Genomic DNA, 121,896 nt, shown 5'->3' on the forward strand with positions numbered 1-121,896 from the left:
TAAATTAAGATGTTTGGTCTGTGGAGGAGGAGCACTTCAGGGAGGCTGTGTGAAATCCCTTGCGATCCCAGAGGTGTTATACTGTCTGTTTAAATTCATAATTCTATGAGACAGTTAAAAGGGAGAATGATTTGCTAATTCACATATGGAAAAGGTGAACTTAATTACTGTATGTGTGGCTAAACGTAAAGGAGACTGGCAGAAATCTGATCGCAGATGCAATATTCTTCTCAGGTGTTCCAAAAATGTCTTAAAGTTGCCATGCAGTCCACTGTGACTTGTGAGAATTTCATTGTTCAGAAAGAGTTCTTTTGGTAGTCAGATCCCATCACCCTCAAATTCCTACATCTCTTCAGATACACTAAATAGTTTATATAGTTTCTCAAAAGACAGCATCAGCACCATCGACAGCACCATATTTTCTTTTATTTTCAGCTTTTCTGTTGGAATGCTGTCTCAAAAATTTACTCATCGTTACATTTTTTCTCTAATGAAAACCTTTTATCTCCAAAGCATAACAATCTGTAGATATAACGTCATCTCACACAGTACCCCATGGCTTGTCTGACAGAAGCCTTTGAACACTTGCAAAAAGGAAGGCGACAGATTATTGCCATTGGCATATCAGCATTCATGCATTTCAAATTAACAAACTACACACTTTAGATAACACGCCAGAGTTCATCCAGAAGTCAGGGAAATATTTGTGTATATTTTTAAATAGAAAGGTCCAGTTAGCTTTAAATTTATGTCTGGTTAATGTACTTCCTCTATCCATGTTTTTGACAGAGATAGTTTCGGTGAAACATTGATTATACATTCATGCATACATAACTTGTTTAATTTTTCCATCACTGTGTACAGGATCTTTTGTTATGATTATATCAGCTGTATTGGGCTCTTTTGTGTCTTGTGACCTATTGCAACAAGCTCATGTTTATGTGTATTTCTTGAATGATATGTGATTGCCTTTACGGAGGGGGAAGATTTTCAGTGATTAAAACCTTTAAGTTTCATTGTGTTCCTTCCACAAAGCTGTCGTATAGTTTGGAATACTTCTATGGTGCTTTTTGTCTATTTATAGGCATAGGGATGAGGTTAGGTGTTCAAAAATATCTATATATTAGTGTAATGTAAAAGTCACAATCATTTTATATGCATGTTACTTGTAAGGGGTTCAAAAACATTGATATGACAGTAGAATCCTACACTAATAGTTTAGTATAATACAACTTATATCAGAATAATAACATTGAGATCTCCCTTTTGAGAATGCCCTGTGCTTACCTGTAGCATCAGTAAACAAATTATAAAGGCAGCTTTTGCCATCTATATAGTGGTGCTCAGGGCTCTTGCACAAGCGTCAGTATTTGGAGTGAGAACAGGTTTGGAACAGGATCATTTTGAAAAGCTAGACATTTGACTAAAGGACAAAAGTGCTGGTCTGCACTGCAACTTATTTTGGCCACACACTCAGACCCCATTTATACCTTAAATTAAGATGCATCTCTGGTGATTCGTTCACATGTGGTCAGGTGAGAAACATCACTGTTTACATCTGCTCACTTAAATGCATCTCCTGTGGCCACTTGGAGGATAGGGACTCTGTTTCATGATGACATGCATTAATCACTATGTTACTGTGTTACTACATGATATTAAAGTGCAACAAATTCAGAAAAGACAAAGATAGTGCAAAAAAAATAAAAATAAACGGTTTATTTTTTCTCCCAGATACAGCTGAAATTCAATCTAAGCACAAAAGCAACGTTTCGAGCAGAAATGGATCTTATTTAATGGATTACCTGTATTACCTGAGCTTCAGATGTTTGTGTTTCTCATAAGTCTCTGCATGTTGATTTCTAACATCTGTGAAGTTCTTTTGTTTTTGTGTGTATCCACTCCAACCGATCGGACAGTTATGCCGCTCATAATCAACAAAATTTAAACTCTTGTTTCAGTGCAGCGGTTGATTGACTGGTGAGGGGAGACCCTTCGCTGCTGTCAGGATGCATTCAGGACGGATTAGCATTTACACATCAAATGTGATGCTGTCATGTGCATTTTTGACCACATTTGTATGTGTTTTTTGTGATCTGATTATAAAACATCTTAGACCTCGTTTAGACCTGTTTAGCACTGACCACGTGTGATCAGGTCACCAAAAACGTATGTTAATACCAGATGTAAATGGGGTCATTGACAAGAAAAGACCATCTGACTGATGTCAAGTGACCAACCACAGTTTTGATAAAATAGGGGAAATATAAAATGTGTTTAAACTTTGTGATAAGAATTTCTGTTCATCATATACATATAATTACTGATTATTTCACAGACATAACTCAAAACAAAGTGAAATATACAATTCTGCTTGTGGATAGTGAGTTAACTTGCTACTATGTGCCTCAAACAAAACTCTTTTGATCCCACTAACCTGGCAAACTGAGGCAAATACAGTGATTATTTAATTCCCAAAAGAACTCATTGCCTAAATCTGATACCTGGGCTGATAAAAAAAGTCCTTTGTGCCCTTACTCCTGGGAAGGAGCATAAAGTGCCAGTCAGATTATAGTTTGTCAGATCGAGAAATTTCTTTCCAGTTGCGAGTGCAACATGCATGAGACAGTCAGTGATCAGACTGTGGGCGGTCTGCGGACGTGCTGTCTGAGGCTGAGACTAGGAACAGAACACCTCGGTCAGGACAAGACTCAGAAAGTCTTAAAAGATTGTTGAGAATTAAAAGAAGGGAGATTTTAATAAACTATGCCTTCTGAGTTCACATTCATTGGTTCTTTTAATTCACATAAATGGCCTATTTCATCATTAAGTTAAAGTCTATGTTTCATGAGTTGGAGGAACTGTGTGAGTCGGTGCTAACAGTAAAGCTTTCTGCCCTTAGTCAACCTGATCTGTTTTCTCTTTAATCCATAGTCAGCATGTGTCTCTATTCCTTAGTCTCCATCAACTGGATTTTCACAGATAAATCCCTTTCAACAATATCTTTCAATTAGTTTTTTTTCTTCTCTTCATCTTCTCCAACAATTATCTAGAGAGAATGGAATTTATATTCAATTTGGACATCAAAAACGGCTTTTGTACATTGTTCTTTGTGAGGACACACAAATAGATTTAAATGATGTCTCACTTTCTGTGCGTGTCTTTAACTTTGAAGTATAGCCTACATTGTGATTGAAGCAAGAATAGATTTGGCCTCTCGGATGAGAAAGTAGAAAGTGCTTTCCATTTGAATAAGTTTGCACATTTCTTAGTGAGTCATAATTGCAAATTACTCTAATAATGATTAGAATAACTGTACTAAAGCTTCTGAAGGCTATATGAATATATATATATATAAAACCCCAATTCCGAAAAAGTGTACAATACTTATACTAGACAGTATATAAATGTAAATTATATGTATTGTAAATTATATTCACCCTTTGCTACATTGAAAGCACTAAAACTAAACATTCTATGATGTTTTACCGTGTGAATTTCATTGTTTTTTCTTTTTAATGTAATGTGATTTCAAATCAGATGATTGCAACTCACTCCAAAAAGTTGAGAAAGGGGCAAATAAAGACTAATACAAATTTGATGAGTTAAGCAGGTGATGTTAAACAGGTGAGTCAATCGTGTCGTAGTATATAACATTTATGCATTTGGCAGACGCTTTTATATGGCGCCTCCAAAATAGCCTAGTCCTTCAAGAGCAAGGATCGTTCAAGACTTGTCAGTTTGCTAACAGATCCTTCTGCAAATAATCCAGCACATTGAGAACAATGTTCACCAAAGACAAATTTAGGATTTTGGTCATTTCACCCTCTACAGTGCACAATATAGTTAAAAGATTCAAGGAATCTGGTCAAATCTTGGCTTGTAAAGGGCAAGATGAAAACCACTTCTGAATGTGAGTGATCTCTGATCCCTCAGACATCACTGACTTAAAAAACATTAACCTGTAATGGATATCATGAACATGGGTTTGGGATTACTTTAGTAAACCTTTGTTATTCAACACAATTTGTCACTGCATCCACAGATGCAAATTAAGACTTTACTGTCCAAAGCACTCTCATCATCACTGTACAAAAGCACTGCCGACTTCTCCTGGATCAGTCTCATCTTAGATGGAAAGTAGAACAGTGGAACTCAAGTCAAGTCAAGTCAAGTGGTTTTTATTGTCGTTCAACCATATGCAGTTAGTACAGTACACAGTGAAACGAGACAACGTTCCTCCAGGACCATGGTGCTACATAAAAACAACAAGCACGTTCTATTAACTGGTTATGAACTGTGTCCGATGAGTCCACATTTCAAATAGCTTTTGAAAAACACAGCCGTCATGTTCTCCAGGCCAAAGAGGACAAGGACCATCCAAGATGTTATCAGAGTCAGGTCCAAAAGCCAGTGTCTATATGGGCCAGGGGTGTGTCAGTGCCCATGGCATGGGTAACTTGCACATATGTGAGGGCACCATTAATGCAGACTGATATGTACAAGTTTTGGAGCAGCATATACTGCCATCCAGCACCTTCTTTTCCGGGGATGTCCTGGAATTTTCAGCAGGACAACTTCAAACCACACACTGGCTGAGTAAGCAGAGATTGTGGGTGCTAGATTAGCCTGCCTGCAATCCTGACCATCTCCAACTGAGAATGTGGGGTGCATTATGAAGCACACAATACGGCAACGAAGACCCCATACAATTGGATAATGAATGAAGAGGGAAAATTTCACCTTTTAAACTTAAACTTGTGTCTTCAGTGCCTCAATGCTTAATAAGTGCCATTAGAAGAAATGGTGATGTTTCACAGTAGTAAACACTTGACTGTCCCAACTTTTTTGAGTGTGTTGCAATAACCTGATTTGAAATTACATTACACTAAAAAAAAAATCACATGGTAAAACACTATATAATGTTTAGTTGTAGTGCTTTCAAAATAGCAAAGGGTGAATATAATTTACCAAAAACTCCTTTTTGATTTTATTAGCATTTTCGGAATTGGGGTTATATGTATATATATATATATATAGCCATTACATATAGGCGTATATATCAAATGAGCAAAATATGATGTGCTTAGGGCTGTTGGGATATACAGTACAGCACATTCTATTAAATGGTTATGACATGTAAAGCAGCATGTAGATTATTAATGTGTATGAGTATCATTGCAGAAACTGTCTATCTTGAATCCAACCTCATGTCAATATACATACAGGGTTGGGAAGGTTACTATTAAAAAGTATTCCGCTATAGATTACAGAATGCATGCTGTAAGATGTAATTTGTAACATATTCCATTAGATTACTCAAGATCAGTAATGCAATCTACATACTTTGGATTACTTCTTAAGCACTGGCAGATGTTTTCACTTGTTTTGACTATAAAAAAGTAAATAAATTAAGAAAATATACTTCACAGTAAAAATACGTTCTCTGAAAAAAAAGGCTAAATATCTTATGCAGATTCGCTACTCAAGTAAATTGTTCTTGTTTTAAGAATTTTTTTTATATTTTTACAGAAAAACAAAACAAAATTAAGAATAATATTTTTGCAGTATATCTTTGCCCTAACATCAAAGGTCTCACTAGAGAAAATAGTTATGATTCAATGTGCATTATCATCATAGAATTAATTATAAAATATAATTGCATCTGCCATCTGGTAGCAGATGCATGTAAAGGCAAGAAATAGCATTTTAGCTTAGCATAAAGCTATATGTTTACATGACCATTTATAAACTATTTTTGCTTCTTCAAACTTTAAAAAAATCCCAAAGTGAACACAACAACATCCTTTTCTGATTGTATTTGTAGTCTGTTAATAGAATGAGGCACAAAATATATAATTTGTATATTTCTATTTGATGTTAAAACCTACATTGTCTAGCATTTCTTGTAAAAATTATCTAACCACATAAAAAACATTGACAAGGCATATCATGCATTTAGTGTATTTATGTTTCATCTATCTAAGTGTTTCTAACTGATTTTTGTTAAGCTGTAAAAAAACACAATGTAGCTCCTCTATTAAAAGCTCCCAAGGGAAAGTTCCTCAATTTAGTCATATCCACCTTTTTATCACTCACAACATTATGAAAGTGCTCGTATGAATGAAACAAATCATAAGAACATGTTTCACTGTTTAAAAGCTCCTCGGATCGCATCATTTATATGGATAAATGTTTTCTAACTCAACAGACTAAATATTAAATGAAACAAATGACAATAAAATAAAATAATAAAAATACTTTTGAAATGTAACTCTATTCTGATTACCAACTATTTAAATTGTAACTGTAGTGGAATACAGTTACTTATATATTATTTTAAATATGTAATCTCATTACATGTATTCCGTTACTCCCCAAACCTGTATACATACACGTATGCTCATGATAGTTCATTAAACATTCTCTTGGTTTTAAAATGAATATGCTTGCCCATAAATTGTAAAAACAAACAAAAAAAAAAACAATCTCTGTGTATTGTTGATTAAACGATTAGTCTACATCTGGTTGTTGATGGTTGCAGGCGTCAAATGAAGATGTTCTAATTTGCAAATTAAAATGTAGGAAAATATCCCTGACAGCCCAATCAGTGGCAGGCTTTGGCAGTGCAGCAAAGGCAACGAAAGAACGTTTGGCAGGAGGAACAGTACTCAGAGGAGCCATCATAATCTCTTTTTCTGCCTCCCAGACATTGAAAAAATTATAAATAAATATGACTTCGGTAAGAGAGGGAGAGAGAGAGAGAGAGAGAGGAAAAACCTCTTTTTCTCCACTCTACACTCATGGCACAATGCAATGGAGAATCAAAATAGCTATGCTGATAAAAACGCTAAGCAGATATTATGCAGGAAATGTTCAGCATAGGAGCTTACAATCATGAGCCTCCTACACGTAAGTATAGAGCCTTTCAATTTGTTACCAAATTGCAAATTGTGTCTGTGTGTGTGTGGGTGGGTTTGGGTGGTTTATGAGGACGTTTTTTAGGTTACAAACTGGTAATTACAAGGGTATTATGCTATAAATAATTTATTATTACTATGCTATAATTTTACGTGTCCCCATACTTCAAATAGCTTAAAAAAACATCCCAAACTATGTTTTTATTTTGTATTTATTTATTTTTTTATATGTAAAAATGCTGATTTGTTTTTGTGAGGGTCAGGTTTAGGTGTAGGGTTAGGGTTAGGGGGTAAAATATATAGTTAGTACAGTATAAAAATCATTATGGCTATGTTCAGACTGCAGGCAAATCAGATTTTTTTATCTTTTCAGGCAGACTGTCCGCACTATTAATTGTAAGTGATCAAATCAGATTTGCGCGTTCAGACATATCCAACCTATCTGCATGGGTTGCTTTGGTAACAACGTAGGCATACCCATGTGACTATGCTTTCAAAACAGATGTGGGAAAAATGGAGGTGCATCATCTCGCTCTCCAAATAAACGCTCTGTTCAGTCGCAGTGCAGAACTCCTCCGTCGCACAAGGAAAATTCAGCAACGGAGGAAATATTGCGATGTTCCATGCTGCAGTCCCCAATTTTTTTATGTCTTCGTCATCTTGTCGCATTAAGAGTGACGCAAAAGACCATTTGAAATCCGAAATGAGCAGCCAGAGCATCCGGACTGAGATGTATCTAAATAAATCTGATTTTAATTGCACATGAAACCACCTCCCAATGTGGTTTGAATCAGATTCTGAAAATTGCATTTCATGTGGTTTTTTGCTGTCCAGACTATCAAAAACTCATCTGTGATACAATCTGGATATGCAAAAAAATCAGATTTTTAGTGGCAGTCTGAACAAGGCCTAAGTCTATAGAGAGTTCTCATAAGGCCAGCCGCACCAACGTGTGTGCGTGTGTGTGTGTGTGTGTGCATGTGTGTGTGTGTGTGTGTGTGTGTGTGTGTGCGTGTGTGTGTGTTTGTTTAGCTGATGACTTGCTTGATGAATCTGAATGGATGGATGGATGGATGGATGGATGGATGGATGGATGGATGGATAACGGGATTAAAGGATTAAGCGGCACCAACAGACCTCTTCAGGACAAGTGTCGGTCAGAAGTTCAGTACAACCCAGGGGTGGAAGATTTACATACAGACAGCCCAGAAACAGGGCTATGATGGGCTGCCAGGGGTGGCCGCCTGGTCTTCCTCACTGCCAGAGACAGCACTCGCTGCATAGCAGGAGATTAAGACATCATGCAGTCTGTCGATAATGGCAGAGGTTGCTGGTTATGATGCAAGCGGCCAAATCTGAACATCTGTGGAGATGCATATGTTTACCCTCAGTGAGAAAACCATCTGCAAATGACAGTTGAGGACAGGACAGATTTGTAGTAATGACCTATACTAACACATCTATCTGGTGTTGTGACTGATAAAGTTTCAAACTGAAGAAAAACTACAAAAATAGTTTGAAAGTAACTCTTTGAGTTGCTGTTAATGAAGATAAAAAACATTTCCAAAATTTCTCACCACACACTAGAAAGAATGTTATAATGAATAGTACAAGGTCAATCTACTAAGCATTGTTTCACGGTAGTGTTAATAGAAGTAGTAAATGTATTAGCTCAACTTAATTGCTTAGCAACAAGGTTTTCTAAATTATTATATATTTTTTTTAAACAAAAATATTTATTGAGCTAAAAGCAGTGTAGTGGTGTACATCATACAAAGGATGTCATTATATTTCACGTTATTAATTATATTATATAATAGTGATGGGAATTCCAATTAATTTCCATGAATCAGTTCTTTCAAAAAAATTATTCAGCAGCTATTTTACATCATCGCATAATGATGTCACTAGTACACAATTCTGACATCCCGGTGTCATGGAATTCATGTTGAATCATTAAAATAAAGCCAAATGTAAACAGATATTGCTGATTTTAACCTTCAATTTAATTATGTTATAATGGTAAGGGTGTTAATCTTCAACAGTGTTTCATTCTTTGATCCTGCTTGTTGAATGTCACCTAAAGCACCCAATACAGACACTGATGCAAAAACATGGATATGCTCTATGAGTCTAAAGCAAATAAACAGCATAAACTAGCTGTAACGAGGTTCTTAAGATGGGCATAATCCACGTGAACCATCTGAACAGTCAATGTAAAACGTTAATAACAAACTGAATTCAAACATAACATAAACTGCAAAACAAACAAAGATGCATACATATGGCTTTGTGCGTCTCTCTGTCCCAAACTTGCATCTGTATTTTGGATGAATACTGGGTCCTGACCGGCGTGATGATTGGCATGCGGGTAATCATCAGGGGATGGAGGTCAACTGATGTGCCCTCATTTCATGAGTGGTGCGCCAAGTTTGGCTGGGTGGTGGGGTTTGAGGAGATGGCATGTAGAAGGCTAGGTGTAGAGTGGAGGACGGCAGGGCCAGGCTGGAATGATGCACGCCCGTTCCCCAATCGGCCTGATGAGGCACATGAGGGATAAAGGCAGCCAGTGTTGACAGTTCAAGAGAGAGAGAATTACGGGCAGCTGCCCTGTATGTGTTTCTGTGTGACTTTTTATTTAAATAAATATTATTTATATTGTTAAGCCGGTTCTCGCCTCATCCTTACCCATCTACACCCCTTACACTGGTGCTGGAACCTGGTAAGTTGGAGAGATGCCCGTTGCAGAGTTCTCTGCACTGCCGTCCACCCAGGGGAGCACTGCTGCCATCCACCGGGTGATGGAGTAGCTCGACCGTGGGGAATTGCCGCCATTCGCGGGGCGAGTGGAGACTGGACTTCCCTACCACCTGGAGCAATGGAGCCACTGCCAGGGGCGGAGGAGTGCCCTGCCGTCCCCCAGAAATGTGGAGGGGTCGAGAGAAGATCGCCGTGCCGAGGGGAGGTGGGAACCGTCTGCCTGGAGCGGTAGGGACACTGCCAGAAAAGCAGAGGGGCGATCTGTCTGCTTGAGTCGGAGGTTTGACTGCGGTCCACCCGGGGAGGAGAGGCTGTCGTTCGCCTGGGAGTGTGGAGGAGTGATCGGGGACCACGCAACAGCACATCAGAGAACCGGTGAGTGAGCTTCTCTCTCTCCTCTCTCTCTCTCTGTCGCCACGTGTTGGCCTTTCCCTCGCCTATTCTGTTTTTTCTCTTGTTGTTTTTCTCCTCCTGTCTCCTCCCAGGTCGAGGAAGGCGGAGATGACCAGCCGGCAGACGGGGCGCAAGGCACGCCCCTCCCTAGGGAAAGAGGGGAGGATGGAATCAATAAAAAATGGTTAATAACAAAAAAACTATATATAGGCTAACCATGTGTTAATACTGTATGTCTGTGGAAAGGTTTTGTCCATCAAACACATCAAAATGCTCAAATACCTGTCAATTCTGATTCAAAAACTACACATGAATGTTCTTTTGTGATGAATGTTCTTTTGTCATGAATGTTCTTTTGTGATGAATGTTCTTTTGTCATGAATGTTCTTTTGTCATGAATGTTCTTTTTTTGAAAATATGATTCCCAAACATATCTGGTCTGGGCTGCTTTTGCGTCAAAAGCTGAAGTTAATCGTTGAGACCATTGGTGCACATAGTTTCTACGATCTACTTAGCTTACGTATGCTTTTGGGAAATGCAACCCTGACCTGTTATCTCATGGATGGCGTTTGTAATGCAGAAATTGCAGAAGTAAAGCCACATTTGTTAAAAAATCCCTGAATAATCTGTCCATTGTTCTTTCAACACTCCCATAAGAAATGCATGTAAATCTTCTTCCAAACTGCTATGTTAGTGTGAATTATTCTTATCAGTTCAAATATGTTTCATTATCCTTTAAATGCCTTTATTTCACTCATGAACAGACAAATAGCAAGTGAAATAAAATAAAAAATAATCGATTCTCATATTTTGATTCATTAATTATGTTTTATTATGAATTTAAGCAACATTATGGTAAAATGGTACAAGATTATCCTACTCAAATGCATATGATATCAAATAAACTAAAGTAAGATCAGAGGTAACCCAAATGTAATCAGATTAGATGACCTAAAATAGTATTTTTAGAGATTACATTACTGATTAAATTTGAAGTCATGTAATTTGTATTCAGTACCAGATTACAATTCTGAATTAATCTACCCAGCACTGATAACAATATGTTGGCTTCAGCACCTAGCATCCAAACAAAACATATGTTGATCATCAGCAAAGCTGAACTTTTTAACATGAAAGCTAAAGTGCCAGCTGATAGTTCTCAACTTGACAAGGTGGAATTCCACAGGCCATGCTCTAGTCTACAGTATTTGACCACCTGCACGCTGGCAAGCGAACAGTGCTACACGACACCTGTGAACAGCTCCAGGTGGCCCAGTTCAACGCCACAGAATTCAGCTGTCCGAGAGTATTTTAAGGTAAATACAGTATATGTCACACACCTGTCATAGCTTCAATGCCAACCATCTCAGCGCTTTTGGAGAAGATAGGCAGAATGGAATTTGATCAGTCCATAGTCATCTAGGATTCCATTTTTAGTGCAGTGAAGTGAAGGTTTGGGTACATTTTTGAAGACAGACATTTATCATCGTCAGTGTAGCTCAACCAAGTATACTGTATACTAGAGAGCTGTATTCCTCAGATTTTTTTTCTGATGTTTTTTTTGGCCAAATATTTACTGTATATGCTATATGTTGTACAATTTTTAGAACTATTCTTGCATTTGTCATTATTCAGTGTTTCTTCCACACACCAAAACTCTTCTGTGAAAACTTTGATCGCTTAATGATTCAGCAACCATCTAAAACATTTTTGGTTCTAAAGTCTGATGTTAGAAGGCTTGAAATAGTTTTGCAGAAAAATATAATTGTGCCTACTTAGGAATTTATTTACCAAATATTTTTTTTTCCTTTTATATAATCAAGCATTGTCTAGGTTTAAAATTGTATCTGGTCTTTGGGGTAAAGTAACATTGGCATTTTTTTAAACACACATGTTTTCTCTTTAACAACAGTCATGAATGTTTAACTACCAATTAACTGACTAACATTTTAAACACAATGTACCAAGCTATGTTTGCTATGTGTTCAGATTATCTCTGAAATATGCTATAGATTTCAAGTAGCTGTCTTTTGTAGGTTAGATGGTTAGAGTAGTTCATCTTGCAAAAAGTTTGGGTGGTTTACGAGGACTTTTTTTTAGGTTACAAACTGGTAATTACAAGGGTATTATGCTAAAAATGTGGTTTATGAGGACATTTCTAGTGTCCCCATAATTTAAATGTGTGTGTGTGTGTGTGTGTGTGTGTGTGTGTGTGTGTGTGTGTGTGTGTGTGTGTGTGTGTGTGTGTGTGTGTGTGTAGAAGTTTATACTACATCGAGGGGAACAAATGTCCTCACAAGGGTAGTAAAACCTGAGATCACCTACATTGTGCGGCCCAGCCAGTGGTCCCCACGAGGGAAATGGCTTATTAAACACACTAAACTATGTTTTCTTTTTAATGCAAAAAAGATTTCTTTAAGGGTTGGGGGATAGAAATTATTGCTAAATTTGTATAAAATCCATAAAATGCATGGAAGTCTATGGAGAGTCCCCACAATGATATAAAAACAAGTTTGTGTGTGTTTGTGTGTGTGTGTGTGTATGTGTGCATGCGCGTGTGTGTGTGTGTACGTGCATGTGTGCGTGGGACTTCATAGTGAGACACTATTTGAGTTTTCATCGCATCTGTACTGTGTAACTATAAAGAAAAAAAGTAAATTCTGGATTACTACATCGACTTTTTCCTTGGATGAGGACTAGAAATAATCGAGAGTGAGTAATTGAACTTTATTTTACACTAAACCGTCAATAAATCTGGTTTACATGAGGGAAGTACTGATACTGCGTGTTTAACTGGCATCAAGATGTCTGAGTCCGGTGTGTGCTGCGTGGTTAAACAGCGCATTCGCTGCCTCCTCTCATCTCTCACTCCAGCTGCAGGCAGCACAGAGCATCATGCACCTCATGAGTCCAGTTTAAACTGTAACCTGAAGACTGGAAAATGCTGCTCTCGGAGGTTGTATAAGGATGGATCAAGGTAGGGTGGAATAAGGTGCTTTTTAAACTGTTCAAAGAGTTCCATACATCCAAAAACACTGTTGTTAAAACATTAACTGATAAGGCAGCTACCTACGTTTTCCGATGCAACCAAAGTTACTGTAAAACAGCCCTAAACAAACAAAAGTGTAGCTCCAATCATGGCGTCCTCCGTCAGTGTTGATGATTTTGTTGTTGTTGTTGCAATTTAAATCATGTATGCAAATAACATCAGAATAAAAATGATACTAGATGACGTTGCTATGGTGGTTACTTTGTGAGTGCAAATGCATTAAGGGAGTCTAAGTCTCCTCAGGTGTACCGTTCCTAGTAAGGGTTCTCATCTAGAAAGTTACAAAGGAAAATGTACCAGGACTGTAGGTGGGAAAGGACCTTATCATCCCACTAAGTGGTATAGTGGCCATTACTGTATTGTAGTGAGCAGGGGTGGAGTCTGATCCCACAGCAGGCTTAATGTAGTGCTAAACCTGTTAGCTGAGATAGCCAGAGGTGCTTTTAGTCCATGCTTATTGACATGGACACCATCAATGTATTCTGATAGATTTTTCCATTTGAGGCCATATTGATTAAACCTAATAGTAACTTTTTTAATAGGGTAACTGTTCAATCTATTGCAATGAAACGTGACATTATGGTTTAAACTGTGCAAGCTTCCACCGAATGGTTTTACCTTGAGGAGGAATACATTCTTTAATGTTAATGAAATATATTTTAAACATTTTGAATACACAGTCTGAATTTATGTCCACGAATATCAGAAATCAGTTTAGACTATTGGTTATTTCACCCTGGATCTCCCTGGTTATATTACAGGTATATTCCAGGTTCAATACAAATTAAGGTCAATCGAAAGCATTTGTCACATAAAGTCGATTACAAAAAAAAAAAAAAATTCTTTTTTTATAATGCCAGCAAGTTGTTTATTTAATTGATATTGGTCATTTATTTAGTTTAATCCTGCCTCTATGAGGGGATTTGGATTGTGATTGGATACAGGAAGAGAGAGGCTGATCAGAGAGAGAGACATTTTATTTTTAACCACTAACCCAGTTTGTTAAGTTTCATCTCGTAAGGTGATAAGCATTCATGATACTGTTTATGTGAGTATTGCTTTTATTTTGTTTATGAAAGTTTAAATAAATTAGTTTGAACTGAGTTAGCTGCACCGTGCAACACGAAGCTGTGTTAGTTCGTCAGATATCTACGTGAGTGAGAACTGCGTGCATCGAAGTGTATCAAATTTAAGATGTGAGATAATCTGGAGTTTTACATTTATTTGTGTGAATAACTGTGAATAAGTGACTCATAATGTAATTTAGTGATCTTTAAACATTGTTAAAGTTTGAGTAAACTATAGACGATGAAAGGAAGAAGATTTGCCGTTAATTCAGTGGATTGCTGAGAGTGCTTATGGACAAATTGCTGATTTACATGGAGTTTGTGGATGATTGTTTGGGTTTGTTTGGAATCCAAAGAGGAGTTCAGGTAATATATGTTTGTGAGTTTTTAAGGCCATAATGCTCTCAAGCCACTAACAGGCCTGCAACAGTTGGGTGTGTGGGTGTGTGAGTGTGTGTGGGCCCACAAATAACTATTGATTGTTAACATAATTCAGTAGAGCTTTATATTTTCATGTTGGAAGAGTTAAACTGTCATACGGTTTGAAATATCCTACTGAAACGACTGTTTATTTGAAATTATAATTGTATTTAAGTCCAAGTGCACAGTTATATTGTGAAATATTGATTTAATTTATTAATTTAGCAAAATGTGAGCTGATTAATCATTCCTTTGGGAATATTTAATGTGAATGTTTATTTAATTCTTGCATTTGATTTTTACTTTATTGTATTGTAAATTTGGGACATTACTAGTAAGAAAATTAATTTAGAAACAATATAGTCCTTTTTGTATTGTTAAAGGGACACATTTATTATTTTTTGTACCTGAAATGAAAGTCAGATACGTTATTTATTTCATTTTTACTTCTGATTAATACATATAATTGTTATTTCCTGATACTTACCTTTTGTGTTGATTAAAATCGTCATAATTTATTGGTAATCATATTACACCTAAAAGAGAATTTAAAAGAGTTATCGATTTAATTTATCACAGTAGTTAATAGGATACTGGAGTGGATTTATATTTTAAAAGTCAGGGAGACACACCGTAGGAACTCGGGTGCTCTGCCCATTTAATGGTTAAGGGTAGGGTGCTCTACACAATTTGGGGGCTCATCCGGGATATGTCCGTGCTGATGTCCTGTTAATGACAAGGACTGAGTTAAACGTGAAGTGAATACAAGTTAATTAATACTTACCTGACTGAAGTTTCAGCATGGCTTTCGAAAGTAACCCTTCACTTCTCACTGAGTTATCTGAATGGTGTAAGGAAGCAGCAGTTGCAGGAAATCATGCCATCTTATGGATAGGTGTAACTGCAACCACAGAAGTGGCATGTAAAGAAGAGACTGTGCAGACTATAAAAGCCCTAGGGAGAGTGCGTGGAAGAGACTCATGGTTTGGACCCACACTGGGTACAGTATTAGTCTTATGTGAGTGTAGGGAAGTCATTGACCCTGCACGTGTTCCTACAGAGCTACAGGGAAGGTCATAGTAGCTCCTGTTGATGTTACTGCCTTTGAGTTCACTAAGAAACTGAAAAAGTTCTTAACAGATGAAGGAAATTATATGGCTAACATCCAAAATGTATGCTTTCCACCCAGTTCCAGATCCCCTGAATTGATCATTTGTGCAGTGGGAGAACTATTAGAGAAATAAGCTAAACCAGCTGGCGACACTAATGCTTATTGACGACTGAGAACCTTTTCTGGCATGGTTCCAACTCCAATTGGAGAGGAAGGTCTAGATAACTGGATAGAACTAGCCAGGTTAATGACAATGGAATGTGAGTGTTCTGAAAAGGAAAAATGTAGATGAATAATGGAACGTTTGAAGGGTCCAGCCCTTGACATTGTAAAAGCTGATACATTTTCAAATCCTGAGACCACTTCTTTTCAATACCTTGAAGTTTTAGAGAATGCCTTCAGTACTTCTGAGTCAGGAGAGGACTTATACTTTGCCTTTCGTCTCTTGTGCCAATATCAGCATGAACCATTATCTGTTTTCTTGAACAGGATGGAGAAATCCTTGACAAAAGTAGTGCAGAGAGGAGGGTTGACGCCGCAAAAGAACAGCCTCCCAGTTTCTTAACATTTTTAAATTAGGTAAAAGAAGATGAGGAGAACAAAGCTGCTAGAAATAGAATCAAAGCAACAGTAATGCCAATACAAACAATGCAGGAGGATAAAGTAGAATCTTCTGTTGTCTGACAACTCAGACCTGAGGTTCAGGAATTAAGATCCAGATGGGATGACTATACAAAAAATGTCTCTGCTTCATCCATGAGTGTAGAATACAAAGACAAGCAGACTACAAAACGATCTGATACACATGGAGTGCATGCATTAAAGAAACAAGTTCAACAACTGCAACAGAAACTAGCAGTTATGAGTGTAAACCCAGCTACTCCATTACCACAAATCCAGTCATAACCCTGATCTGTTACAATGCCTGACAGAGAAAGACAAGTGAAACCAAAAGCTGACTTTTTCCGCTATCGTTGCGGGGAGGATGGACATATAGCTACCCAATGCAAATCACCAGAAAATACAGCTCAAGTAATACAGAAATTGGTACGTTCCCTCTGAAAAGCAAAGACGGAGAGAACCAGAGAGACCTGATGTCAGTGCGTCAAGCCCTATTCCCAGAGGATTAGTGGAGCCTGCATCGTCAATTTTGAATGGATGTCCATGTAAAGCTATACTGGATAGTGGGTCGCAGGTCACGATTGTATTTGGTGAATGGTATTCAAAATACTTGACACAAGTACCCATCCAGCCACTAACTGGACTGTCTATCTGGGGACTAAGTGAGACTAACTACCCATACAAAGGATACATATTAATGTAGGTGTCATTCCCTGTTCCAGAGACTAGAGAAAAAGAGTCTGTTGCCATTCTCGCATTGTTTTGCCCAGATCCACATGGCCCTAAGCAAGTTCCTGTGATAACTGGAACCAATGCAAGCTTCTTTCAGCGCCTGACTGCCCTCAGCCATAAAACTGATGTATCACACAAAGCTCACTCACTTAGAATTCATTCATCACTTCCAACGTCCTGTCCACAGCAGATACCAGTGAAAGATGTTGATGTAGCTGAGGGACTAGTAGAGTGGAGGGGGAAAGGAGTCTTAACTATTCCTCCAAGGAGTGAAACGTATGCCAGTTGTAAAGTGGAGCTAGAGACACCACTAAGGATGTAAATGATCCTAGTGTAAACAGCTGCAGATAGAAAACTTCCAGCTGGACTGTTTATCCCTCCCACAGTCTTGGACATGGATGTGAATAATTTCAAAGTGCTGATTTGCAATGAAACTGCTAAAGACATTACCATACTGACGGGAACAGTGATTGCTAATGTCTTTCCCACAGATACAGTTGCAGTGACTCAAGGAGCTCAGACTACTTCAATGGTAGATTCCAGAGTTTTCCAGTTTGGGGAGTCTCCAATTCCTGCAGATTGGAAGAAGAGACTGCAAGAAAAGTTAGCTGAACATGGAAACGTGTTCTTACTTGAGGAGTGGGATTTGGGACTTTCAAAAGATGTGAAGCATGACATCCGACTAAATGAATCTCGACCATTAAGAGAAAGATACAGACGTATCGCACCAGCAGACATTGATGATGTGCGGCGACACTTAAAAGATCTATTGGCTGCCGACATAATAAAGGTATCAAGGAGTCCTTATGCTTCTCCAATTGTAATTGCCCGAAAGAAAAGTGGAGCAATATGCATGTGTATAGATTACTGGACACTGAACACAAGAACTATTCCTGACCAGTATACTACACCCAGGATAGATGATGTGTTGGATTGTCTGTCAGGAAGCAAATCGTTCTCTATCTTGGACTTATGTAATGGATACTACCAAATCGAGATGGTGCACGACGACAAAGTAAAGAGTCCGTTCATCTGTCCTCTGGGTTTCTATCAGTTCAAGCACATTTCGCAGGGGATTACAGGTGCTCCCCCTACCTTTCAGCACCTAATGGAGAGAGTGGTTGAGGATATGCATCTTCTCCAAGATATTGTGTATCTTGATGACCTCATTGTCTTTGGCCGTAAGTTAGAAGAACATGAGGCGAGGTTGCTGAAAGTATTGGACAGACTGGAAGAGTACAGACTCAAAGTGTCTATATACAAGTGCCAGTTTTGCCATCTGAAAGTTAACAATGTGGGGCACATTGTATCCGCAGCTGGAGTCTCACCTGACCAGGAGAAGGTGTCCACAGTGTCTAACTGAAAATGGCACATGACTTAAAATCTTTGAGATCCTTCTTAGGGTTCTGTGGATTTTATAGGCATTTTATACAGAACTACTCAGCTAGTAAGACCGATGACCGAATAGACCAAAGGATATCCACCTGTGAGGGGAAAAAACAAGGTGGTACAGAAAAGGAAGTAATCTAATGAGTCATAGCCATTTGGTGAACGCTAGGAGGAAACATTCACTGAAGCATTTCATAAAATCATTCATTCCCTTACACATGCACCAGTACTGGCTTATGCAGATCCAGCCCAGCCATATTTCCTACATGTCGATGCAAGTTTAAGTGGCTTGGGTGCCGTGTTAAACCAAGAACATCCTGAGGGGCTGAGACCGGTTGCCTATGCAAGCCAAAAACTGAGTAACACTGAAAGGCGGTATCCCATTCATCAGTTGGAGATTTTAGCATTGAAATGGGCTGTAATAGACAACTTTCATTATTAGCTTTATAGGGCAAAGTTCACTATTAGGACAGATAACAATTCCCTTAACATATGTGCTGACGACTGCAAAGCTAAGTGCTACAGAACATCTGTTCTGGCTACTTATGAGTTTAGTCTTCAGTATAAACCAGGATGCCATAACATTGATGCTGATGTACTGTCACATTATCATGATCATACTGACCTGTCACCTGAATGGGTAGACATACCTCAATCAGGAGTGAAAGCCTTCTGTCAGCTTACAGATACTCATACCTCTGATGAATCTGACAGTGGACTGGTGGATCATTTAGGTGCCACTCAAGAAAGCATTCCCTGTGTGTATGTTTGTCCAGTACAGTTGGAAATGGAACACAAGGAGCAATTGTCTAACTCAGACTTTAGATATGCCCAAGAGCAAGATTCTCTCATTGAACCTGTAAAGCAGAAAGTAGAGAAAGGCAAAGTACTTACTGTTACAAAGAGTTCTAATCCTTCTGAGAATCTGTTAAGACAAAAGAGTGAAAGGTTGGTGATCAGACATAACCTTTTGTGCCAATGTATGAAATGTCCCTCTGGATGAGAGAAACAGCAGTTGGTCTTACCAGAGAAATACCACACGTGAGTGTTACAATCTCTTCATGATGAGGGAGGTCACCTTGGGATTGAAAAGACCAGAGTTGTGCAAAGATAATTTCTACTGGCCAAGAAGGAACGCTGATGTGGAGGAATATGTGTAAAATTGTAGCCGATGTATTGTAAGAAAAACTCCACCACAAAGGTCTGCTTACATGAATCACATCACAAGCAGTGGTCCATTAGATCTAGTCTACATATAATTTCTGTCCATTGAACCTGATTTGAAAGGGATTGGAAATGTACAAGTAGTCAAAGACCATTTCACTCGTTATGCACAAGCGTATCCTACAAAAGATCTCTGCCTCGAAGAGTATCGGATGTAATGTGAGAGTTAGTTTACATTTATTTGTGTGAGTAAGTGACTCATAACGTAATTTTGTGATCTTTAAATGTCGTTGGAGTTTGAGTAAACTACAGACGTTGAGAGGAAGAAGATTTGCCATTAATTAAGACTGTTGAGAGTGGTTACGGACAAATCGCTGATCTACGTGGAGTTCATGGATGATTTTTTGGGTTCGTTTGGATTCCAAAGAGGAGTTCAGGTGATATTTATTTTATTTGATGTGCTCTTTAGAGTGAAGAGGCCATTTGTGTGTGTTTTAAGGCCACAATGCTCTCAAGCCACTAACAGGCCTGTAACAGGTAGGTGTGTGAGAGTGTGAGTGTGTGTGTGGGCCCACAAATAAGGATTGATTGTTAACATTATTGTAATGCATGAGGCTGGTATCCGTTCAGCCGACCACCAGAGGGAGCCCTCGGTACACTGTACCGTTTCTTCTATGGTGATTTCCTGTTTGAACCATATAAATAGCCATGCTTTTCCATTATGACTTTGCGAACAGGGTTGCCAGATTGGGCGGTTTTGCAATCTTTTTTGCGGGCAAAAATGGGTTTGGGCAGGTGGATAAAAATTGGGCTGGTTTCGGATCAGTTCGGCGGGTTTTTGTAGCCGAAACATCGGTACTTCAGATCCTTCTTTCGGCGACTCTCTGTTCAGTAGCCTACTCTCACTCACTCATACACACACACACACACACACACACACTACAGGTCTGGCTGACGTGCCCCCTAAACTCACAACAGACACTCCCTCCCTTCAGCTCACGTCACGTCACGCACGCCGGCATCGCCCTCCCTTCAAACACACTAGATTGCGCGGGGTTTTCAAACTTAGCTAGCTGACTGACACTGACAATATGCCAAAAGTAGGCAAAATATAGTAAAAGTTACAGGAAAGAGTGGGAAAGAGATCCAGACTTAAAGTCATGGATTGCACCGGGTGCAGAAGAAAGAAAGGCACACTGTAAATACTGCAACACTGATATCCGTGCTCATTTAAAAGATCTTAAAGATCATGCAGCCACCAAGAAGCATAAGGCAAGGTGCCAGCCAACGGTCAGACAGTTAGCAGAGTGGGTGAGTCCAGTAACCCTGACAACAATGACCAGAAACGACGAGAACTGCGGATAGCAACGTACATTGCGTGCCACACTGCCATTAATGCTGTTGATGAACTATCTGATATACTGAAAGACGAGACAGGTGCATTCCAGATGCACAGAACAAAAATCTAAATCACCTCTCTGTATTGTTCCAGAGACATGGCTCTTCTCATTCAGCACTGCGGAAAAATATAATTTCCGGTTTGGCCTTAGAATTAATTAATATGGATATTTTTTCCATATTAATTTGTGAATATTTTAAATGTTTAACAAATGCTGCAGTTAAAAAAAAAAAAAAATTATATATATATATATATATATATATATATATATATATATATATATATATATATATATATTTTTTTTTTTTTTTTAACTGCAGCATTTGCAGTTCAATTTCAAATTTTGGTGTTCAACTTTGTGTTTTAAAAATACAACAACTGTTAATTTTTGATTACAGGTTAAAAAAGGAAAAACGAATGGACGCAAAGTACACGGACCAATGGGTAATTTTAAAACTCGTTAATGATTATCATGTGTTTAAACGAGAAACCATAGCGAGAAACAAGCCAGAACAAATTTGGGCGGTTTTTTGTGCATTTTCGCGGTTTTTGACGAGGTATTGGGCTGGAAAACCTTGCTGGCATCTGGCAACCCTGTTTGCGAATATTGCCAGTTTCACTGCCTTACCAAGCGTTATTCTCATTGTCTGTGTCATTTGCTATCTGTTATGACTAGGGCTGGGTATTGAGTTCGATACATTTTAGGCACCGACCGAGTTGCCTTTAAACAATCGAGTATCAAAAAATGTCTTGTCGTTTGGTACCAAATTTCATTACCTAAGGGTTTAATCTGGTCAACATCAGTGATAAGCATGTAGCATGCTAGATGTGCCCAAATCTCAAAGTGCTGGTGATTGGCTGTGTTTAGGCATCAAAGAAAAACACTAGTATCAGAAAATGGTTTGAGTTCCAGGTCTGAGAAAGAATGCTATCAGTAATATTGCTAACACTGTTCTACATTACAGAGAAATACTAAACCGTAATAATGAGCCTTTAAAATATCATTTTTCTATTTTTTTTTTTTTCAAAAATATAATTTTAAAAAAAGTTGAACAACACATTTAAATGCACTTATTTTTCCAGTTTCATTTGAACTTTTAGTTAAAATAAATAAAAAATAAAGTTCAAAGTTTGAAATCAAGGTGTCTTGCTTTATTGTGTAAGCTTAACCCTAACCATGTTTACCAAAAATTATCCCATTGTACCACCTAGCGTCCAACCAGCGGAAATATCGGTATATATATATATATATACCGATATTATCATATATATATATATATATATATATATATATATATATATATATATATATATATATATATATATATATATATATTTTTTTTTTTTTTTTTTACCAAAGTATCGAAAAAAGTATTGTTTAAGAACCGTCAAGTCAAGATATCGGTATCGATATCAAAGGTTTTTGAACAATAACCAAGCCTAGTTATGACCATTGTGCCTGCTTTATTGAATTACTCAATAATAGTTTTTGGTTTACTGTTTTGCTCTGTTTACCTGGTTGGACTGATTACCTGTTAACGACTACTTTGCCTGCTTCACAACTACATCTGTGCCTTGTGATTTGGATTTAGATGTTGATTGTCAATAAACTATGGATTCTACCTTCGCCTCCATGTCGAGTCCCTTACACAAATTCAGTAGAGATTTATATTTTCATGTTGGAAGAGTTAAACTGTCATAAGGTTGGAAAATCCTACTGAAACGAGTGTTTATTTGAAATTCACATTTTATTTAAGTCTAAGTGCACTGATAGAGTGTGAAATATTGATTTAATTTATTAATTTAGCAAAATGTGAGCTGATTAATAGTTCCTTTGGGAATATTTAATGTGAATGTTCATTTAATTCTTGCATTTTATTTGCACTTTATTTTATTGTAAATTTGGGACAAATACTTGTGATTAATAAATATAATTGTTATTTCCTGATACTTACCTTTTGTGTTGATTGAAATCTTCATACATTAGTGGTAATCATATTACACCTAAAAGAGAATTTAAATGAGTTATTAATTTAATTTGTCACAGTATTTAATAGGATACTGGAGGGGATTTCTTTTTTAAAGTCGAGAGACACACCGTAGGAACTCGGGTGCTCTGCCCATTTAATGGTTAAGGGTAGGGGATGCTACATTATCATTTTACAAAAGTACTTCCTTTAATTCTTCTACTTAAACCAGGTATTATTAAAGTTGGTTAAATCATAATTTTTACAGTCATTTTAGGATTTTAGGGTTTGTTGACATTACATAGCAACAGAGTTGTAAAATTTGCTGTAAACTTACACAGAAACACAAGCATTTTGCGGCTCTCTTTAGCCAGTCAGAAACTGTTCGGGATAACACAGCAGCCAGTTTCAGCTTATCACCGCCAGTTCAGCCCCCTTTCGGGGTTGGCCCACGAGAAAAGTCCCAGTTCTCCCTATGACCAGTCCACTCTTGCCCTCAACCCTGAAATCCATTAACAAAATTATGCCAAAAAAATAATTAAAATTCAGCACAGACTACATTAAATATGGGTAACAGGTTTGATGTTGTGTTCAGTCCCTACTGGATGACAAATGTAAAACCTGGGACCTGAAAACCAGTTGAGAACAACTGCTCTAGAGAGACACATTTTGCTTGCACCATTATATCACACCTCAAACACAATTGTCAAGACTATTTCATTGATGTCACATTACAGCTCAAACAATAAGGAATACAGCTTTGCTAAGCCTTTTCAGCCTATCAAAGGCAGACAGAATCATTTTACCATTCCCTGCAGTCACAGAACTTATTGAGTTCAGTAGCTGTTTTGACTCAAGAGGCAAGACATTTAGTTAAACCTCTGAAAAACTGCAGTCACCTGCTGGCCAGTACAACCTCAGGGCAAGCTCAGAAATACATTTTAAGACACAACAGCCAATGAGTAGACACCTCCATGTGGTGAATCAAAACAATATGCCACAGGGGTCAAGCATATAATGTTAAAGCTGTAAAGCAAATTGTTTGCAGTGCTATATTTTATTATGTACCCACTGCTACCTCACACTGAGTTGAAGCACTCGCTTAATCTAGTCATAAACCCATGAGATGTGTCCTAAACTTCACAGGTAGGGAGAATTTATTTTCTATCTTATGGGTCCACAGTGTGTGAGAAAGATGCTTATCAAGGATATGCTTCAGCAGATTAGCATCTGGACCTTAAAGGATAAGGAACAGTGGTTTATTTCTATTCCGCCCACACTGACACACACATATATAGAAACACAATAAATAACATGATTATAACATAAAATCAGAGAAAGTGCATGTAATATTACTCTCTTCTGCTTGTTTGAATTTTAAACTGGGAACAAAAACTTTAATAATATAATAACATCAAGCCACGTCCATGCTAATATGTTTTCGTTTGAAAATACATTGATTTCACTATGTTCACTCTTTGCATCTACACTGGAATGGCATTTTCTTCTACAGGAGATGGAAACTTTCAAAAACGCTGTCAAGTACTGCATACTTCAGAAAACAATGGTGTAAGGAAACTGAAAACGACTTTGTGTGGACATGGCCTAACAGTAGCCAATGTGCTGGTGTACTAAATATCTAATATTCCGATATTGCTTTTATTAAACAGTATACAATAATTCTATCACTTGACTTCGATTTTAAACACAATATGGCCTTTATTTTTTTCCCCACCAATTAAAATAGCTACTAGTGGTGGCAAACCAGGATAAAATGTTGCGAGTGGGAGGGCAACACGTAGTACTGACAGCCTGTTGTACAGAAATGTTGTACATTTTAATAGTCAAAATCAGATTGTCCTTGTTGGTAGTTGCACCTCGTTCTCTTGCTTGGGTGCCTAATTATAATTTTTTTTCATCAACAGATCAGCTACAAGGCTGAACTGTGTAGCATCTGATTAGTACCAGCAGCCCAGCATGCACCCAAGAGGGTCATATCATGTAATGCAATCAAGAAGCTTTCACTGTTAATCTCTTTTTTTAGCCCACTTTTAAAATACTGAGAGCTGTCTGGGGTGTCTTGATAAGAACCACTTTCACAGCTAATCTGGATGCTTGGTGGCAATCATTATTGGGGCTGAGGTGTTCATATTCATTGTGATTTGTAAATATAATCAGAGGTGGGTAGTAATGCGCAACATTTACTTGAGTAACTTTTTGGGGGAAAAAATATTTTTTGAGTATGTTTCATGATGGGTACTTTTCACTATTACTCAAGTAAATTTCTGATCTTTTTTTTTTATTTAATAAGTGTTAATAAATGTGTAATTTATTGAGATTTTTGAATGTGACTCTTACAACAACAGAACTGTAGCTGCACACTGTCACTACACTACAGCAGCCACACAATGCCTTCATTTTACACCAAGACAAGGATATATTTCAAGATTAAAATTGCAGCTCCAACTTAAGAAAACACGGTGAGGTCAGTTTTTGAGATTGTGTCAATGTGGGCTTGTCTGTGTCATGGTGATACTCATTCATTTTCAGTGTGAATCTGTAACTGTGGGCTCTAATGATCTCAGTTTCTCGTTTCACATTTTTAAATCAGTGCTGAAACATCCTTGTAAACATCTGCATTAAGTGCAAATGTTTTGCCCTGCCTATCGCGATTGTGAGCATTTCTGCAAGGTTTGCACATGAACAGCGTTTGACAGATGTGTGCTACTTTGTTTTATGGATAACAAGCTTCCAAACACATAGATAAAGTGCAATTTACCCTTAGTAACAGAACTAATTATCTAAATTAATTCGACACTGCTGGACCGTCACTGAACTAAATTAACGCAGGATGTAAAAAGCTGTGAAATAATGACAGAAGACATGAATAAAGCATGATCTTGCTTCAGTGTATAATTAAACATTATATATAACTTGGGACTGTGTGACATTGTTCACGTTTTTCACCATAGTAATTACTAGAAAATGGTTTCATCAGATTTGGACAGATTTGTCCAAATCTGAGAAGCATCCTTAAAGTGATAGTTTAACCTTTAATTAATATTATATCATAATTTCTCCACCCTCACGTTCTTTCAACCCCGTGAAACTTTCTGTATTCTGTGAAACCCAAAAGATGTTAGATAGATGTGTCAATCTCAATCACCATTCCCTTTCAATATATGAAAGCAGTGAAAGTAAATGATGATTAAGGTTAGCATTCTGTCTAACATCTCCTTTTAAGAATAATTTCCCCAAAAAATTCTCACATCATTTTATCACCCTCATGCCATTCCCGCTGTGTTTTTTTTTCTTCTTCCGCTGAACACCAAGATTTTTAGAAGAATATCTCAGCTCTATTAGTTAATAATAGAATGCAAGCGAATGGGTACCAAAACTTTAAAGCTCAGAAAGCACATAAATGCAGCATTAAAGGAATTAAATTGACAATGGTTCAATCTATGTCTTCAGAAGAGATCTGATAAGTGTAGGTGAGAAACAGATCAATATTTAAATCCTTTTTTACTAATAAATCTCCACTTTCACATTGTTCTTTTTGTGTTTTTGATGATTAAATTATTTGTGTTTATCCCCTCCTACTTGGCAGGAAGGAGATTTAATAGTACAAAAAAAAGACTTTACGTATCATAAAGTTCTATATATTTTTCTGTTTCTTACCCACACCTATCATATTGCTTCAGAAAATCACTAGAGTCATATGAATTACTTTTATGCTGCCTCTATGTGCTTTTTGGAGCTTCAAAGTTCTGGTCACCATTCACTTGCATCGTATGGACAAACAGAGCTGAGATATTCTTCTAAAAATATTCATTTGTGTTCTGCAGAAGAAAGTCACACATCTGCGATGGCATGAGTGTGAGAAACGTTACGTTAGTGATACGTTATATGTGAAAGTAACTAGTTACTCACTACTTAAGTATTCTTTTTATTGGACACTTTATTACTCTTATTTAAGTAATTTATAAAATGATTACTTTTGTAATTTTGTTTAAGTAATTGTACTTTTACTTGAGTAAAGTTTTTGGCTACTCTACTCACCTCTGAATATAATTATAACAATGTTATTATTAGTATTATTTACATAATTGTATAATGACAGTAAGGTGACATGTATTAAGACTTGAGATAACAATACATTATCTAGAGACTTTTCACAAAGTCATGTTTTGAGCAAAGCAGACACAAATCAATAACCAATGTAGCTCTGTCATTTTGTAATGTTGGGAATTGTCACAAAAATGTGGAAAGTATCTTGTCATAGGCATTCAACTTTTCCCAACAAGGTTATCTGTAATTTATCTGAGTTTAAAAAGTCAAGAGGAATTTACCTTTATTTCTTCACTTCAATTTGTTCTTATTAATGTCAATTTCACATAAGTGGCCCAAGGGTACAGCACAAATGAAAGCTTACAGAGGCAATGGATGCAATGATGCACATCTTCAACACAAGATACTTTCTTCAGAGCTAAGTTTTACATGTTAAGCACAACATTCTCAGGGTGTTTAGCTAATGGTGATGGAACATAAGGAATATCACTGTCCAATATATGAAGATTGTAATGCTTTGTACAGCTTAAACCTGCCTAAGATGATGCACAGCAAGCTGGTCTCCAAAAACCTCTCTAAAACTAGCCAACTGACCAGGCTGGGAGACCAGATTACTAGCAGGGGCCATAAGTCATAAATTAATTAATTAAAAAAACTGTATTGGAAGCATATCCTGTTACACAGAAACACTGGCGTAGTAATAATAAATAAAATGAGTAAAGATAGATAGAATGGCCTTGACCTCATTTACTGTCAGTGGAATCAGTAAATCCCGGGTTGAGTTGAGGACATGAATTGATTTGTGCTCGTGTGAATGAGGGTGAGGGTCTGTATTAAAAAAAAATCTCAAGAGCTCTCAGCTATACCACATATTTAGCTTGTAACCTGCTGCACAATAATTCTCATACACATGGACACAGTAAATAATTAGTAGCATGGAACATTGGGCTCTCTATTACTCTATAAAAAGTCTGACCCACTCTCATTCCAAAGGGTTGGGGTGTCCTGACTGCAGTGTCTCACAAAAAGACAAGTATGAATTTCAATGCTGGTTAAGGCTGGTCTAACTGGTGGACCAACTTCATGCTGTTAAAAAAATAAATAGCTAATGAAGCTGCCTCACTAGCACTGAAATGAAAAGCTTAGTGCTGGATTGGTACTGGTCTAGTTGGTGGACCAACATAGCTGTGTTGTTCACCAGCAAAAGTTTGCAAATGAAGATTGACAACCAGCATGGAAAGACCTGCTTAGACCAATATTAATATACATTAGTGGTCCAGGCTGGTTTATGCTGGGTTGTGCTGTTTTGGTACTGGTGTAGTTGTTGGACCAACATGCTGTTCACCAGCATGATTTAGCAAATAAATATGGTCTACCATTAAGCAAAGCCCAGCTAAGACCAGTATAAATTTCCATGCTTATCAAGACTGAATTACACTTATTAGTGCTGGTTTGGTACTGGTCTAGCTGGTAGACCAACAAGTTGTGTTGTTTACCAGCAAAATTAAGCTAATGAAGCTGGATGACCAGCAAGGAAAGATCCTCCTAGACCATAATTTATTTCTATTACCGGTCCAGGATGGTTTATGCTGGTTAGTGCTGTTTCTGTACTGGTGTAGTTGGTGGACCAACATAGTTGTGCTGTTCACCAGTATAATTTAGCTAATGAAGCTGGTCGACCTGTATACATTTTCATCCTGGTCCAGGCTGATATATGGTAGTCAGTGCTGGTTTGGTACAGGTATAGTTTGTGGACCAACATAGCCATGCTGTCCATCTGCAAAATTTAGCTAATAAAGCAGGTCAATCAGCAAGGCAAAAAACAGCTTAGACCAGTATGAATTTACATCCTAGTCCAGGCTGGTTTATGCTAGTTAGAGCTAGTTTTGCACTGGTCTAGCTGAAAGACCAACATAGCCATCAGCAAAATGTATCTTATGAAGCTTGTCAACTGGCATGAAAATATCAGTTTAGATCAGCTCTGCCTGAGATGTTGAAGAGGTATTTGTTTGTCATTGTGTGTTAGTGGACATTCTGGTTCATGACATTGCATTCACAGCAGGACTCTTGTGATGCTAGATGTGACTGATTGATCAGATGATTTACCTCATGTTGCAGAGGAAAGTTTCCCCTAAGCACTATTGGGTTGCACAATAGCATCAATGCAAATGTACACACTGAGCATTAAAGCAGGCTGCTCAGACACGTGTCAACACATGTTTGAGCACCTATAGTTTCTTTTAACCATTGGGAATTATACTCATTACAATGGAAATTTAAATAAGCTGATGTTTTACCTGGATGTCTAGTTAGATGAATGACAGCTTCCATTTTTTATAACTGAGCCACATTTCCCTCTTTGAAATCTGGTAAGCCACTAATAACTCTAATCTAATTCAACTTTGTTTACATTGCTCTCAATGCAATACTTTGAAATCGAAGTCATCGTTATAGCTTTGCAATGGCTGTATTTACATCACATTGTATCTAATTACTTCCTCATGAAGTCCCAGCAAGTGACTGTATGTCCCAGCAGGAAATGCTGTAAATAATATCCAACATCCAAAGCTTTAAAGGAGAAACCTTAGTGGATCCTGTCATGATAGATTGAGAGGAAGTCATCTGGAATGGAGTAACAGGGCAGGAACTTAAAGCTAATGCATTCCCTCTGTTGATTGATGAGGAAAGAATTATATATATAAAAAACATTTTTAATTGTCATCAGAATGAGCGAGAGACAGGGTTATTAAGGACTCTTGCACTAAGCACTGTTGGCAATCATAGAGCCAACAAAGCTCTCTGATTACACAAACTGGGTTTTTTCCCCCAGTGCTATATGCCAAAGAAGTTTGTGATCAAGGAAATCAAAAAAATAAAACATCTGTCTAACAGCATTTTGTTGTTTAAATATCTCGACATGGTTAACCTAACAGCAGTCATCAAACCTCATTTGACAATTGTATACATCAAAAGAAGAATGGAAAGATGTCAGAATCTCTGTTTTCATTCCATACAATATCACAGTGTTTCGCTACAGTGATTTTATGTTTGTATAAATATATGCAACACAGACTGGGCCAATAGCAGGGCATACTGGAGCTCTCTGCAAAGAAAAGAGTCTGTCTGTAAAGAGAGTGATTGTTGGGGTGCTGCAGGTTTCTTTCTGTTAAATTCTGCTTTGCATTTGCTGACCCTAATTCCTTGGTTTGCAGCTATGATTAGGAGCCTCCGGGGGACAGGCTGGGAAGTAGACTGCAGCTAGCAGCAGAGGCTTTGGTTTGCGGCTCTTCCCAGGGACTTTGGAACCTTCTCAGTGTGGAAATAGATTCCAATCTGGCATAAGCCTGAATGCTGCTCAAGGTCTTGCACATGTGAGCGTGTCCAATGCAACTGGATCAGAACGTTCTCCTTGATCGGTTGATGTACGCTTGTATTCATATCATATCAAAGCAAATGCACCGAAACTTTTGCTTAATGCGTATAGTTTAGAGCCAACAATAGTGGGAGACCAGTTTAATCATAAATCCCACCATCTACACATACACTGAGTGCATGACCCCTATTTACCAGTGCCCCAGAGATGCAGGCTGTGGCTGGCAGTTCGTGAGTGTGTTTTTTTACTGTCAGAAAGAATGATTTAAAAGCATAATATCAGGTAACTAAACATTAACTGTAACAAATACAAAAATGTCCAGGTTCAACTGGTAAGCACACAGGTAATTAGGCAATTCGTCAAGTTTGTCCTTTTGCTGTTTGCAGATTGCCCCAGAGCAAAACTTGAAATTTATTGAAAAAGGATCGATTACAGATTACATGACCTAAACCTGCTGAAGCAGTGAGGTTCATGAACCGCACAGAAAAGGACCACTGAGTGTCTAGTTTATGAGCTTCTATCAAGGAGGAGGGCGTGGCCGGGCCAGGAGGAGGAGCCGGGGATGCCAGAGAGAGAGAGAGAGAGAGAGAGAGAGAGAGAGTTGCACACAGTTCGCAAATTGTGTGCATTCTGTGTTGGGCTGGGAAGGTCACAGAGCTGTGTGCCTGTCTGCCGCCGTGTGTCTTTCTCTCTCCCCCTCTGGCGTCCACAGCTCATCCTTATCTCTCGCCAGGTGTGCACCCTCTTGTCCTGGCCACACCCTCCTCCTTGTCACAGAGCTAAACTTCTAAACACTCTCTAGGATATAAAATGTCTTTGCACCCTCAAGTCTATGGAAGAGTGTAACCGCATTGGAATATAAATGTTGCATGTAATAAATAAATGTATCACAGTAATTTAGTCAATGTGAATGTCGAGGAGTGCAGATAAGGGTTTGATCCAAAGACGGAGTCTGTCGATCGTACTTTTTCCCGTGGCTCGGCATTGCTTGTGTGTAGACTGCATCAATGTTTTAGTATAGTAATATTGTAGTATCCATGTTTTGGCAGATACCATAGTTTTAATGCAATAACAATACTACAGTAAAATTGTGGTAATATAGGAACCATGGTTAATGTTGTGGTTACTGTAAATTTACAACAAAATACCATGGTGAAACTATGGTCATTGTGATAAAACCGAGAAAAAATGTTCTGATGTAAAGTTTGGGTTAGGTTTAGTGGCAGGGTTTAATGTAGTGTGTCTGTGGGACTCTAAATGAATGCAATTAAAACACTGTAATGATGCCCATACTGTATGTTTGTATTTAAATATGGGTGCAAATAGTGTCTAACACTATTTGCATCAGAGTGCAATTATTATCTACAATTATTTGCACCAGGGTTGGGGTGTAAATCATTTTTGCCACTATTTGCATTGGGGTGTAAATAGCATCTGCCAAATTGTATTGATCATAACAAACATAATATCAATAGAACTGTCTAAGATTCCAGACTCAAAGTTTGATCACTATTTCACAATAAAATGCTACAGTATCCGGGAAATATTGATGGTGTTACGGATGTAGATGAAGGCAGACGTGGGGCGAGGATCTACTTGCAGTGTTTCTTTATTAGACAGGGTGAAAACTAAACAGACAAAACCAGAACAAAGGAAATACCCGCAATGGGGAAATAAAACAAAAACACAGAAAACATTCAAAGGTTTAACAGGCAGGATAAACATACAAAGAGCACGGAAACAGGCGTCCACAAACATCAACGATCAACAAGGGAATGGAGAACAAACAGGGTTTATATACACTGGAGACATGATGATGACAAACGACAATCAGGTGAGCACAATGACACAGGGCTGGCAGTGATGAGGGCCGGGGATCATGGGAAGTGTAGTTTTAAACAAAGACAAGTGAAACCCAGGGCAGACAACAAGGGAATCATGACAGATGGATTCTTATCATTCATGTCTATTTTCAACTAAATCATGTGATCCAAAGAGACACAGGCAAACACTCTAATGATGTGTGTTACTTTAATACAAGTAGACAGGTCACCTCATACAGAAAGCAGCTAGATATGATTTGACTCCGTTGTATAACAAATAAAATATATATATATATATATTAATGCAAATAAATTGCTGGTCACTTTCCAACAAATTCAAGCTTTTCTAACCATTTTTCTTGAATTAGTACTGGGGCTTGGGTGAAAAATATCACACGTGTCTACTTTCAAAAGTTACCAGAATTATACTGTAGTAGAAAGGGTTGATGAACTATGACCATTTTAGTATGTCATTTTCAGGCTTGTACTCAAAAGAGGGAATGAGATCAACAGGCTAATGAAGATAAAGTAATACATAGGGTGACCATACTCTGAAGAGGACACCTTTTTTTTTTCCGGCGGTTTGGGGGAGGAATAATAGGGTTCAAAACAGTGTTAATATGAATGCAAACTTTAATACAGTAAAAAAAGATGCTCTGTTAGCATAAAATGTATATATATATATATAAAAATGCAAATTCCCAACATTCTTTTGAATGTCTATGTACTACAATAAAATATTGATTCCATGAGTGTAACTTAATTTACTATTACTATTATTTTAAATGGCCATGGAAAATTAAGCAATGTGATAACAATTTTACCTGATCGCAAAATGTCCATTAATGCACCTGATGAACTTTTACCTTTTGCTGACCCTTTATATTTCGCACAGCTAATGTGTGCATCTAAATCACTTGCAGCTTTAATAGTAACTGACACATAAGTGCCAGCTTACATGTCATACATTCTGCTTCCCATGGATCTCGGCCTGGATGAAAGCATGCAAAAAAAAAATGTTTTAATCTTCTTTAAATCTGTACTTTCCTTTGGGCATTGTTTCCACTCAGCTGTCATTTGCTGCTACTGTCAAGCAACAGTTTGATGCCTAACACAACAACACAGGCAGGAATTTGGCCAATAGTTCCTGCAAGCCTCTTATAATCGACCAACTGGAGTGCGAGAAGGCAGGACTTACAAATAGGGGTTACAACAATGCAAATACAGACCAGATACACATCATAACGCAACTAAAGCTGAATCCTAGAACTGCAAATTAGAAATCCCAGCCGGACGCTTTTTTAAGGTCCGAAAAAGAAGACATGTCTGGGGAAAAGAGGACATATGGTCACCCTATATTACAGCTGGAATATAAAATATTTGCTATTGTGAGAACTGTAGTTTCACCCCAGCTTGATAAAATCAGTGAGTCCAAGCTCATTATTTAATCCAAAAAAGTTCACTGAGCAAAACTTTGTTGCTGTATCTGCACTGATTCTCTATGCATTTACCATTAGATGAATATCTGGCCAAGTATGCTATTCTAAACTGATAGAATAAATCTGGCTGAAAGTCATGTACAAACTGCCCTATTTAGTTCTAGTCCCTTGAGCACCATTTCATACTGTAGCGACGTCTTCATTTATGGGCAAGTAGATTATAGAGGGAGGTTATGACTGGGACTGAGGCACAGGATGCATACTAGATAAGTTATTCTGTCATCAGTGTGAGTTACAAACAGCTTTATGGTTTATTTCTACACTTGTCTGCCAGAGTACTCATATAAAAGAGTGATGTTTTGAGTGCTGCCTTTGATAATTATGCTGAAGCCTTTTCAGTGATTCACACTAGTTCTGTGACAAAGCCCCTCTTTTTTAATTAGAAGCAGATGGAAGGGAGTTTACTAATCAGGTGAGACATTAAAGCATGGTTAGTGACTACAGTTGCATAGAGCAAAGTGTAATTATTGAGTACTGTTGAATTTGCAGAGAAGATAACAAATGGACCAGGATTCACAATAAATGTCTATGAGAATTACATTGAATTTGGTTGGGTTTTGTTGCTCTGTGATATAGTTTGCCCTGTTTGGAAACAGGCCAATTCAGAATAATAATAAAGTAACCAAATTACTAAATTTGATGAGGTAGACCTCCATGCACACCTTTGTTTAACCTGTTAACCTGCACCCCCACTCAGGGGCTCACAGCTGAAAATGACATACCTGAATTAAAATAAATATAGCTCCTGAGAACAGTGTACCACAGGCACAATTAAGGTCTCTTTGGAAAGAAGACACTTGGCACTCTACTAACAACAAATCAGAGTTGATAATGCTCAAACAAATAAAAAGTTATAAAAGTTGAAGTGCCTCATAAATAATGTGAACTTCAAAAAATGTTTTATTATTTCATGTACAAATATATAAAAATAGACCTGGAGGAATCCAATTAGGTAAATAATTGAAAGCCACAAGTATCATCAGTTTATATTTCAAATTTGAGGAAGATATAATGAAAAATGGGGTTCCTGCAAGCTTTTTTCCAAGACTATGTCAGTTCCCTTTCTCCCTCCCCCTGCGCGAGGCACATCCCCAGAAATGACATCCCCAAACTAAAATAATTGTAGTTACTGAACAATTTGCTCTACATGCACAATTTAGACATATTTAAAAGAAGACACTTTGGAGTTTATTACCCAAATGTAAAAGTTGAAAAAACTTACACAGACAAAAATTTATAGAATTTAAAGTGTCTTGAAGATAATTTGTACTGCAAGTAACATTTCATTATTTTATGAAAAAATAAATGAAAACAAACCTGGAGGAATCCAGTTAGGTAATCGATTGAAAGCCACAAGTCTCATCAGTTTATATTTCACATTTGAGGAAGATATTATGAAAAATGAGATTTCTGCAATATTTTTCCAAGACTATGTCCAGGTACCAAGAAGCCTCCTTGGATACCTCAAAAAGCAACCTAATGACCAAATGTTATGAAGGGTACTGCAAGCTATTTTAGTCATCATATACACTGTTCCATGCTTTTTCAATTATAAAATAATCCACACAACCATAAGACTTTATATAAGTGATTTATTTGCACAACAGAACAATAAAAATATAAGTAAAATATTATGAAATATTTAAAAAAATAAATGTATAAAAATAACTGAATTTCTTTGCAACAGAAAAGGCAAAGAAAAAAAATTCAAAAATGCTGTTGTCTCTGGCAAAATGCTAAGTCCTGTTTAGTCAGTGCTGGTCATGCCAAACGTCCTCGTCAGTTGAACAGTTCCACTTTTCTTTAGGGGTGCTTGGGGACACAGCGGGTATGGACTTGGTTTTTCTGCTGCTCTTTTTGCCTCTCCCTTTTACTGGTCGATTCAGGTCTAAAACAGCAAGTGCAGATCTTGAAGAATTTGAGAGCTTGCATCTCTTTTCTACTGGTTGGCTGGTGCTTGGATGCCACTCTTCATCTGAAGATTCAACTTGATGGCTGTTGCATGGGAAAGAATGGAAAGATAATTAGCACCGCATGTCAAGTAAATAATTCTGTATAGTTTTTATGTGGCTGGCCATTCAATCAACAATCAAACTGATGGGCAGTCGTTTAGACAGCATGGTGATGGCCAGTGATACAGACAGCATTCATATGGATGGTCAGACATAGAACCAACAATCACACTGATGGCCAGCCATCAGACAGGCCATTTGTTTTATAAGGTAAATGCATTGTGGTCTGAAAAGATGATGCTACTTTATTTCTATTTATTTCTATTTGTATATATTGGACAATTGTAAAGTTGTTTAGTTATTTCTGTAATTTTTCCTAGCACAAACACACTATATATATATATATCAAATGGGAAAACAAACACACACACACACTCTCTCTATCTCTCTCTCTCTCTCTCTCTCACACACACACACACACACACACACACACACACACACACACGTATAATGTGTGCATGTTACATAGCAACTCACCGATGTAAAATTGGACCATCTTTTCCGTCCTCAAGCATATCACCCTCGGCGCTGTCTTCACTCTCCTCAATTTCGTCATCGCTGCTTCGAGTGATCTCAAATAAAACATCTTCAGCAGAAAAAAAACTTCTTTTGACGATCCATTTGATGAGATAATCCGTCCAGTAAGACGCGAAAACAGATGTTTTCCGTCTTTTTACTATGGCTCGTTTGTTGTCAAATGGCGGGGGTGTGGTCACAGCCTAATTCGCAGGTTAGAGTGGCTGATTCAAATAAATAAAAAAACATCTTGTTCGCGAGGAATTTAAACTTCCCGGATATCGTTGGAATCGTGCACTGCTTGGCTACATTTTCTATCAGTCATATCATTTCAATTCTTTCATTGGCTTTCGTTGTAAAGACAAAACAATAGGATCAGCATATCATGACGTCAAAAAAACTGACCGCAGTGTTTGGATATTTTGACCTATATATTGCCTATCTTTGTATTTGTGTGTGTGTGTGCGGTCTTAATTTGTTCATTACACTCTAAGCAACACACCCATATAACGTTCGGCTACCGGGAGTCTGTTTTTATGCATAATTTTATTGCATAACCGACAAGTATGATACTTCACCCTGAAGAAACTCTATGTAAACAAAGGAACAACCATCGATGTTACAACGTTATTGTTTCTTTGGACTAAAAATGCTCTATGGGATGTTATTCAGTGGACCCTCACCTTTCCATCCAATCTGGAACTTTTAGCAGTGGATGCGTGTGTGGCTCGTTATTACGACACTACAGGTATGTACTCCGTTTTTTATTACGTGTGTTTTGATCTGTATTGCTTATATAAATGCAAGAAATACATTCGTTATAAGCTTTTCATCGAAAAACAGAGCTCTATCATCGATGCTTGAGGCTTACACCTTTAAAATGATATATAGTTTGCCAAGATTAATGATGTTCTTTCACGTTAAATCTATTCATAAACATGAAACTAGTGGGGGGAAAAAACTCTTCAGTGCGCTGGCGCACTGGCAAAGGTTAACAGGTTAATACTTCGCTAATATTTCTCCAATAATACCATTGCAAAGACACAATAAAGCATGATAAATGACTTAGGTAATGTGATGAAAAAGGAAGCCGGAATGACTTTGGTGTGAACCACTGGGGAGAAATTACATTTTAATTTGATTTATTGCTATTCCTTCTGAGCATACACCGAAAATAACAATCACGTATGATGCATAAGGACACAAAGTGCTTGCCCACATACACAAATCTTCTAATGTTTTTAAAGTCTAAGGATATTGAAACAGCTGTGTCTGTGTGTGTTTGTGTATTTCTGATGGTCAGTGTGTTAGAGAGAATGAACAGCAATGAGCTATCAAAGGTCTTACTGTACAAACCCAAGCTTGGCTCCAATGCCAAAAAAAAAAATAAAAATGATATTTTGCCTATAGAAACTTGTGGGTAATTTGTGTAAACAAAACACACACACACACACAATAATGCAGAACATAAATACAATGAAGAATGTCATGAGTAAAACGAGGCAAACAAACATAATAAACCAATCACAAGCCACAATACAAGCTATTGCACTTACTGCCAAAGAGTTTGTTTACTCCACAGTTATGTTTGGCAGTTTCTTAAATGAATAGTTCATGCAAAAATGAAATTCTGTCATCATTTGCTCAACTTATGTTTTTCCAAACCCATAGTACTTTCTGAAAAGGAGATGTTTGGCAGAATGATAGCCATACTATTCACTTTCATTGCATGGAAAAAGTTGCAATGAAAATGAATGGTGACTAAGGCTGTCAGTATGTTATGATAAAGGACATATAAGAATTGTTTTTGATTATCAAATTTAGCATGTCCATGAATACTGTATTTGAAGAACAAATTTTGTTTCCAAGCAAACCAACCTCATGGTTTACTCAAAATCCACAACAATCGCTGTGCCAAGCTACTAAACGAATGAAGATGTATGCCATTTTGGTGGAGGTAGATGGGCCCCCTTACTATAGCTGTGATAACAAAGAAAAGAAAATTACGTTGCTTTCCAGTTGTGTTTGTAAACACAGCTGAAAACTGTCCATTACTAACATATGTTGACTACACATGTAATTTAAAACAATTCGAGGGAAACTTGTATGAGTTTTCTGTAAATTCCACTGATACTATTTTAGGGAGTGGTCTAAACAATTAATAATGTCTTACCTGTCACACATAAAAGCAGCATCAGCATAACTACTCATACTCTTCGGACCATTTTTGCTTCTTCTGCAGTACAGCTACTGAATCTCCTGTTGTCTCTGCTGCCAAAGCATGATAATAAATATGTTCCATGTAGGATGTTCCATGTATTTGGTATGCGACATTTAGAAGGGAACTTTTAGAGTGCCCTCATTCTCACATCATTATATGTAAGGATATTTGGTATGCTAAATGTAGAAGGGAATTTAGGGTCTCGAAATATGTGAGCTATGAACTAAATTAAACTGTCCTTAATGTACATTATTAGGTAATGAAATGTATAATGGAATTAGTCGTGTTCGACAACCATTATAAATTAGATAAATGACAAATAACTAGATTATTCTCCACCATTAAAATCCGCTCACAATTTCTACTGTAAGGAATTAGCTTTAAGTGAATTATGATTAATTCACTTATTGGAGTGATATTATTCTCATGGCTTATTGAAAATAATATCACACGTATTTAGGTACAGCTTTGAGGCGAAAACTTTTAGAAACAGGGATGAGATTATTTATCAAAATATACCACAGTCACATCGTCTTTGAACACAGACAAACTTTAGTACTATTCTAAACATAAATCTAATCTAACACATATATACACGAAACAGGTTGGTGAAAAGAGTGACAGAATGTGAAATAAATGATCAATACAGTAAAAATGAACTTTATGGAGTCTGTTGACAATGCCTTAAGAACCATTTATCCTTCTTTGAGTCTACATCAATTTCCTATTGGATTATCCAAATTGTTTAATTAATACACCAGCACTTTGAGCACAATATTGGAGATGGACTTGGTGTTTCCTTGCATTCTTTGTGTTGCTTGGTTCTTGGTCGAAAGTTCATTCCGTTGATATGTTGGACCTCTGTAAGACCGTATAGTTATTGTCTGTATGAATGATGAGGTTGGCTTTGAAGCGAGGCCTTCTCATGGACCATAGAGAGTGAGAAGCTTTCTCGGGACTTTGAGTCCCGAGCTCCCCTGGACCTCACATGGCATGGACCTGGTTCTGACAAGATCCCGATAAGACCATGAGTCAGAGCGAAGTCTGAGCAGTCAGCGGAGCGAGAGAGACATTTGAACTGAAATTGGCCGCATCCCCACAGGTGTCCTGCGCCAGTCAGAAGTGACTTTTCCGACAGTTGATTTATGGTCCTTTGTTTCATATTCTTACAAATCTCCCCCTCAAAAATAGTGCATATTTAATCATTAACTTTTATATCTTGAGAATGGTAAAAGAGACATGATATTTGTTTTCATCAGCTTTCTCTGCATACACTGCGAATACTAAACATGAAATTCTTTTCATGGATTTTAGACATGTAGTTAACTAAACATGAAAATCCCTGGCTACAAATCATTCTGGTTAATTCCTTGGTTATACCACATGAATAAAACATTACACACATTTTAAAGAGGAACATCAGGCTATAATCATTAATTTGTCTGTTATACAAGTTACCACAGTTCAAAGAAATTTTCAGAATTACCTAGCAAGTCTAGGCATTTTGTGTGGGTCCATGCAGTCTTGTATATTTTATAGGATTGATTCAGCAAAGTACTGTTGCTTTATGTGAGATGTTTCTGGATTAAGAAATGTCCTTGTAAGATGCTGTTTGCTGAACAATGATCACGATGTCACACGATGTGAGGGGCCTAAGTGTAGCAAACTGGTTTGTAACGGAGGACAGAATCTTGTGTGTCCCCAGTCTCTCGGGAACTCCAAGAGTGTGTGTTCTGTCATTTATTGCTTCAGCCTTTGAACTTAGGGCCTCTTTGCAGAGAAGTTTTCAAGTCATATGGGATATAGACAAGTTTCTTTGTTAGTTTTATTAGCCAGATGTGAGACTTACTGTCACCTGAAGTTTTTCCATATATGACGTTGCGTAATTCCAGGATTAAGATTGGGTAAATCCTAGTTTCAAATCATGTCGTTTCAATTCTTCTGCATGTATAATCCAACACCATTGTATTCTTTTTGCTCTTTGCTTCACAAAACAAAACTGTTCTAAGCATAGCCAAGTGTATCTACATAGGTAGCAGCCAATGAGCATGAGGATTCTCTTCTTCGACATTTAGTGAAACACAGCGGACCATGTCATTTCAACATGGCGAAACACATTGAAGGGGGTGACCTGCACCATGTATAATAAAAACACTTTTTATAGAAAACAATTATGAGTACAGTCTTCATCTCATGTAAAAGTACACAATTAATTTGTTAATGTGTAAAACATTTTAAATTAGCCCCAAATTACTGAATGCACCTTAAGCTCAGTTAACAACATTTGTGGCATAAAGTTCATTACTACAAACAAAAATGATAAAAATGTAAATAAAAAATATTTTTCCCGTGTCAGACAGGAACGAGCGATGTTTTCCATATACACCTGTAACGATCCCCTCACCTCCCCCGGTAGCTGCAGAGGGACACCCAAGGGAGAAGAGCGGAGATTTGAACAGGATTTGCCAGCGGCCCAGCTTTGCGTGCCTGAGCCAGGGCTCGCTGAGATTGTTTGTAAGTGCATGAAAACATGAAATGCTTAACTTTCATTTACAATTTGAATAAACAACTACACTCCACTGTGTCCATAGTAATGCCGCTCACTTATCTGCTATCACCTTACGGGTCTTCTATATGCCATGGTGGTTTGTAGAGCGCATGCTCATTAGTTGACACAGCAACACACATAAAAGTACCAGCATAGGAATGTACTACATTTTTAAATGCATTCTACTTAATTAATAATTTTGTCTTAGCAATAAATGTGCAATCTAATTAACATAATTGTATACATTTCTGTAACTGTAATGAATTCCTTAACGTAATATGTAATCGGATTGTAGTAACACGTTTCACCCAACACTGCCAGTAAACTTATTACATTGCAGGAGCTGTAAGCAGGAGTGGCCGGTTGTTGGCAAGGAGTATGGCTGTACAACTATGACTAAAATCATAACTGAAGATTATTTCCCTTGATATTTTAATCACTATTAATAATATATATTAATATAAATGTATTGCATGCTGTATTATTTATGAAGCTACACATCCCAAACAAACTCAGAACTGTGTTCCTGTATTAGTGTTGTTCTATGCATCAGTCAATCAAGACAGTGACTCAATGGTCAACTTCACATTGTTCCTCTTAGCAGCATGATACACAACTGTTATTCAAATTGTGATTAAATTATATACAGAAAGCAAGCAAAAAACAATCCCTTTATAATCACTGAAGCTGTCAATCACATCAGTTCAGCGTGAACTCACTGACTGAGTTCGGCACTCTCAACGAAACTCCTGTTATAATCAATGAATCTGTCTACACTGCACAATACATTTCTTATTTACATAATTTCTACACCTTGTTGTTCATAATGAGATAATTCACGAGAGTGCAGCTGCTGAACTCAGTCTGTGAGCGCACGCTGAGCGGATTTCATCTGCTCAGGTGACTTAAACTGAAATGCCTCTGATTGGCCTTTGCATTTATGTGCAATGTCTGGGTCTTGGTCTTGGGGAAATGTCTTGGTCTGGATCTGGGACTTGAAGGGTCTAGTCTTGGTCTGGATCTCAAAGGGTCTAGTCTTGGTTTGGGTCTTAGGGGGTCTGGTATTGGTCTGGGTCTTGGAGGGTCTAGTCTTGACTACACTCATGACTAATTTTCAACAACAACATAACATTTCCATTTCTAGAAACACCCTATTTAATATAACTGAATCGAAAGATAGTGATGAACAGCAGCAATACCATTCAAAATAGAATATGATGTCACTTTAAGGCTGGATGGGGCTCAAGTGAATCAGTGAATCATTTATGCGAACTAGTTCATTTACATGAACAATCTGAAAGAGTCAACTCACTAAAATTAATCTGAGTTCCCAGCACTAAATATAAGGGAATACTTAATTTTATCTTTTTTTTTTTTTTGCATGAAATGTTCAAAAGATCTGATTCACTTTTTGATTCATTTGATATTTGATAACTGCCTCAGCTCCATTGTTACATTCATAATACAATGTGAAAAATACAGCATTTTGTAACGCTATAGCCCTTCTCATCTGAAAGTGTAGCATGTTACTAGAAAAGATGCCGTTTTGTAAAAATGGCCACTGTCATGCTACTGAAAAATGTTAGTATCGTCACTACTTCTAGATAACTACTCCTCAACAAAACTATCTAAAGTTTTCTTATGTGTTCCATTGAAATAAAAATAAAACAATCATAATTTAGTTTACTTTATACTTTAATTTAAGTTTATACTTTTGCTCTGTCAGAACTTACTCAAACTTTCTAAAAGTAAAAAAGTACAATGATTCATCAACACTCTCAGACAGACCGAGCACTCTATGAATCTGCACTGCAGCGTTTTTCTGACACCTTCATCCCAGTCCTATAGAAAAACAACTAATCCAATACATTCACGCTTACATTAACTCTATTGTAAACTAGGCTAGACTGTTTCATTTTCTCCCAGGAAGATAAGCAAAACGGTTGCTGTCTGAGTGGCAATGAAAAGCATGGAGAAGCTAATAAAATGATGATGGAATATAGGCAAAAAATAGGAGAACAACCAAGCAGACACATTGACATACCCAGACATTCCCTCTCCTCTCTGTCTCCCACTGCCTCGGTCTATCTCAGCCTTTGATAGTGGGTGCTACAAAGCAGTGAGGGAGAGAGAAATGGGCTGTGCATTAATATTTTAAAAAGGGCATCCGCTTTTGATGCACAGACCTTTATGTTAATGAGGAGAAATATACAGGTCCCAGAGGAGAATGTGCTGCTTTATACTTTGTTCTGGATTTTCTTTTTTTCTTGATGAATCTAAACGAACTTTTCACACTCCCTCTGCAACCTCTGCTCACTGCTAAGGAAAAGTTAAACTTTTTTTCCCACCAGCTGTGCAAATGTGAAAGCATACATGAGAGTATATGAGTTTTTCAATCTGTGTTCCATGTAGTCATGAATCACGTGGGCAGATGTCCTGGTAAATTGTAGACCGTACAGTAAATGGCTCAGCAAAAATATGCATTTGTTTCCTGTTAATATTAATTAAGTCAGTGAGAGCTTTAAATAAATTGGAAAAATATATTACAGCAATACCAGAAATTTTCACTTAGGAAACTCTGTGGCGCAAGCTGATAGGCCACCATGGCACACTTTGCTACGTTAACCAATCAGAACCCCTTTTTTCCTCATCAAATTATATATCACCCACGTACGTCTCTGTCACGATTCACTGTTGTCTGCCCTGTGTTTCTCCCCTGTCATCTGTTCCCAGACTACACTGAATCGTGACATAGAACACAGGTGTGGACAATGAAGGACAGCTGGCAGAGATGAGAGCAGGGAATTATGGGAAGTGTAGTCCAGGAACAGATAACAGGGGAGAAACACAGGCCAGACAACAGTGAATCGTGACATAAAATAAAACATCCACGATGGGAAACAAGAACATAAACAGTTGCAAAAATCTATGAAGGGCACTGGTTAAACACGGGAGGTCAAACACATACAACAACTGACAACGAATGATCAAACAACAGGGCTTAAATACACAAGGAATAATGACTAAATTAAACACAGGTAAGGACAATGAAGGACAGCTGGCAGAGATTAGAGCAGGGAATTATGGCAAGGGTAGTCCAGGAACAAATGACAGGGGAGAAACATAGGCCAGACAACAGTGAATCGTGACAGCATCGCAGTGGCATGGCTGCAGCAGCATGGTAACACGCAGCATTTCTCAAGATTCCTGCATTCATCATTTTCGCTATTATCTCCTTGTTTTCCCACCTCAATTCCTCATCTCTATCTTCAGACCCAGAAAGCCCCTTTTCCTAGAAGACCAGGGAGCTGATCGAGTATTGTACGAGATCCTTGAATCCCTATATGCAAACACATTGAAGGAAATGCACATGCTCATGTGCTTCCGTCCGGGCTCGGAATGTGTGGGACTCGCCTCGCGGCCAGCCGGCATTCTCCCTCGAGCCCCGGGCTTGGATGATGACATCACCGCTGCATCGGAGAGCGTCCAGGAGTCTGACGCGGAAGACTCGACTGAGCTGCCACCTTCGGGCCAGCCCGCCCAGTCGGAGGCGGACGCGCATATGGCCGACATGCTCTCCCGGGCTGCCGTGAGCGTGGGCTTGGACTAGAACCGCCCGTCCTCCCCACAGCCTTCGCGGCTTGACGACTGGTGCCACCGAGCGTCGCTGCCTAGATTTTTCTCCTCTCTAGCTCTCTGGCCTGCGCAGCCAGACCCACTACGAGTCTCAAATGCTCTGAACTGGGGTTGGGCCCAATGGGCATAGTTCCCTCTTCAGGCTAACTCCCCATGATGTATTTTCCGTGGTACGGTCCCCCTTTTCAGCACACCCGCGTTTCCCCTGGCTGCCGTGCGTGTAGAGTCCCCCCTCATTAGGCTGGACCTACCACTGTACCATATCCCACATCTGGCTTCACAACTCTCGTGGTGTATTTGCCACGCAGTACCTCCCCCTAAAACTGTGCAGGGCATGGCCTCCGCAGGGTCTTTCCATCCTGAAAGAATAGGACATTTGCAGACCGGACAGCTACCTTGCCTCTGGCCTCGCCTGTAACCCCGGCATGCCAGCGCTGAAGAGTTCTGAAGATGCCCTCTTAGGCCTCTACCTCAGTCTCTAAATCCTCCCCCTGCCAGGTGCGCAGGAAGGGTAAGGGCTTCAAGTCTTCTCTCAGCACCCTAGCCTCGGGACATCCTCCTGCTCCCGACATGCTATCTCCTAACCCCAACCGCCCCGGGGAAAGACCGCCTTCCCCAACTTAAGATTTTTTCCCAGACTTTACGTCCTATGTGAGAGACATAGTGAGAGAGAAGGCCACGGATGCTGGGCTTGCTCCCATGTAACACCTTTTTCCCCCCTCAAGGGTGCGGGAAACCTAAGGTTTGTATGCAAAAAAGAAAAGAAGGAGTTGGGAGCGTTGGGGAGGGCTATGTGCAGTCGGCACAGGTGCCTCTAGCACACAATAGCCTGCCGTCCACCTGTTTCGACAGTCACGTAACACGGCCAGTGCGTGGCGCTTTTCTATGGATCCCTTGTGTCACTTCATTCGACACAACATCGAGTGAGTGACAGAAGGGGAACGTCATGGTTACTGTCATAACCTCCGTTCCCCGAGGGAGGGAATGAGACGTTGTGTCCCTCCTGCCACAGCACTAGACCTAACACTGTAAATGGCCGTGCTTCATTTTTGGCTCAGTGCCCCACTACCCCTTATACCCGTATTCTCAGGTTCAGAGGTACGATTTGGCGTCACTTCATTCGACACAACGTATCGTTCCCTCCCTCGGGGAACAGAGGTTACGACAGTAACCATGACGTTCCCCTTCTGTCACTCACTCAATGTTGTGTCGAATGAAGTGACACAAGGGATCCATAGAAAAGCGGCACGCATTTTCAGCAGCATGTATCTTAGACCAGTTAAATTTTTCTGAATACTCAAGCGATGTAGTCTGGATTCAGTTGATCATACATTTCCTCAGGTGGTTGCTGGGGTATGCGGTCAGCTGTGCAATGCTAATTATCGCCTAAACTGGCAAGGGTGTGCTGTCAGCTTGCACCTTGCTAGTCATGGTCTCAAGCTGTCACTTGGCTCAAGTCAAAGGAGAGATAAAAAAAAAACTGCAAGCACCACAAATGTGCTGTCTAGGTTCCGCAACTGTGACATCTTAGATCTGAGCAACTAAACCTAATGACTCTGCAAGCAGCACAACTGTGCTGTCCAGGTGCCTAAACTACAGCATCTACAGGTCGACATGCAAAACAAACTAAAAGTGCAAAAAATCTGCAAAAAAACCCATCCAAATAAACACTGCAAGCTACACAAATGTGCTGTGCAGGTGCCGCAACTGCAGCATCTACGGGTCGACAATGCGACAGCACAAATGTGCGTTGTGAAAAAAATTACTTAACAATTACACATAGTTATTCAGGTCACTAGATAAACCCCAGTGTAAACATATTTTTTAACACACACTAGAGATACACTGCTAGCTACATGTATCTGAAATCCACCCCACATGACTGGTGGTCAGATCTGCTCATTGGGCAAAAATTTGCTTGCCTTTATTTTATTTTAACATGGTTTTGGGGGATTTTATGTTTGTTAAGTAGAAGCAGCACACTTCTCTGCCAGCAGCAGCAGCACATAGGTTCTATGCAACTGCAGCAGCATATTTACTCATGTCAAGTAGCAGCAGCAGCAGCAGCATGCGTAGAGCAGGTCTAGTCTGCCAAGACTAAGACCATACAATATCATATATACATATGTAAAAATATATGTCATACTACTCTGGGAGTTGTCATAAATGAAATGACAAATTAAGTTTAGTTAGGAAACTAGATCTGCTCTATGGGGATGGAGATTTTAAGTTTGTTCAGTAGAAGCAGCATGCTTCTCTGTAAGCAGCAGCAGCAGCGCATGGATGCCATGCAACTGCAGCAGTCAAGTAGCAGCAGAGCATGCATAGAGAAGATCTAGTCGAAGACCAAGCCCATACCATGTCATATATATATATATATATATATATATATATATATATATATATATATATATATATATATATATATATATATATATATATAAAAACCAACATTCCATCCACAACTGTGCAAATAGCTTCATTATATCCCCACCTTTGCAAAAAACCTTCATAATCATTAACCAACTTATAAAACTTAAAATCAATCAGAACCCGACTTTTCACCAAATTTTTAAAAACCATCTCAGCTTTTTTCCCTACTATGCCTTCTAACTTCTTTTTCCTTGAGATATAAATAGCTCTTTTAGCTTGTCCACTCAAGAAGTTTAGAAATTGACATTTACTTCTTTGTGCCCCTCTATAACATGGGCCGAGAATAAAGCTTTGAGTGGCGAAGTTTTCACCAAAATTTAAAAACATTAATTTAAGTATACTAAACAAATTCTTCAACCTTGAACATTCTAAAAAGCAGTGAAAAATCGTTTCCCTTATTTTACAGAAAGGGCATTCATCAGACACATTAGAATTAATAGTATTCACAAAAGCATTTACAGCAACTGTGCCGTGCAATATTTTCCACTGAAGATCACCTGTGGACTTTTCTAACGGTGATTTATACAGGATTCTCCATACAGGTTTTACATCATCTTCCAACCCCAGTTTTTCTCTCCACACTGTATCCTTTCGTTCCTTAAGAATTGCTTTATTTAACACCTTTACACAGCATTTATATAACACTTTACTTTGAACCTCTTGAAAGTTCAGATTCTCCAGACTTTCCAATTCCAAAAAGAAACCATTTAAGCCTTTTAAATCAGGAGTAATTAAAATGATTGCCGTGCTTCATTTTTGGCTCAGTGCCCCACTACCCCTTATACCCGTATTCTCAGGTTCAGAGGTACGATTTGGCGTCACTTCATTCGACACAACGTATCGTTCCCTCCCTCGGGGAACAGAGGTTACGACAGTAACCATGACGTTTTCAGCAGCATGTATCTTAGACCAGTTAAATTTTTCTGAATACTCAAGCGATGTAGTCTGGATTCAGTTGATCATACATTTCCTCAGGTGGTTGCTGGGGTATGCGGTCAGCTGTGCAATGCTAATTATCGCCTAAACTGGCAAGGGTGTGCTGTCAGCTTGCACCATGCTAGTCATGGTCTCAAGCTGTCACTTGGCTCAAGTCAAAGGAGAGATAAAAAAAAAACTGCAAGCAGCACAAATGTGCTGTCTAGGTTCCGCAACTGTGACATCTTAGATCTGAGCAACTAAACCTAATGATTCTGCAAGCAGCACAACTGTGCTGTCCAGGTGCCTAAACTACAGCATCTACAGGTCGACATGCAAAACAAACTAAAAGTGCAAAAAATCTGCAAAAAAACCCATCCAAATAAACACTGCAAGCTACACAAATGTGCTGTGCAGGTGCCGCAACTGCAGCATCTACGGGTCGACAATGCGACAGCACAAATGTGCGTTATGAAAAAATTACTTAACAATTACACATAGTTATTCAGGTCACTAGATAAACCCCAGTGTAAACAAATTTTTTAACACACACTAGAGATACACTGCTAGCTACATGTATCTGAAATCCACCCCACACGACTGGTGGTCAGATCTGCTCATTGGGCAAAAATTTGCTTGCCTTTATTTTATTTTAACATGGTTTTGGGGGATTTTATGTTTGTTAAGTAGAAGCAGCACACTTCTCTGCCAGCAGCAGCAGCACATAGGTTCCATGCAACTGCAGCAGCATATTTACTCATGTCAAGTAGCAGCAGCAGCAGCAGCATGCGTAGAGCAGATCTAGTCTGCCAAGACTATGACCATACAATATCATATATACATATGTAAAAATATATGTCATACTACTCTGGGAGTTGTCATAAATGAAATGACAAATTAAGTTTAGTTAGGAAACTAGATCTGCTCTGTGGGGATGGAGATTTTAAGTTTGTTCAGTAGAAGCAGCATGCTTCTCTGTAAGCAGCAGCAGCGCATGGATGCCATGCAACTGCAGCAGTCAAGTAGCAGCAGAGCATGCATAGAGAAGATCTAGTCGAAGACCAAGCCCATACCATGTCATATATATATATATATATATATATATATATATATATATATATATATATATATATATATATGAGAGAGAGTTTTTCACAACAACTTTATCTGATCCTCAGATCTTCATATTATAACTTTTACATTTACAATATAAATAATCACATTATTGTCACATATAATTCTTTCTTCCACACCCAAATCCTTATTCCAATACTAAAGCAAAAACCAACATTCCATCCACAACTGTGCAAATAGCTTCATTATATCCCCACCTTTGCAAAAAACCTTCATAATCATTAACCAACTTATAAAACTTAAAATCAATCAGAACCCGACTTTTCACCAAATTTTTAAAAACCATCTCAACTTTTTTCCCTACTATACCGTCTAACTTCTTTTTCCTTGAGATATAAATAGCTCTTTTAGCTTGTCCACTCAAGAAGTTTAGCAATTGACATTTACTTCTTTGTGCCGCTCTATAACATGGGCCAAGAATAAAGCTTTGAGTGGCGAAGTTTTCACCAAAATTTAAATACATTAATTTAAGTATACTAAACAAATTCTTCAACCTTGAACATTCTAAAAAGCAGTGAAAAATCGTTTCCCTTATTTTACAGAAAGGGCATTCATCAGACACATTAGAATTAATAGTATTCACAAAAGCATTTACAGCAACTGTGCCGTGCAATATTTTCCACTGAAGATCACCTGTGGACTTTTCTAACGGTGATTTATACAGGATTCTCCATACAGGTTTTACATCATCTTCCAACCCCAGTTTTTCTCTCCACACTGTATCCTTTCGTTCCTTAAGAATTGCTTTATTTAACACCTTTACACAGCATTTATATAACACTTTAGTTTGAACCTCTTGAAAGTTCAGATTCTCCAGACTTTCCAATTCCAAAAAGAAACCATTTAAGCCTTTTAAATCAGGAGTAATTAAAATGATTGGAAATGGATCTGAAAAAATAGAAGCCACTCTACCATTATAGTAATCTTTCAATAACATTTTTTCTTCTACTGTCAACCTTTGCAATAATAAATCTAAAAATTTTCCAACCTGTCGTACAGACTGAACTCTTAAATGAGAGGCCACAGCTTGAGAATTATTTAGCTCAGGACCACCAATGTCCATTAAGTTATGTAATTTTAATGTTTTGGATGAGCACAACATTTGAGATAGTCCTGGTGTGACTTCACAAGCCACATCCAGCCTCGCTCCATGAACAAGAGGTTCCTCGAGCAGCCAGTACAGAGATGTTGTGTCTTGCCTCTGTTTTCTAAAAAGTTGCCAGACATTACAAAGTCCTTTGTAGAATTGAATCGACATGTTAAACTGTAGTTTGCTGAAGTCTGTTAAAAAGAGTCCTGAGTTCAAGTTCAATCCACTCACTTTATTGAAGAGAATATCAGCTACTTTCCTCCAGACCAACTCCACTGCTCCCGTCAAGTATCTCTGTATAAACAACAGTCGAAAAGCCGCTCTTCTGCTGGCCAGATGTATGAGTCCTTGTCCGCCCTTCTCCGTGGGCAGAAAAAGTACGCTCTGGGCTATCCAGTGAAAACCATTCCAGAAAAAGTCTACTATAATGGCTTGTAGTTTTGCCAAAAGCCCAACAGGAGGATCAATACAAGTCAAACGGTGCCATAACATTGATGCAACCAAATTATTAATAACTATAACTCTCCCCCTAAATGACATCTTCGGCAAAAGCCACTTCCATTTTTCAAATTTTCCTTTTCCTTTTTCTAAAATACCATCCCAATTTTTTTGTAATACAGATTCATTCCCAAGATAGACTCCCAGATATCTTATGCCATCACTCTTCCAGTACAGGCCTCCTGGTAATTCAGGAGGACCTCCATCCCATTTACCACACACCAATGCCTCACTTTTAGACCAATTTACTTTGGCTGAGGAATTAATGCCAAATTCATCAATCATTTTCTTTAGCACCATTATGTCATTTTTTTCTTTAATCATAACAATAATATCATCAGCATAAGCTGATAATTTCACTTTTTCACCTGAGTGTGGTATAGACCATCCTTCAATACTATTTCTAATTTTTACCAGCAAAGGTTCAATAGCCAAGGCATACAACATTCCTGGTAAAGCACATCCCTGCCTGATCCCTCTTTTGACTTTAAAAGGTGCACACAAACCTCCATTTATTTTCAGCACACTCTCAATGTCCTGGTACAAGACCCTGATCATAGCAATAAAACCTGGGCTGAACCCGAACTCCTCCAGTGTACGCCAGAGATAGCCGTGCTCAACCCGATCAAACGCCTTTTCCTGATCTATGGAAATAAGACCAGTGTTTAATCTCAATAACCTAGAGACTTCCAAAATATCTTGAATTAAAAATATGTTATCAAAGATGGACCTATTAGGCACACAGTATGTCTGATCATGATGAATGACCCTACCAACTACCTCCCTCAGTCTTATTGCCAAAACCTTAGATAAAATTTTTAAATCAGTGCACAGAAGTGAAACGGGTCGCCAATTCTTTATATCCTTTAGATCTCCCTTCTTTGGCAGCAGGGTTATGACTGCCCTTCTGCAGCTCAACGGTAGCAAGCCATCAGCCAGACTCTCATTGAGGACTGCAAGCAAATCATCCCCTATTACTGACCAAAACATCTTGTAAAAGTCGATGGGGAGACCATCCATTCCAGGTGCCCTGCCATATCCCATGCTCTGCAGTGCAATCTGCAATTCTCCTGTGGAAATGGGCTTCTGAAGTTCAGCATTAACTTCATCCGGCACTTTCGGCAACCCTGTATGAAACGAATTGACTGGCTCGTCCACTTCTGAGCTCTCACTCCTATACAATTCTGAATAAAAAGACACCGCCCTTTTTCTAATTTCCTTAGGCTCTGTTATGTCTATTCCAGTTGTTGAGTATAGCGAGTGAATATATCGACTTTGACCATTCTTTTTTCTAGACCAAAGAAGAACTTAGTCGGGCCATCCATCTGCTCAATACTCTGAAATCGAGCTGTGCTTTAACGCCTAACAGCTCATCTAAAATCTTCTTTTTGGATTTGAGGAGCTCAATATGCCCTCGATTTCCTGTGGACGCTGCTGAGTTTTGCAGTTCCACAATTTCAATCTCTAGGTCTCTCATTGACCGGGAAATTTCCCTAGAAACATTGAGTGTGTACTGCCGGCACAGTTGCTGTATTTCCACTTTACCATAATCCCACCACTGTCGTAAAGATCTATATTCATGCTTCTTCAGCCCAAACTGCTTCCAAAAATATGTAAACGTCTCAATAAAAGACTTGTCTTGCAACAATAAGACATTAAAGTGCCAATAAGCACTTTTGGGTTTTATATTTGCTATATAAATATTACATTCTACTAAACAGTGTTAAGAAAGACTTACAGGTAAAATCATACATTTCTTTATAACATTAAAATGATGTTTAAAAGAATAGAATCTATCCAGTCTAGCCAAAGTAATTAAATTCTCTCTTGCCTGTGCCCATGTATATTGTTTTTCATTCTTATGCAAGATTCTCCAAATATCATAGAGATCATGTTCAGCAATGAGTTTCAATATTTCATGCTGAAATGCAATATGAGGCTCTTTATCGTTCCTATCTACTTTATGATCTTCTGTACAATTAAAGTCTCCTCCCATAAACATATACTCCTCTTGTTCAAAACTAGATAGAGCATCACTCAATTCTTTTATAAAATAAACCCTCTCAGGACCATGAACAGGAGCATAAATGTTTACAAAAACTAAAACAAACTTTTCAAAGTTTGCTCTGACTTTCAATAGTTGCCCTTCAACAATGTGTTCCACCTCATATGATAAAGGTTTTATGTGTTTTTGAAAAAGAACAGCTACACCACCACTAGATGAACTTTTATGACTTAAAATAACTTCTCCATCCCATTCCATTTTCCAATCACTCTCATTTTTAGCATCACTATGGGTTTCCTGAACCAACATCACATCATATTTCTTTTGTCTTATTAATTCATAAAGCATTGTTCTCTTCCCACTTTCTCGTGCACCATTTATATTGAGTGTGCCCAGTCTTAGTGTACTCATAAGTGAATGAATAAAAACCAAAAAAGGGCAAAACAACAAAAAATATAACACAAGAAAAATAAAAAAAAATCATTCTGTTTCAAATTCATCATTCAGTATATTCATTTTCAGCTTTTGCACAATTTTTTTCAATCTGTAAACTTCTTGATCAGTAAAGTTACTCGCACCCTTCTCTTTCATTGACATTTTAGCTGAATTAATAAACAGTTCTCGATCTGGGAAATAATCTTCCACTCTCACTCCTTTCATTCCTTTGGCTGTTTGTAGGAATTTTCTAATTTTCTCAAGTGTATAGTCACTTCTAGCAGATCTTTTTTGAGAGACAGAATTCACAGACCCTGAAGAATCACCTCCACTTTCTGAGGCAGACTGAGGCTCATCAATATCGCTCATATCTGACTCCATTTGAATCCCAGAATTTTCAACATCTTTTCCTGATATTTCATCTCCCGTGTCTTTCCTAACTCTCTTACCATTGCCTTTTTTCTTCAATTTCCGTTTTAATGCAGGTGTTTTAAAAACACTTTCATCCTCTATCATTTCCATGTCTTCCTCACCTTCTATTGCAACTAAGTTAGAATCAGTTACTTCACACTCTTTTAAAGTACTTGCTTCTCTAACTTCATTCACAACATCTTCCAAGTTTTCCTTGCCAATTCCTCCATTATTATTCCCATCTCCCCTTTCCGTGTTAACCCTTGATCCTTCACCGGGTTCTGGCTGTCTCTGCTCTTCACTTCTACCTACATTTACCTGCTCCTTTTTCCTGATCTCATTCAGAGATACTACTGAGTCATCCTTTTCAGGACAAGCACGAATTATATGTCCCTCCTGTCCACAACCAAAGCACTTTATACTTTCTGAAGTTGCATAAATCACATAATCGTAGTTGTCCACCTTAAATTTCATGGCTAAACTTAGCTCTTCATTTTCATTTTTTAGAATCATTTGTGTCTGTCTTCTAAATGAAACCACATGTTTCAGCTAAGGTGATTTGCAGCCTAACGCAATCTTCCTGATTTTAGACACAATTTTACCATGTCTCATTAATTCCCTTTCGATCACGTCATCTCTGATAAATGGCGGTACATTTGAAAGCGTAATCCTTCTAGCCGGCTGGACCAAAGGCATTACCGGGGTAAACACACTGTTGACGACAATCCCTTTCACTACAACGTAATTGACTTTCTCTACACTATTCAAAAAAATCACTACAGCACTGTTCATTCTAGCTGCAGACAAAATACTAGAGTAACCAACTACTTCAGCGACTGCAGTAGTGCAATCCTCAACAGAACAACGCTCCGCGGGGATGACTTTAATGCCATTTTTCCATGTTAAGTTATCCAAACTTTGAGACGCTGCCATATCGGCCAGCGTCTCTTGCTCAACAATATTCTTGCCGACAAAAAGATTCACACAAACAAACCGCAAAAGATAGAAAAAGGTAGAAAAACTCACTCATTCAACAGCGTTCTCTTCCACTCACGCGCGCTAGCTCCACCCACTCACTCACAACATCCGCTCAGAGAGAGAGAGAGAGAAAGAGAGAGAGAGAGAGAGAGAAAGAGAGAGAGAGAGAGAGAATACAAAATATATGTTATACTACACCGAGAGTTGTCCTAACTGAAATGGTTTAGTGGTTATGCTCACATATTGATCACATTTGGCTCAGAGGCTCTAAGCTTCAGGGTAAAATGTATGCTATTGTAAGGCCAGATAGTTTGAAAGGTAAGAAATCTGACTGCTGTATTCTAAATATCCCATTTGGCATCTCTGTTTGAAATGTCAACAATCTCTCTGCAACATAAAAAAAATATTAGACTGTACCAGACTGATCTCAGTTCGGTGATGAAGCACGCATTAGCGTTTCTCAGCTGGAGGTTGTTAATCATTTGACCATCAGGAATCCCTGCTGAGTTAATGGTTCCAGCAGTGTAAAAGCACATCAAAACTGTTTGATTGTTCTGATGCAGAGGCGTGGTCTTGTGTTCTCATCAAGTGATCAATGAGCTTTTTCTTTAACTGAGGAACTGTCAAGAGGTCAAGCTGATCTGAACGTTTTTATCGCACTGAGCTGCATATCATAACAAAGGCTGATTGGAATCCATAGTGATTCTGTGACCAAGCGTTTTTCCTGCCTTTTTCCTCCTACACTAAAATTACATCAGAAAGCATAGCCACAGTAGTCTGTTTTTATTGCACGAAATGTCTTACTCACAGAAAGCTGCATATGGACAGGCATGTTCTAAGGTAAGCCTTGAGGCTTAATTACACAATCATGCTCTTTCACACAGAAAAGTTAATTGATTGATCACACATCTGGTTCGATTGAAGCATTTGAAGCATTGGTGTGTTTTCTCTCATGGTTCAGTTTGTATAGGCATATATGAGCACAGCAATTGCGCTCGAGCCGCAACAAAACAATCGGTCCGAGACCACCTGGACAAGGTGGTCACGTTCCGATTCCAATTTAACTCTGGATCGGTTCGCTTGTAGTGAGACAAATAATATCCCTATAAAAAAAAGAGGGAAAGAGAGAGCTCTGTGACCTTGAAGGTATTTTCAATGCAAAATTAATGCAAAAGCTACTAATGATAAAACAAAAAAAAAATAGAATGGAAATTTTACAACTCATAATCATCCGTGTGTCGGATAATGTTTCTTTGGAGTGTTGCATAACCGTGACATACTCAAATATTTGTACATTTTGACAAATTTTTATTTGTCATTTCGGCAAGCTCCACATGATAGGGAATCAGAGAAAGAGAGAGAGTTGTGGTGAGTTAGTATGTCTGTCACCCCTCCACCTTTCTGTACTGGCAAGAGTGTCAGACCTCCGACTGATCAGCTGATATCAAGATGTTTGGAGTCTGCTAGGTGGTGCTAGCTGTAGAGAGAAATGCAACATGGATCCAAGGGCATAGATTTGGCTTGAACATTGAGGGGGTTGCAACTTGCTTGTTTTGATTATTGGGGAGGGGGGTTACCTCCCCACCCCATCCCCCCTGGAATCTACACCCTGTCTGACGCCTCCTTGCATATGACCTTTCTACTTCACTCACAATAACAACAAAACCTTGTGCTTTTGTAAAATAAAGAAAATAAAAAGGGTGAGCTGTAAGCTGTCTCTGTGTCTGCAAGTATATTTCTGAAACACTTCACAAAAATTAACTGAAACTCTGTGAATACTTATCACACAAACATGAGACATATGTCTAAAGAAAGATTAAAATGTATACTTTAAAAAACAAATATTAACCTGCAATGTTATCTGTATGAAACAAAGCGATGTACAATTTCTCCTGGCTCAGCTAATTATACCTAATGTGATCACACCCACAGGCAGAGGGCACTATTCACATGGTAATGTGCTGAGGCGATCAATGCAAATGGTAATGGTTCAAGCTCATTCACTTTTCTGCATGTTTGCAAGATGGCATGATACACAGATGAGAAAACCCCTGGATAGTGAGGAAGAGTTACAGTTTTCCTCAGAAGAAGAGCGGTACTCTGATGAACAATTGTATTTTGAAGAGAGACTTGATCCAGCCGAGGATACAATTTCAGATGAGTAACTAATTTAGTTTTCATTAGCTGACATGCTATTTTATATAAACATGTAATATTTTACTAGTGGGACTGTTTCCAGACTTGCCAGCCAGGATTCAGAGTATTGAAATTTGAAATATGTCCTAATCAGCAAGTTTTTGTTACATTTAAATGCTGTTTTGGCTAAAGCAGGTATTTATATTGTATGCTGTATGATATAAATATGATATGTAATATGATATAAAAATAATATGAATGTTTAGATTATATCTTAACTAGTGTTTATGCTGCCTCATTATCATCAACAAAGCTTGTGCTTGCAAATATGTGTTCAGGTTAAATGAGTAAAATGCTCATTAAGTCTCCTCACATTTATTCTCTTTCTGTCACATTCCTCATTGATAGGCCCAGGGGAGGGGTCTTTGTCTCATCAGGTGTGAATCACATTACTATTCATGATAATTCATGCCTCCTCGCATATGACCTTTCTAACACTAAAGTGTCTTACAAAAGTTAAATTACTATATTGTTTTGTATGAATGAGTGATCAGGTTTTCACATCATTTTGTAGCAAAAACTCTCCAGTTCTCAAAAGGCTTGTGGACAAATGTTTAGCATGTGTTATATGGCCTTATTTCAATGACTTATAATGTTTTGGTTTTTTTCAAAAACCACACATAAACGTTATTTTCTCAAAGATACAAACATGTACACACACGTTGCTCACATATTATTGTAGCCCAGTTTGTGCTGAATACAATGTTATCAGACTTTAGCCATTAATATGTTTTAATCAACTGAAAAAAGCACAAATGACAAGGCATGTCAAAACTTCTCCATGGCCCAAAACACCCTCAGACCCCAGAGGGTTAAAGGAGAGCTCGGTGATTACATATATCTGCATCGTTGACAACCAGAGATAATGGGATATAATGTAAATCAGATGTACTTGATGTTTCTTCAGCCTAATAGTCTTTCAGCCAGACTGATTTTCCCAAATAACTTCTGGCCACTGAAATTAAGACTCATCTCAGAAGGATTTCAACTTTTAAATCTGTATATGCTTAGACTTGTTCATTTTCAATTGACTGAATATGACTTGGTTATGCATAAACATGAGTTCTAAAAAAAAATCTACCTCTGCACTTGTCTGTGTAGTAAGCCGTGAAACTTCCTTGCCTGTTTCTGAGGATGGTGATTGTGTCTTACTTCAGCTCATAGAAATATTCAAACTCATAACAGTTAAAAAAGAGGGATAGTGTTATCAGTAGGCTGTTTGCATAGTTGTTTTGGTGAGTTGCAATCTTACAAGAAAATCAGCCTTACCACATATTGAGTTTTGTTTTCTGTTTCTTTTTACTTATGTAAGATTTCATTGTCAGATCTTATTTGAATAGTCAACGCAAAAGATTCCTCTCAATTGCTCACAACACAATCTGAACAATCTTTTCTATAGACTTTCATTCCAATGCAACAGCATCATGCTGTGTCAATCAAAAAGAAAATTACAGTATATAATATTCTTTTGATTGTCTCCAACATGTGATACCAATATGTTGCTGTGGATAAAGGTAAAGGTAAACACAGATGCTCCTTGTGGTATGGAGACTGTTCTGCTGCTGTGAATGGGTGACAGAGATTAATGATATCATAAAGACTCCACTGCATTCAAGATCACAGCTCCTCTGACAGCTCAAGACAACACTGGGTCAACGTCAGCAGGTATGTGTGCAAGCGTATTGACTCTGATATAATTTTTTTGCACTATTATGGTTGAGAACAGAATGTTGAGATCAGGAAGAATTTTATATGGGGCCAACCTTACCATATATGGTTAATCTGAAGTCTGTATGTAGGCACAGGTTCACCCTGAGGTGAGGACTCTGTCTCTGGTAGAAAGGCATGAGTGATCTCCTAGACACAGCAAAGCACTGGAACATCCATTCTTAAACAGTTAAATTGTCAGTTACTTTACAATTCATGAACTCCTTGAAGGCATAAGCATAGTCTCTTTCTCTTATTCACTATTTTTTTCCCATTTTCCCTCAGGAGGCAACTAAAAAGTGCCCCATGATGCCTCCTGCCTTTCTTAGTTTCACATTTGGGCTGCGTAATGGATGATAAAGGTGTCAGGCTCTAGCCATGGGCATAAAATAGACCCTAAATGCTGCATCAAGAAGAACAGAGTGCCACTCAGACTTAACTGGAGCCTTATTAAGTCGGTATTAGAGTTCGTTTTCATCTCGGTGGCCTGAGTGGGAACAGAATTTAAATGACTCATACATGTCAGCTTTGGTCATCTCTCTCTCTCTCTCTCTCTCTCTCTCTCTCTGTTTTATTTTCTATCAAGCTCTATTTCGCTATCTCTTTTACCATTTTTTTAAAAATTAATTTCTCAAAAAGCCTTTTGTTGGGGGAAAAGGGCATTTGGATTAATCTGTATTTCCTAAGAATTAATGGAATAGTTTACCAATAATGTTTATTAATTTGCTCACACTCAAAAAATCTAAAAGATCTGTTCCTCAAACAAAGCTATTCAGAAGACTTTGAATGTAGCACTCAAGTTGTATGGACTAACACATTCTCATTTGTAATCATTTTTACGAGATTGCAAATATTGTAAGATATTTTATGACTTTGCTAATGCAAAAAGGTACGATGTTTATTCCCATGCAGACCTATCAATCAACTGACAGAACTTAAAATCAATACAATAAAGGCATCAGATTTTAGCTAGCCTCCTATCCAACATTTTAAGATTTACATTAGTGAACACATTTTATGACTCATTCCATATTTATTTATGCAATACAAATGATGGTGTATTTCAGTAACCTGGAAATACTTCCCTCTTCTTGTTCCAAACTTTTTCTTTCTTCCTTTGTACACTCTTCAAATTATGGTTATGTTTAAGGTTTGGGTAAGCGGTTAAACTAGAAAACAAAATGTTATATTACAAACACATTTATTAACACTTATATGGTGCTTTTATTTTAAGAAATTTATATGAGTTTGGTATTACAAAAACGTACTGCAAGTAATTTATGATTGAATTTAGGGGTGAACTATACCTATTTCTAAAACCATCTTGGTATATATATATATATATATATATATATATATATATATATATATATATCATAATAAAATGCTTTAAAGGAGGGGAAAAAACAAAACCTTTGACAACTTGTGGAGGAAGAAAATGTCTTTGGAAGAAAATTACAGCCATCGCATATTATGTTTTACTCTCTTTTGGTGCTGTGTTCCTGTCAAAGAAGTTTGACAGATGTGCTTCACACTTGAAAATTACAATTGAATGTGTCACCACACAGAGGTAAACCTAATAAGATTATATAATTTCCCATAAAATCAGGCAATGAATCAAAAGTCTTTTTTCATATTCATCTATTCTCAAAACAGGTCTGACATTAAATCTGTGCTTGGTTTTCACAGGCCAGTGTCAGAGAGCCTGTACTACGTGTAGAACTGACCGACCAATCTCCCATGGGGCTCCTTTTGTGTAACAGAGTTGATACCTGTTACTGTGGGGCTCTTTGGCTGTCAGTTAACAGGCTGATAAGCTATGGCATTCTATCACTGCTGAGGGCAATCAAACCCTGAGTGGCTTCCCAGAACACTTTTGGACCACACTGGGTTGACAGTTTCTGGGGCAAAGAGAGGACATTTTGGGAAGAGTAAAGTAAAAGAGAGAGTGAGAAAGAAATGAAATGAAATGAGTTCAAATAAAAGAGAGAAAAAAATATGTACTCTTACTAGACATGTCAGTTTTGCTGAACCTGAGAGCCCTGTCATAAGTTGACTATAGCCGTTCCCTATAGAAAACCTGGTGAAGGATAACATAGTGCTCATGAGCTGCTCCAGTATTGGACAGCTGAGGTAATGTGCTTTATGCTGGCTGTTTTTTGTTCACTTCAGCTTGATGTGTTTATTCTCTGAAGGTTTTCTAAAAAAAACTCCTCAGAGACATGGTATTTTTATCTTGCGCCTTGAAGAATTATTTTCCAAAGTCATATATTTGTGTGGCATGCACCTGAATGAACCCATAATTATAGCCATAATTAGGTTATGTGTAAAGGGAACTGTTTAAAAACAGATTTTCATGAAACTTATACAGTTAGCATCTAATCTGAGCATACTCACAATATCCCATCTAATTACTAAGAGACAAAAACTTTTAAAGCAAAAACTTTATATCTGTTTAGCCGATTAAGGTTTTGGTAGAAACAGTGGGCAAACAGGAACAAATACAGTTTGCATACTGTAACAATTATAGTCTAGTTTGCATCACTGTTAACATTTGTGATTTAGAGTGTGTTAAAAATGTTTAAATATAGAATTTACACATTTTGCACTATGCTATTGGCCCTCTCAACTCTACACTGTTGTGACCAAATGATTAGGATCATTATGCATCAAAGTGCAGGAAATTTTTTCACATTGCATTGTGGTACTGATGCTTTGGATTTACAGGAAAATGATTTCAGCTCATTTATATTAAGTAATATACATATATTACACATTATATATTATATTTGGGGGGACATTTTTACCGAGCAGTTAGAAAAGGTAAATATCACCTACACTAAAACATGTAATTGAATTAAATTGGGCATACACAAACATAGTGACATCTCTCACAGACAAGCTACTTTTTTATTCATTTTAATAAACTCTAAATTATTGGTTGCAGAAGCGCAGGTCTTGAGTTCACTTGACCACAGACTAGCAGACATTCAAAATCAAGTGAATAAAGTTTTTACATTAAAGCATTTTCATATTTTTAAAAATAGCAAATAACATATATTCAAGTAAATATTTTTAATATCAGCTATTTTCATAATTTTTTCTTAAAACGAAAAGGATAAATATTCTGTTAATCTCTGTAATGGAGTGGGAAAATTCAAGTTATATTCACATATGGGGGTTTTCCACTGGATATTACCTGGTTCTTTTTTTAGTACCACCTCAGTTGAGGTTCCAAGCGAGGCGAGCTGATACTAAATGTGACGTCAAAACCCTGCAGATCACTGATTGGTCAGAGAGAATCGTCACTACCAGCGTCACTGGATTTCTGACACAGGACATCAACCCACTAGTTTTACAGTTAGCAACAGCAATAGCAGTATCACTCAACTTCGAATAGTAAAAAGAAATGGCTGTGCGCAAAACCACGCTGTGCTCAATAAAAGAGGTGCAGACGTTCCTCTCGTTAGTAGCCGAGGAGAGGATCCAACGAGAGCTGGATGGGCGATGCAACTATGACGATCAGTCTATAATACCACCCACGTTGAGGCTGCTCTAAACTGCAGGGGAAAAGCAAGCTCAGAAAAGTAAAGCGAGCAGAGTCGAGTTGAACCGTAATGTGCAGTGGAAAAATGCCAATAGGCATCTTCAGCACTTTGTATCAGAGAGAGGTAAGAAAGGTAAAATTACACATTAATGGCTTCAGAGCAAAATTAATGACTCCTGAAATAAGATTCCCACCCAGACAACCAGGGAAAGTTTAAGTCATTTTCTCCCCCACCCATTCACTGCATCTTTCTTGTGACAGGGAAAGTTGTGGTGTTGCTGACCTTAATTTCATCTCCTCATCATGCTGCTATAGATCTCTATGGACCACTTCAGCATACTAAATGATGACTCTTCCTGCATAACTTATCTCCCTCCCACACACACACACACACCTCAAGAACACCAACGACGACCTAGCAGCACATTTCTACAACTCGGGCCTGACATCAGCATCAGTCAGAGTGAGATCTACAGTGAATGGCTACTAATAAAAGGACGAATGCTTGAATTGTTGGTAGATGTGGGAGGTATGGTATAAGGTTGACATTACAGTGACTCTACAGTAATTATTTGTAGGTCCATCTAATATATTTTAGACCACATGAAATCTACAAGTTTCATTTTCTGTCTGTATTGCAGTAGGAAATTTGAGTGGGACATATCAAAGTGCGTGTACCCCCTTTTTAATAGCCCTGGTTAGTTGCAGTGGGAGGGATCTTCTCATTCTACAGAGCATTTAATAGGAAAATAAATTTGTGTAGTGAAACAAGAGTTATCAGTGTTTTTGGTCAGAATTCAAAGATGAAAAAGACTGTAGGCCTACATTTTAAATATGTTAAAGGTAAATTTTGTCAAATTTGAAAGAGTACACTTTAGCATATAAACGGCCTCAAAGCTAATAGACATGGACTAAAAGTATAAAAAAAAAAAATCATAGTGTAGCAAATTCGAGAAATTTCATGTAATATAACTCTAGTCGTTAATTGGACGTGGTCCCTTTAAGAACCGGAGTTTTGTGACACCTCCTTTTAAGCACTCTTACATTAGAGACATGACAACATATGTTGTGCAAGAAAGTTTTGTTCATCGGTTGAAAATGATTGGGTAAATATAAAATTTTACACAAAATGCTGATAAATAGCATTAAATATGTGTTCGGAACTGTCATATGTTAAAACTGAGTGTTTGTTATGGATCATTTTTGAAGGATGCATATGGATTACATGTATGGAGTTTGACCACGTTTTGTGCACATGCAAGAACTGAGTATGTACATTTAGAATTAATAATATCTCATTTAATGATTTATAGCCCAAATTAAGTGAACATGTGTAATACGAATTGTGTTGTTTTAAACTGTTATACATGTCCTTAAAGCCTGGTTAAAAATGCATAAAATGCTTTGAGTGACTTAAGCATGTGTTAAATGCATACGCTGCTTTGAGTGATTTAAGCAAGTACATACTTGCATGCGGAAAATGCTGTGAAAGTTATAAGCATGTATTATGGTGATGTATGCTGAAGCACATGGGTAGACTAAAACCCTATTTGTGTTTCATTTAACATTAGCCTCTGCCATATTTCATTTCCATATTACATTTTTTTTTTATTTAATTGCCGTATTAAATTTTTGTTCTTGATTTTTGTATTTAATTTCCCTTTTTTATATACGGCCCAATTATTTGCTGTTTTTTTTTTTTTTTTCTTTGTTTATCAGCCATAAGAATAAAACCCCAAAACGTATTTTTGTGTCCTGTGGTGATTATTTTCAACCCACTGACCACAATAAAAAAAAAAAAACATAGTCACAAAAACATAAGGATCTCGTTCATTAAACATAGTATGTATGATCAGATTTGCTCCTAAATCCCATGGATTTTATGTCAAATGTGAGGAACAAATCTGGATTTATGAAGGCAGAAATTGACGTGAAAATGTCTTATTGCTACGTTTTCTAGACTATGTATATTTCAGTATATGTAAACGAGCTTGTAAACCTCTTTTTGTAACTCCGGGTTTAGCATGAAGAAGACTAGTTGAAGAATGGTGTAGGCATAAATGAGAGTAAATGTGGTCAAACAATTGATTTATTATTGAGAATGAAAATTCATTTCTGATGATTAGTTGTTGAATAGACTTTTTATGAGCTACTTTTTTTTCTTTTTTTTTTAGAAGGCATTGGCTTGCCAACCACACAAGAACATTCCTTATGAATGAATGAACAAATGATTAATTGTACCTGTGCTTTTAATGTTTTCTGTCTTAACATATTAGGATATTTGTGGGCGTACTTTCACATCTTTTAATTTAGGCCCAGAGATCTTTGAACAATATTCTAAAATATTTAATAGTTAATAATTAAGTGTATCTAAAATTAAATAGAATGTGCACAAGCACAGCCATAATAATAATTATTATTTTTATTATGATGATGATTATCATTATTAATCTGTTTCTAAGCACATTCACGTTTTTTCCCCCTCTTTTTCCCCCCTCACAATTAGTGAAATATGTAGGCCTTTAAGTAATATGCAAATTAAAAAGTAAAACCAAAGAAAGTTATGAGTTTCTACAATATCTCCTCTATGATTATATTTCAAAGCGGCATCCTCTTCATTTCTAAATCACTGATGAAACTCAACCTAATTTTTTTAAACAAGAAATATTTAAACAAGAAAAAGGCAAGACTTTCTTTGAAGTCTAGAATTAGACACATGAACTCTTGCCTCTCCTTTAGTGCATTGGCGCCTTATCGGCTCTGTTTCTTATTTATTTATAATCTGTCTCCATGCTTTTGAGGCATTCAGATGATTGATCCTCTATTTGTAAATGTTAGGACATTTAATTCAAAGGCAGCAATTAAAGTTTAATATAAAACTTCTGGATTAGAATGTAAAGAAGTTGAATTGCCCCAAAACAAATCTTTCATAATATTCCCTGAAATATTTAAGGCAATAAAGTGCAGATTATTTTCTCAATCTAGAACAATGGCGGGTGTTACTTGGATATGCTCTTCTGAATCTTTATATACTTCACAGCATGTTATGTGAATCAGTCATGCTCAATTTGTAGCCTAACCGTAGTAGTAAAATTGGAAGAATGTGAAAGCCACCAATTGTGCTGTCTTTGTAGCCTCCTGTTGAAGAGTGAACACTATGAAAGCATTTATTCTTTCACTCAGCTTACTTGGAGCTCCTCAGCGGAGACAGCTGGCAGGTGAACAACTGTAATTAGCACCTGAAGGCTAATTCTCACCCAGAGTTTATCTTTCCATTAGGGCAGCAAGGTAAGCTTGCTGGGTCACAGTGACCATTCATCGGAAACTTAAATTGGATTTGTGCAGTTCTACACACAAGCACATGTATGTACTCTAACCTATTCCGTCACATTGTAAAGAGAATACATAATTGAAAGAGAAAACAGGGCTGCCTGCAAACAGTGTTTCTTCTTACATCAAATTACTAAAGCTCTCATGTTTAAATTTCCAACCATAAATGTTTCATAGGCAAATAGGCATAAAGAAACAAACTAAATGCTGGGGGAGTTGGGTATGTGCTGGGACGGATGTCGGCTCAGTGTTAACAGAAATTGCATAATTATCTCTAAATGAAGAAAGCAGTGAGCACCTGCGTATGGGTGTTAATGTTCTCCAGCTCTCCAGCTGTTGTGGGCGACCTGCTATTGCGTTGGTTGCATTGTTCCGGTGTGCCTGCAGAGGGAGACAGAAATATTATAGATGAATATTTTGGTGTAAAATTGTATATTTACCCAAGTATTTTCAACCGATGAACAAAACTGGGAGCTCTCTTGCACAACGTATGTTCTCACATCTCTAATACGAGAGGCAACTGTTTTTAACCTACATGAACATAAAGATGAAGTATGTAATTTGTTGATACTACAATATTTTCTCCTAACCTAGCTTAATTTGCAGAGACAACTGTAAGTAAGCCATTTTTAGAGTGATTTCTCCAACAAAGTAAACAATAGTGAATCAAGCTTCTATAGCAGCAAATGGGAGTAAACAGAATTTTTTTTTATTCCTTTTTGTTCCAACTTCAATCAAAAAACTCCACTACTATCCACGTTTGCACAACTATCCAAAAGAGAAAATACAGAGAGCTGTGGATAACAGCATTAGGTTAATATAAATTAATATAACAAATTCATCTGTTATAAATTTACACTAAATAATAAAAAATAAAAAAATGAAAATATGCAAATTTGCTAGATTTATGCTGCTAAATAACGCATCATCGCAGTCTATGAAAAGGATCTATTGCCTCAACCAGTGGCATGAGTTTGGGACCAGACAATCTGTTTTTTGACCAATGGCAGATGGGGAAGTGTTTGTGAAACCTGTTTTAAAAAAAAAATAATAATTTACAACAATTGCTTTAATAGAACTAATCATATAGACATAGCATGACATGCAAATTTATAACAAACACATAGTTAGTACACACAAATTCTCCTTCCAGCACAACAACACAATCTCCACTTTTTGTTAAAACATCAAAGATTTAAGTACTCATATTGTAAGATTAATTTAAATTTAATAAAATTAAAAAAATATTATTGTATGGTGTCCATGGGATTCGTGAAGCTATTTAAATTGCATCACCAGGTGCTCAGAAAGGCAATAACACTACTGGCTATTTGTACAGAACAGCACTACGTACACAACTTTAATACTGTATGATATGCAAACCTACCCCTTTAATTCAGGCTAATCTTAGGTAGATACAGCACAGTGATAAAAACCACACAGGATAAGCTGTATTATACCTTTATACACACACTCACTCTGAGTAGACCAATGTAATTTGCCAGGAAGCCATTGTTTAGCCATTGTTTAATGACATTGTATTACCAAATGTACTATAGGATAACTGAAGTTTATTTCTTTTATTCCTGTTCATTTTCTCAGATCAGACCCTCTTAGAGGAATCTCACAGTGCAGAAAAGCCCAAAAATGTTGTACAGTACCTTTCTATCTTTCCGTTATGTGAATAAAATATGATAAAAGAACACGTTTGAATTTTTAAATAATGGTAGCTAATGGTGACATCCTAAAAGACAAACTTCACACACAACTCAGGTTTCATAAACATTTCCCACCAACTCTCTTCCAAGTCTCCTCTCGCAGAGAGAGTGTCCCCTAAGAGCAGCTCGTATTTTATCCACTCTGAGGTGATGGAGGGACATGCCTGGAGGAGAGAAATGAAAAGGATCCAAGTGAAAATTAAATGGCTCCGTCTGTCAGCTCAGCAGGGGCCTAAGGTTAATCAGAAGGGGAGAGAGAGAGAGAGAGAGAGAGAGAGAGAGAGAGAGAGAGAGAGAGAGAGAGAGAGAGACTAGGAGGAAGAAAGACAGTAATGCAGACAGACTGGAGAGCATCAGAGGGATGGAAACAGAGCAAGAGGAGAGACTAAGAGAGCAGACAGTGCGAGTCAGAAACAGACAGAAAGATTTATCAGGTTGGAAAGACACAGGGACAGGGGGCATGCTTAGAGAGGCTTGGCTGCCCTCAGAGACCTTTTGAGCAATCCACAGCATGTCTTTCTGTGAGGCAGCAGTACATGGTGTGAGTGTGTGTGATGTGCATAGGTGAAAAAGCACTAGGTGGGAGGACGTGTGTGTGTGTGTTGTGTGTGTGTGTGTGTGTGTGTGTGTGTGTGTGTGTGTGTCTTACATTTAAGTTGTTTACGAGGAATTTTTTAGGTTACAAACTGGTTATGCTATAAATGTGGTTTATGAAGACATTTCTAGTGTCCCCATAATTCAAATCGCTTAAACATACTAAACAATGTTTTATTAAAAATTTTAAAATGCAGAAAGTTTTTTTTGGTGAGGGGTAGGGGTTGTGTTAGGGTTAGAGGATAGAATCCATAGTTCGTACAGTATAAAAATCATTATATCTATGGAAAGTACTCATAATTGTAGCTGCACCAGTGTGTGTGTGTGTGTGTGTGTGTGTGTGTGTGTGTGTGTGTGTGTGTGTGTGTGTGTGTGTGTGTGTGTGTGTGTGTGTGTGTGTGTGTGTGTGTGTGTTTACTTTTTCAATTTTACCATTCCAATGCAAGTAAAATTATTTCATAAACACATACAGCCTTCAAAAATAGGAAATAGAGAAAAGCTTTATTAATTCATTTGATTAAAGTAGCAGCGTTTTGATAAGGGGACATCACTAAATCAAAAGGGTTAAAGGGATATTTCTTTGTTTTTTGTTTTTTTCAGAACAATGAGAGAGAAATGTGACTGAGTTTGTCAGTCCCTAACATTCTGCCAAACATCTCCTTTTTTGTTATTTTTGAAAGGGTGGAAAAGAGTTTGGAATGACATGAAGGTGAGTAAATGAAAATGCATTTTTCATTTTGGGTGAAGTAACCCTTCCCGTAATGCACTTTGAAATCAAATCTAAAAAATAGTTTGCTTCTTGAAATCTAATATTAGTCTTTCATTGTGTAGTAGAAGTTATAGGCCTGCAATTTATTTTCTGAATGTGGAGATACCACATGCAGTTCTTCAATTAAGTGTGAAATAGAATGTTAACTTTGCAATGCTGGTGTAGCTTGTTTTTTGAGCGTTCTTTGTTTTATATGTGCTCTTTCTTGTAGAGTGCTTGGAACAATACAACTATAGAACACTACAGTCATTTACTGTGTACAGAAATCCAGTGTATGAAAGAGTGTGCTGACTTGGCTTTATGTACACAGAAATGCTTTTGAAATGTTTGAAGAATGCAAAGCATTCAATATTGAGTCTCCAATTGTGCAAATATTATTATAAAGTCAAGGGTATGCTGCATATTAAATGTGAATGAGAGGACCCATTTGACATAAAGTACTTACAGTGTCTATGAAATTGCTGTCCTCCATTCGAAAATAAGTCTATATGGGTCAGTCTCAGTGATAAAGATCTCAAAACCTTGCTGAAGTTCTCCCTGAACTGTAGAGATACACTTTTTAAAAGGATTTTACTAATACTGCCTCAAGGCTCCATAGTGAGATAATTAAGGAAAGGGTTTTTTGTCATCTTTGAAACTTAAGTGGTAGAGTGTTCTTCATCTCCAAAAGAAAAGCAATTTCATGCTTCAATCCAAGATCCAAAACAATGCAGTTTTTTGGGGAATTAAAACTGTTACACACCAAGGCTTGAAAACTTTGTTAACAAGTTAAAACCGCTTAATTATCATGCTGATAATTAACCATGTTTACAAAATCTACCAGCGTAATATCATCAATTACATTGAATGCCTTTCAAAACCTAAATTGCCCTCAAAAACTTAATCTCACTTGTTTTATTTAAAATATTTCTTTAAAAACAGTTCTTGGCAGTATTGGTATTATCAGTTTTCAACACACATTTACATAATTTACATCAGTGTAACATCATTTCTGAAACTGGAAATGGCACAGCAAAAGAACAAACTTTCGAGGTGATTTGCACAATGCAGTTATTCACTGTACTCTACTGTCATCTTGTGTCTTTAGATGAAACTACAAGGGACAAATCTACAATGCCAGTGACTGTGTTGAAGTTGATGTATTGCTGCTGTTTTTTCATGTCAATTCATGACAAACACATATGCTTCAGGTGATTCAATAAACAAAATAAAAAAATTATAATGATTCAAACACACACACACACACACACACACACACACACACACACACACACACACACACACACACACAATCTGTTTCTAAACTGCAATGGTCCAAATTGCTTTTTTAATATTGCACATCATACATGCAGTATAATAAAATCTGAGGTTTAGTCAACACTCATTTGTCTAAAACAGTGCTAATGTATTTTATCATTACTCTTAATATGATTTGATGGATGACTGAATGGCTGGCTATAGATAAGTGGTTAAATTATCATTTTACAAGTGTGTTCTTACTGTAATCGCAGTATACATTTTCACCGCTAGATGGCAGTCATCATTCGCAAATGATAACATTTAGAATAGAATAGAAAAGAACAGAGATTTTGTTGCCTCACGACCAACCCTGTAAACCTGTTTCAAGGTATAACTGTGAAACATTGTTATAAAAAGTTATTTCTCCTATTATTTGAATAACTTATACAGGCGTAAATCAACAGTGGCCTCAAACCCCTTCAGAGTGAAGTGTTTGTGGTGCATTGTACTTAATAATTCAGGAAATCCTGAGATCATTCAAGGGCTGATCTCTGCATCTCTCAAACAAATAATTTATTTTGAGAAATAAGAAAAGGGTAGGCCTACTATTATATTTGGGCGCTCTCACACAATGGAGAGCCTGCAAGTTGAGTTTACTGTAATAAACTGTACAAAAAAAAAAAAAAAAAGAAATTCCAAAAACACATGTAGCTGCTTAACTTGATTTACCTGAATACCTTCTACCCTCTTAACACAAAACAAATAGAGAAGCCTAATTAAGTAATTAAAACCAACTGGTTAGAAGTGACTCATTTTAGAGTGTAGACATGTATTTGCAGATCTGATGTTTTCTCCCATAGTGTTTTGTAAACGCTTACGTTTCACGGGCTTATAAATTTATTGTTGTACCACAGACTCAAATTATAATTTGGGTAGCTATAATCAACACGTTTTGTCAGATGTAGACATCTTATATAATATGAGCGTTAAACTTTTGTCGCGTCGCTTGTAAACACGGCGGTGTTCAGCTCTGCATGTCTTTTCACATCAAAGGGAAATCACACAAGCCTGAACAGTTCAGCGGTGGGAGGCTGCCAGCGCTTGAAAGGATCATTCCTCTCCAATGCACCAAAGCAAACAAACGCTCTTGCCCTCGGAAGTTGCATTTTTCCACACACTACTACTCTATGGATAAAAGGCGTCCTTCCTTGAATGCCATTGGTTTTGTTTTCGATTAAGTTCTACACTTCACACGACATGTCAGAAAATAAGTTCCTTTGCGCTGTAGTTTTCTTAACTTCACTGGTTTGCTCAGCGTGCTCACAGGGGACGGGATTTGTTCATTCAGCTGCCTTAGATACGGATGGGAGATACAACATTAAGTGGGGATTTGATGAGTCAACGATAACGTTTGAAGCAGAAGTGGAAACGAGAGGATATTTAGGATTTGGCTTGTCACCGAACGGTGCGATGGCTTCGTCTGATATTGTAATAGGTGGTGTGCTCAACGGAAGTCCGTATCTTGTGGTAAGTTAGTGGAAACGCACCTTTGGGTGTGGAATGCAGCTCTCATCAGCAACTGAAGTATTCAGTAGTGATACGGTGTAACCGCTCTTAATGCTAGAAAGCTGACTCTTGAAATTAGTTTGCTGAATGTTATCTTTATAATATATTGCTGAAGCGATTACTACCAGTGTTTGTGCAGTTTTAGGAATGCCATGATGGAGTATGTGATTTTTTTTATTATAGTCTATTAGAATTATAGTCTATTAGTCTGATTGAGAAGTCTATTCAAATATAAAATTTTATTAATGTATAAAAAAAATATATTATTAGTTTAAATTCTTTGTAGTACACCAATACTACAATACTAAGGCAGGGATGCAAACTACTCACTTTGTGGCTAAAGTCACATTTGTTAAGCTAATTTGCCCTATTGTTTGGTACAATTTTCTACATTTTACTTATAAACCACTTGAAATGGGAACTTTAAGTTTAAACTTTTTTAAATCTTTAAATAAATCTTTAAATACTACAAACAAATCCTCTGAAAATATACCCCTATATCTTTCTCACGTTTTTCTCTGCTCATGAGTTTGCATCCCTGCAATGGAAAACACGACATGTCCATAAACTGTATATTTAGGGCTTATTTAAGATATATTATACACTTATATAACATTTAATTTTACCAGAGTGTGGGCGACATTAAAGCTCACTGTCTAAATGTTTATATCTGACTTGAAATGTGTCCTGAAATCTTTTCGAACTGAGATCATCCACTGAAATTCACTGACCTAACTACAATTGGGAAGCTGTTGTGACCTGGATTTCAATCAGACAATACTCACACAGCTCTAGTGGATCACAGACACTACTGCTGATGCCCTGTACTGAAGTGGTTTTAAATACGAGCAGAGCAATACTTAAACCCACTGCTGCTTTCCATCTTCTAGCTTTGAATGATGTATACAAAAATCATAGATGTTTAGGATTAGTTTTCAGCATACGCAATAACTATTAATCAGCATTGTTTTATGAAGACTCATTTATACGTATACATTGCTGTCTTTTAGTTTTGTAAGCATGAGTGATTTATGGCTGCAAACTCGAAACATATTTATACTAATATGGTTTTAATGTATTGATAAAAAAAGACAGGACATGTCAACTTTTTTTCGATCAAATGTTACATTTATTCACAGTGTTGGGGAGTAGCATAATACATGTAACAGGATTACAAGTATTCTGTTATTTATTTAAGATTTATTGTACATTTATATAAAATTTTATAAAACAAGTGTGTGGGCAACATTAAATATCACTGTCTAAATATTTAAATCTGCAATGACTTTAAATGTGTCCTGAAATCTTTTTGAACTGAGATCATCCACTGACCTAACTACAATTTAAAATACAGAATATAAGTAACTGTATTCCACTACAGTTACAATTTAAATAATTGGTAATTAGAATACAGTTACATTCAAAAAGTATTTTTGCCTTTTATTGTCATTTAGTCCTTTTAGATGGAAAACATTTATACGTATAAATGATGTGATCCAAAGTGCATTTGAACAGCGGTGAAACATTTTGTTATGATGTGTTACATTCATACGAGCAGACAGAGAAGTAAGTTGGAAATACATTTTGGAGCAAGAAATAGAAATAGACCTTGTGCAAAATGTCAGCTTTACACTAAGCTAAAATTTCTAGCCATTTTACATGCACATGTTACCAGGCACTATCATATTTTTTTTAATCAAGAAAATTTGTTATTATGACACGTACATTTTTCTTTCATTAAGATCTTTGATATTAGGACAAAAATCGCATTCTCGATAATAATTTTTGTATTGTTTTCCTGTAAAGATATCTAAAAATCCTTCAAACAGAGAATGTATTTTTAACATGTGTATTATTTCTTACTGTACTGGTACTTTTTATAATCAAAACAAGTGAAAAAATCTACCAGTGCTGAAGAAATAATCCAAAGTATTTAGAATATGTTACAGACCTTGAGTAATCTAACGAAATACGTTACAAGTGACATTTTACAGCATGTATTCTGTAGTGGAATACATTTCAAAAATAACCCTCCCGACCCTGTTTATGCATCATTTGTTGGCAGATATAGCACCATAAGCTACAGGAACATATGTTATCAAATGGGACCACAAGCAGAACCAAACAGGATTACTGACTATTACCTAATAAACCATTATAATTAGCTTCTTTTTTGATAAAACTGCTTAAAGCACATTTAAAAGGAAAATTAAACATCTGTCATCATTTAATCTCCCTCATGTTGTTCCAAAGCCATATGATTGTCTTTCTTCTGGAGAACACAAAATAAGCTACTCTCATTGGACATTTTCACTGAATAATGACTTAAATTTATTTTTTTCTCCTCCCCAAATTGTATGATTTCAGAAGACTTGAAATATGTTGCACAAGTCACTTAATTCTATGGCACGTTTGCATCCTTTTGCAAGTCAATATCCACTGCCATTGAACTAGAAGAGGGGCTAGGATATTCTTACATTCTACTTTTAAATAGACTTCCTACATTTAGTAAATAATTACAAAAATGTCAAACCTGAGAAGGACTAACTTGATTCCTTTTTACTTTGCTCAGGACTACTTCACAGACTCAAACAGAAAGGTCCAGAGAGACCCACAGCAGAGCTACCGGCTATTGTATGGGAGAGAGAATGACACGCATACTGTCCTGGCTTTCAGCAGGAACCTCCAGACCTGTGATGACAATGACAAAGTCATTACGGTAGGCTTGACTACGTCTACGTACTCTCAGTGGAATAGGCTCTCATTTGTCATTTTTATTTTAGCGCATTGTCTTCGTCCTGGGAAAAAACACAATAGTACAATGTTTAATTATGCAAATAAACATGAAACTCCAATACCTAAACTGTTGTCTAATTACAGTATTACTTGTATAAGAGTCTGCACATGCATCTGTAAATGCCCATAATTTGTCACTGCCCAGGGCAGTACAGTGAGAGTGATCTGGGCGTTCCATGCAGAGGATGTGGGAGTGTCAGGACCAGTCTACCATGGCATGAACAGAGGCAGAAAGAGTCTACGTTTACTCAATCCTGGAACCACCTCCAACATCCCAGTAGGAACAGCTTTCTTTGACCTTCAAAACGATAAGGTGAGTAAAGTGCATTTGTCAGACCTCTGGAGCCTTTGATGAGCTTAGAGTGACAGAGAATGTCTCAGGGAATATTCTACCAATTGTCTGTTTTTACATGCTTAAGGCCCCAGCACACTTACGGAGATGTACAATAACACTGATACTACTGCAAAGATGTGTAAAAGAGAGTTAATGCAGAATACAGTCAAAAGAATGATTATATACTTACTTGGAGCAGATGTTTGAATGGCTTTCACTGCAGATAGCACATTTGTCAAAGGCACTTAGAGTATTTGAGTAGATTTTATAGCTTTTGTAGACATTAAGAGAATAGTTCACCCAAAAATGAAAATTTCATATTATTCACATACCCTGATGCCATCCCAGATGTGTATGAGTGTCTATCTTCAGCAGAACACAAATGAAGGTTTTTATAAAAATGTTGAAGCTCTTGAGGTCCTTAAAATGTAAGCAAATGGTACCATTAGGCTGCTGGCTGTTTGACAGTCTGAAAAGCATATTTAAGCAGCATAAAAGTAAACCACACGACTCCAGTCAATCAATTAATGTATTGACTGTATTTTTGTTTGAAATGAACTAACTCTCATGTGACTTTCCATCCTCTGTTGTATACAAAGTTTGTGCTTCCGATGCATCATTGCTCACATCTATGATGTGTCGACTGCTGGCAGGAATCAATAATTAGATGTTAATAAAGTTTTAATTATCACTTTGTGTCTTAGACCAATCAATTTGCTTCGTAAGACATTAATTGTTTGACTGGAGTCATGTGGATTGCTTTTATGCTGCCTAAATATGCCCTTTGGACCATCAAATAGCCAGCAGCCTGATGGTACCCATCTACAGAACTTAATTTTTTTTTCTAAAAATCTTAATTTGTGTTCTGATGAAGAAAGACTCCCTTTGACTTCTGGAATGGTATCAGGATAAGTGAATATTGAGAGAATATTAATTTGTGCGTGAACTATTCCTTTAAACAAACCAAAAAATAGCATGACAAGTTCTTGGAGAAAGTCTCTTTGTGAACAATCGTACAGATGTAGGTTAATTTGCACCAGCTCGCTAATAAGTCTGTACGCCAGTGTGTTCATGTTGACTGATTGACCGGGTTGGGAAGTAACGGAATACATGTAATGGGATAATGTATTTAAAATACAGAATATAAGTAACTGTATTCCATGAAAGTTGTCATTTAAATAATTGGTAATTAGAATACAGTTACATTGAAAAATTATTTTGATTACTTAAGAGATTACTTTGCATTTTATTGTCATTTAAAATTTAGTCAGTTCAAATGGAAAACATTTATACATAGAAATGATGCTATCCAATGTGCATTTGAACAGCGGTGAAACACTTTCTTAAAATGTTGTAACATAGTTCAATGGAAAGGATGAGGTGAGAACCGGCTTGACAATATAAATAATAATTTAAACAAAAAGACAAAACACACACAGTTGTCGGGCAGCGGCCCGTAACACTTTCTCTCTCTGTCGCACTGCCGTCTCCAGTCACCTTTATACCTCTCGGGCTTAATCGGCCTAATTAGGGGCCGGGAGTGCGGAATCCTGGCTCTGCCCTCCGCCCTGCCACAAATGTGTTACATTCATAGGAGCAGACAGAGAAGTAAGTTTGAAGTAAGTTTGGAGCAGAAGAAATTGAAATAAACCTTGTGTAAATTGTCAGCTTTACGCTAAGCTAAAATGCTATTTCTAGCCATTTTGCATGCACATACCAGGCACAATCATATTTTTTATCAATAAAATTACGTTAGATCATAATTTATTTTTTCTAGTAAAACCTTTGATATTAGGGCAAAAATTATATTCTTGATGATAATTTTTGTATTGTTTTCCTGTAAAAATATCTAAAAATCCTTAAAACAAGATAAATGTGATTAATCTTGTTTTAGAAACAACAATGCATGATATTTTAGTTTTTCTGAGAATATATTTTTAACATGTGTATTTTTTCTTACTGTACTGGCAGAGTTTTTATGGTCAAAACAAGTGAAAAGATCTACCAGTGCTGAAGAAGTAATCCAAAGTATTAGTTACTGGCCTTGAGTAATCTAATGAAATACGTTACAAATGACATTTTACAGCATGTATTCTGTAATCTGTGTAATATTCTTACAGGAAACAATACACAAATTATCATCAAGAATATAATTTTTGCCCTAATATCAAAGGTCTTACTAGAAAAAAAGAAATTATGATCTAACGTAATTGTATTGTTAAAAAATATGATTGTGCCTGGTATGTGCATGCAAAATGGCTAGAAATAGCATTTTAGCTTAGCATAAAGCTGACAATTTACACAAGGTTTATTTCAATTTCTTCTGCTCCAAACTTACTTCAAACTTACTTCTCTGTCTGCTCCTATGAATGTAACACATTTGTGGCAGGGCGGAGGGCAGAGCCGGGATTCCGCACTCCCGGCCCCTAATTAGGCCGATTAAGCCCGAGAGGTATAAAGGTGACTGGAGACGGCAGTGCGACAGAGAGAGAAAGTGTTACGGGCAGCTGCCCGACAACTGTGTGTGTTTTGTCTTTTGTTTAAATTATTATTTATATTGTCAAGCCGGTTCTCGCCTCATCCTTTCCATTGAACTGTGTTACAACATCTTAAGAAAGTGTTTCACCGCTGTTCAAATGCACATTGGATCGCATCATTTCTATGTATAAATGTTTTCCAATACATTGAAAAATTAAGGTTCTTAAACTGTTTTGACATAAGTGGTTATATACAGTACGAAGCCTTTTAAAATATAAAACCCTTTTGCATCCTGATTGCCTGTTTTAAATGAAAACAAGGCCCACTTGTGGCCTATGGAATACTGCCAAAAACTGATTTTATGAGTGTACATACAGTGGGTACGGAAAGTATTCAGACCCCCTTACATTTTTCACTCTTTGTTATATTGCAGCCATTTGCTAAAATCATTTAAGTTAATTTTTTTTCCTCATTATTGTACACACAGCACCCCATATTGACAGAAAAACACAGAATTGTTGACATTTTTGCACATTTATTAAAAAAGAAAAACTGAAATCTCACATGGTCCTAAGTTTTCACACCCTTTGTTCAGTATTTAGTAGAAGCACCCTTTTGATCTAATACAGCCATGAGTCTTTTTGGGAAAGATGCAACAAGTTTTTCACATCTGGATTTGGGTATCCTCTGCCATTCCTCCTTGCAGATCCTCTCCAGTTCTGTCAGGTTGGATGGTAAACGTTGGTGGACAGCCATTTTCAGGTCACTCCAGAGATGCTCAATTGGGTTTAAGTCAGGGCACTGGCTGGGCCATTCAAGAACAGTCATGGAGTTGTTGTGAAGCCACTCCTTCGTTATTTTAGCGGTGTGCTTAGGGTCATTGTCTTGTTGGAAGGTGAACCTTCGGCCCAGTCTGAGGTCCAGAGCACTCTGGAGAAGGTTTTCGATCCAAGATATCCCTGTACTTGGCGCATTCATCTTTCCCTCGATTGCAACCAGTCGTCCTGTCCCTGCAGCTGAAAAACACCCCCACAGCATGATGCTGCCACCACCATGCTTCACTGTTGAGACTGTATTGGACAGGTGATGAGCAGTACCTGGTTTTCTCCACACATACCGCTTAGAATTAAGGCCAAAAGTTCTATCTTGGTCTCATCAGACCAAAGAATCTTATTTATCACCATCTTGGAGTCCTTCAGGTGTTTTTATCAAACTCCATGCAGGCTTTCATGTGTTTTGCGCTGAGGAGAGGCTTCCGTCGGGCCGCTCTGCCATAAAGCCCCGACTGGTGGATGGCTGCAGTGATGGTTGACTTACTACAACTTTCTCCCATCTCCCGACTGCATCTCTGGAGCTCAGCCACAGTGATCTTTGGGTTCTTCTTTACCTCTCTCACCAAGGCTCTTCTCCCCGATAGCTCAGTTTGGCGGACGGCCAGCTCTAGGAAGGGTTCTGAGTCGTCCCAAACGTCTTCCATTTAAGGATTATGGAGGCCACTGTACTCTTATGAACCTTAAGGGCAGCAGAAATGTTTTTGTAACCTTGGCCAGATCTGTGCCTTGCCACAATTCTGTCTCTGAGCTCTTCAGGCAGTTCCTTTGACCTCATGATTCTCATTTGCTCTGACATGCACTGTGAGCTGTAAGGTCTTATATAGACAGGTGTGTGGCTTTCCTAATCAAGTCCAGTCAGTATAATCAAACACAGCTGGACTCAATTGAAGGTGTAGAACCATCTCAAGGATGATCAGAAGAAATGGACAGCACCTGAGTTAAATATATGAGTGTCACAGCAAAGGGTCTGAATACTTAGGACCATGTGATATTTCAGTTTTTCTTTTTTAATAAATGTGCAAAAATGTCAACAATTCTGTGTTTTTCTGTCAATATGGGGTGCTGTGTGTACAATAATGAGGGAAAAAAATGAACTGAAATGATTTTAGCAAATGGCTGCAATATAACAAAGAGTGAAAAATTTAAACGGGTCTGAATACTTTCCGTACCCACTGTATTTACAATCCTCATTACAAATACTGAATATTGAATGGGACAAAACAGGAAATGGGCTTAATAAATGCTGGAAGTCCACACTCTGCATTCATCTGCTATTTGCCACAAAGAAATACTGTTGTTCGTTGCCATCTAACTGTATGTAGCTAACTGCATTTAACTGTTTTGTGACTTTTGCAAACCTTTATTAACTAATCAAGGTATTGTGAAAAAGGTAACATTTTGTAAATATTTTCAAATACTGTAGGTTCCTGTGCCTCAGAAGGACACAACATACTGGTGTCAGATCTTTAAATTCCCAGAGTTGAAGAGGAAACATCATGTTATCAGAGTGAGTAATAACTGCAAATTATTTGTGCACATTAATTAGTTAACATTTACTATAGAGTCTAGTAAAAAAAGTTAATAATGTTGACAGATTATACAGATATATAATTTGTCAACATTATGAAAATATTTTAACAGCACACTATTTAGTAAATGTGAACTCATTTAAGTCAAACCCATGGGTGGGGTCAATGAGCATCAATAGGATAAATTATTTAATGTAAATTATCCTGCCTGCTGTGAATGACTGTCTGCCTACTTATATATATATATATTGATTTGGATGCAGGCTGAGTGCCATAGGTAATCACAGCAGTGCTATTTAGGGCCATATAGCACGATTTCTAGTGAGATATTTCTTATAAACAACAGTTCATTGAACAAGTACATTTTTAAAAAAATTGAAAAACTTTCTTACACGACGGATCAGAATCTGCTGTTGCTGGTTTCAACCAAATGATGCATCTAAGCCTCTCAAAACCATCACTACAGAACTACTAGTATACAGCTTGGGCTGTTTCTAACATGTTATTGGAGAAACAAGGATGTGTGTGTGTGTGTGTGTGTGTGTGTGTGTGTGTGTGTGTGAGAGAGAGAGAGAGAGAGAGAGAGAGAGAGAGAGAGAGAGAGAGAGAGAGAGAGAGAGAGAGACTGAGTGTGTGCGATCACCTGTTGATGATGCTGTAGTCTGTTAGTCGGCTTTCTGAAGATAATGTCATTTTGGTCAAATTCATCCTATTTTCTCAGTGGAAAAATAGCTGTCCAAGTGGGGGAATTCCTCCCTATTTCACGGTAGTCGTTGTGCAAGAGTCTTTAACTATAGAACCGCAATCTCCTCTTTCTCTTCAATGTTGAAAGTCCGGTAAGAGGTAAGCACCTTGAGTTTGTGTAATTAATCAGACTGTTTTGTCTCTCAGCTGTGATGAGCCTTAATGATGAAGTTGTTAGTTTTAAGCTATTTCTTAGATTTAGTAGTGTAGTAGTAATACGAGCGATCGTGGAGTGTTGTTGAATATAAACACTGAGTGATGCTGACACACTTCACTTCACCAGTTGGCTCATATTACACAAAAAAATGGTCTTTTGCCTCCACCTGCTGGCTAAAATCATAAAGAGACAGATGGCTCTTAACACATCTGCACTGCTTTTACACTTTAGTGCCAACTGCCATCTGTACCTGCGCTCTGTGGATCACCACAGATTTTAATGGCTAAAATGACAGGTACCAACAGGTGATCCACGCATTGTATACTTCATGCGGGGAAGCCACTGGAGTGGGGTGAGATCTGAACAGAGGCAGAAGGCCCACCCCAGCAGGTAGTAGCGGAGTGTGAGGACCGCCCACTTAATTGCCAAACACTCCTTTTCTATCAGGAAGACTCGCAGACTTGAGTGGAATTTAAGATGACATTTATTTGATGAATATAAATCAGAAAAGTAATGTCTTTCTTTGGCGTAGGCCCCATCTGGCGGTCTGAAGAAGTTGTACTTGTAACCGTCATATCCTGCCTGTGATAGGAGGCAGGGGCGAGGAGCCTACCCCTGTGCAGGACGGGACTCAACTGGTGGTGATGGATGGTGGAGGTTGCCATGTTAGCACAATGAAACAGAAATGTGATAGATTGTGAGCAGACATATAAAGCAATGGCTTACATGTGATTGGCTGGGAATTACCCAGTTGATGGTGCGATGATGTACTGCTGCTAGTCTTCCCACTAGAACTATGCTGCGCTTACATTTCAATGGTGCTGTACTTAGAATTCCTCAGTGAGAGTTTATGACTAATGTACAGCACCGGTTGCTCCTCCCCCTCCACCTCCTGCAAAAGCACTGCCCCCAGCCCTCTGTCAGCCCACAAAGTGCATATTTCACCTTTAGAAAAGCCTGTTGGCATGACTCTGTCCAATGGACCAGATTGGGAGCCCCCTTTCTATTGATATCAGCAGGCTGGTGACATCACAGAAACTCAGCACAAACCTTCGGTAGTAGCCAGCCAGCCCCAGAAGCCGTCTCACCTCCTTTTTGGTCTTGGGCGCTGGGCAGGCCGTGATCATTGCGGTTTTGTTTTTTTGGGGATGCAGCAGCCCGTGGCCCAAGGGGATCCGCAGATAACGAACTTCCACCCACCCAACTGCACACTTTTTCAGGTTGGCCGTGAGCCCCGCCCACCAAAGCGATCTCAGGACAGCTGTTAGATTTTGCATTTGCCGGCACCAATCATTAATTTAAATGATTATATCATCTAGATAAGCGGTGGTATATGCCGTATGTGACCTGAGAATTTTGTCCATGAGACGCTAGAACGTGGCGGGGCCCTGAACAAACTAAACGGTAGGGTCACACATTGGTGTAAACTGAACGGTGTGAAAAATACAGTTTTTTTCTCTGGAGATTGGATTTAAGGGAATCTGCCAATAATTGAGCCATGCCCAATCAATCGTCGCATTGGGTACATGTCAAATTTAGACACCGCATTCACTTTTCGATAGTCCACACAGAATCGTAGGGGCGCCTACGATCCACCACCCCCGGGTTGGTCTAGATGTGGTGCTTTGTGAGGGAGAGGTGCGAACACGACCTTGGCTACCTTTGTGAGCTGCGATGGTGAGAGGTGGTCTCCACACGGGACCGGGGTGAACTGATTAGGTTTGGGTGTTACCTCTGGCCCGAGCTCTGCCCTCTCAGAAACTACCATCACCAACGCCACAGGGACCACCTCTCTCCATGTTTTTAGGAGGTTGAGATAATAAACTTGACCCCGATCTGTACTCTTAACCTCATAATCGAAATCTACAACTCGTGTGACCTCAAAGGGCCCTTGCCACTTGGCGAGTAATTTAGAGCTTGAGGTGGACAGTATTACAAGTAATTTATCTACTGGCACGAATTCCCACAGTTGAGTGCCCCTGTCATACAGCCAGCTTTGACATTCCTGAACTTGGAGCAAATTCCCCTATGTTAATTAATCCAAAGTGTGGAGTTTTGCTCTAAGATCAAGAACGTACTGAATTTAGTTTTTACAGTTTGAAGGTCCCTCATCCCAAGCTTTCCATATGACATCGAGCAAGCCACGTGGCCAATGCCAATACTGCACCTCGAATGGGGAAAACCCTGTGTAGGCTTGTGAGACCTCTCACACTGCAAATAACAGGGGCTTGAGCCACTTATCCCAATTTCTAGCATCCTCGTGTAAAAATTTACAGATCCTGTTTTTCAGGATTTTATTAAATTGTTCCACCAGCCCATCGGTTTTTGTGTTGTGCACAATGGTGCGAATCGATTTAATACCTAATAATTTGTATAGTTCACATAGTATTCGTGACATAAATGTAGTAACCTAGTCACTCCCCACTTGGGAGATTGTGCAGGGGCACTGCTTCCGTATATTGTGTTGCATAATCCACCAGAACTAATGCAAAGCAATGCCTGCGTGGGCTCTGTTCTAATGGTCCGATGAGGTTCATACCAATTCTTTCAAAGGGTACCTCGATTAGCGGTAGTGGTCGCGAATGCACTTTTGGGGTGGCCGGTGTATTCACCAACTGGCGTTCACAGCACGGCGCACACCACCTGCGAACGTCCCTGTGACCGAACTGATCATAATTTTTACAGAGGCTGCGCTTAAATTACTGTCAAATTAATGTTACATATTTTAAATATTAATAATAATTCAAATATTATTTTAAAAAAGTGGATATCTGGAACAGATACAAAGTTTAATAATTTCCTGTCAGGCTGCGCTTGCTGCTTCCCTCTCTCACTCGTGGCACATGCAGGAAATGTCTTCTCGCTAGATAACTCAGCAAAGTATGAAATCACTTCGGTGGTGGTGCGGGAATAGGATTTCCAAAATTTTAAAGTCCCTATGGATGTTTTCAAATTTGAGTCTTCTTTACATCTCTGCATGCTTGTACGTTATATTAGATCAACGGCTAACGCATGACTACACGTTGTGAAAACTGTTTAGTGCATTTTTTTCTCTCATGGATTTGGCATAGTCTACCTTTTTCAACAATGACTGGCTGGGTTGCTCTATTGGTCCTGCACTATTCATTCAGATGTTTTCAATCAATATGCCTGTTAAATATTTACTAACGTTGATTCAGTGAATGTGTGTCATGTTCAATGTTTAATGTACTATGATCATAATGCAGGTGAGCATGTTGCAGATAAATGCCCCTTTTCAGTGGAATTTAGCTTTTTTTTCTGTTTTTTGAAGGTTGGTTTCTTTTAGACTAGTCGATTTCAAAATTTCTATTTAAACGTCAGTGAAATTAGTCATTCAGCACATCCCTACACTCAGTACAACCAATCTTTAAGAATTGAAAAATATTGGTATGCGAGCACAACGTTAGTCTGGAGCGGTTGACAATCGATTACTCTCATTTGATCAAATGCGTGTTTGAGGGACTCATCACGTGACCGCTCTAGATGGAAATCCCCTTCAGGGAATTCCCTGAGGGCGAGGACCTCCTCCCTTGCGTCATCTTTACGCGTAGCAGACGTAGACGGCCCTGGCACCACCTCTCCAGCCATAGCATTGCACGTCACACACCGATACACTATTTCACAGGGCCCATCTGCACAGATTTCCCTTAATATATTCTTAAAATTAGGCGAATTCATCCCCAAAATCAGCAGATGGGTTTGGCGGGAATTAACTACGTCCTCCGCTCCTGAGCTGTGTGAAAGAGAATGGAACCGTTATGTGGTCAAGACCTGGAACTACTTCAATTATTTTCATTTTATTTTGCTGTGTTCACCTGTGTCAGTTTGATTCTCTCTCTCTGTCTCTCTCTCTCTCTCTCTCTCCCTATGTCTCTTTTTTATTCCTCACCTGCTTATTATTGTCTTTTGCAGCTGCTATTTGTAGATCAGACATGTTACTGCAATTATACTCCCTTACCCAGATGAAAGAGTCTTCCTGTAACTATGCTTTTCAAGTTTTCCTAATTAAAGGCAGAATAGGTAATGTTAGAAGACTTTAATCATATGATAAAATGCCATAATTAAGTTTTTTTCTTTCAGAATAATTTTTTAGACATACTAGCCTTTAATTTACTGACTGGCATGACACAAACTGGTGTAGTCAATATCAAATTTAGCTACTGTATAGAGGCAGGCAATCATTCATATGCAAGAATGTGTCACTATGGCTGCAGCTCCACATTTTTAGTGCATAACAAAAGCCCTGCACATGCGACAAGAGTGAGCAGTGCACGATATGTATGTAAGCCATTTACTTATTTAGTGTGTTGAATACAAAGGCTGTACAGTGAAGATGCCTTTACTTATTCTGTACATTAAGACAATAAAACGTGCAGACACATTCACCCTTTTAGTCCTTCAAACTAGTTAGAAGCATGCCACCTTTATTGTGGCCTTTGTCAAGCCACAAAATGTACCAAAATACTTTAAGAAGTATGAATTATTTCATTAAAGAATATGTGTCATACCCCTCTGGTGCATGGAGAAAAATACATAAATTAATTGCTATGCTAGATATTAGAAGTAAAGGGGTTAGTTCACCCTAAAATGAAAGTTCCTTTATAATTTGCACACCCTCATGTTGTTTCAAACCATTTCTTTTGTGTAGTACAATAGATGTTAGGCAGAATGACAGCCTCAGTCACCATACACTTTCTTTGTTTGGGAAAAAAAGATGCAATTAATGTGAATGAGTGACTGAGGCTGTCCAACACACTCTCACAGCGAAATCGTCAGGATTCGTACTACTTTTCTAAATTTGGATAATTCGTATGATACCGTGCGACTGTTTGAATTCCTACAACTTTCACTACAGCCAATGAGGACCTGGACATCTAATACGCAACAATTACTTGCTTCTGTCACACACAACAGCTTCCTATTATGTTTACACACTCTACTAATTTGTTAAGTTTAGATAAGGGGTTTGGGTAAGGGCATAATATGAATAAGTATGTCCTTAATGCCTCGTGCACGGAACTCACACATACTTCCGCTTCAGACATCTGGGAATTTGCATGTGATGGAGTCGTACAATTTTATGTGAACAACATCGTGCAAGACCATACGAAATAGCCAATTTGTATATTACGTACGACTTTTAATGAGATCGGGTTGGTTTGTCATTCTGCCTAACATCTACTTTTGCAGACCATGGAAGAAAGGCTTTAAAACAACATGAAAGTGAAATAAAAACAGTCACGTGGGCTTGGAACAGCATGAAGGTGAGTAAATGATAACAGAATTTTCTGACCATTTAACATGTCATAAAATTAAACTGAACACTAATCAGTTGAAACCGCCAAGTGAATAATCATTTTGACCCCCCACTACCCCCCTTTCCTGTCCTCTCTACAGTAGCTTGGAATTTGAAAAGCTCCTGTTAGACTGTGTTAGAAAGATGCCAGCAGCTGCCCCATAACCACACCACTGTCTGAATGTTTCCTATTTTGTTTCCTCCTAGTTTCATGGAGCAGATGTGTAACTGTCAAATAGGAACAGACTTTCCAGACACTATGCTCTCACTGTTTATTTTCAGGCCTTTTTGTCACTGTTCAGATTTAGATCCTGCTGTCATCAGGGGCGAGTTTACGATTTCTGAGAACCCAAGAAACCGATCAACCCCATTTTCAAAATTTTACATAAATTACATAAAATGTTTTTTTTTTAAATCATAATTTTAAATTAATCCTATCAGCCATTGTAGCCAAGTACATATAAAATGTTTAATGAAATAAAAATCAAGTTAAAATGATTAGTGCATGTCTACCAGATTTTCCATTATACAGTGATTTACCTACATATCTTTTTACAATTTTTTTTTTAATGAGCAGCATGTGCAAAACCTACTACTTCACTCACTACCAATTTGCAATTCAGTTGTTCTTTAATATTATTGTAACCCAACAATTATTTATTGTTGGCCAGTTTGTCATTATAATATGATACAGTATTATATTATTACTTTAAGGATGTGTTGTATACAATAGTAATGTATTTACTAGTATATAATTTAATAGTATTTAGTCTTATTTACTTTCACCTGGAGCTCATATTGTGACTCTGCAGTGTATTGTTCATCATGTTGCAAAAGGCAGTTTTTTGTGTTTTTTGCATGTGTACCTTTGCTTGATGCAGAACAGCCTGGAATAATGTTAAACATTGTAACAGTGACCTCTTTGCAACCTGAACTTGTTCAGAACATTAAATATTTGTGACACCTGTGCTAAAAACAATCTAGATGCAGTGCAATGAATGAAACAGAACGTAGATGTCTCGACATGCGTTTTTAGACATTGTCTAAAAATGTGACAGTCCTGTGTGAGACACTGAAGTAGCAGCGAGATGTGGTCCAGCAGTCAAGGACGTAGGCTTCTGAACATCCAGTGGGTGATTACATACACAAACGCACACAAAACATGTTCGGTGTGAAAGGACTCTAACTCATTTGTTTGTGCGTACCTGTGAGTGAGAGCGTGGGAACGAGATGTTGTGTCGATGTAGTGACACTGGGGGTCAAACTTGGGAGCCCCAATCACCTCTGATATTTGAGCAAAGGCCAATGAGAATTGGTGAGTGGTATTTGCATGCCACTCCCCTGGACATACTGGTATTAAAGGAGACGACTTGCATCCACTCATTCAGGTTTGTGCTGAGGAGCTAGGGGTCCTTGTACAAAATGCCACATCCCGCTAAACTGTGTTATGCAGATCGGTGTTTACAATGCCGGAGCAGTCCGTGCCCTTCAGACTTATGTCCACCGCACTAGTCAGTAACGTAAGTCAGGGCAACTATTAGTTTGCCATGGGGCCACAACAGGGGGGTGGCCGCCACCAAGCAGACTATGTCGCATTGGGTGAGGGACGCTATTGCCCTGGCCTACGAGGCACGCAGTCAAGCTTCGCCAGTAGGTATCAGGGCTCACTCTACCAGAAGGGCTCCTCTAAAGCCTTGGCTAGAGGTGTCCCTCTGCAGCATGTTTGTGATGTGGCAGGCTGGTCCTCTCCGCCACATTCATAAGATTTTATAGTTTGGATGTTCATGCCACTCCGGGCTCTTATGTCCTTGAGTCAACATCATAAGTTCATTTCGGAGACCTCTTGTGCTCTTGTGAGCACAATACACAACCTTAAGTGGTCCGGACATCCACAGTGCGGCGGCATGGGTATTCTCGTTCCCAAAGTGCTAAATCAGCGCAGCATCATAGTGTAGCTTTTTGACGGAACATCTCGGGTTACTTAATTGTAACCCCTGTTCCCTGATAAAAGCAGAACGAGATGCTGTGCTTCATTGCCGCACTGGGATGCCCCAGGACTGCTCTTCAGACAAAATACCTGAAGATGCACCTGTGATGCATCTATTTATAGCCCTGCTACAGGTGCATCCAATGATGTCACAAGCAGAGGCTATAAATTCTGGTCAATTTCATTGACATGTTGCACACATATTCACAGCTGGTCACACCTAAAGTTGTTCCCAAAGCGCTAAATCAGCGCAGCATCTTGTTTTCCGCTTTTATTTATGCATGTCTTTTTTTAGCCTACAACTCTGACACTTTTGTTTACAAATTCTGTTAAATGTATGACTCAAAATTATTATTCTCCATATTTTTGTGGTTAAAGAAGAGCTCAATGAAATTTTCTTTGGTTGGCATTTAAATATTTCAGACTTATTTCAGACAGATTTTAGACCAACACTGCTGCCGCTCAAGCAAATATTTATATTGACAAACTGTTTTTCTTAGTTGTCAATAAGCTTAAAATATTGATGTTGAGTTTACGGTTACAATTTTAATTCAAATTCATGAACAGATTCATTCAGAATCGACTCGGACTTGGCCTGTTATGGACTCGATCTTGAGTCTGAATCGGCCCCTTTTGGACTCGGACACGATTCGATTGTTTAAAGATTCAGACTTGACTCGGATTTGACTAAGTTGGACTCTAACCCAACACTACTAAATACACTCCACCTGGGTCATAAAAATTTTCAACTCCAACTTGCTTTTGGCACAATTGAAACAGGGGAGTCAGCATTTAGTCATTATGGTACCAAGCTGTGAAATTCTCTTCCTGATAGTCTAAGAGCTATTGAATCATTTAGCACTTTTAGAAAGTATCACAAGGCATACTTGTTTATTTGGGCCTTTGCTCAAACAATAAAATGCATAATTGCATTTGTTAACATTAGTAAACAACATTAGTTAACATTAACTAACATTAGCAGAAATTAATCAAGTGTGTGTGTGTGTGTGTGTGTGTGTGTGTGTGTGTGTGTGTGTGTGTGTGTGTGTGTGTGTGTGTGTGTGTGTGTGTGTGTGTGTGTGTGTGTGTGTGTGAGCATGTATTTATCACTTTGTGGGGACCAAATGTTCCCATAATGATAGTAAAACCCGAAATGTTTGACCTTGTGGGGACATTTTGTCGGTCCCCATGAGGAAAACAGCTTATAAATCATACTAAATTATGTTTTTTGAAAATGTAAAAATGCAGAAAGTTTTCTGTGAGGGTTAGGTTTAGGAGTAGGGTTAGGTTTAGGGGATAGAATATAAAGTTTGTACAGTATAAAAACCATTATGTCTATGGAAATTCCCCATAAAAGATGGAAACACAACGTGTGTGTGTGTGTGTGTGTGTGTGTGTGTGTGTGTGTGTGTGTGTGTGTGTGTGTGTGTGTGTGCCCAAATGTCCCCACAAGGATAGTAAAACCTGAGATCACCTAACTTCTGGGGCCCAGCCAGTGGTCCCCACAAGGGAAATGGCTTATGAAACATACTAAACTATGTTTTTTGAACATGTAAAAATGCAAAAAGGTCTTATTTTAGGGGTAGGGTTAAGGGATATAAATTGTTGTTAGATCTGTTTTAAATCCATAAAATGCATGGAAGTCTATGAGAGTCCCCTCAGTGATATAAAAACAAGTTGTGTTGTGTGTGTAGTGTGTGTGTGTGTGTGTGTGTGTGTGTGTGTTTATGGTTAATTATTAGTTCAGTTGATACCTAATACATTTACAAATATTAGCAAATGTAACCTTATTATAATGTGCTACCAGTAATTCTATTTTATTCTCTTGCTTTTATTTTTTTAGTCTGATTGTTGAGTCTTATTCTTTGTGAATATCTGTAAAGCACTTTGTAAACACTGTTTTATAAGGTGCCATATAAATAGAGCTTTAATTAATTACTTACTTATTATTATAAGTCCAACAATGCACAACCATGCCCATGGTCATAATGCCCAAGATAATGATGATAGTGCAATTATGTAATGGAAGATAAAATGGAAGATAATTGAAGATCTGAATATGTTATTGATGAATGGATCAGACACTAATGCTGCTATTAGTTAGAAATATTGTAGAATGCTACTATAGAATAATTTTTAAATATTGCTACTCATTTGTTAGCTTTTTGGGCCCTCAACAAAATGACTCCCCATTTGTAATTAACAGGAGGTGGAAGAGAAATAAAGGAATGTTTGAATATTTATTCAGCCACTGTTTGGTCCTGGGTCCCACTGCTTCAGGCAGAGGCCCTTGAAAGAGAGGCACACAGATCACTCTGTTGGAAATAATTTTATTTAGAATTCCAGTTCCGACAGAAGAAACCCACTGTGAAGAGAAAATAAATCTAAAATCCCCTACTTCCTATTGCAGAGATATCTGAGCTACTTTTAGCTCACACAACAATCCACACACCCACCCACATACAGACCTACTGTTTTCACACAGTTTTCTTTTAAAGGATCAAAATAGAATAGTTTTAAGCAAGAGGCCACTTTTTGTTAAATCTCTGAGGCTGATTTTTCTTAATCAAAGTTCAGAGCACCATGTGTAATGTAAAGTGCTGTTTTCGATTATATAACATAATGTATCTTGAATCAATGTAAAATGATTCCAGATTTTATTTTATTTCATTGCTTCCAACGAATTTACAATGACACGTTTGCTACAGTGTGTATATATATATATATATATATATATATATATATATATATATATATATATATATATATATATATATATATATATGCATTCTGTCCCATTGTGACTTTGTGGCACTTTAACTCAGAAACACATTTTGAGTTTTAGAAATCCCTTTTTAATTTAGTGCTGAAAACTCAAAATTAGTTTTTGAGTCAAGGACCTATATATATTTATTTTAATCTCTTATCTTTGTTGCTTTCAGATAGAGCCATTGATACAGAAGGGTCATGAGAATCTGGTCCATCACATTCTGCTTTACCAGTGTGACAGCAATCTAAACAAGAGTGAGATCAACTGGGGACATGAATGCTACCATCCAAATATGCCAGACTCCTTCTTCACATGTGAAACCGTTGTGTTTGCCTGGGCCATTGGAGGCGAGGTGGTCTTACTTTTGTATTTAAAATTTCATAAGCTGTGAAAAACACACACAGAATATTTGTATACAGCTGAAGGACATGGTGGATTATTACAGTATGTTGCAATTTAACAGTTTTAACATGTAATCTTTTTTCTGTGATCCTTGCTTTATTTTTCTCTACTATTTAACAGTTAATTTCACACTTCTTACAAGTTGTTAAAGATTTGGGTCTTGATTGAAAATAGCTGTTTTATTTTACTTTATTTTATTTATATCCATTGTAGGGCTTCACATATCCTCCACATGTTGGAATGTCTATAGGAACCTCAATAGACCCAGTTTATGTTCAGATGGAGATTCATTTTGACAACCCGTCTTTACAAAGAGGTACCATATGTTATATCTGTTATATACTGTATGTACAGTAACATTGTAACAGTTTAAGGCCAAACCCAACACTGTCCAGCAAATATAGTATGTTATATTTAAACATGTTAATTGATTTTTGTACTCCTTAAGATGAAGACTCCTTATAAAAACTGTTTTATTCACATGGAGAGCCCCTCCTGGTGGCTGCCATTTTAGGATCACATGATCATCTAAATACTACTCACCTAATCTCAGTAACTGCCTTGTTATTGGACACTTTCACTCATGGATTAAATTATACATTGCTGATGAATTGTGAGTTTCTATAATAGCATCGCTTACTGAAAAATATTGCATTTCAATGATGCTGCATCAATGTCGCTAGATGTCAGTATAAGTCCAAGATGACATAAACAAAACATTACTGAGTGCACCTTAAAATTTATGTTTGAATTTAACAACAACAACAACAAATTGCCTTGAGTTTTATTTATTGGTTATTGTATTTATGGGCATTGTGTGTTGGAAATAATCAGTATAGTTGTCATGGTATATTAAAGTCATTGTCAGCCAAGCAGTAATGAAGATAACAATCATACAGCTTTTCTGTAATGGTTACGCCACAAACTTCAAAGTTGCTCAGAGTATTGTTCTCACCACAGGGATAGTTGACAGCTCAGGCCTTCGTCTGTACTATAGCCCCAGCTTGAGGCGCTATGATGCCGGGGTCATCGAGACAGGAGTGTGGGTCAGTCTCTACCACATGTTGCCCCCAGGCATGCAGGATTATATTACAGAAGGGCACTGCACTCAGGAGTGTCTTCAGGAGGTGGGACAGCAAAAACACATCAACTATTGTCTTCACAATCCATTTACACTTTATTAGATTCAATTGTATTGGTAAATTATGCAATACCTGGACCGAAAAGGAGCATAACTTACTGTATTTCTGTCTCTCTCTTTCCCTTGTTTTAAGTCATTGGACAGTGAGATGCCCAGTGGAGTGAATGTGTTTGCAGTTCTGCTCCACGCTCACCTGGCGGGTCGGGCTATCAGGACTCGACATTTCCGGCAGCATGTTGAGCTGCAGCCGCTGGCCTCAGATGACCAGTTTGATTTCAACTTTCAGGAGTTCCAGCCGCTCAGCCAGGAGAGGCTCATCTTGCCTGTCAGTCAGAGTTAATTTCATTTTCAAAGATTCATTATGGCTTAGGGCCTAATGTGTCCATTATGACTCTAAAGTGAATGATTAGCTTTGGCTTTAATCACTTACTCTCCTTAGCTCCATCTGAGGGTCAACGTGAAGTGTTTCATCTTAAAGGGATAGTTCACCCAAAAATGACAATTCTCACATAATTTACTCACCCTCATACCATCCCAGATGTGTATGACTTTCTTTCTTGTGCTGAACACAAACAAAGATTTTTAGAACTATATCTCAGCTTTGTAGGTGCATACAATGCAAGTGAATTGTGATCAGACCTTTGTAGCTCCAAAAATCACATGTTCTGCTGAAAAAAGAAAGCCATACTCATATGGGGTGGCGAGTGAATGAATAATTCTTTCTGTACTAAATTAAAGGTTGTAAATTACTGCTTTCAGTAATGTAAATTTTTATGTTGCTTTGACTGATCTTTCAAAGCTTTTTAATTTTTTGGAGGTAACCCCCCAATAATCAAAACAAGCAAGTACAACCCCCAATATTTATACTGTGATCAATGAAAACATGTAAATGCTTCAGGTAGCAACCCCCATACACCCCCCCACCCAACCCCCCACAGGCCCACAGGCAAGATGTGACTCATACATGAGTTGTGACTTGTTAAACGATTCTGTGATAAGAATCTGAGAGATTCTTACAGTTTATATTCAAATGGCTTTTAATCGCCTATTCTGTTTGGCTACCCAATAGTGTATGCATGAACCAATGTAACAGATAAGCAAATACTGTTTTGTAATGCAGTTCCCTGTCAAAAAGCTACACTTATGATGCTGCGCTGAGTTAGCACTTTGGGAACAACTTTAGGTGTGACCAGCTGTGAATATGTGTGCAACACGTCAATTTGACCGGAATGTATAGCCTCATTGGATGCACCTGTAGCAGGGCTATAAATAGATGCATCACAGGTGCATTGTCAGATCTTTTGTCTTCAGATCACTCTGTGTGTGTGTTCTTCTTGAGCCTGTCAGAAACTTTCTACTTTCCTCTGCTAGGAGTTAGATTTTGTTAGGCAGTGCGGAAATATCTTTCTCTTCTTTCTCTAAAAAAAGAAAATAAAAAGAAAATGACTGAATGACAGAGCAAGCGCTGTGTATTCCCTTGTCTACGCTCTATAGCTGAGAGGGACACACATCAGTTTTGCTTTGTATGTTTGGGGGAAGAGCATGCTGCTCTCACGTTGGGGCGGGGCGGGTGCGAGCATTGCGATCTGCGATCTGCAAGAGGAGAGAGCTTCGCACTCCTCTTGCTTACTTCCGAGAGTCAGCGCCCACACTTCAGTCGTGGGGCTCTCATATGGATCTGGCTGAGGAGCGAGAGACGGGTCCGTCCCTATCGCTCGCTCTCTCCCCAGATCCAGCTGGTCCTTCCCGTGATCCTGAAGTGCGCTCCGGCGCCTCTTCGGTTCATGAGGGGGACCTTGAATCTCTTAAGTATGCAGACTTTGAGTTACCCACCTCCGAGCATTCCGGGCATGATAATAAATCATTGGAAGAATTACTCGAGGTGATTACTCGTGCGGTGGCCAGGCACTCACCACGCAAACAAGAGACCCCCAAACGCTCCAAGTTGGAGGACAGATTTCTGTAATACCCATCTCAGAGAAACCGGCAGCGTGGAAACTTCTGCCAGGTATTTCTATGTGGGTCCTAAGAACAGTAGAAAAAGGCTACAGAATTAAATTCGCTCGCCACCCTCAACGGCGTGGTTTCCACTACCGTGAAACCGGAGCAGGCATGTCTACTGTGGAAAGAACTGCAAAATATCTTGGTCAAAGGGGCCATAGAACGTGTTCCCCTTCCCGAGAAAGAGTCAGGTTATTACAGCAAATACATCCTGGTTTCATATAGAAAATTTACAACAGCACAGGAAGTTCCTGAAGTTTGCTTTTGGGGGCGAAGCCTTCCAATATCGGGTTCTTCCGTTCGGCCTAGCACTATCACGCCGCACATTTACGAAATGCATGGATGCAGCACTGGATCCTTTGCAACTCCGGGGCATCTGCATTCTGAATTACATAGACGACTGGCTGATACTAGCACAGTCTCAAGAACTGTCAGTTCAGCACAGGGATATTGTCTTAGCTCATCTGGTTTCTCTGGGTCTGAGACTCAACGTCAAAAAGAGCATTCTCTCTCCCACTCAGGGAATTACCTATCTGGGAGTTATATGGAATTCGAGCACAAATGTCTCCCGCTCGAATCATGTCCATTCAGAACACCCTGAGCAAAGTCAGGCTAGACCAAGGTTGCACTGTTTGTCAGTATCAACGAATACTAGGTCTCATGGTGTCTGTGTCCCTGGTGATCCCTATGGGCCTTCTGCACATGAGACCATTTCATTTGTGGCTAAAAGCCATAGGATTTCATCCAAGGGCCACCCCCTAAGGCTGATAAGGGTTACGCGCTGTGCGCTTCGTTCTTGGAGATAATGTCTCTCCTCGACGACTCGCCTTGGGCGATTCCGGACAGGAGGGACCTTCTGTCTCAGGAACAGGGGACAATATTTCATCCCCGGCCCGAGCTGTGGAACCTTCATGTTTGGCCCCTGAAGGCTACCAACTGAGGGACACTGGGTTTTCACTTGAAGTTATCGAGACCATTCTAAGTGCTAGGGCTCCCTCTACTAGAATATGTTATGCCAATAAATGGGGTGTCTTTGAAAGATGGTGCAGTGCACATAATGCAGATCCACGTAACTGCCAGATTGCTTCAGTTCTGGACTTTCTGCAGGAAAAATTGTAAGCAGGTACTCTCTGGGTCTATGTGGAAACCATTTCGGCTTGCCACACCTTGATTGACGGGGTGCCGTTGGGGAGACATCCTCTACTCGCTCGCTTCATTCGTGGAGCTATGCAACTGAGGCCTCCTGCTAGGACCAGGACCCCTTCATGGGACTTAGCAATAGTCCTTGAGGGTCTGGTTGAGACCTCCTTCGAACCTCTAGAGTCAGCGTCTGATAAACTTCTGACTCTTAAGACTCTTAAGTTTTTCTTATGGCAATCACCTCTCTAAAAAGAATTGGGGATCTAGAGGCTCTGTCTGTCTTGCCAGCCTGCTTAGATTTTGCCCCAGGAATGGCTAAAGCAATTTTGCACCCTCACCCTGACTACCTGCCTAAGGTTCCTTTCTCCACTTTTCATACGGTCACACTCGAAGCCTTCTGCTCCCCGCCGTTTACAACGCCAGAGCAGGAAAGACTTCACAGACTTTGTCCTGTCCGTGCCCTTCAGACTTATGTCCACTGCACTAGCCAGTGGCGTAAGTCAGGGCAACTATTCGATTGCCATGGGGGCCGCAACAGGGGGGGCAGCCGCCACCAAACAGACTATGTGGCATTGGATGAGGGACGCTATTGCCCTGGCCTACGAGGCGCGTGGTCAAGCTTCGCCAGTAGGTATCAGGGCTCACTCTACCAGAGGGGTCGCCTCCTCTAAAGCCTTGGCTAGAGGTGTAGATGTGGCAGGCTGGTCCTCTCCGCACACATTCATAAGATTTTATAGTTTGGTAACTACTCCGGGCTCTTATGTCCATGAGTCAACATCACAAGCTCATGTCTGAGACCTCTCGCACTCTTGTGAGCACACTACACAACCGTAAGGGGTCCGGACATCCACAGTGCGGTGCCGTGGGTATTCTCGTTCCCAAAGCGCTAACTCAGCGCAGCATCATAAGTGTAGCTTTTTGACAGGGAACGTCTGGGGTTACTTAACTGTAACCCCTGTTCCCTGATAAAAGCAGAACGAGATGCTGCGCTTCATTGCCACACTGGGATGCCCCAGGACTGCTCTTCAGACAAAATACCTGACGATGCTCCTGTGACGCATCCATTTATAGCCCTGCTACAGGTGCATCCAATGATGTTATAAATTCCGGTCAATTTTCATTGAGGTGTTGCACACATATTCATAGCTGGTCACAAGTTGTTCCCAAAGCGCTAACTCAGCGCAGCATCTCGTTCCACTTTTATCAGGGAACAGGGGTTACAGTTAAGTATCCAGAGACGTTTTCATATCTGAGCTAACCTACATCTTTTTCTGTCACCAGGGGGACTCTCTAATCACAGAATGTAGATATAACACTAAAGGCAGAATTAATATGACTTGGGTAAGATTAAAGCTCATGAAGCCATATTTGTTTTTACAAACAACAATCATATAAATTGTCACATTTCATTGACTATATTTTATTGTAAATTACTAAAAGAAAGTTTGGTCACACTTTATATTAGGTGGCCTTAACTACTATGTACTAACATTAAATATATACAAGACTATGCATGTACTGTGTAACTGCATGTTGTTCTGCAAAATTCCCACAATTGCTGCTACTGAGGTTGAGGTGCAGGTAGGTTTAGGAGTAATAGTAAGGTTAGGGTTAGGATTAGGGTTAGAGTTAGGTTAGGGGTAAAGTTAACAGTGTAACTACAAATATAATTAAATGCAAGTACTTCAAATGTAATTACAATGTAACAACGTGTACGTGTTTCACATGGTTAAGTACATAGTAGTTAAGGCCACCTAATATAATGTGGGTCCAAATGTTTTAATCACACTAGTCCTGGTCATTACCATTTTTCAAACATTTCCCAAGACTTAGAATTTTAAAGCTGAATTTGTAAATATGTGAAAAGCTTGGTAATATATAATTAGAACCATGTATTAGTCAGAATCACAACAAGGGCTTGGGATGTTTTTGTCCAACCAACTTATAAAAGTCTGCACGCTCTTGGCCAAACAGTGTGTCTGCAAACAGCTGAGAGGAGATGGAGCCAACCTCTGACATTTATCCCCGCACATACAGCCAGTGAGCTGCTCTTCTGACAGACTGAGCTGCTTTCTCTCTGTAGACATTCCACAATCCATAAACATTAGGGCCAATTCAATGGTGTTTTGGATTCAGATTTGAGAGCTCAAGATATATTTGCTTGTCGGTTCAGCTTTGTTCCGTATATAACATAATTTGTCACAGGCCTCTGGCTGTAATAGTGCTTTAGATCAGTGGTTTTCATCTGGTGAGTCGTGACACAAAAATGGGATGCAGGTCTGTTCTGATAGGGTTGCAAACATTAGGGAGAAACTATACTAAATGCAAAACAAAGCATATTATCATGCACATGATATTAAAATAAAAAGGCTTATCCACTGTTAAAAGGGAGGAAAGAACACTTCCCATATTTTTAGTTGACATCAAAGGGGTGCATTGCATTCAATCAAACTCTACAATATTCAAATTAATCTGTCACTTGGTAGTAGTTATCCAAATTAGACAGAAACCAACATGGACAGTTTGTGTGACATGCCTCAATTCTCAAAAATCATAGACAAATCTTTCAAGGGAATAGAAAATAAAACCAAGACTACATAAATATGGGTCATGGGTTTGGTGTTGTGTGGGGTCACCAATTTATGTCCAATAATGTGTTGATGTCCAATTAAAAAAAAAAAAAAATTGAGAACCACTGCTTTAGATGCTTAATTTTGATGTAGTGTTTCAAGGTCTTGACCCCATTTATGTGGAATCTCTTTTCTACAGGGAGGTCTTAGCACACGGGATGAGATGTGTTTATCATATCTGCTGTACTACCCGAGGGTCAACCTAGCCAGGTGTGAGAGTTTACCAGAAATCACCGGCCAGCTCAAATTTATTGGAGTTAAAGAGATCCAGGAACCTGTCACGTAAGTTGAAAAACTCCATCACTTTTGCACACTCAAGAATAAGGATATGTAAATTATATGTTTTGCAACTGTTTTGTACTGTCTGCAATTATTGCATTTCATTTGTATTGAAAGAGCATTCTTGAAAACCTAAATATTCCCTCTCTCTCTCTCGCTCTCTCGCTACACCACTTTCAGATAACTGTAAAATCTGAGATCATGGTAGTGGAAAACAGGCAGAATTCTAAAAAAATAAGAAATACCAGTATAACAGCCAGTATGACAAGGACTGACAAGGACTGAATCCTAAAGTCATGAGACGCATACAACAATTGAAAAGAGAAAAAGGAAAGTGTGAAGGATTGGGAGAACAAAAACGAGGGAAGGAATGATCAAGGGGGGGAAATGTGAGCAAGTTCACTTCAGTGGAACATACTTGTAAAGTACTTTGAAATGGGAGGCCTTTCAATGTCAGCTTAGTTCACACAAGTGTAGCATCATCATCAGAGACCCGTATGAACTCAAGACAGATTGATTAATGGCCCATAGGAATGATTGGGTGATCAAATGAGCATCAGTGTTTTCAGTTATCATGCAATTGTTTTTGCTCTTATGTCAGCGCAAGAGCTTTACTAGAAGATATGACATCTTGCTTCCATCATTGCATCAGAAAGTACAAACTGTTTGTCTGACCAACTGAAACATCTGGTATGGTCATTGTAAAATGTGTCTCCTTCCAAAGAGGCTCAAGAGAGCAAAAGAGCTGAAAGAAAGTGTGTTCTGACAGATTGTATTAAATCTAGTTTGTTCCAGTTGCATGTTGAGATAAAAATAAAATTCATTAATTATCTCACCCTCATGTTGTTTCAAAACCATCTGACTTTCATTCTTCTGTGGAACACAAAAGGAAATGTTTGGCAGAATGAAAGCCTCAGTCACCATTCACTTTCATTGTTTGCAGCATTTGAAATAAACTTTTTTGGCTCACCAGCCACTGTGGCTAGTAGTTTCCAAGGTCAGTATCCACTCAGCATTTTCACTAGTCAAAATCCCCTGCCCCACAAAAAGTGATGAAGTTAAGTGTAGACTGTATCTACATGCATTTTTTAGGACATATTATTAGAACATGAATTATATTAGTTTAGCAGGACACAGGCCTAATGATTTAAGTCACCTTTAAGATTTGTGAAGGCAAACACATCAACCTAAATGTTTCCCTCTCTCTCTCTCTCTCTCTCTCTCTCTCTCTACACCACTTTCAGATAACAGTAAAAATGTAGATCATGGTAGTGGAAAACAAGCAGAATTCTAACAAATTTAAAATACCAGCATAACAGCCTTTGATAAGGACTGACTCCTAAAGTTATTCGTTGGTATTGAGAGATAGTGTTGGGTTTGAGTCCACCTCAGTCGAGTCCGAGTCAAGTCCGAGTCTTTAAACAATCAAGTCTGAGTCCAAAAGGGGATGAGTCAGACTTAAGATCGAGTCCATAACAGGCCGAGTCAAAGTCAAGTCCGAATTAATCTGTTCAAGAATATGAATTAAAATTGTAACATCAATATTTTAAGCTTATTTGAACCTTCACAACTAAGAAAAACTATTTGTCAATATAAATTCAAAAAACCAAATTAGTATCCGCTTAATATCCTGCTGATCATATTTCAAAGTGGTTTCAGAATAAAAGCATTTGCTTTAGGTGTATGAAGACAAAACTGTCCTTCAACACATTTGCATTCTGTTGACATTTCAATTATTTGTTGCTTTTCCCCTCCACTCAAACAAATACCAAAGAAAGTGAAGGTTGAGTTAGTCATTACAACTAGAGTTATTATTATTTCACATTTTTATTTAGTTATTATTTCTACTTAATTTTCAATTTTTTCCATTCAATTTAGTTTAGCTTTATCAAAAAAGTATGGGTGAAATGTAATTTGTTTAATACAATACACAATAAATGGTAATATAAAAAAATAATAATGGCCATAAAATTAAATACAACAACATAAAATAAAAACAGAAAAGGTCTGATACCATTAAAAAATATATTTATATACTACAGTAATACACCTTTCAGAGGTACACATTGTTCCAAGACCAGAGATGTATTACAGTCTTCTCTGTAGCACTACTGTACTGCTGATGTTTTGTATAGATTTCTTTCACTGGTTTGTGTAGAGAGAGGGAGAGGGGGACAGAGAGAGATGTGTGTTTGTTTATATGTCCACACATGCTTGTTTGTGATTTTGCGTGTGAGCAGGCAAGCATGCGTGTGTGTTTTGGATGGAGGTGGGGGTGTGTACATCTAAAATGAGGAACATCTGAAGAGCCCTGCTGGTAGAGAGTGTTTATTCTACCCCTGAGGCTCAGATCAGTATTGTGCTCAGATGCTGGAATAAGGAAATAGACCTGGCAACTTTAAACAGATTTGGTTTCAAAGCTCTCCCCCTGAGCACCCTTTGTCTTTCTATCTGCCTCTCTTTATCTGTTCTGCACACATACACATCTATAAAGCTCACTGAAGGGCTGTTGTTTCCCCAAAAGTATCTTTGATCAGTGAGTAAATTCTTGCCACTTAAACCATCATAAATAATATGAGGAATAAGGTAAGCAATGACATAATTTATAGGTTTCATATCACTTTAAATTTGGAATCCTTATCTAAGTAGCACAGAAGCAAAAACTTTTATATATATAAATTAAAAATCGTGTTTTTTAATTTTTTGTGTGTGGTGGAAGTGGTTTGTTTATTATCTGTTTAGATTAGCATAGTTTTAAATGTAACATTCTGTATTTTATATTAAATATGAATATCAATGTATAATATTGAATGTCTGGGTCTAGGACAAAGCTAAATCATTAAAATGTCATCTATATATATAAAAGGCATTTAAAAACTCCCAAAAATAAATGGTGAAGGTGTGGTAAAAAAGTTGAAATTTGTTAGGACACGATATATATATATATATATATAATAAGATATATATATATATAATACAGTGCAAAAGTATTCAGAGCGTTTCACTTTTTCCACATTTTGTTATGTTACAGCCTTATTCCAACATGGATTAAATTCATTATTTTCCTGAAAATTCTACAAACAATACCCCATAATGACAACATGAGAGAAGTTTGTTTGAAATATTTGCAAATGTATTAAAAATAAAAAAAATACCACTGATCATCCTTGAGATTGTATCGAGGCACAGATCTGGGGAAGGGTACAGAAAAATGTCTGCAGCATTGAAGGTCCCAATAAGCACAGTGGCCTCCATCATGCGTAAATGGAAGAAGTTTGGAACCACCTGGACTCTTCCTAGTGCTGGCCGCCCAGCCAAACTGAGTGATCGAGAGAGAAGGGCCTTAGTCAGGGAGGTGACCAAGAACCCAAATACTCTCTGTAAATAAGCATGAAATACTCTCTGACAGAGCTCCAGCATTTCTCTGTGGAGAGAGGAAAACCTTCCAGAAGAACAACCATCTCTGCAGCACTCCACCAATCAGGCCTGTATGGTAGAGTGACCAGACGGAAGCCACTCCTCAGTAAAAGGCACATGACAGCCTGCATGGAGTTTGCCAAAAGGCACCTGAAGGACTCTCAGACCATGAGAAACAAAATTCTGATTAAACAAATATTGAACTCTTTGGCCTGAATAACAAGCGTTATGTCTGAGCAAAACCAGGCACTGCTCACAACCTGGCCAATACCATCCCTACAGTGAAGCATGGTGGTGGTAGCATCATGCTGTGGGGATGTTTTTCAGTGGCAGGAACTGGGAGACTAGTCAGGATCGAGGGAAAGATGAATGCAATGTACAGAAACATCCTTGATGAAAACCTGCTCCAGAGCGCTCTGGACCTCAGACTGGGGTGAAGTTCATCTTCCAACAGGACAACGACCCTAAGCACACAGCCAAGATTACAAAGGAGTGGCTACGGGACAACTCTGTGAATGTCCTTGAGTGGCCCAGCCAGAGCCCAGACTTGAACCTGATAGAACATCTCTGGAGAGATCTGAAAATGGCTGTGCACCGACGCTCCCCATCCAACCTGATGGAGCTTGAGAGGTCCTGTAAAGAAGAATGGGAGAAACTGGCCAAAAATAGGTGTGCCAAACTTATAGCATCATACACAAAAAGACTTGAGGCTGTAATTGGTGCCAAAAAAGCTCAAAGTCTGTGAATACTTATATTCATGTGATTTTTTTTTTTTTTTTTTCATTTTTAATTAGTAATAAATTTGCAAAGATTTGAAACAAACTTCTTTCATGTTGTCATTATGGGGTATTGTTTGTAGAATTTTGAGGAAAATAATGCAATCGAACAAATAATTTAATCCATTTTGGAATAAGAATGTGAAGTGAAGTGCTGTGAATACTTTCCGGAAGGACTGTATATATATATATATATATATATATATATATATATATATATATATATATATATATATATATATATATATATTTTTTTTTTTTTTTTTACTTTTTACCGTTATATGTATAAAAGTTTATTAAGACTATGTCTTTGAAAATAAGGAATATTTATCTATGTTGGTTAATGTAACTTTGTAAACCAGAATATGATGTTAACTAAATGTACATACCACATCAATAATCCAAAGCCATCTCTTTTGCAGAACCTGGCCCTTTGTGATAAAGAGTCCTAAGAAATACAGCAACCTTTCTTTCATGGAGGCCATGGATAAATACAGGTGGACGAAGAAGAGAGGGAAGGTGTTCAATGAGGTTGTAAGGAAACTCCCCATGAATGTTCGCTGCTCCAAGATGGGCCAGGATGAGTGGTCGGTAAGTGGAAGCACATCATTAATTCTAATAGTCTGGATGTGTTAGCAGACATAATGTACAGTAGCTTACCTTTTTATAGAATGCACTAAGGTCTCAAAAATAAGACCAGTGGGAGAGAGTTTTGGGACCGTTGGTGGAATTGTAACTTGACATGTTTAGACAGGGCTGTGTCACTATATAATTAATAATGTATGTCTTTTTTTTCTCCTTGCAAATATTAACATTTACTTTTTTTGTCATATATTTTGTACATAGTTGGTTCAAATTCTTTTTAAATATGTCAACGATTTGTTCATTTTTTTCAGACATACTGTATGAAAGCATCAATTAGAATGGGTTGAAAATATTTAAATCTCTGTACAGCATCAATTTCTAGCAAAAGCGTGTTTATAAATGTATAGCTGTCATTGCAGATTGATCACACTGAATTCGGCAACTTCTATGTCAGATTCCAATACCAGTTCCAGCTGACATTTACATAGCTTTCAGGTTAAACCCATACAAATCTAAATTCTGATTTAGCACAAATTTTTTTTATAAAAATGTGGGCCTACATAAAAAATCTGTTGTCCTTTATGCAAAACGTAATTCCCTTAAATAATTTATTTATAATTATATCATTTGAATAAGCTATGTATATATATTCCCAAACAAAATTAACTATTATATATATGTTATTTTCCATATATCAGATTTCTGTATGGGAAGGATTATTAAATACCTTTTAAATTACACAGTAAATAAGCATGAAATACTTATATTTTTGTAAGTTTATATTAAAATTGTTTATTAAATCACATCAAAGACACATTAGGTGTATGCATTGTATTATAATTATTATTTTTACATTGCTTCATACTAGAGATCGACCAATATTGATTATTTAATTTTTAAACCGATACGATGTCGATTATTTGAATGTTTACATATCCGATAACCGATATGCAGAACCGATTTTTTCATAAATGTTATATATTTTTTATTTCAGCTTTATTTTATAGAGAAAATATTCAACATAGAAAAAAGTTAAAAGTTAATCAACTCATTAAAGGAGGTTCGGGAGGAGCATGTTCATTTTAATCTGACAAATCACAGCTCGTGAGCAACTCTCATGTCTCCTGACAAGAGAGTCTTTCCAGCATTTTGCCCCGCCCATTGCCCACGAATAGACCCAGGCAGTCGGATCATAGGATACAACTTCGCTACAAAGCATTCGGCTTCACCAGAGCTGTTCTTCCAGTTCATCATTCATCCTAGATAATTTCTTGCTGTTCACACCTGTTGCTATGCAAAGCATTTCCTATGCAAGACGTATATTGTACAGCAGGTGGCAGTCATACTCCTAAGGAGCAAATGACCACAAGTGAATCCTTCAATAATGATTGCATGTCCATGCATCAGAATGCAGTACAGAGCCAAATCTCTTATTTCTCAGATCATTTTATGCTGTTTATTTAGCATTGAATATTAAGATGTACTGTATTACCCAGCACATTTCTCCTGCATTCCCGTATGCATTGTAAAGCTGCAACTCTCTTTCATATATCATTTATCCTTCTGGTCACATTTTTTCTAATTGTTACTAGTATTTATCTTATCTTCTCTCTCTCTCTCTCTAGACTCATGTCCCCGAAATGTCAACTGCATGCTTTTCCCTCTAATACCCCTCTACAAGTGCAGCCCACACTCCAGTGGCCGTGGATCTAAATTCTCACAGATTTCTAAGGGTTATGAAATGTGTATAAGTTTCACCTAAATTTTTATATTTTGATGTTTCTAAAGAAATTCCAATATTACTTTCCGCAGGTCTCTACAAGAGCCCATCTAAAATCCCTTCAAAGGGATTGTTCACTGGTTTTCCTCTTGCTTTGCAAAGACTTCACGGTTACCTTCCAAGAAGTCAAAGACGGCAAACATTTAAAGCTGCTAGAAAGCACAACAGTGGTGCACTGCACAAGCACTGCATTCATGGGCTTGTTTTCCTCTTATCAAAGTCTGGGAGCATAGCTCATAAATATATATACAACATTGCAAACCACAACCCTGCAAAGTTCTGTACTCGCCGCCACCTGCTATTCGAATGCAGTGTGGGCTTTTCTGTTTGGACGCAGTGTGATCCTACGCAATTTGGGTGACAGGTTCTCCCGTTCGATTGCAGAATGAGCTCTCCCGTTCAAGTGCAGTGGTGGTGCAGTAATCTTAAAAGCCTTTTAGCTTTTCCCGTTAACCTTCACTTTGGCATTTCCATTGCTCATGGTTGAAATGAGCCTGACACACAATAAGGTGTGCCTAAATGTGATAAAAACATGCGTGCCCTATTTGATACTGCAGCCATAGTGCCCCACCAGATAATGTGCTGTAGTGCCCACCCACGCTTGATACTGCTGAAGCATTACCCGCATACTCTTGATAATGCCACAGCAGCACCCCTTGCGCATTTTGATACTGCCGCAGCGTGCCCTGCCATGACAAATGTAATAATGTTGTTTTATATAGATATATATTTAAATCAGTGTCCTCCCATTCGAATCACAGTAAGAGCCCTCCTGTTCAAATGCTATGTGAGCCCACCCATGATTACTCGTATGGTGGGCTCTCACTTTCAAAGTGCCGAGTGGGCTTTTCCATACTGATGCAGAGTGGACTCGCGTTCGGATGCAAGCTGGGCTTAACCGTTCGAATTCCGCTAGTCAAAATAGAGCAGTCTCCCGTTTGAACGGAGCATGAGCCAACTCTCTTATTTTCCCTGTTCGAATGCTGCTAGCTCCACTTTTATGCTTAATGGAGGTCTCCTATACGAATCGCAGTGTAGCCCCCTTGACCAAATGCTACTCTAGCTCATCCACGTCCTCATATCATGGGCTCTCCCCTCTGAGGCGATTGATGGGCTTTCCGTTTCAGACACAGAGTGGACCCTGTTCAAACGCATGCAGTCTCCAGTTCTAATTGCAGTGTGATTTTGAACACCGCACGACCAACTCTCATTCTCACTTTCCCTGTTCGATTGTTTGCTGCGCTTACCCGTTCGAATGCCGTGAGCTCTCTCTCTCTCTCTCTATAGAGCAGTCTCCCTTTCAAACGCAGCACAAGCCAACTCTCGTTCTCACCTTGCCTGTGCAAATGCCGTGACCCCATCTACTTCCATGATGAGTGGAGGTCTCCCGTGGTATCGCAATGTAGCCCCTCTCGACCAGCCATCGTACAAGAACGCACCTTCAAACAAACACGTAAAGTGCTCCAGAAGTATCTGCCAAGCCAATTTACCAAATAAAATTGTTGTTGAGGGCTCGCTGTCTTAAATATTTCCTGCCATAGTCATGGTGCCGATCTTTCAGCTTAACACCTTTTTGGGGGGTAATCAGGACTCGAGTCGAGACTCGAGCTCCGAGCCCTCCAGTATAAGGACAGCAAGCCAAATACATTTACTGCTTCAACACAAGATTACATTAACATACAAACTACTGAAATGGAGTTAATTCACAGAGGTTTGGGAGAAGCATGTTAATTTGAATCTGACAAATCACAGCCCCTAAGCAGGAGTATATAAACAGCTGCTTACCTGCTTCCTGTGACACCTCTCCTGACATCCCACCTCCACCCCATCTCCACCTATTTTCTAGATTCATTATCTAAATATGTAAAGTCTTGGGGGATAATCAGAGTCAAGTTTCGAGCTCCGAGCCCTCCAGTATATGGACAGCAAGCCAAATATGCTTACTGCTTCAACACAAGATTACATTAACATACTACCTACTGAATGTTATATTCCAATAATAATCACATACCATGTTTTTGCAATACTTTTACTAGAATGGTGTCATGAGATAATTAATTTCCACAGAGCTGTAATCACGTAAATGATGATTCATTGCAAAATAAAGTTTAATAGTAAATGTTAATATAATTTTGGTAATTTTAAACAAGTGGATCTTGGTAAAAGTTGCACTAGCATACGGTGGCCATTCTGGCATACTGTCAATTATTCCATTGGAATATGAGCATCAACCTGAACAGTACCTTTACACGACTAATAAACACAGCCAAAAGAGAATCAAATTAAACCGTCATATTTCAAATATGCACTCATCCAAGGCTCTTCGAGTTTATTGCGAAGTAATGTTACATCTGTGGGACTTTGCAAGATTTGATTTTACATGAGTTTTGCGCTTAAAAGTACACACCAATCATTTATGTAACACATCTCATGAATGGCTGTTACGTTTAATTAAAATGTATAAAAAGTAAAAAAAATAAAAGTTTCTTTACATGTGGACATCCCCCTGCATTGTTTCTTCTCATACGCACTGCTGCAATGGCCGCCTTGCATGCATTTTCAGAAACTCCTGCCAGATTGTGGCAGTTATCGGTGGGTCCGTTATTCCAAAACCGATATCCGATTAAAGAAAAATGCTTGAATATGAGAAAAAAATCGGAAAATCTGATTATCGGTCGATCTCTATTTCATACCTACAAAGAATACAGAAACAAGCAATTTTCATGTTATTTCATCTGTTATATTTTGCCTATTATTTTTATAGTCATCTTTTTTTGAGAATTTGCCATCTGTTTCTTGGTAAATACGACAAGCGTCATGCTGGCACAGAGCTGCCACCTTTAAGAGCAAGCATTCAAGCAGCTTACTAGCACACCGTTTCATGTTTCAAATAATTTCAAGTTGGTCTGATTTGGATGTAACCAAATGTACTGTTGTCTGATTCGGTTAGTTAATTACTGTGCAACTAGTTTCTCCACTTACATCAGTTCGTCCCATTCATAGCAATCTGCGGAGACTCGCTGCGAAGACGAGCACATGAGAGGTGGGGTTTATCACATTGATTAATTTAAAATATTGAGCAAATCAGCGCTAATCGGAGCCAACGTCTCCCCTCACATGACTATTCACCTATATTTGGTGGTTTCATGTTAAATCGACAGCCCAAATATTTTTTTCTAAACCCAAACCCCAACCCTAAACCTAACTGTCAGTGGAGTAAAAATGCGACTTCCGAAGTGTGCTCACTGTTGTATATGTGGACACGAGTCCCGTGTCTCAGAGGCTTTTAGTAGTGCTAGAGAGTGAAAGGTAATCATATTCAAATTGATGCAAAAATGTCATTTACATTTACTTTTGAAGCAACATTTCCTGTGTGATTGTGTTGGTCATGGAGTTACATTATAGCTGCCTTTCCAGCTACTGTTGCAATTATATTTATTTGACCTTATTAACTATTTGTTGAGATTAAGTTTTTCTCTCTTTTTATATCAGATTCAAGGCATGATTGTCTCTTCACCAGAGCTGAAATCAGAGCAGGCGTCTGCTGCTGTTGTGGCCTGCAGAAATAACTCACAGACTCAGTGTGAAGGTTCCCTCTCTCTGCTCCTTACCGTATGCCTCCTGCTCATACTACAGACCTACTTACACCTTTAATGTGTACTGTCATCTCAATGTCCTATATTCCTGTACACACATACCACCCCAATTACTGTCACTGAAGTGGTTATAAACAGCAAAGTGAGACTCATCCTCTGATTCATACACATTAGAGTCCCTTTAGGGTAATAATGATGTATGACTCACCCTTACCTAAATCAAGCTCATCACTTGCATTGAGCACAACTTTGTTGTATTAATGTAGGTTGTAGTCACTTACAGGACCCATTTATACTTATCATGTAATATCCTTTGGTTAATGCTCACTTGAGTCTCTCCCCCTCTTCTAATGAACACCCCTCCGTAGCTGTAAATCATCATAATCTCACAACATAATCTCACCATATTGGCTGTAACAATCTAGAAATCCAGCTCACCATAAATATATTGGAGTCCAAAAGTCTGGAAACACTTTTGAAAATGCTGTTTTAATAATTTAATACAGTTTTTTATGTTAACTGTATAATATTGATTGATTTAGAGCTCAAAAAATGAACATGAATTTCATAATATTTTAGTATTTTGTTGCCCCCTATTGCTTTAATGACAGCATGCAGTCAAGCTGGCATGGATTCCAAGAGTTTGTGCAAAACCTGATGATTCATGTTATCCCAGTATGATTTGAGAATGTTCTAAAGAGCATCTTGTGTGCTTTAATGGAAACAAGGAAATCTGATCTTTTAGACAAAGAACTTAACATGGTCATTGTCACAAATGTTCTTCTTTGATTACTGGCTTAAACCTGTAGAAGTAGTGCATATCTTAAAGGGGTCATGACATACTCTTTTTTTTATAATTGTATTATCTTCCCTGAGGTCTACGTATAATGTTAGTATAGGTTTTTAGCACTAAAACAGTCATAATTTAGTAAGAAGAAAAAGAAAAGTATCTAAAGGAAAGGAACAAACTCTACAAGACCACAACATTTGTAAAACTAAATTTCAGGATTAACATATAACACATATCTAACACTTCTTGTCTGAATATATTAAACTGTTCACACAGAATCATTAACTATCAAACAGTCATGACATGTAATATTAATGAATGAAATTGTTTACTTTGTTTTTGACATCCAGTAGTGTTTTAATTGCTCCATCATTTAATAACAGTGCCTTTGCAAAGGTTGAATCATATTGTGACTGGTTCACAAGCAATCTATGCCGATATTAGCCGAAAACTCATACAATCCATGCTGAAATGTTCTGATTATGAAAACATAATGCAATCCTTGGTGATGTTGAGTGCTTAAACCGGCTTCGACAGGCCAAAACAGAGACGCTGGTCTTCACATCTTCCATGTTCGTTTATACATAACGACATGTGTTTCTCCCAGTCAGTGGTAGCATTTTTAAAAGTTGCACCTGTACAGCTCTTAAACGCGCAGCACATCATAGGTAATGCATCAAAACAATCAAAGAAGTCCATATAGGTGAATGTTTGCAAAAGACTAAAAATTTAAAATAGCACAGATGGCAGCAAAAACATCCAAGATGCCTTCAAACCAACAAGAAACAGTGCAGCTAAATGAAACACAACGGAGGTCTCCTTTTTAGTTTTAGTAACTTGACATTGCGTCTTTTAAAAGTGGCGTGAGATGAACGACAATGGTCAAAGCCATTTTTCTAGTGTAGACAATCATTTAAATCCAGATAGGCACATGAAGTTGTCCTGTGTAAGTCTTCTTTGGATTAATCCCCCATGACATGCCCTCTCTCCTCTTCACCTGTCTGACAGACAGTGAGCACCAGTGGGCGGGCCAAGGGTGCAATGATGAAAGGTAGGTTGATGCCTTCCTGAAGATGTATTTGGTTCTTGTGGCATCACAAGTTCCACAAATTCCAAACTGTCTGTTTCTAAAGCCTGGTTAAAATAAATATTATTTTTCTATTAAGGAGGAAGTTTTCAATTTTGAAACTTACTGTATGTTTTTATAGTGCAATGACCTCTTAAATGTCAAAAGATCAAGGAAAATTTGATTCCTCATGTCATGACACCTTTACTTTTTTTATTTTATTTTACATCATAGCATTTCTTTGTTTAATCATTTTTTAAATCCAACTTAAAACGATTTCCAGGTTTAAGTTATTTTGAATCCATTTTCAGTGTGGACTTTGGTCTTTGTCTAGTTCCTACGGATATCTCATGTCAACCGTATAGTCATCCTTTGCTATTGTAAGAATGAGCACTGTCATACAAACTTCATCAAAAGTGAAATATATTTGAACACTTTTCTCTGACTCTCCCCAACATAGTATTTTTATTAAATGTTACACTGTTAAATCTTCCCTAAAAATTCCCCATCTAACAAATACAAAAGCTTTGAGTCAAGAGCTCTGCTCCTCTCATTATAAGCTAAATGTGTGTTTTATAATGAATGCTGGCATTACATTCAAAACCATAACAGTTTTATACTCTGTATGTCTTTGAAGCAATAAATGTTTGTTTCTTGTAAATATTTGGAGGCTTGCTATTTGAAAAGCTGGATTTTATTTTATATAAAAGGGACAGACTCTGCCATTTTGGATTTCAGATGTATCTTATGGTTTGGGTTTTCTAGGCATAAATCTGTTTATGTTTTGTAAATGTACTTTTCCACAAGTTCTCCCTTTGTGTTAGTAACAGAATAACAAAGTGACTTATATTTACGAATGTTTTTTGTTTGTTTGTTTGTATTTTGCTGCCCAGTTCAGGCTGGTGAAAGAACAGGGTCTGGCATGTCAGTAATTAGCAGTCACTCAGTGCAATTTCACAGAATGTTCCTCAGGGCTAAACAAAGTTAGGGTGATGTGTTTTACAGCCCTTTGAGACTGTTGTCAAATTGTAAGCTGATAGTATATAGCAATGTGATATTTCTGAAAGCTTAAGTTAGTTTTATCCACTGTTTCCACCAGGGTACTGTTCTGAAAATCCACTGTTACTGCCTGGGAGTCCCTGGTACAGCACGGAACACCTTTGCTAAGGCCTTAATGCTCTCTCACTCTCACACACCAACACTGAAAAAATTTGCAAATGTGTGCTTAAGAATGCCACAGAAATGTTCCCTGCTCTCAAACCAAACTTTTTTAGGCTGGCCCCAAGATATCTTTGAAGATCTGCTAGGAGAGTGGTAAGTTTTGTTTCTTGTTTACTGTTTTCAGGGGGTGCTTAACCCAAGATGGCACGAATGAAGTGCAGGCTGTAATACAGAACTGTTGAAAAGATGGAGTATTGTTTCAGGATCGCCAACCTACGAAAGAGCGAGAGAGTGACCGAATGAGGAAAGGAAGTGTGGTCTCTATGATGTTTTTTCCTTCTCTTCAAGAGAGGACAATGTTACAGTGTCAGTCTGTATCTTGTGCCTTTAATACTGGTGTGATTCATGATGTTTAGCTAATACCATATGGAAATCAGCAGCCAGGCATTATAAATACAGATATGCCTCCTAATGAGCCACTGTTGGAGGTTGTGCTGAAAGTGGAGTTTAGGAAAGGAAGTAATTGATGTAAAACCAGGGCAATAGCCTTTGGCTTCAGGCTACGCTTCTTTATCATCAGCTAGAGTCATGAAAATACTTGTCGTTACATTGATTTTCCAAGCTCTATTGTGGGAGAACAGTTCTTCATCAGACACATTGTAACTTCATCCTGGTTGAGCCACAGAAACCACAAAGTATAAGTTCAAACAATTATGTCATTGTTGATCTCCAAATTCCTCAACTAATAGCGGAAACAAGGTTAAATAGAGAGCTTATGTCTTGTATTGTGGCCTGAATTCAGATATTCAGGGTTTTTTGTTGTACTCTTCCAGTCTATCCTGAACTTTAACTGAGGTTTTGATCTATGTAATGGAACATAACAGACACCTGAGAATATATCAGGGTAATGAGAAAGCTGGCACATCCTGTAGTGCCAAGACAACTTCCTGTTGATTATGTTTCCATTTTGACCAAGTCACGGCTGTCAGGCTCTATATAAAGTGCCCTTCAATTGGAGTTGGAAATATCATAATTGCGAGTTCTGAGCACACAGACGATCAAAAAATCTCCACTTTCAATCAGCTCTCTTCTCTCCTAAGAGTTCTTCTTTTTTTGGTTTTGGTCATTTGCATTCTTCATAGTATAAAGTAGACTTAAATATTTATGTTTCTTACCCACACACTATCCCTTGTGAAGACATGAATTTAACCACTGGAGTCATATGGATTCCTTTTATGTTGCCTTTATGTGCTATTTGTACTTTCAAAATACTGTCCACCATTCACTTGCATTGAATGGACCTACAGAGCAGACATATTTTTCCAAATACTTTGTGTTCAGCAAAATAACAAACGTCAGACACATATGGGATGGCATGAGGGTGATTGAAAGATGAGAGACTTTTCATTTTTGGGTGAACTTTCCCTTTATATATATTTTTATATATATATATTTAGTTTGTTTGGCTTGAGAACCTAATATTATTGAAATATTGTTTTATGATACATTTTGAAGATGAAATATGAAGTATTTAAGTTATGTTACTGACAGAAAACCAGAAATGATAGAAGCATTCTGAGGAGCTTCATAAAGTTTCAGATAGTGCTAATTCCCAACATAGCCAGCAGATAGCAATGTTTGCCTGGGATGAAAATCACTCATGGTTCCCTTTTGGCACAGTCATAACTTAACGTTGTATGTTCTTAAGCCATGACGGGAAAGTACATGAGGCTGTGAGAAATAGACTAACAGTTTCTTCAATGGGTTGTAGTAGCTCTTGTTGTTTAAATTGTATAATTTAACTAATGAAACACTGAAAAGACAAAAACTTCAGAAAACAATAGTTCTCTGAAGTTTTTATAAGACCTTTATAAAGTCCTCACAATTTCGTTTTCTTTTCTTTCTTTTTTTTTTTTACCATGGTAAGCTTTGAATTTTTTGGAGTTCTATTTAAAAACAATGGTATTTGAAAAGGACAAACAATTAGTAAAATATATTATCATCTGATGCCTTCGCTGTATTATGGTACAGCCACAGAACGTTTTGTAAGGGACTTACAAAAAATATATTATACTTAGCATAAATGGGAGTTTTACAGCATACTGTAACAGACATACTGTAGTATGGAAGCCCAGGAGTGTCATTTACAAAAGAATGAAGGAACAAATTATCACTCTTACTAATTTGAAAATAAAAATGTGAATAAAACAATTTAGAAATGGATGAATAAATAGACACATTTCAGTGTGTTTATTAATTTATGTTTTTAAATGTCATTATATTTTACAATAAAATTGTGCATTAATAAATAACATTTAAATGCACATTTAAAATTGCATTTTAAAAAGCATTTGGCAATTGCTTTTCTTTATTGTTTGACTTTTCCTTTTTTACTCCTTTTAGTTCTGCTATTTCTGTTCTGTTGCACCTGGGGGGTTATTTGCTGCTACATGCATGGCTGCCTGGAGAATTTGCCCAGAGCAGAACTATACCGCCAACACCAATAGTTTATCCACTGCCTAGTCAATAAAGTATTTGTTCAAGTATTAATTTAACTTGACAGAAGTGGTTGTGACTGAACTACCACCTACCCACAGTGTTCTGCCAGCCATTTTAGACAATGTGCCAGCCCACGAGAAACACATTTCTGTTTTTTATTTTTATCCAGAGGGGGAAGCAAATAACTGCAAATCAAAAAGTTTCAACTCTTGTTATAAATGTACTGTACATTCCTCCACTGCCCAATAAAAGAGTGGCAGCTAATATTCACTTACAAGCAAACCATTGGATTTAGCACAACACATCCTGTCAAATCTTTAAAAGCATCTGTGGAATGCAAACTTTACTTTGGAGTGGGCATGTTGTACATGTAGTAGCAGCTCCATGTGTGCAGATATGTGTTTTCTCATGAAAGAGCATATTTGAGCACTGTAAAAAAATGCAGATGAGAGTCCCCATCTCACCCTTGGCCTCAAAGTCATGGTACATGGAGGCAGGAATCTTTAAGTTAAGTTTAAAATCAGGGTTAGTCTACACCAGGGCGTTTACAGTCTGGTCAACAGAGCCTCAGGATGTTCAGGATTCCTCTCAGGTCTGTAAGGAATGTGGAACATTTGAGGTGCCAACGTTAGTGACGCACATGTTCGAGGGCAGAATTTTCCTTTCACCTGTTCTCTTCCCTTCTGGCCAGATTCCTCTCTAAAATAAATATGTTGGATGCCTCCATCAGATTGTATCAAATGGAGGACTCTTGAGTTGAAATGTTTCTTGGATTAGACAGTTAAAATTATGCTTGTGTATTTCCTATCCAACTGGTGTGATGGTGCCACAACAAACCATGGCATGTTGCATCAAAGCTATCCATCACTTAATGAGTCTTCTAGGCCTATAGGTGTAGCAATTTACACAGTGTTCAAATTGTGTCCAGTCTCTTGGAGGATCCAACATCAAGTGTATAGTGTTAGTTCAGGCCATATCAGGTCGCGTGAGTCAAGCTCAAAATCAGCTTCGCTCAGCTGATCATAGTCTCCAATCAAAGCGGTGCTTTTTGAGTTCCCTCTTCATTCAATCTTTCAGATGCCTTTTCATTGCTGGATGCAAGCTGCACTCAACACCTTCCTCCATCCCCAGCTTCACCTCTTGTATGACAAATTTGTATTTACAGTAGTAAGCTCAACGTCTCTTCTATTATTCTTTGCTCTTTTTATTTAAATCTGACAGTGTAAGTCTTATCTTGGAAGTGTTTGCAGCTTGTTCTTTATTTAACAATTAATTATATTTGGAATTCTATCAAGTGTCAATCTAATCTGCATTAAGCAAATGATCAATCATACCATGTTTCTCTAACAGAGTAGCCTAGATCAGCTGTTTCTGTTCTGTTACACCTGGGGGGTTTATTTGCTGCCTGGCTGCATGGGGTGTTTGCCCAGAAGAAAACCATACCGCCAACACCAATAGATTATCCACTGCCTTGTAAATAAAGTATTCGTAGTATTAATTTAATTTGACAGAAGTGTGTTGGGCCTCATGTATTCAGATACAAGACAAAGGCAGGCCTTTGTAAAGCCTGACTGAGGCCAACAAAAACAAGGTCATAAATCTTGCTGATTAAAAACCACGCCAAAATCAAACAATGGGAGTTCAAAACCGACTACAAATCCCAAGAAACCTTGCTCACTTAAAAACTGTGTGAAATTCCAAAGGATCGAACTCTCAACTCCTATTGGATGAGGCACTCAACAGATTGTACCTCAACTATGATATCATTAGGAGTAGAAATACCTCGGAAATCGTTCTGTACCTTGCTTCCAGTGACTTTGCTCGCCATGCAGAGATGCAGTTAATCACTGTTCTCAGGTGTTGCCTCGTTGCACAAGGAAGTAACATGCAACTTGAAACTGCGGCCATACAATCTTCATCTTGTTGAACGAGTTGAGATTACATTGTGTTCCTCCGAAGGAACCCGCCGAGCAATCCGGATCGTCATCTGTTTGCCTGCAGAAGTGAAGAAAGAAGGATCCCCTTCCCTCTTCAGTCAAGTTGATGTCGCTGATTTCTCCGCCAGCCCGCCGAGAATTAGCAGCCGCCCGCTGACAGAGCGAGGAAATGGCCTCCCATCGTTCCCCGAGCCTCGAGGAACCGAGTCGGAGTCAAAGGACGGATGAACACACGTTCTGCATGCGTCCTCACATGATCCAAGTAAGAGGTTAATGTCTGGGCAGAGATAGAATATGTAGGTGTGTTATTCTTGTGGATCAAGTGTATTGTTTGTACAGTTTACGAATTGCAGAGTCCGCTCATTGTTGCTAATAATACTCAAGCTATTGATGTAACAAGCTGTTATCACAAAAGAGAGTTTGCTGTGTTGTAATCCCACCACGTTGGACTGTTGTGTATTTTCGCCATTGCGGATGAGACTGGCACACTGTGTTTATCCATTAAAGAACCCAAGGCCACGGGATGGGTTACGCATTCACCGCAAGCCGTTCACCGCATCTCTGAGTGATAAACTAACAGTTGCCTTCTCTCCCACGATCGTGAAACCGTCTTCGGCGCCGCCACTTTCTCTCTCTCTGTCGTACTAACCACACACACACATGGACCCCTCACAAATATTTGGCTAGTTGATAACTTTGTGATAAAGCTCAGCTTTGTCCCCAAGTTATCGCACAAGCGACGACACGCCGTACACGGGCAGACGCCATTAACCGGCTTCTCTCCGTCCACATTCACGGCCATACTCTCTGGCCGGAAATCTCACATGTAGTACTCTCCACGAGAGTCACGTCCGCCATTTTGTGCACGTCACTCCTCACACACACACACACACACACACACACACACACACACATACCGTCCTCTCATTTGTTATAGGCTTATTTTGGTTACCATATCTAATCACGTCACTGTTTAGTTTGTAGTTGTAGGTTGGAAGTTTATTAACTGCGTTGTATTCATTATTCATTTATATTAATGCATCAATACATTTTGTTATATTTCAAAAAGAAGTGTTTTGGTTTGTTTTGCATACACATGTGTCAAAGGCTGGCAGGGGATGCCAGTGCTCGAATTCAAACCTTTGTTGTTTCCTTTTGAATCTTGATGATCTACGGACATCAATTTTCCTAAGAGAACAATCTAATATTGAGACTGTTATACTGTCTGGTTATTAGTCCCTGATTCCAGGGTGGTGCCCTGTCAACATTAATCCTAATGAATATTCTATTGATGTTGATAATTGACAATTATTTTTGATGATTGTTGAATTTGAAGAATCAATAAGCTAGTGTTAAGTCTAATCAATGTTTAATTCATTTTAATAATTAATTATTATCTTGGATAATAATTCATATTCTATTACATTTGATGATTGTTGATTTAAAGAATTAAAAAAACAAACATTGATTCTAATCAATATTCTATTGATTTTAATAATTGATAGTAATCTATGATAATTATCACTAAATCACTGATCATGAATCACTGATTTTTCAACTGATTTTTTATTTTGTATTTATTTATTTATTTATTTTAATAAAGCAAACTATAATTTTAACACTTTGGAAGGATGGTATGTTGTGCTTAGCTGGCAGACTAAGGGATCAGGAGTCAAGGGTCAAAGGCCTGAGTGCATTGAAGCCAGACAGGAGGAAGTTGTTTGCATCATCATCTCACATTTATCAGACACCCCTTATAGAGCACAGTACATTATATTGTCTTATTCTAAACAAGAAATATACACAAACAAACATAAGAATTCCCATGCTATTACATTTAGGCATTTTATTACCATGTATTCATTGTTCCTATATTAGCAAAACACACTCTCTCACACACACAGATTCCCCTACAGTTCAGCATTTATTTACTCACAGCATACTGTTACTTTCGTCATACAACGCCTCCTTACTCACGCAGGCTACTCCATTTCCGTTTTGTGGTTGTTTTCCATCTCTCATTCCACTGTCCAGACAGATGAACAGAAACAAAGTCGTGCAAGAGAGATCACATATGTGTGTTTGGGGAAGTGAGGTGGCATAATGAATTTGACAGGTGAGTGTGCAAACACGGTGCATCTCACTTACATCTTATATGGATCACATTTGCCTCCTGAGCTCAAACTGTCACTGCGACCTGTTCCTATTTACAGACACTGTTCATTTGTTGTTTTTCCTCACAAACTGGTTTGAGCCAACCCCACTGCTGGACATAGTTTCAGCATCAAAAGATATTTTTAATAAAGTGGTCAACAGCAGTTGCACAAACATTCTAAAGTAGCTTACGAAAACAGCCGCTAGAAAGGGGCTTAGAGAGAGAAGCCTTCTTATGCCCAATGGAATGTCCATAAGGCCCCATTTCACCACCCTCATAGACACAGGGGCTCTTTGTAACCATTGACTGACCACAAAGTACACCAGTTCATGCTGGAATTCTGGGGTTGTTTGTCCTGCAGCATGCAAGACATGTTTATTTTCTTTGACATTTTTCAATATAGTATGTACGTGTGTGTGCAAACTGTTGGAGTTTGTCAAGCTGTCAGAGTTAACCCTGTAAGCCTTATGAAGTAAAATTAGAAATGAACTTTATCAAGTTTCTGAAAATTTAGGTTTGTAAATTATATTAAATTTAATTAAATGTTTGCCTTTAATTTATAAGTTCAAGTTTATCTGTAGTGAATATGGTGGCCTACTTTAAACAGCTTCGGAGGCGATGAGGAAAAATCAGTTTACAGTTAAATATTTCATGGCTGTCACAGATCTCTTGAGGGTGTTATGAGGAACAATCTAATAAAATGGGCTTCACATTTTCCCCTTATTATGTATTTTACCTTACATTACCCCAAAACAAAGAAGCAGTGCAGTTTGTGCAATTTCAGTGTCTAAACTCATGACTAGATAGGCCAAATCAATTAAATTCTAAAAGAAATAAAATATTAAGTAAAAAAAAAATTTGGAATTCTGCATGGAGGCATTTCTGTCCAATATTTTACATATGTGGGGCATTTGTTTTTATTTTTGTAACATTTCTATTTTATTTCACATTCAATGACATTGCCCTAAGCCCTGGTTCATTTGTGACCTTGGTCACTACTGCCATTGTATTGAATTCAGCCATCTGGACATTATTATATTATTTCCTTTTGCTGAGTTAACGATGACAGAATTTCTATTTTTGGAAAAACTATCCCTTTAAAACAGATAGTGTTTAGAAGCAAATATCACCTGTGTTATTCTCTATAAACAGTGTTTTCCAATTTCCCCTAATGCCCTAATATTTTGAATAAAATGTCCTTTAAATCTTGTACACAAGAAAATTATTAGAGGGAGCCTGACCTGCAGGTCAGTTCACTGACGGATAGACTCCGGAAGCTGGAGAGAAACTTGGAGAAACGAAGAGTTAGCCAAGGTAAAAAATAAAGCTTATAAACACACACACATTCGACCACACAGATAATTATAAGTGAAAACCAAACTGTGATTACTCTATAACCATCCTTTTCCAGTCTGCAGTCTCTTTCAGCTATCAAAGCCACTGACAACTGCTTAAAACTAATGTGTGTGTGTTTCAGGCATAATGCAGTAAATAAATAACACAACCTATGCACTTCCATATATACAGTTGCAGTCAGAAGTTTACATGCACTTAGGTTGAAGTCATTATACTAATTGTTCAGCCGCTCCACAGATTTCATATTAGAAAACTATAGTTTTGTCAAGTCATTTAGGGCATCTACTTTGTGCATGACACAAGTAATTTTTTAAAACATTTTTACAGACAGATTGTTTCACTTTTAAGTGACTATATCACAATTCCAGTGGGTTAGAAGTTTACATACACTAACTGTGCCTTTAAACAGCTTGGAAAATTCCAGGAAATTATGTCAAGCCTTTAGACAATTAGCTAATTAGCTTCTGATTGGAAGTGTACTGAATTTGAGGTGTACCTGTGGAAGTATTTTAAGGCCTAGCTTCAAACTCAGTGCCTCTTTGCTTGACATCATGGGAAAATCAAAATAAATCAGCCAAGACCTCAGAACAAAAATGGTTTATCCTTGGGAGCAATTTCCAAATGTCTGAAAGTACCATGTTCATCTGTACAAACAATAGTACGCAAGTATAAACACCATGGGACCACACAGCTGTCATACCGCTCAGGAAGGAGACGCATTCTGTCTCCTAAAGATGAACGTAGTTTGGTGTAAAAAGTGCAAATCAATCCCAGAACAACTGCAAAGGACCTTGTGAAGATACTGGAGGAAACAGGTAGACAAGTATCTATATCCACAGAAAAACGAGACTTATATTGACATAACCTGAAAGGCTGCTTAGCAAGGACGAAGCCACTGCTCCAAAACCACAATAAAAAAAGCCAGACTACAGTTTACAAGTGCACATGGGGACAAATATCTTTTTGGATAAATGTACTCTGCTCTAATGAAACAAAAAGTGAACTGCCTAGCCATAATGACCATTGTTATGTTTGTAGGATAAAAGGGTGAGGCTTGCAAGCCAAAGAGCACCAAAGAGCAGCATCACGTTGTGGGGGTGCTTTGCTGCAGGAGGGAATGGTGCACTTCACGAAATAGATGGCATCATGAGGAAGAAAAATTATGCATATATATTGAAGCAACAGCTCAAGACATCAGCCGGGAAGTTAAAGCTTTGTTTTAGAAAATAGAGGCAACAGTATATAATATTTTGGCATTTTATCTTTACAAATCATAATTACTTGTAAATGGAGCATGCCTTTCCATAGAATCTGTAAATGACCTCCAATCACATGTTAGATGTATTGCTTTTCTGACCCTTTGAAATAAGCCCTGCCATCTGGCACTGTTCCCTATCGGTCACTCACTCGAATTTGTGTCGATGTAGTTACACTAGAGGTCACCCTTGGGAGCTCCAAACACCTCTGATATTTGACGAGTGGAAATATGCATGCCACTCCCCCGGACATACGGGTATAAAAGGAGTCATCTTGCAACCACTCATTCAGATTTGTTCTTCGGAGCCGAACAGTGTCGATGAATTCCACTGCCGTTCTATTCACCTCTACAAAGTATTGTACGCTGTTGGATATATGGCGCATTGCAGCGGGTTCTCCCCCTCTTGCAAGGATAAGTGCAGAGAATGCCCCCGGGAGCTTCTGCAGCTACACTAAAAGAATATTTACTGAAAGAGTATTTCTTGTAAAAGAGGAATTTTTTTAAAGATGCCTTTCCGTCTTGTGTGTAGTTCCTGGATGCGGTCACTATCTCTCTGCCTCTGACGGCCACGATTGCTGCCCCAGGTGTAGGGGCCGTAGCCACACTGAGACGTCTTGACAGATGCCTCCAAGTTAGGCTGGGGTGCCTCGACTGGATTGGCATATCAACTGCCTTGAGTTGCTGGCGGTATTGCTGGCTCTGTGGATGCTTCGGCTGTGGATCCAGGGCAAGCATGTGTTGGTCTGGATGGACAACACGGCAACAGTAGCATACATAAACCACCAAGGCGGTTTACACTCACGTTGCATGTCGCAACTCGCCCGCCGTCTCCTTCTTTGGAGTCAGCAGCGAATTAAGTCGTTGTGGGCATCTCACATCCTGGGCAAACTCAACCATGCAGCGGATGAGCTGATTTGGAGTCAATCCAACAAAGCACAGGCAGACATGTTTGCTTCCAGGGAGTCCTCCCACTGCCCACTGTGGTACTCCCTGGTCGAGGCCCCCCTTGGCACAGACGCGCTGGCACACAGCTGGCCCTGGGGTTGGCGCAAGTATACATTTCCCTCAGTGAGCCTGCTTGCACAGACTTGCAAGGCCAGGAAGACGTGGAACAGGTCGTGTTGGTGGCACCGTTCTGGCCCACCCAGACTTGGTTCTCGGAGCTCACGCTCCTCGCAACAGCTCCTCTTTGATGAGTTCCCCTGAGGAAGGACCTCCTTTCTCAGGGACGGGGCACAATTTGGCACCGGCACCCAGACCTCTGGAATCTCGACGTCTGGCCCCTGGACGGGACGTGGAAGACCTAATTGGGCTACCACAGGCAGTGGCACTTTGGCATATCAGGCCCAGGGCGTGCCATCCCCCCTAGGAGTACGAGAACACTCCACTAGGAGTGGCATCCTCCTGGGCCTTATCCAGCAGACATCTGTAGAGCAGCGGGCTGGGCAACACCCAATACCTTTGCAAGATTTTATAATCTCCGGGTTGAGAAAGTTTTGTCCCGTTTGTTGGCAGGTACGAACAGGTAAGTATGCGGGCAGCTGGCTGAGTGTACAGCTTGCGCACAATACCTTTCCCTTCCCCCGAGCATGTGCTTTTTACCCCATTTGAGTTCTCGAGACCATTGAACCCTGGATGTCTTTCCTCCTCAACCCTATGGCAGGTGAATTTTGTGGAGAAATTAGATGCCAGGCCCAATACTTGCATTAGTATGCCATGTACTGGGATA

General features: G+C 38.3%; 1 protein-coding gene across 2 annotated transcripts; it reads left to right on the forward strand.

Moving 5' to 3' along the window:
* The first annotated feature begins 70,761 nt into the window (after positions 1–70,761).
* LOC127624105 (DBH-like monooxygenase protein 1 homolog) lies at positions 70,762–110,462 on the forward strand. Of its 2 annotated transcripts, XM_052098769.1 has the most exons (12): positions 70,762–71,214; positions 73,826–73,972; positions 74,195–74,362; positions 79,118–79,201; positions 90,371–90,550; positions 90,814–90,916; positions 91,561–91,727; positions 91,875–92,066; positions 96,164–96,223; positions 97,652–97,794; positions 102,407–102,575; positions 107,842–110,462. In XM_052098769.1, the coding sequence occupies exons 1-12, from the start codon at positions 70,900–70,902 to the stop codon at positions 108,001–108,003; spliced, it is 1,890 nt and encodes a 629-aa protein (XP_051954729.1). In that variant the 5' UTR covers positions 70,762–70,899; the 3' UTR covers positions 108,004–110,462. The 2 variants fall into 2 exon arrangements, with proteins under 2 accessions (XP_051954729.1, XP_051954730.1); XM_052098770.1 differs by lacking the exon at positions 96,164–96,223.
* Positions 110,463–121,896: the final 11,434 nt, after the last annotated feature.

This window comes from Xyrauchen texanus, chromosome 30 (genome assembly GCF_025860055.1).
Source record: "Xyrauchen texanus isolate HMW12.3.18 chromosome 30, RBS_HiC_50CHRs, whole genome shotgun sequence".
In the NCBI taxonomy this organism is placed as follows: domain Eukaryota; kingdom Metazoa; phylum Chordata; class Actinopteri; order Cypriniformes; family Catostomidae; genus Xyrauchen; species Xyrauchen texanus.

What these genes read in the sequence shown, in the direction of transcription:
- LOC127624105 (XM_052098769.1), top strand. Translation starts at nt 70,900, where the DNA reads ATGCCATTGGTTTTGTTTTCGATTAAGTTCTACACTTCACACGACATG. An exon ending in GGAAACATCATGTTATCAGA is followed by an intron (nt 79,202 to 90,370) that starts GTGAGTAATAAC and finishes TGTTGCTTTCAG; the next exon opens with ATAGAGCCATTGATACAGAA. An exon ending in CCTGGGCCATTGGAGGCGAG is followed by an intron (nt 90,551 to 90,813) that starts GTGGTCTTACTT and finishes TATCCATTGTAG; the next exon opens with GGCTTCACATATCCTCCACA.